Source organism: Apodemus sylvaticus, chromosome 1 (genome assembly GCF_947179515.1).
Source record: "Apodemus sylvaticus chromosome 1, mApoSyl1.1, whole genome shotgun sequence".
Taxonomy (NCBI): Eukaryota; Metazoa; Chordata; class Mammalia; order Rodentia; family Muridae; genus Apodemus; species Apodemus sylvaticus.
Genome location: NC_067472.1, coordinates 145,598,356 through 145,742,534, shown reverse-complemented (window position 1 = coordinate 145,742,534; position 144,179 = coordinate 145,598,356). Strand labels below are relative to the sequence as shown.

At 38.7% G+C, this 144,179-nt stretch overlaps 1 pseudogene; it reads right to left on the bottom strand.

Annotated features, from left to right (window-relative positions):
- Nucleotides 1-70,295: 70,295 nt before the first annotated feature.
- Nucleotides 70,296-70,959, bottom strand: LOC127681991 (high mobility group protein B1-like; annotated as a pseudogene).
- Nucleotides 70,960-144,179: the final 73,220 nt, after the last annotated feature.

Below are 144,179 nucleotides of genomic sequence, written 5' to 3'. Positions count from 1 at the left end.
TAACTAGACAAGAATTCCACTGGAGGGATGGAAATACCAACCCAGCCACCAAAACTTGCAAGATGTACAAGGATAAAGTTGGAGCATAAATTTAGGGAATGGCCAAACGATGACTGGCTCAACCTAAGACCCCTACCATGAGAGAATGACCACTTCCGACACTATATATAATATTCTGGTATACTTGTGGAAAAGAGCCTACTACAACTGTCCTCTGAGAGGCTTTAGCCAGAAGCTGATGGAAACAAATGCAGATACCCACAGTTAAACATTAGACAGAGCTCAGGGAATGTTAAAAGCAATTTTACATTAATTTAACCATTTTCAAACCTCATTGCCTCATTAATTTTTCTAGTTAAATCAGGAAGTTTCTCATCCTTTCAAAAGTAAAATGGTTGTTTCTAATTTTAAAAAAGTCTGCAATTCAGATTTTGAATAATATTGAACTATTCAGCTTCCGTTTGAGGTGAGGGACACATGAAGATATCCATCATCACAACTTGCTCTGAATATTGTACAGAATGTTTCTTGCTGTAATAAAATGCAAGCAAACAAGATTAAAGATATGAATGGTGAAAATTAAGAAGTTAAATATTTGCATGTGTAAATTGTTCCAATAAAACCATATGTACAAAGAAATGGATTTGGTTGTGACAGGCTTGCTCACGTCAAGGTCACATACTACCTTGATTGTCACTGTGTTTTTGTATGCTGTAAAACAGGCATTTAAAAGACAAAGTTTAAAAGCCAATTTTAAAACTACATTTACAATAACAACTATCCAGTTAGCTGTGTGCTATATATATTATAAATATAAATATTATAAATCTAATAATGCATTTGTAATGATTGAAATTCTCAAGGTGTTCTTAAGGGAAAATGTAGGTGGGTCAACATCTATCAAATAGTAAACAGTGTGATGTATCAAATTCTTCACTGTCAAAATTATTAGATACAACCTAATACAAGCAACCTTCTAAACTCTAGTTTTAATTTTAAAATCTATAAGATTTTTTCCAAAAGCAAAGAAGCTAGATAACTAAAATGATATTGACAAAAACTTTTAAAGAGAAAAGTGTTAAAGTCTTCTGCTGTGCTGAATGTTTATGACTTGCACATGAACCAAAAGGCAGTAGCTCTGATCAGAGCACAAGGCACGAAATTAAGTGTTGAAAGAGAAAACACACATGTAGCAAGCTGCAAAGGACATATAATGATGGTCATTTCAACTGCAAGCCCTTGCAAGGGAAACACAAAAATCATTGAAAGAAATCCAGGAGAATACAAAAGCCAACAAGGAGGAAATGCAAAAAACACTTAAAGAAATACAGGATAACTTTGGTCAACAGGCTGAGGTCATGAAAGACGAAACACAAAAATATCTTAAAGAAATACAGGAGAACTTTGGTCAACAGGCTGAGGTCATGAAAGAGGAAACACAAAAATCTCTTAAAGAATTACAGGAAAACACAAACATGCAAGTGAAGGAGCTAAGCAAAACCATCCAGGATCTAAAATCAGAAGTAGAAACAACTAAGAAAACTCAAAGGGAGACAACTTTGGAGATAGAAAGCCTTGGGAAGAAATCAGGGGACAGAGATGCAAATATCAACAACAGAATACAAGAGATAGAAGAAAGAATCTCAGATGCTGAAGATTCCATAGAAACCATGGACTCAACAGTTAAAGAAAATGCAAAATGCAAAAAGCTTGTAAACCAAAATATCCAGGAAATCCAGGACACAATGAGAAGACCAAACCTAAGGATTATAGGCATAGAAGAGAGTGAAGATTTACAACTTAAAGGGCCAGGAAACATCTTCAATAAAATTATGGAAGAAAACTTCCCTAACCTAAAGAGAGAGATGCCCATGAATATACAAGAAGCCTACAGAACTCCAAACAGACTAGACCAGAACAGAAATACTTCCAGTCACATAATAATCAAAACACCAAATGTTCTAAACAAAGAAAGAATACTAAAGGCAGTAAGAGAAAAAGGCCAAGTAACATATAAAGGAAGACCTATCAGAATCACAGCAGACTTTTCACCGGAGACTATGAAGGCTAGAAGGTCCTGGGCAGATCTCATGCAGACTCTAAGAGAACACAAATGCCAACCAAAACTACTATATCCAGCAAAACTCTCAATCACCATAGATGGAGAAACTAAGATATTTCATGACAAAACCAAGTTTACCCAATATCTATCCACAAACTCGGCCCTAAAAAGGATAATAGGAGGACAACACCAATACAAGGAGGGAAACTTCACCCTGGAAAAAGCAAGATAGTAACCTTTCATCAAACCCAAAAGAAGTTAAGCATTCAAATTTAAAAAATAACGTCAAAAATGATAGGAAGTAACAATCACTATTCCTTAATATCTCTTAACATCAATGGACTTAATGCCCCAATAAAAAGACACAGACTAACTGAATGGATACGTAAACAGGACCCTACATTTTGCTGCTTACAGGAAACACACCTAAGGGTCAAAGACAAACACTACCTTAGAGTAAAAGGCTGGAAGACAATTTTACAAGCAAATGGTCTCAGGAAACAAGCTGGAGTAGCCATTTTGATATCAGATAAAATTGACTTTCAACCCAAAGTCATCAAAAGAGACCCTGAGGGACACTTCATGCTGGTCAAAGGAAAAATACAAAAAGAAGAACTGTCAATCCTGAACATCTATGCCCCAAATGCAAGGGCACCCTCTTTCGTAAAAGAAACTTTATTAAAACTAAAAGCACACATTGCACCTAACACAATAATTGTGGGTGACTTCAACACTGCACTTTCCTCAATGGACCGATCAGGAAAACAGAAACTAAACAGGGACACAATGAAACTAATTGAAGCTTTGGACCAATTAGATTTAACAGATATATATAGAACATTCTATCCTAAAACAAAAGAATATACCTTTTTCTCAGCACCTCATGGAACCTTCTCCAAATTCGACCATATAATTGGTCACAAGACAGACCTCAACAAATATAAGAAGATCGAACTAATCCCATGCCTCCTATCTGATCACTATGGAGTAAAAGTGGCCTTCAATAGCAACAGAAACACCAGAAAACCCACATACACGTGGAAACTGAACAATACTCTACTCAATGATACCTTGGTCAAGGAAGAAATAAAGAAAGAAATTAAAGACTTTTTAGAACACAATGAAAATGAAAACACAACATACCCAAATCTATGGGACACAGTGAAAGCAGTGCTAAGAGGAAAACTCATAGCCCTGAGTGCCTCCAAAAAGAAAATGGAGAGAGCATACATTACCAGCTTAATGACACACCTGAAAGCCCTAGAACAAAAAGAAGCTATTTCGCCCAGGAGGAGTAGAAGGCAGGAAATCATCAAACTCAGGGCCGAAATCAATCAAGTAGAAACAAAGAGAACCATACAAAAAATCAACAATACCAGGAGCTGGTTCTTTGAGAAAATCAACAAGATAGATAAACCCTTAGCCAGACTGACCAAAGGGCACAGAGAAAGTATCCAAATTAACAAACTTAGAAATAAAAAGGGAGATATAACAACGGAAACTGAGGAAATCCAAAAAATCATCAGATCCTACTACAAGAGCCTGTACTCAACACAACTGGAGAATCTGGAGGAAATGGACAATTTCCTTGACAGATACCAAATACCAAAATTAAATCAGGACCAACTAGACCATCTAAACAGTCCCATAATGCCTAAAGAAATAGAAGGAGTCATAGAAAGTCTTCCAACCAAAAAAAGGACAGGACCAGATGGCTTCAGTGCAGAATTCTACCAGACCTTCAAAGAAGAGTTAACACCAATACTCTTCAAATTATTCCACAAAATAGAAACAGAAGGAACACTACCCAATTCCTTCTACGAAGCCACAATTACGCTGATACCAAAGCCACACAAAGATCCAACAAAGAAAGAGAACTTCAGACCAATTTCCCTTATGAACATCGATGCAAAAATACTCAATAAAATTCTTGCCAACCGAATCCAAGAACACATCAAAACGATCATCCACCATGATCAAGTAGGCTTTATCCCGGGAATGCAGGGTTGGTTCAATATACGGAAATCCATCAATACAATCCACTACATAAACAAACTCAAAGAACAAAACCACATGGTCATTTCATTGGATGCTGAAAAAGCATTTGACAAAATTCAGCATCCCTTCATGCTTAAAGTCTTGGAGAGAACAGGAATTCAAGGCCCATACCTAAACATAGTAAAAGCAATATACAGCAAACCGGTAGCCAGCATCAAACTAAATGGAGAGAAACTTGAAGCAATCCCACTGAAATCAGGGACCAGACAAGGCTGCCCCCTTTCTCCTTATCTTTTCAATATTGTACTTGAGGAACTAGCTCGGGCAATTCGACAACATAAGGAGGTCAAAGGGATACAAATTGGAAAAGAAGAAGTCAAACTATCATTGCAGACGACATGATCGTCTACCTAAGTGACCCAAAGAACTCCACTAGAGAGCTCCTACAGCTGATAAACAACTTCAGCAAAGTGGCAGGTTATAAAATCAACTCCAGCAAATCAGTGGCCTTCCTATACTCAAAGGATAAGCAGGCTGAGAAAGAAATTAGGGAAATGACCCCCTTCACAATAGCCACAAACAGTATAAAGTATCTTGGGGTGACTCTTACCAAACATGTGAAAGATCTGTATGACAAGAACTTCAAGACTCTGAAGAAGGAAATGGAAGAAGACCTCAAAAAATGGGAAAACCTCCCATGCTCATGGATCGGTAGAATCAATATAGTTAAAATGGCCATTTTGCCTAAAGCACTATACAGATTCAATGCAATACCCATCAAAATCCCAACTCAATTCTTCACAGAGTTAGAAAGAGCAATTATCAAATTCATCTGGAACAACAAAAAACCCAGGATAGCTAAAACTATTCTCAGCAACAAAAGAAAATCTGGGGGAATCAGTATCCCTGACCTCAAGCAATACTACAGAGCAATAGTGTTAAAAACTGCATGGTATTGGTACAGTGACAGGCAGGAGGATCAATGGAACAGGATTGAAGATCCAGAAATGAACCCACACACCTATGGCCACTTGATCCTCGACAAAGAGGCTGAAAACATCCAATGGAAAAAAGATAGCCTTTTCAACAAATGGTGCTGGTTCAACTGGAGGTCAGCATGCAGAAGAATGAGAATTGATCCATCCTTGTTTCCTTGTACTAAGCTCAAATCCAAATGGATCAAGGACCTCCACATAAAGCCAGACACTCTGAAGCTAATAGAAAAGAAACTTGGGAAGACCCTTGAGGACATCGGTACAGGGAGAAAGTTTCTGAACGGAACACCAATAGGGTATGCTCTAAGAGCAAGAATTGACAAATGGGACCTCATAAAATTACAAAGTTTCTGTAAGGCAAAGGACACCATCAAGAGGACAGATCGGCAACCAACAAATTGGGAAAAGATCTTCACCAATCCTACATCAGATAGAGGGCTAATATCCAATATATATAAAGAACTCAAGAAGTTAGACTCCAGAAAACCAAACAACCCTATTAAAAAATGGGGTACAGAGTTAAACAAAGAATTCTCACCTGAAGAACTTCGGATGGCGGAGAAGCATCTTAAAAAATGCTCAACTTCATTAGTCATTAGGGAAATGCAAATCAAAACAACCCTAAGATTTCATCTTACACCAGTCAGAATGGCTAAGATTAAAAATTCAGGAGACAGCAGGTGTTGGAGAGGGTGTGGAGAAAGAGGAACACTCCTCCACTGCTGGTGGGGTTGCAAATTGGTACAACCACTCTGGAAATCAGTCTGGCGGTTCCTCCGAAAACTGGGCACCTCACTTCCAGAAGATCCTGCTATACCACTCCTGGGCATATACCCAGAAGACTCCCCACCATGTAATAAGGATACATGTTCTACTATGTTCATAGCAGCCCTATTTGTAATTGCCAGATGCTGGAAAGAACCCAGGTATCCCTCAACAGAAGAGTAGATGCAAAAACTGTGGTATATCTACACAATGGAGTACTATTCAGCCATTAGAAACAATGAATTCATGAAATTCTTTGGCAAATGGATGGAGCTAGAGAATATCATACTAAGTGAGGTAACCCAGACTCAAAAGGTGAATCATAGTTTGCACTCACTAATAAGTGGATATTAACCTAGAAAACTGGAATACCCAAAACGTAATCCACACATCAAATGAGGTTCAAGAAGAAAGGAGGAGTGGCCCCTGGTTCTGGAAAGACTCAGTGAAACAGTATTCAGCAAAACCAGAACGGGGAAGTGGGAAGGGGTGGGTGGGAGGACAGGGGAAGAGAAGGGGGCTTGCGGGACTTTTGGGGAGTGGGGGGCTAGAAAAGGGGAAATCATTTGAAATGTAAATAAATTATATCGAATAATAAAAAAAAGAAAGGACTACTAAAAAAAAAAAGAATTTTTACTAATAATATTGGATAATGAGAATGACTACCTAACAGAAACTATTTGTTTTGATTCATTGCTTCAGAAAGTGCAGTCCATAGTTGCTTGACTCTGTAGATTCTGTGAGATTTCCTCCTATTAACTCTATGTCCTATCTTTTACCGCCTCCAGTATTGCCATAATATTATAAATCTGTGAAAAGATTAGTCCATTTACTAAACCAGAGTTAACATCTGTGTAGATGCTATCAGAGATACTACCAAAGGTGTGCTGCAATAGTCAAATAGGCAAACATAGTAACCCATTACAGTGGGTAAAAGTCACACTGATGGAGAAATTTTGAGTACAGCACTTCACAGGCCCTAATGTATACTACGTATAGAATAACTGTCCTCTGAGAGGCTTCACCCAGCAGTTAAGGAAAACAAATGCAGAGACTGGTAGCCAAAAATTAGGTAAATCTCAAAGAATATTAAAAGTAATTTTATATTAAATTAACCATTTTAAAAATACATGGCCTCTAGTCATTAGGGAAATGCAAATCAAAACAACCCTGAGATTTCACCTTACACCAGTCAGAATGGCTAAGATTAAAAATTCAGGAGACAGCAGGTGTTGGAGAGGGTGTGGAGAAAGAGGAACACTCCTCCACTGCTCATGGGGTTGCAAATTGGTACAACCACTCTGGAAATCAGTCTGGCGGTTCCTCCGAAAACTGGGCACCTCACTTCCAGAAGATCCTGCTATACCACTCCTGGGCATATACCCAGAGAATTCCCCACCATGTAATAAGGATACATGCTCTACTATGTTCATAGCAGCCCTATTTATAATTGCCAGAGGCTGGAAAGAACCCAGGTATCCCTCAACAGAAGAGTGGATGCAAAAAATGTGGTATATCTACACAATGGAGTACTATTCAGCCATTAGAAACAATGAATTCATGAAATTCTTAGGCAAATGGATGGAGCTAGAGAACATCATACTAAGTGAGGTAACCCAGACTCAAAAGGTGAATCATGGTATGCACTCACTAATAAGTGGATATTAACCTAGAAACCTGGAATACCCAAAACATAATCTACACATCAAATGAGGTACAAGAAGAAAGGAAGAATGGCCCCTTGTTCTGGAAAGACTCAGTGAAGCAGTATTCAGCAAAACCAGAACAGGGAAGCAGGAAGGGGTGGGTGGGAGGATAGGGGGAGAGAAGGGAGCTTACGGGACTTTCGGGGAGTGGGGGGGCTAGGAAAGGGGTAATCATTTGAAATGTAAATAAAAAATATATCGAATAAAAAATTAAAAAAAAATACATGGCCTCATGAAACTTTCTAGTTAACTTAGGAACTTTCTCATACATATGAGTTCATGTAAGTGTGTGTGTGTGTGTGTGTGTGTGTGCGTTAGGCACACACATATGTATACATATGCCTTAATATATGCCTAAAATACATACTCATATACATATATACCCCTAATATATATGATAACTATATGTGTGTGTGCGCATGCTCTATAATATACTGATCTATATTCATAGCTACACATGATATTGTCTAAAAATTGAAGAACTATATCTAAATAGAAAATATATATACTTATCCAAAGACAAGCATGTTAAAATTTATAGTGACATTACTTATCACAGAAGCTAGAAACTTTAAACAACCACAAATTCATTAGTAGAATAGATAAATATATGTATTAACATTCCTAAATACAATACAGCAGTGAAATACATTAACCTGTGTAACACTATGATGTGTATTACTATTGTAGACATAAAGTTGATTTTACAAGGTAATAATCAAATGTGTTTATCTCGGGCATGTCCATTTGTGTGGAATTCAAACCTTTGTAGATATGTTATATCAGAATAATGGTTACTTTAAGAATGAGTTATTGAGAAGGGATCATAGAGTGTGTTGAAACAATTCCATAGGTTCTTCTGGAGAAGACCACACATATATATGTGTCTCTAAAATTAATCAGCTTACACACTTGAAACTAATAAACTTTGGTAGGTTAGCCATATTTTAATAAAATTCATAAAAGGTTAAACATATCAAAAAAGTAAAAGAATACCTAAATCATTAGAGCAATATATGATAGTCTGGATTTGAAGTGCTTGGTACAGTAAAGATGGCAGCTCTCTCTAAGGTGATCTATAGATTCAATTAAATTGTCAAAATTCTAGCAATATTTTGTAGAAATTTATAAGCCAAATCTGTAAAGACAATAAGAAAGCCGAGACTATCCTTGACAAAATAAGGGATCACAGTGCCGGATGTCATATTTTAAAGCTGTACTAATTAAGAAATTGCTGCATTGATGTGAGAGTCAAAAGAACAGAAGTAATTAGCTTTCAAATAAGCATTCAAATGTTTCTATATACAGATCTATTGATCATCTATGATTCATCTATCTCTATATGATGTATCTATTTATATATATATGCTTTAATATATCTGTCTGTCTGCATACCTATGCATACATCTATCCATGTATGTATCTATGTATATACATACACATACCTATTTGCATACCTATCTGGGTTGGTAACTTATCTGTTTTTCACATTTGATTTTTCTCAACTTGTCACAATCTGGAGTCATCTGAGAAGAGGGAAACAAGCAGGAAAATGTTCCCATTCAAATCGGTTTGTAGGCAATTCTATGGGGTATTTTCTTGATGAGTGATTGATACGTAAAGGCCCAAATCACTGTGAATGGTGCCATACCAGGATATGTGGTCCCATGTTGTTTAAGGAAAACACTTGAGCAAGTCAGGGAAATCAAGTAATAAGCAGTGTTCCTTTCAAGACTGTTTCAGTTCTGACTTGCAGGTGCCTGCCTTGAGTTTCTGCTTTAGTTTCCCTGATGATGTACTGTAACTGTGAACCAAATCAACTCTTTCCTTCCCAAGTGGGCATCTGTCATGGTATTTTATCACAGCAATAGAAAACAAACTAAACAAACATTTCCAATACATAGCATAGCATGCACTGAGTATCTACACAGAGAGGAGCCTTAATAGAACTGTAAGTAGAAGATACCTCTAGGTGGACCCTGAGGCTTAGATGAAAGATAATAAAGTCCCACAAGCTAACAGAAGATCATCTTCAGATGTTAGAAACAGCAAACAGAAGCCATTAAACCAAGATAAATGTAGCAGTAACTTTGTACTCATGAATATTAACAGATTTGGACATTTACCAAAACTAACCTAAAAGTCAACAGACCAAGAACAATTAGCTGTTTTAAAGATGAGCAAAGATCTAAACGGGTATTTCTCAAAAGAAGACCTACAGAGATGGCTGATAAATACTGAGTTTAACAATAGTCATTAAAGTACCTGGACAAAAACAACTATATAGAGAAAGAATTTATTCAGTTTACAGGCTTATACTTCCAGGGTTAAAGGCCACCATCACGAGGAAGTCAAAGCAGGGGTTGGTCATATTCATCAAGAGCAGACAGAAAATGGATGCACACATGCCTGTGTTCAGGTGACCTTCTCTTCTTTATTTAGTACAGGATCCAATCCTTGAAATGATGGAACCCACATTCATGGGGAATCTTTCTATTTCACTTACCCCCAATTAAGTGGATATTAATTAGCCTAGAAGCTCTGAATTCTCAAGACACAGTTATAATATCAAATGATACCCAAAAAGAGGGAGAGGGCCCTGGTTCTGAAAAGAGTTAATCCAGCATTATAGGGGAATACCAGGACAGGGAAATGGGAGGGGGTGATTGGGAAAAGGGAGGAGAGAAGAGAGCCTATGAGACCAATGGGGAGGGAGGAACTGGGAAAGGGGAAAACATTCAGAATGTAAACAAAGAATATATAAAATAAAAAATAAAATAATAATAATAATAATAATAATAATAATAAATAATCCCTCATAGAAATGCCCACAGGTAACACAATACATTGAGGATGTCTTCTAAAGTGATTCTGGGCTGTATCCAACTGACAGTAAGCATCATAGATGTATAAAAATGTGCAGTGTTGATCATCAGGATAAAACAAAGCCACAATGAGGTATCAGTGCACTCATTAGAGTGTCTACTGTCAGACAGACTAAAGATAGCAAGTGCTGATGAGATGCAGACTGTTGGCTGGAATATAAATGTGTACAGCCTTTATGGGTGACAGCATGGAACTGCCTTGTGATGCAGCAATTTCACAATACTGAGCACACATTCAGGAGGAGATGAAACCAGTGTCTTAGGAAGACTTCTGTGTCTGTGTTCAACACAAACCCATTCACAGTAGCATGAAAAGAACATTGAAACAGTACAGAGGAACGCAGAAGTAAAAGTACCATTTAAATATAATACAGATGTGCAGGGGAACATGAGCCAGCCATAAAAAGAATAATGTCCTGAAATAGACAAGTTATGGAACTTCAGATCCTGCTGGGAAGTGAATGAAGAAAACCAGGTACAGAAAGGGGAGCATATACTCTCTCTCATCTGGTGAATGTTAAAAGGTGCTTTCATTGAAACCAAGGGACCTGTAGACTCGGAGTAGAGGAAGAGGGGGAAGGGAAAGGCTGATAATGTGCTGCATTCTGATGTCAGCCCGAGACATCAGCCTGCTCTCACACAGAGCTCTCGCCCTGCAGCTCTGCATAGTGCAGCTGGTGCCCCACAACTAAATAAAAAATAAAAAAGGAAAGGTCATGATTGCTCCTAGGTATGATGTAGGAGAAAGTTTAAGGGGATAAAAGAGAAAGTGTAGTTAGAGGCAGTAATATTTGGGGTGTGTGTGTGTGTGTGTGTGTGCGTGTATGTGTGTGTCTATACATATACATTATATATGTGTATATATACATAAATACACACACAACATAAGAGTTCCTCAGTAGAGATCTATCCTAGCAAAATTGTATAGTTATCCTGGTTATACCTCACCTTACACTATTTTACTCTTGCAACACACACACACACACACACACACACACACACACACACAAAACTATGATTTGCCTATATAAACTTATTAGTATGTATGGTCTCCAGGGTTGAAACACAATTTTGCACAGCTCTAAAGGCAACCTGAGAAATCAGCCCTGATGAAGTTTGTAAACTAACAGCCTCTACCTCTACCACAGGAGGGCGCCAATACACCACCCATACGTGGTTGTTTACCAAAGCAAGAAGTTATTTGCAATTGATACCAGCTGTCAAAGGAAAAATCAGTTTTCTGCAATGGAGTGCCACTGGTATAGCATCCACACTCCAGGATGGCAGGCACCATGCTCAGAAGTAGTTGTTTTATTGGGTTTTGGAATGGTTTTATTTTATTTTATTTTATTTTCGTTGAGAAGAACATAAAGTTGGATGGTAGAGGGGTTGGAAGGATCTTGGATTTGAGGGAGGAGAAAACACAATCAAAATAGGATATATAAAGCCAGGAAGTGTTGGGGCACTCCTTTAATCCCAGCACTTGGAAGGCAGAAGCAGGCATGTCTCTGTGAGTTCAAGGCCAACCTGATCTACAAAGTAAGTTGAGGACAGCCAGGGCTCTTACACAGAAAAACACTGAGTTGAATGTGTGTGTGTGTGTTTGTGTGTGTGTGTTCACATATATGCATATATATTAAGAAATAAATTTTAATAAAATATTAAATTCATTCTCAAATCATATCTCATTTGTTGAAAACAACATAGAGCACTCAAAACATTAATTAAAACGACAACAATTGGAATGAGAGTGGGGTAGTCAAATCATGCAAATTAAATAGTACTAAAAATGATATTTGCATTGATGTTTTTCAAGGACTCTGGCTTCTTAAATCAATATACATTGATTGGCTTCTAATAATCTAAATTAACAGTCAGGTGCAGGGTCTCCTGTAGAGCGTTAGACATTCAGAGTCAGCACACAGCTGCAACTTTTTCAGCAGGTAGACTGCCACTTGTGTTGGCTCCCTGGATAAACCAAGAAAAACTGTCCCCTCCCCAATAAAACTACAATTAAATATCCTTAAATAAAACTGATCACTTTAAAACGAGAAATTATACACATAAAAAAAGACTGCTTCCAGAGGCACAACCATAGACATGATCATCTCAGAGAGACAAACAGAAGCTTGTGTGTGTGTGTGTGTGTGTGTGTGTGAGAGAGAGAGAGAGAGAGAGAGAGAGGGAGAGGGAGAGGGAGAGGGAGAGGGAGAGGGAGAGGGAGAGAGAGAGAGAGAGAGATCTCGCATTTAATTTTGAGGGTCTATCCCCTGGCAACACATCACAAGAGTCCTCAGTGCAGAACTATCCTACCAAAATTGTATAGTTATCCCAATTATACTTTACCCTACACTATGTGCACCATCCCAGTGGCAATCTGCAACAAACTTGAGTTCTGTCCCAGAGAAACTAGCAAATGCAGTATTCACCCAGGCAGGCACAGTGTCTCAGACCTCTCTAAGCACTTTCTAGAATTTCTGGTTCTGTAAGTTTTACTGATCAAACTTAACTACTTCCGATCGAGTGATGACACTGGGTCAGGGATATTTAATAGAACATTGCCCTGATTCAGGAAGCCACATCACCAAAAACAAGCGCCCACTAGAATTCGCCTTTCACAGTTGCCAAGAGAATCACACAGACCCCAAGTCCCTCAGCATGAGGGTGTGTTGCAGGTGTGTAACTGTGGGCTTCTTGGGGTTTGTTCATCTTCCAGTCAACACTTTATGTATCCATATTCATAAATCAATAAGCTTGAATATCTATTTAAGTGTAAACTTCACTTTGCATATCAAATATGTACTTGCTACCTAAGGCAAAGGTTTTTCTACTGCAGTGAGTGTTCACTTACATAAAATCCCTTGCAGTATTCTGAAAGGCCTCCAGTCTTTCATCATATCCATATTTATATACAGATACATTTGTACGTGAGAAAAGGAAGGGCATGATTTCATACCTATGGATACATTTGTTCAATGAATATAAATCCATCTGGATGCGGAACTCACTTATGTGTGCATGCTGTAGTGACCACAAGAACTATGGCGTAGCAGTTTTCACTTTGGAGGTATCTAGAACTCTGTGAACCACTGTCACTGACAAACAGCCTGCATTTAACCGGAAGCCCAGATGGTGATCTAGAAGGCATTCTAGGCAAAGGTCAGCTAGACTTCTCTCTGCTTCACATGCAGCGTCACAGGTTTTTCTACTGACATTTCACATCTATATGGGTGGCTAAGCCTGGAGCTTTAGAATCTAACCTCTATATCTTGCACTGATAGGAGTTTAATGCACCAAAAATAATGTAGAATGAAGCTTTTGTCTGGAATGATGCTCAACAAGTGGAAGTGTTCTAAACTCAGGACTTTACAGAAGTTTCTTTTCAATATACAGGTCAAGACATTTTACTATGACTCCCTAGGACCAGTTCTGTATAGGCAGAACTACATGAGTATATAAGACCAAAACTTGACTGCTTCCGTCCTGATGTCAAACCGGTCCTCATGCCACACATGTGTTCTGAGAGAAGTCTGATTGCAGTAAGCTGTACTGAAGCCCACAATGCCAAACCTTACACAGATTTTTAGTCCTCAAATTGCAACCAGAGCAATCATACACTGGGGAACTTTCCATCTGCACTTGATCTTAGCCAAAAGGCCTAGAAGCGATGGAACTTTCCATCAGAGAGAAGGGCGCAAGCACTATGTTTACCACAAGTGGGTGCTATTGTACAGCCTATCCTGTGACTCGGTTTTAACAATTGAGGCCAGAGAACACATTTGAGATGTGTATTTATGTATTTATACATTTATGACACTGTAAATTTGTCCAAAAATATAAATATGTGCTTTATGAGTGTAGATAGAAATACTTCCTTCCCAGGTCTGTGTACACTGTGGAACCCATCTAAGTCACAGTCCAGAGCATTTTACCCCAAGGATATCTCCGAAACCCTGTGACATCATGTCCCTACGATTCCAAGTCTGTAACCTGGAGCAATGCAAAGCTCGTCAAGTCACCCTTGTACAGGTCTTCATGGGTGACAGGGAACAAGGTAGGGAAGTTGGAGTTTTTAAGATTTGTTTAAAGCTGTGTGTGTACACATGAGTTCAGATGCCCACAGCTACTAGAAGCATTGACTCAACCTGGAACTTTAGACATAGACAGTTGTGAAACTACCAGAGAACTGTGCAAAAAGCAGCAATGTGTCCTTGACCTCTGAGCCACCTCTCCAGCCCCATGAAAAATCACTTTTCTACTTTCTTCATTAAAACAAAAACTGCACAAGCCATGAATGGTGACACGTCCTAGCTGCTTGAGAGTCAGGAAGCAGGAGAATCATATGAATATCACAAGCTGGAGGCCAGCCTGGGCAACACAGACCACTTCTCTAACAAACAAACAAAGAGATCTATAAATACATTTAAATGAAACACATGCAAACCTAGGGAAAATATTGGAATCATGTGTGAAAATATAAGAAATTCAGAATGTGTGAGATATAAGAATTTCATAAAAGAAAATGCAGTCATATTAAATCTGGCATTGGTAAAAAAAAAACACACAAGGAAACAATTTCAAAACTAGAAGCACGACTTGGCAGAAGACTTATGAAAACACTTCAAGAAAATTTTCTCTTTTTTCCAAATATGTAGATAGTTGTGTTATATACCTACACATCATTGGAAACCACGCAGTAGTACTTACTTTCCTTGATAATCGTGTACTTTATAATTACTCCTTTGGCGGTAACATATTCTTACACAAATACAAATGACGATATCTCTCTCCTTTTCCTTTTTCTTTTTTTCTTTTTTTATTTTATTTTATTTTATTTTATTTTATTTTATTTTATTTTATTTTATTTTATTTTTTGCAGTTGTAGCAATTGAACCCATTGATTTAAGTACCCAAAGCAAGCATAGAGATACAGCTCCTTAAGCCTACTTCTACTATATCCTGTTGTCAAACATACCGGGAAACATGCCCTCAAACACTGCTAGGAGTAGGTATTGATACAGTCTGTCCAGAGAACAGGTTGCCAATTATGCATAAGTTAAACTCACTGATTTACTATTGGGGATTTATGCTGCAGAAGTAAGCAAGCACGCATGAACTGTGTGTGAAGATTAACTGTGACCCTGTTCATGGCACCATTGATTATAACACAAAACCTTTGCAACAAAACCTAGTGTCTCTTTTTCTCTATCATTTTGTTTATCTATTCATTTTACAGACTGGTTGCAGGCTCCGTCCTTCCTCTCCTCCAAGTCACATGCTTACATCTCCCCTCATTCCCTTCCCCTCTCTTCAGAGAAAAGGAGGATCCTCATGGGGACCCACCTACCCTGTCCTGACAACAAGACTAAGAGCATCCTCTCCCACGGAGGCCAGACAAAGCAGCCTAGCTATAGGAAAGGAATCCAAAGGCACACAACAGTGGCAGAGACAGTCTCTGTTCAAATTGTTAGGGGACACACCTATTGGATTCTTAGTTTGAGAACATTAATAATCTGTACTTAGATAACTCAGGCACAAAAATATGCCACTGATCTTCAATCCATGTACTTCTGAGAGGTTGTTATCCCAATCCACAAAATTGTAGAACCAGACTACTGTGTCAACAAGTAGAGGAATAATCTTAGGGTCCAGAACTGCCCCAGTGTTTCTTTCTTTACAGAGTTTATTTATTGCTGAACCTAGCATTTTTGAGACATGTCTGAAACTTATAGGGCACCTGACCTCCAACCAAGCCTATTATGTGTGTATGACCTTGGACTAGCATAATTCATTTCCTTGTACATCCACAGGCGACCTCTTTAGCTCCTGAAACTGTGTCATGGAAACTTTCCTTGTTTTATAAGCATTGGTTCTTTTTGATGCTCCAGTATTGTATCTATTGAGGAGGCAGAACCCAGCACTGACTCTGAGTGTGATTCTCATGCCTGGCCGATATTGTCTTGGTCAGAAAATAACAGAATATTACCCACTGGTTAAATGACAGAGTAAATCCTAAGCTCTGTAGTCAACTATTAAGCTAGATTCAAGTTCCCCTCTAGAAGGAATCACTAAAGCTAGATAATATTAGACAGAAATATTTTTCTCAGAAGTGCCTTATCTCTTTCATCTGGTGCCATTCCCTGGCCTTTGAATGACTACAATTGCCTTCTGTCAGTCAAACCTAGAAAGGCTATCAATTGCCCTTCTCTATGCACATACACACGGCAGGGGAGCCAGCTCTCTCTGATGACTGACATAGCTGACCTTGTGTCTGAGGAGAGTACTAGCTGTGATTGCACACGCCTGGACCATACTGTAAATATTGCCTGGTATACTCCTAAGAGGGACTACTGGGTGAGAATTCTGCTGAGAAGAGAATGTGTCCCCACTGGAGGACTGTGACCTTCCATCTGGTAAATGTGCAAAGCCCTGTTTGATGCCATCAGCAGAGAATTACCTAGAACTGACAACAAGGTTGCCTTTAGAGATGTTGGTTCTCATTGCTTCCAGAGATGATTAAAAGACCCACTGCCACTGGCCAGGAATCCAAGTTTGCAGGTGGTGTTTGTGAAACTGTAATACTGCATTTCATCTTGCCATGTTTATTTTATACATACATATTTATTTATTCATACTTGGCTATATATCCATGCATTAGTTATATATTTATAAATGCATTTTATCTGTAGACTTTAGAAAATATATAATTACACTTTTATTTGTATTTCTCATCATATTAGGCCACATTGCTATGAGTAAATTGTTAAATTTTACAGATAGATATTAATATTTTTATACATTCATCTATGTATGCAATATTTATTTACACATATTTTGTAAGGAAGTATAAATATTTATCAGGCTGGCTATTTGGGGTCTACTTGTCTTTACAAGATGCATCTTAGCACAAATGCCCCAAAACATCTTTAAATCTTCCAATGTTCCTGACCCCTCACCTCTTCCTGTCTGAACTATGGACTAGAGTTATCATAGCCATGCATACTTTACCTCTCCTGAAATCCTCTAGTAGGCCTTGGGGGCCATAAGTTAGTCTCTATGCATAGCTATGCACAGGTCTACCTCATATTTATTTAGTTAGATATTTATTTGGTTAGATTTACATAGCAAAGGTTTGTAGCAACCCTGCATCAGGCAAAGAAAGCTAACACATGTGCTTAATTTTTAAATATGAATTGTAATTTTGTAATTCTTACAGGATTTCAGTTCTTTCATTAGTGTTATATCTTTTTAGAAATCAAAGAACCAGTGAATAATTTGATGATAACTATTGTGACAATCACTCTTAGTGTTTCATTGCTGTGAACAGACACCATGACCACTGCAATTCTTATAATTGAAAATATTTAATTGGGGCCGGCTTACAATTTTAGAGGTTTAGTCCATAATCATCATGGTGAGAGGCATGGCAGCATGCAGGAATCCATTGTGTTGGAGAAGCACAGAGTTCTTCATCCTAAGCTACAGATAGCAAGTAGGGGACTGTGTACAACATTGGTGTAGCTTGAGCATATATAATATCTCAAAGCCTGCCTACACAGTGACACACTTCCTTGAACAAGGCCACAGACACTCTAATAAGGTCGTACCTCCTAATAGTACAACTCCCTGTGGGCCAACCATTCAAACACATGAGCCTATGAGGGCCATATCTATTCAAATTACCACACGCTCATACTATAAACCAAATCCAAATAAGTAAATAATCTCTCTCTCTCTCTCTCTCTCTCTCTCTCTCTCTCTCTCTCTCTCTCTCTCTCTCTCTCTCTTTCTTGCCTATTCCTCAAGATACAGAGACACAAACATATTGATATGTCATTTAATAGCCTTTAAATAGCTTCTAGGTTTTCAAGTATTAGAAATAATCACACACACCTCTTTCCACATTGTCATGGCCAGCCTCTACTGTTCTACTCTCTCCTTCTCTCTACCTTTCTCTGCCTCTACTACCCCCTTCACTTCCCTCCCCATGCTCTAAATAAACTCTATTCTATACTAAATAAAATAAAAAGATCACAAGTGTTTCACTTCTAATCAAAAGTAAGAAATGTAATGTAAAAGTATAATGTAAAAGTGTAATGTAAAAGTGTAATGTAAAAGGTATGGTGAGAGAAAACAGAATGAAAACTGTATTTTTGTAGATTCAGAGAAAGTTGATTAAGGTGGTTTTAAAAAAACATGAGTGATAAGAAATTAAAACAGCCCTATTTGATGTTAGTAGTATGTATAAAGCCAGAAGTTCAAACTAACCATGACATCCCTAGACGCCAAATCCCAACCCAGAGCAGGCCTATAAGTCTCCATGGTTCATTGAAGACATGGAGAGTCAAAGGAGAAGGCAAACTTCTGTGTGCTCTGAGAGAAGAAGCTTCCCCTATCATAAAATGTGAGTCAACACAGCAGTGCTGATGCAAAAGCTACTAGTTATCCAGGATTTCCTCAAGTGTGGCATTATCCTCTCCTCTTATAAATGCCCTAGGTGATTTCTTCTTCCATTACAAGGCCATATACTACACATTGAACCCTCACTTTTAATGTAACTGTCTGCAATATCTAGCTATAGTGGGGAAAGGAAATGACTCGCTTCAAACCATCAGGAGAGAAGAGTTTTGGGTGGGTTGATATAGTTGGTAACAAAACAATGTTCACAAGAGAATCCCAGGAACATTATGAATTATATTAAATCTATTCAGATAACAGCACATCTGTTTAGAAGATGAGTTCATTCTTTTCATAAACTTGCCACAGCTTTCATAACTGCTATAAAAACATGCCATTGGTACTGAAGCAAAAATAGTGTACCATGAAAAAAGATTTTATTTATATTTCTTATAAATAAAGTGTTCTTTTTTTTTTTACAGCAACATGCATTCTTGGTTACTTTTGCTGTGATAAAATACCCCCAAAAGGGGCTTTGGTTTTGCTATGATACATTCAACCATGGAGGAGAAGCCTTGGCAGCAGCAGATTCAAACTGCTGGTCCTACAGCATGGACAATCGTGAGCAGGGAAGTATGACCGCTGGTGCTCAGCTGGAATTGCCATTTGTATATGGCCCAGGATCCCATCCCAGTTAATGGTGCCAGTCTGATTTAGAGAGTCCCTTTCTAACTCAGTTAACTACTCTAGTTCTTTCTAGGTGTTCCCAGGGTCCTGTTTCCTAGGTACCTCTAGATTATGCCCAGTTGGTAATGAATATCAACCATCATGTGTATGTATGCTGTTGCTTTAGATATGGTGTTCTTGTTCTTGTGATAGACTATTATGTAAACATAGCTTTTCCATGACCTGAAACTAAACAATTAATCCAACTAGACTTACTACCATATTTGTTTTATCCGAATGGTCACAGTTATCACTGAGGTATGCTTATGTCTTTTGAAACGAAATTTGTGATAGCTAATCTTCTAGACTAGACTAGATTTAGAATCACTTAAAAGATTGAGGGATATCTCTGAGTATATCTACCAGTAGATTTCCTGAGAATGTTTACTAAGAGGCAAGGGAAATTAATTCTTGTATATGAATGACATTGTCCCATGAGCTGGAGGCCCAGATGTAATAAAAGGAAAGGAAAATGGAAACCACAGGCTACCATTCTCTGCCTTCTGGTCCACTGCCATAGTAGGTGTGCATCTGCTCCTTCATGCTCTCCTCATCACGATGAACTAAGCTTGAACCTGTGGGATAAAATAAACTTGTCCTCTTTTCAATTGCTTCTACCAGGAATTGTCATCACAATAATAGACAATTATTAGCCTGCTTTTTGGGGTCTGAATAAAATTCAAATGCTTGATCATGAATAACAAGTTTTTATGTAACCTAAGAGTCTTACTACAATTTTTTGCCTAACAAACTTAACCACAAAGTTAAACATACATAGAATAAAATGACTACTGAATAAGATCTAAATTATAATAATAATTAGTAAACCAAAGTTTCATTATTTTTACACCTCTATGTTGCCTTCTGCCTCCCTTTATATACTTTAAAATCATGAGGAAATTTCTTACTATGTATTAACAAAAGACAAAAATCCAGATCTAGGTAGGATTGCAAGTAATCTGTATCCTCCATGAATTGGTAATAGGAGGAGGTACATAACCTACAATCTTTTTTTTTAATTCGATATATTTTTTATTTACATTTCAAATGATTTCCCCTTTTCTAGCCCCCCACTCCCCGAAAGTCCTGCAAGCCCCCTTCTCTCCCCCTGTCCTCCCACCCACCCCTTCCCACGTCCCCATTCTGGTTTTTGCCGAATACTGCTTCACTGAGTCTTTCCAGAACAAGGGGCCACTCTTCCTTTCTTCTTGTATGGATTTGATGTATGGATTATGTTTTGGGTATTCCAGTTTTCTAGATTAATATCCACTTATTAGCGAGTGCATACCATTATTCACCTTTTGAGTCTGGGTTACCTCACTTAGTATGATGTTCTCTAGCTCCATCCCTATTAAACAACCCTATTAAAAAATGAAGTTGAGCATTTTTTAAGATGCTTCTCCGCCATCCGAAGTTCTTCAGGTGAGAATTCTTTGTTTAACTCTGTACCCCATTTTTAATAGGGTTGTTTGGTTTTCTGGAGTCTAACTTCTTGAGTTCTTTATATATATTGGATGTTAGCCCTCTATCTGATGTAGGATTGGTGAAGATCTTTTCCCAATTTGTTGGTTGCCGATTTGTCCTTTTGATCATAACCTACAATCTTATGGTAGACATGGTGACTACAATATAAATAACTTCATTTTATTCTAATTGACATGTGTGTGTGTGTGTGTGTGTGTGTGTGTATGTGTGTGTGTGTGTGTGTGTGTGTGTGTGTATGCAAGCATGCAAAAGTATTTGGTTTGGCATTTTTCTGACTAATTTAAGATGTGTTATATATTTGGATTACTAGATATTATTTTATATCATATAATTTAAGTTACAGTATTCAAGTGAAACAGATTTATCTTCCCTGTTGGAGAAGGGATTGGTGTGTTTTGGGCACACACAATTTTATTACATATGGAAAAGTTAGCACTTACTTATATAATCTATTGAAATTTTCATTTAAAAATATAATTACAGGTGTCATGATTATTAGTGTTACAATTGTCGTGGTTTGTATTATGTCAACTTGAGTGCATTAAAGAATGTCTAAAGAGTTGATAAAACTTTCTGTCTTAATATTTCTGTGATAATATACCAGAAGAGTTAGAATTTAAAAATATTAGGAAATAACAAAAACCATACTCAGCAATATGGATGTGTAGCAGCCAATGATCAAAGGATTTACATAGAATCAAAGTCAAATAAAAAATCTCCCTGTGTCTCCTTCTTCTACTCCTCTCCTTCACACACCAATCTCCCTCCCACATATATGATTATTTCTTCCTTTCAGGCATTAGGGCTATGGTACTTAAGCCACTATACTCTCCTGTACCTGGTTTTCAATACTGTAAACTTACACTGAGTGAAACTAGCTTAGAGAAGGCTCATGTTGCCTTCCATAATCATATAAGCTAATTCCTAGAATAAATCTACTGCTTTATCTTCTACCTATACATCACACATACTCTATTTCCTATTGTCTGTCTGTTTGTCTATCCACACATTGCTGTTGGTATGAAATGTCATAGGAGCAAGCAACCACTTTCTGGTAGGATGAACCCACATACCTGCAGTCACTTGACTTTGACAAAGGAGCTAAAACCATCCAGTGGAAAAAAGATAGCCTTTTCAACAAATGGTGGTGGTTCAGCTGGAAGATAGCATGCAGAAGGATGCAAATCAATCCATTCTTGTCTCCTTGTACAAAGCTCCATTCCAAGTGGATCTATGATCTCCAGATAAAACCAGATACACTGAAAATAGTAGAAAAAAAACTAGTGAAGAGCCTAGAGCACATGGGCACAGGGGAAAACTTTTTTTTGTTGTTTTTGTTTTTGAGAAAAACTTCTTGAACAGCAGACTAATAGCTTATGCTCTAAGATCAAGAATTGACAAATGGGACCTCATAAAATTACAAAGCTTCTGTAAGGCCAAGGACATTGTCAATAGGACAAAACAGCAACCAACAAATTGGGAAAAGATCTTTATCAACCCTACTTCTGATAGCGGGTTAATATCCAATACATACAAAGAACTCAAGAAGTTAGAGTCCAAAGAACCAAATAACCCTATTAAAAATGGGATAAAGAGCTAAACAAAGAATTCTCAACTGAGGAATATCCAATGACTGAGAAGCACCTAAAGCAATGTGGAACATCCTTAGTCATCAGGGAAATGCAAATCAAAACAACCCTGAGATTCCACCTCACACCACCCAGAATGGTTAAGATGAAAAACTCAGGTGACAGCAGATGCTGGTGAGGATGTGGAGAAAGAGGAACACTCCTCCATTGCTGGTAGGATTGCAAGCTGGTATAACCACTCTGGAAATCAGTCTGGCAGTTCCTCAGAAAACTGAACAGAGTACTATTGGAAGACCCAACTATACCACAAAAGAACACTCACTGATACGTGGATATTAACAGAGAAGCTCAAAATACCCAAGCCCAGATACAATTCACAGACCAAATGAAGCTCAAGAAGAAGGAAAACCAAAGTATGGATACTCTGGTCCTTCTTAGAAGGTGGAAAAAAATATCCACAGGAGGAGATACAGAGACAATGTGTAGATCAGAGACTGAAGGAAAGACCATCCAGAGGCTGCCCCTCCTGGGGATCCATCCTACATACAGTTACCAAACCCAGACACTATTGTGGATGCCAACAAGTACTTGTTAACAGGAGCCTGATATAGATGTCTCCTGAGAGGCTCTGCCAGTACATGACAAACACAGAGGAGGATGCCCTTAGCACAGGGTCCCCAATGGAGGAGCTAGAGAAAAGACCCAAGCCACTGAAGGGGTTTGCAGCCCAAAAGAAGAACAACAAAATGAACCAACCAGTACCCCCCAGAGCTTTCAGGGAGTTAACCACCAACCAAGTGTACACATGGAGGGTCCCATGGCTCCAGATTCATATGTAGAAGAGATGGCCTTTTTTGACATCAAAGGGAGGAGAGGCCCTTGGTCCTGAGAATGCTTGATGTCCCAGTATATGGGAATGCCTAGACAAGTAAGCAGGATTGGGTGGGTTGTTGAGAAGAGGGAGGAGAATTGGTTAGGGGGTTTTCACAGGGTAACCAGGAAAGGGGATAACATCTGAAATGTAAATAAAGGAAATATCGAATTAAAAAAAGTTAGTAATACAGAGTGAGTCCTATAGGCTGGTCAATTGCATATAGTAAGACACTGTAGATTTACATACCTTTTTTCCCTTTTTTATTAGATATATTCTTTATTTACATTTCAAATGATTTCCCCTTTTCTGGTCCCCTCCCAATCTTTAAATGCAAAGATCTATATCACACCATTGGTCTATACCACCAAGACTCAGGGAGCATTACAGAAAGCGGACATTGCAAGAGTTAAAGGTAATGGAAGTCTACAGAAAAAAAGAGTATTTACTGTATATAATAGGACTGCTGCACACATGAATGCACAACATATGAGATAGCATACACAAGATCTACAGATGATCAAGGCAACCAAAATGCCAGCATGTGTGCAGGAGATACACATTTACCCCTTGCTGGGGAGAAATTGGTAAATGATAGCTTCTGGGGGATGGAGAGTGAATATTCTTCAAGGAAATGTTTTGGGAAGAAATAGTGATTATATATATATATATATATATATATATATATATATATATATATATATATATATATATATATATAAGAAAGTTTTGAAAAGAGAGAAAGGGGTTTTATTAAATTGCCTTTTCTGCACTATACAAATCTCAAAAAATAGTTAAAAATCTATCATCTGTTTATCTATCTATCGATCGATCTGTCTATCTATCTACCGATTGACCAACAACATACTTACCTATCATATATCTCATTGGTTTCTACTGTTTCACTATAAAATGATAGTAATTAAAAAGACAATCTCAAATAGTTGTATTCTGTAGGATTCTATGGGCAATGTATTGTGGATACCAGGAATTTAATGTGTGTATAAGTGGATAGCTAAATTGTTTTAAAAAGTTATTAAAATGGATGTTCTTTCTCTCAGTTACACAGGAGTTATAATCTATATATGCATTAAAATTTATAATTGCTAAAATAATATATAATATTGGTTATATATAATATGTTTGAGGCAGGGTTTTGAGATCTTGTCAAGGCCTGTCTTCAATCCTGTGCTAGAATAGCCCACATTCACACCCCTCCTAAGTGGAATGCAGACATGCACTACCACGCTTAGTGACAATATTTCTAAAAGGGCACATTTGCACATTTGACAAGCCATGATTTCAAAGCTAAATTGAAATGTTGAAATAAAACGTTGATCTAGTAAACACAGATTAACATAAAATGAGTTATGCCTTAATCTAGATAATGTCACATGGTTTGTGTAGACACTTTAATTGCATTTTAAAAAATCTGTCTTTAGTTATTTATGATTGCATGCATATAATACATAACTCTTCATATACAGAGGAATACCAGATATTCTCTTTTATTTCATATATGAAAATAAAATTGAAGATGATGGGTGGTGCTTAGAATAGCCTTTGCTGTGTCCACACAGGAGAAAATATTAAGTTGTATTTCTCCTGTACACAGTGCACAGTAGAAATTCCTGAATGCAGTTGTGTAAAAAAAGTATAAACTGGGAGGAAAGAATGGGCAACAGAGAAAAAACAGAGAGGGTATACTGACTACTACACTCAAAACACAGTGGACAGCCTGAAATTCAGCTTAAGTAACAGAGGCTATTTATCTATCTATACTTGCAAGTCTGTATCCCCTTAGAAACAGATTATGGTACATTGATTATCTCTCTTCTTTTCCACAGACAGAGAGGTAGTACAATGGATTTTACCAAATGAATAGATTTATATAACGCCACATAATCTAGACAAAGCGGACCTAGTTGCATCACTTCCTAAAGTCACCTCCTGTCACTCCTCAGAGTCCTATTGTGGATTCCAGACTCCTCCTGATGACTTGTACCTACCAAGCTGCACTAAAATGTCTGTTATCTGGTAAATAACAGTTACATTATTTCACATTAATTCTAAAATATAATTTATTTGTGAATCATTCTGTAAGCTATTCTCTTTCAAAGGAAAAAGATCTTACCATATTAAAAAGACTAGAAAAATGAAAATTGATAAAAAAAATTTCAAGATCAGTAAAACTCAACAGTAGAAATTAAAAATAAGAAAGTATGTATATATATATAAATAATATATATGTATATATATTATATATATTCATTTTCCTGATTGTGTGGTATATAATGCTCTTCCATGTAAAAAAAGATAAAGTCGGTATTCATACTATAAAATGACACAAAACACCCTATTGAAAATGTGCAATGGATTTGTTTTTCTCTTTCTGACCTGCCAATATGTTGAACCCCATGCTGTGTGCTTTGGGAAATACCATCAGAGTCATAGTTAGAGAGGTCAAGGCATTCTCTTGGGGTTTGTATTCTGACTTGAAGGTTGTGTTCCAGATTTCACAACACTGTTGGACATGCATGTGATGATATCATAGGCATCTCTCATCCTGTGCTCTGGTTTGTATTTGCTTCCATTTCAGGAAAAAAGAAGGTTAAATATCCAATTTTCAGACTTTCCATTTTTTATCAATAAAGACCAAGTTTTATTTTAAAAAATGTGCAATATGGAAGATGTTTTTTCTCATTGTTAGGCAAAGAAGTAGTGTGTAATAATCACTTATTTTGTACCCATCATAGGATAAGCACCTACATAACAACATTAATAGTCACAACTACTAAACATTTTTCTAAATTAAAGGAGAAAGTAGGTTAAAAAGTTGATTGAAGTTTTTCAACTGCTAAATAACAGTCTTTTTATATATTCCTGTCAAACAAACTGTATCCTGTTAAAATGATCGCACCATGAAGACCAGAATTGTATTGAAATTTACATCTTCCCTCAGCCACCCAAATGCTAGTATTATAGGCATGTCCTGCTATGCCTGGCTCAAATTTTATCTTCATAGATTATTTTTAAGGATGGGACAGGTTATTCAAGAAGACCTTGAGGTGGATTACTGCAGAATTAAGCATTGATTAGAAGAGTTATTACACTCATGATCAGATATAGTAGCAACATCATAGGCTTCAGGGAGAATTTAGACCCCAGCACTAGAGACAGACAGATAGATAGATGAAAGGGAATCAAAGCCCATAAGGCATAGGAAGTAGCCTCTTCTTATAAGTTTTGAGTATAGTATAGTAAGGCAAGAACTGGCAACCATGCAGTATCTCCCTGCTCAGCTTTCTGGAGGGGCTCCAGCATACTCACATGCCCTGCCACTACCATGAGGCTCCCCCCCTCTCTCCCTGTACCATGTTCATGGCACTAATAATTCTTCTCAGTTCCTTAACCCCAGTAATCCATCCATCTCACTTCCTAAGTGAGATGTAGCCCCAGCAATTCCACAAACATAAAATCACAGACAATGTCCCAAAAGGGTGCCTGTAAGTAAGTATATATATATATATATATATATATATATATATATATATATATATATATATATATAGAGAGAGAGAGAGAGAGAGAGAGAGAGAGAGAGAGAGAGAGAGAGAGGGAGAGGGAGAGAGAGAGAGAGAGAGATACTCTTTAAATGTAATAGATGATAAATGGTAGTAGAAAAAGAAATCGTTAATACTGTCTTTTTCATGTATGTGTTTCTTTACCAGTGTTCCCTTTCCCTTCATACAGGTTTTAGTTACTGCACCATGCCCTTTCCTTTCAGACAATCTAGTTCTCTTCTACATGTGTCCTGGGACAGATCTGCCAGGAACATTATCCCAGCATCCAGTTTCCCTTTACTTTAGAGGAAAGCATTCTTGTGCATGCATTTTTAGTGGAAGATCATTTATTTTCTCAAATTTTGGATATCTTATCCCACTGCAGGGCTACATGGTTCCTAATTAAAGATGAATCATAGGTTTTCCTGAGAAGTCCATGTATGTGCCAGGGCACACTCCTCAAGTTGTTGTCCTTGGGGGGAGCTTCAGTAAATTACTTTGTCCCAGGGTGTGAGTTACACTTTTCTGTTTCTTAGCATGCCTCATTTTTGTTGAAAATTGGAAAATAAAATACTTTGGCAGTACTGGGAATTAGACTACTCTAGAGTTCTCTATCATCACCATTTAGATTTTATTGTTGATGTTAGTGTTGTTTACTTAGTGGCTTTCTTCAGCTAATTCTCTTTTCTAATGTCTTTTGTTGTAGTGGGTTTTGTTGCTACAGAATTCTGGGTAATTTTCTTAGTACTCAGCTAGTGATAATGCAGAAATTTCCCTAAGTGCCCTGTGGTTTTATGTCTTTACTTTTTAAGATTATAATATATTTTACAACATTTCTTCTTTCCCCTTTCTCCAAACAAATTCCCTATGGCCTTACCAGATCCTCTTTAAATGCATGACCTCTTTCTTCATGTGCTATTGCATACATGTACATATTCACATATACACATGTATTCCTAAATATAACCCATTGAATATGTATTATGTCTATTTTCTGGGCTGACTATCTAGCATTGGACAACAAATTGATGTGTGTTTCCTAGGGAAAGACCACCTCTCAAGATCCCAAATGTCTTTGGTTGCCTGGAATTCGTTGTTTAGTTTTGAGGCCTATGGACTTTTCTCTGCCTAGTTTGGCATGTCCATTCATATCATCTTTGTTTGGCTCACATTTAGGCAGTCATGCTCATGAGACTTCATGGGTTCAGATTCAGATGTTGCTAAGAGATGCAATTTCACAGGAAACTCTTTAATCCTCTGGTGTACTTCTGATAGATACATCTACAAAACACTTCCCCAGGTAGAAAGAGTATAAATGCCTTGTGCTTTTAAGCTACCCACACTTTGGTTCTTGACCCTTATGCACTCCCTCTGTGCTCTGGTAAGTAGTTTACAACTGATCTGCATCTGAGTACAGCTGTTTAAACCTTAAACCTTCAAGCTCACCCATAGAGGAGAGGTTTTGACCTATATCTTCTCTGATACATGCTTATTCACACAGGATGCTTCTAGGTTCTGAGAAATGGATCATAAAGTTTAAAGAACTATAGAATCATCATCACCCTAATTTTCACCAAGTAAAAAGCAAAGAATCCAACCAGAGAGACATACAGCAGAGGTTTCTCCACTTTGCTTCAACCCATATACTTGCATCAAAGTATTTGAAATATGCCTTGACTTATAATCATACTTCCTTTTGTTACTATAACAAGCCCATAAAACTGTTACCATGTTGTATGTAGTATGCACTTCCAGTAACCTAAATATGTACCAAGGTCATTTATATTTGACTTCAGAATAAACACTCTCTTATTCCCTTTGAGGCAAGTGTTGTTTTCTATGGACATAGACAAGTGCCTTGAGCAGCAGAAATAACTCAGCACTGAATTTTTTGCACAAATACTCCAAGAAAAAGGCTATTTCAAGTGACTACGCTCTGAGTCTGGCAAAATAAAACCAATCCTGTGTTCAGGATTCCCAGACATCTTCCAGGTACATAAAATGACACTTCGTTGAGAATGCTGCTGCATTGAGACAACAATTTTATGTGTGCTCTCTACTATCTGTTCAGTTCTCATTCGGAACCACTACAGGACTGTTTCTACTCAAGGATTCTACAGAAGTAACAATAACTAGACAGACAAAAGGCAAATAGAAGGGGCTAACTCACTGTTATTCAAATTTATTCTTGTTCTTAGTTATACACTATATTATTCTGCAGCTTAACTTGATATTTTCAATGAATACATACATACATACATACATACATACATACATACATACATACATAAATGTCCTTATTGTTTTTCCTTTCTTGGAGTAGATTATTATATACTGGCCAATCATGCCAAATAAAATGGTAAAGTTATTATATTTTTCTTATGGAAACATTTCCGGAAACTAATGACACTCCCTGAAGGAAAAATCAAACCCTTTAACCCTTCCCATATTTCCATGCTCTTATCATTGAGATAAAGCCATTGGTAAAGCCCAAATTTAAATTACAGCGTTTGACATTCCAATACCTACCTGTATTTTAATTTTTTTCTACTGAGAGGACATATCTCCTCCTTAGATTATTTTGTATGCACTTCTCTATTTACATCTTATCTATTCATCTTGTATATTGGATCATAGCTTCATACTCTGTAACTTATTCTTTGACTTTAGCTCTTTATAGATTTTCACTTCTCTGGTTCTGGTTGCTATAATAAATTGCTATCATAATAGCATTTTTTTTTTTTACCCATAATGACTTTCTAACAATACAAAATGTTCCAGATTCATCCTGTACATCTAGTGGTCCAAATCTCTGACTCATCCAATTTTCTAAGAAACTTTTGTTTTGTTGAAGAATGGCATACCTTTTCTGTACCATTTAGTAGTCTTTACTTTCACATAAGTGGGTACATAGCACAAGTCATCAGAGAGCCCTGACTATTTCTTCCCAGTACCCGGATATGCACAGCCTCCTCTGCCTCCTTGAATACCCTGCTCTGACTGGTGTGTGTGTTGATCTGTAAATGGACATTGAGTAGCTCTTACTGATCAAAATCTACACTTGATATTATCTTGCTGGATTTTATCATGAGAAGGAATTTAGTTTTATATGATGCACTTTTCACTATCTCGATTGACAATTTGGGTTTATTAATGTAATAAAGTGTGATATTTAAAACATTAAAACAATAGTGTATTAATTCTTTCTAATGGTTTTTACATGTATGGATTTGATTTGCTATCATTTATGTAAAAGAATTTAAAAGCAAGGTTTCTGAGAGATACTGGTCCGTAGATTTTCTTTTGCTACAATCTTTATGTTTGATGACTAGATTAATACCAAAATGCTAAAATGAGTTGAAAAGTTTCTTCTGTTTCTGTTCTAGAAGATGTTTAAAAGAATTATTTTATTGGTAAAATGTACTGGTAAAAATTAGGATCATCTAGACTGAAGTCTGTTGTTCCGTTGAAAGATTTTATCATTAAGATGGTTAAAGCATGGATAGGAAGCTGAGAATTATGGAATACAGCTGTAATCCTAGGACTTGGGAAGCTGGGACAGGATTCTGTTCTAACCAATATTGAACAAGATTTTGTCTTAGTTCTTTCTATTACACATGTCATGTTGTCAAACTTATTTATACTTTTGTAGACCTAGCTTTTAACTTTGCTAATTCCTCCATTTTGTTATGAAAATTTACATTTTATTGCCATATATTCTTTCTTTAAAAAAATTATTGATTATTTTATATGTTTACATTTCAAATGTTATCCCCTTTCCAGGTTTCTCCTCCACAAACTCCCTCCCATCCCCTTCCCCCTGCTTCTGTGAGGGTGCTCCCCTACCCAACCACCCAATCCTACCTCATTGTTCTAGCATTTTCCTATGCTGGGGCATTGTGCCTTCAAAGGAACAAGGGACTCCCCTCCCACTGATGCCAGATAAGGTCATTTTCTGCTACATATGCATCTGGAGCCATGGGTCCCTCCATGTGTATTATTTGGTTGGTGGTTTAGTTCCTGGAAACTATGGAGGGTCTGATTGGTTGATACTGTTGTTTTTCCTATGGGGTTGCAAACCCCTTCAGCTCCTTCAGTCCTTTAATTCCCCCATTTGGATCCCTGGGCTCAGTCCAATGGTTGGCTGTGAACATCCACATCTTTATTGGTCAGGCTCTGGTAGAGCCTCTCAGGGGACAGCTATACCAGGTTCCTGTCAGTAAAAACTTCTTGGCATTAGAAATAGTGTATATGTTGGGTGTCTGCATATGGGATGGATCCCCAGGTGGGGCAGTCTCTGGATGGCTTTTCCTTCAGTCTCTGCTCTACTCTTTGTCCTATATTTCCTTTAGACCAAAGCAATTATAGGTTTAAAAAAAAAAAGGACACTGTCAAAAGGACAAAACAGCAACCTACAGATTGAGAAAAGATCTTTACCAGTCCTATATCAGATAGAGGGCAAATATCTAATATACACAAAGAAATCAAGAAGTTAGAGTACAGAGGACCAAATAATCCTATTAAAAATGGGGTACAGAGCCAAGCAGTGGTGGTACACACCTTTAATCCCAGCACTTGGAAGGCAGAGACAGGCAGATTTCTGAGTTTGAGGACAGCCTGCTCTACAGAGAGAGTTCTAGGACAGCCAAGGCTACTCAGAGAAACCCTGTCTCAAAAAAAACAAAAAAAAATGGGGTACAGAGCCAAACAAAGAATTCTCAACTGAGGAATCTTGGATGACTAAGAAGCACCTAAAAAATGTTCAACATCCTTAGTCATCAGGGAAACACAAATTAAAATGATTCTGTGATTCCACCTCATACCAGTCAGAATGGCTAAGAAAAAAAAAAAAAACTCAGGTGATAGCAGATGCTGGTGAGAATGTGGAGAAAGAGGAACACTTCTCCATTGTTGGTGGAATTGCAAAGTGGTACAACCACTCTGGAAATCAGTCTGGAAGTTCCTCAGAAAATTGGACATATTCCTACCTCAGGACTCAACTATACCACTCCTGGGGATATGCCCAAAAGATGCTCCAACATATAACAAGAAGACATGTTCCATTATGCTCATAACAGCCTTATTTATTATTATTGCCAGAAGCTAGAAAGAACCCAGATGTTCCTCAGCAGAACATGTGGTACATTTATACAATGGAGTACTACTCAGCTATTAAAAACAATGACTTCATGAAACTCACAGGCAAATATATTCTATTATGTGTTGTTTTCTTACAAGTGCCCACTGTAGATTTAGCTTATGTTTTTTTCTCACAATGTAAAACACATTTAATCCTGTTCCAAGAGTCCACAAAGCGTTGGCTGTTCCAGAATTATTCAAAACTGCAAATTATAAAGCTTTCTAGATGCCACAAAGAAAGCTGCAAATGTTCAAGGTGAAATAGCACAAAGTACGTTTACAGCTTTCTGCAATCTTTCTTTTTTTTATTTGATATATTCTTTTTTGTGGTTTTTTTTATTCGATAAATTTTTTTATTTACATTTCAAATGGTTTCCCTTTTTCTAGACCCCCACTCCCTGAAAGTCCCATCAGCCCCCTGCACTCCCCCTGTTTTCCCACCCAACCCTTCCCACTTCTCTGTTCTGGTTTTGCCCTATACTGCTTCACTGAGTCTTTCCAGAACAAGGGGACACTCCTCCATTCTTCTTGTACCTCATTTGATGTGTGGATTATGTTTTGGGTATTCCAGTTTTCTAGGTTAACACCCACTTATTAGTGAGTGCATACCATGATTCATCTTTTGAGTCTGGGTTACCTCACTTAGTATGATGTTCTCCAGCTCCATCCATTTGCCTAAGAATTTCATGAATTCATTGTTTCTAATGGCTGAATAGTACTCCATTGTGTATATATATCACATTTTTTTGCATCCGCTCTTCTGTTGAGGGATACCTGGGTTCTTTCCTGCTTCTGGCAATTATAAATAGGGCTGCTATGAACATAGTGGAACATGTATCCTTATTACATGCTGGGGAATCTTCTGGGTATATGCCCAGGATGCTCTGTGTGCCTACTCTCTAATTTTGCTGAAGTCATGCTGTCCACGGAATCCCTTAGCAACCATTTCACATTTGTGACTTTTCTATCTTCATCTTCATGGATTTCTTCTACTTTGCCCTGTCGAGGCAAACCAGTTTAGCCTCCCAGCCTTGCCTTTGAAATTTTACATAAAGCCTTCATGATTTTGTATTCTGTATATCTGCAAATTCAGCATGTATAGTAAAGAGTGCAGAACAGAGACATGATTAAACCATAGTCTAAGTTGCCTCTGGGTCACCTGATAGTTAAACATGGGGAAATTTTACCAGATAGCCCAGCTTGATCAGGGTACCTTAGAGCTCTCCTTTGGAACAAAAAATCCTAAGAACAAAAATTCCTTTACATCTGTGAACCAGGGTGGGTAAAGTTTCTCAACTGTTAGTATATCTTTAAGGCATCTTTCTCTCTATTCTGGCACAAAGCACTTGAATTCTCTTTTGTTTTTCTTTACTAGATATTTAATTCAAACCTTATCATTTTTCATATGGATTCTTGCAAGTGTTTTCTAAATATTCCCTCAACTTTTTTCATGTAATATGGAAACCTCACAAGATAAGCTTTCCTCTATTTATTTTTATTTGATGTTTGAATTTCATTATATGTATTAATTATTCACTATCTACAGGACCCTCAATGATACTCTTGAGACATTTAATAACTGTTTGTTGAATACTTTATCGCCCAACCAATATCAACAGGACAGGGTCTCATTTGCTATGAAATAGCCACTCTCATCACAGCAGTACACTGTGCCTTGATTCTCCTATAAAATCCATAGCACTCCTCTTGGCCTTTCACATTACAAAGTCCCGAGAGATTGCAACATGAATGTATTTTTTTGAGAAGGGAAACCATTGCCCCTTTCTTTCAATTTACCTGATCTAGTATTGAAGAGACATAATTGTTCCTTAGCATGGATGTGCAGAAAATATCATAATTTGATATTTTCTTTTGATAATAAAATCAATATATACTGAAAATGTGTTTCTTCCTGCTTAGGATGCTCTACCAATGATACCTCCAAGAAATCCTGTTGTACTTACTAAATGTGAGGAATCATTTCTGTCTGCTACAGCTTATAAAATGAGAGGACATACAACCCTTCGTGGGATGGCCAGGGGTTTTATTATCCACCCTAGTTTCTTTGGTTTCTGTAGTTATTTTGGAGACCATGAGCTTGATGGGCTTCTTAAGCACTGGATATATAGAATGCATGGCCTGAGTTTATGTCTGGTGTTGGAGATTGCTTACTAACAGGTCAGATACCATGGACACATGCTCTCAAAATTATAGCTCTTTAGAAGCATAGGTTCTATAATTTCATTCAGCACATACTAGATATTTTCCTGAAATCCCAGAGTGGCTAAATCAGCTTCTACTTAGTTGTGATCTTGTGGAAGAATGAAGCCTGTTAAAGATATACCTGCTATAATGTTGATGCTATGAGTATCTGGGCCATTCCATACAGGGCTTTGAGGCTCAAGAAGAAACTTACTCAGGGCATTCCCCCATCTCACTTCATATCTTATACCCATTTTGCAGCAATACCTTCCTAAATTCAAGGAGGCTTCTGCTAACACTGAGCCAGAAATGATACCAGCATCAATAAAAGTGCCTAGTTCTGGGCCATTTATCAAAGTTGCCTTCTTGTAACTTTCTCATACTACTATGCAGTAGGAAATTATGACCCATTTCCCTCCTCCATTGCCACTTGCTGGTTTAAGTTGAAATAACTTCTTACATAGACACTTTCTAAAGATTTCTAACATCTCTCATCTCTTCAAATCTCACATTCCTTCAATCTTTATGAAGCTTTTTCAGAACCACCTGTTTTTGCTTTTGTTTTTTAGAATAGCCTTCTATTCTACAATATCCCAAGTTTTTTTGCAAAACCCCTGGCTTTATAAGTTTGCTATCCTCTATCCTCTATCTTCAAAGTGAACATGCAGCATAGAATTAGGCTGAGTAGACACACTTGTCACTTGTAATGTCATCTTTTTCTGCCTCTATCCCCAATTTTCTGACAGTTTCATAGGTTTCTCACTTCAAATTGTCCTCAGTAGATTTTACCAAAGCTTGCCCAAATGAAAGAATAAAAGTATATTACAGTCTTAATTTTCTATGCACAGAAACTTCTTAAAGTTGTGATTCAACTCCACTCAGCTGCTGTTAAAATAAATATGAGGATGATAAGATGAAATTTCTGAGCATCATGGTCTTTCATAAAGGATCTTCATTTATCATTATGAATACAAGTCACTGCAGAAAAGATTCAGAGTGGAATCTTCTGGATATATATCTTCTGGAGTAAACTATCATTCTTTAGGAAGATGTTGTGAGCTGCAGTAGAATAACAATGAGGGATAATATATTTTCTACCTTCCTTATTTCTAGAATAAGCTATGATTTTAGGTGAAGGTCTTGTGAACTGTGATAGAGTAACTATGAGAGATAATTCCTTTACTACCTTTCTTCAACCCCAAAGAGAAATCATACCACACTCCAGAGTCATTACAAAGCAGGAAGCATCTCAAATAATCAGTAAGGAAGACTAATATTCAAACTATCAGTTCTGACACAAAACAGGAACATGACCTTCTTGAAATAGAAAATATAAATAACATTTATCTAAAGGATCCAACCCTTATACTTTGCACTTGATAATAAACATAAAATGCTTCCTTCATTTGAGGAGTCTGACAGCCAGTTTTGTCCATATGAAATTCTATACATCTTATAAATTGTTTTATATTATTGTAAGTCCATACTCAGGCACAATAGGAGTAGAACAATGTAGCATCAAAATTCAAAACACTGTAATATTTAGGTATTATATACACATATATATGTGCATCAATACATATGGCTAATAATGATACAAGTAAATTACACATGCTAAGTTTTTTTTCAATTATGGAGATAAGAAAAATCAACTTTGCAAACAGTTGAAATTTGGTGAATAAAGTTCTTAGTTTTTTTTTATAATGTAGTTGCATTGACATTAATCATCTCAGTCTTGTGGAGCTTAAACTGACATGCAATGTTTAAAGTGTATGTGGCCAAAAGCAAGTTATTCTATTTTCAGGCTTGTTTCTGTATAATCTGAAAATATTATATGATCTATTCAAAGGCAGTGCAAGGAAAAATGAAAAGCACTTTTTAAAGAAGTATTCCCAAGCTGCATAGTATAACACTTCAGCAAACCTCTAAAAGAACTTAACATGAAATGCTGAGGCTTTTGTAAAACTTAAACATCATTTCTTCCCAAGTTTATAATGGTGTACTGAACACAGCACCTGTAAATAAGTCAGCATTTATGACCAGAGGAAAAAGAAAGTGGGTTTGAACTTGTATTTTTATATGAAAAAGTTATAAAGACTGGGACCAATAAGTCCACTCACAAAGAAAAATCAAATTTATCTTATCCCATATGGACTGTTATGTGAAAGTGGTGTGGGTTGGCTCACAAAGGCTGACAATAAAAGCTATTAGCGTTTTGAAAAGTCATCAGGGTCAAATTAAGCATGCAACAAATGGCACTTTTACAAGGACGCTTTTCTTTCTTCACAGCTGTTAAATTCACATGTTGTGTTACAAAGCTAGAATTTCAAGGCATATCTGACGAAGAGCTGTCAATTGTATACGAAGTGATTTGTGAAATTTGTAAATTGAGTCTGATATAAATTGGATGTTTTAAAACTGAGTGTTAGCTACCTGGGTTGTAAGTATGCGTGTACCTTTTTCTAATGCTGACAAAACAAAAAATAAAACAAACGAAACTCTCTTTTATCACATGAATTCTATTGCATAAAACATGGCAAAACAATTGCAGAAACATTTGACATTAGATAACAGTAAGTTACAATAATGAGAAGGATGTTTAAACCAAACTGAGGGAAACAATGTTGCATATTCAGGTTTTAGTTCTGTTCTCAGCGTGGATGAAGGATGTCTGCTGGCTCTTTAATTGAGTAGTCATGAGATGCTAGATGCCTTTGGGCCAGTAGAAATACCTCCTTAACTGCAGAGCTCTGCTCAGTGACCAGCCTCTGTCATTTTGTTTTACTGTTAGGGTAAATAATGAACTAGTACTATAACTGGAAATGAGTACAAATTTAGATGTAATGTTTTCCTCATGATTTGCACACTCACAGTTTTTGAAATGTTAGTTTTTCTATTAAAATTTTTGTCTTTATGTTAGGAATACAATATGCATGCAACATGTATTTATAGTTAAGCAGAACAAATCTTAATTCACTTAGTAATTTTGCTTTTCATATATTTAAGGTTAAATGACTACCACATGTTGAAACTATGCCAAATAAAACAATTTATATCAATTAAATAAATGCTAGACTCTTTGTGGCCAGCTGATAAAATGACAATATTATTTATTGCCACAGCCGACTGTATAAAGAGTTTAGTATCATTTGCTTGTAAAGCATCAGCCGATACATCATATTTTGATGTATTTCCATCATTATAACAAAAATAATTTTGCCATTGAAATCAGTATTTGTATGTATTTAAATGTTTTCAGCAAGTGTCTCATCAAATAATATGAATGTTCAAAAGTGTGTTAAAAAAAAAGTAATGGAATTAAAATACATTTCTCTGAAATCAATGGGAAGTTCATGTCGTGAAATCTGCTTGTAAAAGAAAAGTGGTATTTCTCAGAGTTTTATTTAAACTTGGCCTATTTAACTTTCAGTTATTTTAGAGTTAATTTTAATGAAAAAAATTAACTATGAGAGAAAAATGCATTTGGTTCAGACTAACTATGCAATGAATGTTACTTTAACTCAGGTGACAGCAGATGCTGGAGAGAACAAGGAGAAAGAATAACACTCCCCCACTGTTGGTGGGATTACAAGCTGGTAAGACCACTCTGGAAATCAATTTAGTGGTTCCTCAGAAACTTGGGCATCGTACTACCAGAGGACCTAGCTATACCTCTCCTGGACATATACCTAGAAGATTCTTCAACATATAATAGGGACACATGCTCCACTATGTTCATAGCAGCCTTATTTATAATAGCCAGAAGCTGGAAAGAAACCAGATGTCCCTCAATGGAGGAACAAATACAGAAAATGTGATACATTTTCACAATGGAGTACTACTTAGCTATTAAAAACAATTAATTTATGAAATTCTTGGGCAAATGGATGGAACTAGAAAAATATACTTTTGAATAAAGTATATATATATATATATATATATATATATATATATATATATATAATCCCAATATTTGCTAAAGAAAAGATGTAAATAGTAGAGCTGTAAATTGTGTATGAAAAGTTTTCGATATTTAATTTTTTTCTTTTTTTTTATTCGATGTATTATTTATTTACATTTCAAATGATTTCCCCTTTTCTGGGTCCCCAGTCCCCGCAAGTCCCATAAGCCTTCTTCCCTCCCCCTGTTCCTCTATCTACTCCTTCCCACTTCCCTGTTCTGGTATTCCCCTATACTGTTGCATTGAGTCTTCCCAGAACCAGGGACCACCCTTCCGTTCTTTTTGGACATCATTTAATATGTGGATTATTTCTTGGGTATTCCAAGTTTCTAGGTTAATATCTACTTATCAGTGAGTGCATACCATGATTGATCTTTTGAGACTGGGTTACCTCACTTAGTATGATGTCCTCCAGCTCCATCCATTTCTCTACGAATTTCATGAATTCATTGTTTCTAATGGCTGAATAGAACTCCATTGTATATATATACCACAGTTTTTGGATCCATTCCTCAGTTGAGGGACACCTGGGTTCTTTCCAGCTTCTGGCTACTACAAATAGGGCTGCTATGAACATAGTGGAGCATGTGTCCTTATTACATGGTGGGGAATCCTCTGGGTATATGCCCAGGATCGATATTTAATTTTGCCATTTTCTTTTTTGTTGTTCTTTTACATTTTAAAAAGAAATGTATTTTTCTAAAGCATGAATATTTATGATCCTTCATAATTCAGGGTTTGCCAAAGAACAATGATAACATCTTGTTATAGTTAGGGTCTGGTTTTTTTTTTGAAAAAGAAAGTAGAAACATATTATGATAGAAATGAAGATTTATGTGGAAAATATATCTGATAAAATTATAGAAAAATAAAAATAACATGTTAAAATTGAAGATTATAATGGAAAATTACACAGATAAAATGGTAGGCATTAAAATATTTCTAAGTGGATTGAAAGTGGAATTATAAATATTTTCTGAAAAAATTGGAGATCTACAAGGAAAACATTACTGATAAAATTGAAGAAATATATAGAAAAATATGTTAAAATTGACTATTTCATGGAAAATTACACAGATAAAATGGTAGGTATTAAAATATTTCTAAGTGGATTGAAAGTGGAATTATAAACATTTTCTGAAAAAATTGAAGATCTGCAAGGAAAACATTACTGATAAAATTGAAGAAATATATAGGAAAGCATGTTAAAATTGATTATTTCATGGAAAATTATACAGATAAAATAGTAGGCATAAAAATATTTCTAAGATGATTGAAAGTGGAATTATGCACATTTTCTAATAAAACAAGATTTACATGGAAAACATTTCTGATAAAATTGAAGAAATATAAAAACATGTTAAAATTGAAGTTTAACATGGAAAATAATACAGATAAAATAGTAGATATAAAAACATTAATTAATTGAAAGAGGAATTACAAGCATTTTCTGATAAAATTGAAGATTTACATGAAAACTATTATCTGTTAGCCTATGTCTTTTTATTGTGGAATTGAGTCTATTGATGTTAAGAAATATTAAGGAATAGTGATTGTTGCTTCCTGATATTTTTAATGTTATTTTTATGTGTGTGCGGTTACTTTCTTTTGGGTTTGTTGGAAGAAGATTGCTCTCTTAGTTTTTCTAGGGTGTTGTTTCCCTCCTGGTGTTGGTGTTTTCCACCTATTATCCTTTGTAGGGATGGATTTGTGGAAAGATATTGTGTAAATTTGGTTTTATCATGGAATATCTTGCTTTCTCCATCTATGGTGATTGAGAGTTTCGCTGGGTATATACCTGGGTTGGTATTTGTGTTCTCTTAGGGTCTGTATGAGATCTGCCCAGGATCTCCTAGCTTTCATCATCTCAGGTGAGAAGTCTGGTGTAATTCTAATAGGCCTGCCTTTATAAGTTTAATTTAATCATTTTCAAAAGAATTTTACAACAATTCCATTGCCAGTGGTATGTGTGGATGCATGTGTATGTGCAAAGGGAAGGGCGACAGAGGGCAGGAGGGTGTCTCATTGGCAGATAAATAACTCTGATAAGCTGTAAGCAGTCAAGCTTCACTAATAATCAAAAGGAACTATTTTTTCCCAATTACCCAATTTGATCTTATGTTAAAAAAGTTAATTTAAAGATATGAAAGCAATGTAGTTTACTGTCTCCTCTCCAGTCTCTCATGCTTATATTTTCATTTTTATTGGCATATATTTAATGAAGATGTTTCGCATTCTAGAGATACATGATAACATTTGGACATATTTATTTGAGGTGAAAAATGATCACCACAGTCATCTGCATATATGCTAAATGTGGTTAGGAAAAAGACTCAAGAGAGGCGGCGGCGGCGGCGGCGGTAGCAGTGGCTGCTCCAGCTGAAGGGCCATCAGCGGTGGAACCAAGGCGACACAGGGTCCAGTTAGGCCCTGCGCCCACGACCACTGACCTTCGCTGACCAGCCGGGCGGCAAGCAACTGCGGTTCTGCGGAGCCTTTCGCTGCACGGAAGCCACTTCAGAACTCGGCTGCCCGCCAGTCAGGAGAGACTCACCGCCATCTTGATCCCGGGCTCCAGAGATCGGTCAGACTGAGGTACACAAACATAATCCTAGGCCCAACACCGCAGGGGTCTGAGCCAGACGGGCGTTGGCCTGCACCCAGGCCCTGGGCTGTTCGAGTGGCCAGTGGGGCGCCAACCCAGCCAGGAGTTTTTTTTTTTTTGCCCCGGCCGGTGCACGCGCCGCCATTTTGCCTACAGGAGCCAGAGTGCTCAGGAGGGCAGAGACTGCTAACAAGCGTAGCCTGAGGCTAACAAAACGGGGGTCTAGGCCCCAAAAGGCACAGGACTGACCCCAAGAACTGGGCGGCTTGGTGGGCCATCTGTGTGTCAACCCGCCCAGGAGGTTATTAGCACAACAGACTCTCCCGGTGCTTTCGGGGAGCGCGGACGCGCACGCCCGCCATCCGGGTCACCTGGCGGACCCAAATAACAGACATAGCCCTAGGGGAACTTTGCTCGGACCTTGGCCTCCCAGGCGTTTGCCTGGACTCAGGGCCCAGGCGACAAGGCTAACCTAGTGTGCGCCAGCCCGGTTGGGGAAATCGGCTGCCCAGCGGAGTGAGCGGAGCACAGGGGAGGTCACAGCAACATTCACCTTCGGAGCTCCCTGGGGGTGCACACGGGTTCCACCTGGTCCACAGACACAATCTGGGGCAAGGCCTCAGGCAGAAGCCCCCAGCTCAACTCTCTCCGCTTCAGATCAGCCTGGGTGGCCGCCACATCTCCAGGTCCCTCAAAAGGCTAGTGGGGGCTTCCGGGCGGCCAGCTGGGAGAAGTCAGTGTGCTCCAATAAATCCTGCGGGCCCCAGCGGGAGCCTTCAGGTGCCTGCTTCGGGATCTGAACAGCCTGGACAACAGCACCCTGTCTATAGGCAGTGCACAGTGTAAGCTGTGCACCAGAGGCCAACGGGGAAGGGGCAGCTTGCACTGGTGAGTCCAGCACTGACAAGACCAAGTAACACCAGTGAGAGCTAGATGGCAAAAGGCAAACGCAGAAACGTCACTAACAGAAATCAAGGCAATATGGCAACATCTGAACCAAATTCTCCTCTACCAGCAAGTCCTGGATACCCCATCACACCAGTAAAACAAGATTTGGATTTAAAATCACTGGTCATGATGCTGGTACAGGAACACATGAAGGACATTCAGGAGAAAATGGATCAAAAGTTAGAAGCCCTTGCAAGGGAAACACAAAAATCATTGAAAGAAATCCAGGAGAATACAAAAGCCAACAAGGAGGAAATGCAAAAAACACTTAAAGAAATACAGGAGAACTTTGCTCAACAGGCTGAGGTCATGAAAGACGAAACACAAAAATCTCTTAAAGAAATACAGGAGAACTTTGGTCAACAGGCTGAGCTCATGAAAGAGGAAACACAAAAATCTCTTAAAGAATTACAGGAAAAAACAAACATGCAAGGGAAGGAGCTAAGCAAAACCATCCAGGATCTAAAATCAGAAGTAGAAACAACTAAGAAAACTCAAAGGGAGACAACTTTGGAGATAGAAAGCCTTGGGAAGAAATCAGGGGACAGAGATGCAAATATCAACAACAGAATACAAGAGATAGAAGAAAGAATCTCAGATGCTGAAGATTCCATAGAAACCATGGACTCAACAGTTAAAGAAAATGCAAAGTGCAAAAAGCTTGTAACCCAAAATATCCAGGAAATCCAGGACACAATGAGAAGACCAAACCTAAGGATTATAGGCATAGATGAGAGTAAAGATTTACAACTTAAAGGGCCAGCAAATATCTTCAATAAAATTATGGAAGAAAACTTCCCTAACCTAAAGAGAGAGATGCCCATGAATATACAAGAAGCCTACAGAACTCCAAACAGACTGGACCAGAACAGAAATACTTCCCGTCACATAATAATCAAAACACCAAATGTTCTAAACAAAGAAAGAATACTAAAGGCAGTAAGAGAAAAAGGCCAAGTAACATATAAAGGAAGACCTATCAGAATCACAGCAGACTTTTCACCTGAGACTATGAAGGCTAGAAGGTCCTGGGCAGATCTCATGCAGACTCTAAGAGAACACAAATGCCAACCAAAACTACTATATCCAGCAAAACTCTCAATCACCATAGATGGAGAAACTAAGATATTTCACGACAAAACCAAGTTCACCCAATATCTATCCACAAACCCAGCCCTAAAAAGGATAATAGGAGGACAACACCAATACAAGGAGGGAAACTCCACCCTGAAAAAAGCAAGATAGTAACCTTTCATCAAACCCAAAAGAAGTTAAGCAATCAAATTTAAAAAATAACGTCAAAAATGATAGGAAGTAACAATCACTATTCCTTAATATCTCTTAACATCAATGGACTCAATGCCCCAATAAAAAGACACAGACTAACTGACTGGATACGTAAACAGGACCCTACATTTTGCTGCTTACAGGAAACACACCTCAGGGTCAAAGACAAACACTACCTTAGAGTAAAAGGCTGGAAGACAATTTTACAAGCAAATGGTCTCAGGAAACAAGCTGGAGTAGCCATTTTAATATCAGATAAAATTGACTTTCAACCCAAAGTCATCAAAAGAGACTCTGAGGGACACTTCTTGCTGGTCAAAGGAAAAATACAACAAGAAGAACTCTCAATCCTGAACATCTATGCTCCAAATGCAAGGGCACCCTCTTTCATAAAAGAAACTTTATTAAAACTCAAAGCACACATTGCACCTAACACAATAATTGTGGGTGACTTCAACACTGCACTTTCCTCAATGGACCGATCAGGAAAACAGAAACTAAACAAGGACACAATGAAACTAATTGAAGCTTTGGACCAATTAGATTTAACTGATATATATAGAACATTCTATCCTAAAACAAAAGAATATACCTTTTTTTCAGCACCTCATGGTACCTTCTCCAAAATCGACCATATAATTGGTCACAAGACAGACCTCAACAAATATAAAAAGATAGAACTAATCCCATGCCTCCTATCTGATCACTATGGAATAAAAGTGGTCTTCAATAGCAACAGAAACAACAGAAAACCCACATACACGTGGAAATTGAACAATACTCTACTCAATGACACCTTGGTCAAGGAAGAAATAAAGAAAGAAATTAAAGACTTTTTAGAACACAATGAAAATGAAAACACAACATACCAAAATCTATGGGACACAATGAAAGCAGTGCTAAGAGGAAAACTCATAGCCCTGAGTGCCTCCAAAAAGAAAATGGAGAGAGCATACATTACCAACTTAATGACACACCTGAAAGCCCTAGAACAAAAAGAAGCTATTTCACCCAGGAGGAGTAGAAGGCAGGAAATCATCAAACTCAGGGCCGAAATCAATCAAGTAGAAACAAAGAGAACCATACAAAAAATCAACAAAACTAGGAGCTGGTTCTTTGAGAAAATCAACAAGATAGATAAACCCTTAGCCAGACTGACCAAAGGGCACAGGGAAAGTATCCAAATTAACAAACTTAGAAATGAAAAGGGAGACATAACAACGGAAACTGAGGAAATCCAAAAAATCATCAGATCCTACTACAAGAGCCTGTACTCAACACAACTGGAGAATCTGGAGGAAATGGACAATTTCCTTGACAGATACCAAATACCAAAATTAAATCAGGACCAACTAGACCATCTAAACAGTCCCATAAAGCCTAAAGAAATAGAAGGAGTCATAGAAAGTCTTCCAACCAAAAAAAGCACAGGACCAGATGGTTTCAGTGCAGAATTCTACCAGACATTCAAAGAAGAGTTAACACCAATACTCTTCAAACTATTCCACAAAATAGAAACAGAAGGAACACTACCCAATTCCTTCTACGAAGCCACAATTACGCTGATACCAAAGCCACACAAAGATCCAACAAAGAAAGAGAACTTCAGACCAATTTCCCTTATGAACATCGATGCAAAAATACTCAACAAAATTCTTGCCAACCGAATCCAAGAACACATCAAAACGATCATCCACCATGATCAAGTAGGCTTTATCCCGGGAATGCAGGGTTGGTTCAATATACGGAAATCCATCAATACAATCCACTACATAAACAAACTCAAAGAACAAAACCACATGGTCATTTCATTGGATGCTGAAAAAGCATTTGACAAAATTCAGCATCCTTTCATGCTTAAAGTCTTGGAGAGAACAGGAATTCAAGGCCCATACCTAAACATAGTAAAAGCAATATACAGCAAACCGGTAGCCAGCATCAAACTAAACGGAGAGAAACTTGAAGCAATCCCACTGAAATCAGGGACCAGACAAGGCTGCCCCCTTTCTCCTTATCTTTTCAATATTGTACTTGAGGTACTAGCTCGGGCAATTCGACAACATAAGGAGGTCAAAGGGATACAAATTGGAAAGGAGGAAGTCAAACTATCATTATTTGCAGACGACATGATCGTCTACCTAAGTGACCCAAAGAACTCCACTAGAGAGCTCCTACAGCTGATAAACAACTTCAGCAAAGTGGCAGGTTACAAAATCAACTCAAGCAAATCAGTGGCCTTCCTATACTCAAAGGATAAGCAGGCTGAGAAAGAAATTAGGGAAATGACCCCCTTCACAATAGCCACAAACAGTATAAAGTATCTTGGGGTGACTCTTACCAAACATGCGAAAGATCTGTATGGCAAGAACTTCAAGACTCTGAAGAAGGAAATGGAAGAAGACCTCAAAAAATGGGAAAACCTCCCATGCTCATGGATCGGTAGAATCAATATAGTTAAAATGGCCATTTTGCCTAAAGCACTATACAGATTCAATGCAATACCCATCAAAATCCCAACTCAATTCTTCACAGAGTTAGAAAGAGCAATTATCAAATTCATCTGGAACAACAAAAAACCCAGGATAGCTAAAACTATTCTCAGCAACAAAAGAAAATCTGGGGGAATCAGTATCCCTGACCTCAAGCAATACTACAGAGCAATAGTGTTAAAAACTGCATGGTATTGGTACAGTGACAGGCAGGAGGATCAATGGAACAGGATTGAAGATCCAGAAATGAACCCACACACCTATGGCCACTTGATCCTCGACAAAGAGGCTGAAAACATCCAATGGAAAAAAGATAGCCTTTTCAACAAATGGTGCTGGTTCAACTGGAGGTCAGCATGCAGAAGAATGCGAATTGATCCATCCTTGTCTCCTTGTACTAAGCTCAAATCCAAATGGATCAAGGACCTCCACATAAAGCCAGACACTCTGAAGCTAATAGAAAAGAAACTGGGGAAGACCCTTGAGGACATCGGTACAGGGAGAAAGTTTCTGAACAGAACACCAATAGCGTATGCTCTAAGAGCAAGAATTGACAAATGGGACCTCATAAGGTTACAGAGTTTCTGTAAGGCAAAGGACACCATCAAGAGGACAGATCGGCAACCAACAAATTGGGAAAAGATCTTCACCAATCCTACATCAGATAGAGGGCTAATATCCAATATATATAAAGAACTCAAGAAGTTAGACTCCAGAAAACCGAACAACCCTATTAAAAAATGGGGTACAGAGTTAAACAAAGAATTCTCACCTGAAGAACTTCGGATGGCGGAGAAGCATCTTAAAAAATGCTCCACTTCATTAGTCATTAGAGAAATGCAAATCAAAACAACCCTAAGATTTCATCTTACACCAGTCAGAATGGCTAAGATTAAAAATTCAGGAGACAGCAGGTGTTGGAGAGGGTGCGGAGAAAGAGGAACACTCCTCCACTGCTGGTGGGGTTGCAAATTGGTACAACCACTCTGGAAAGCAGTCTGGCGGTTCCTCCGAAAACTGGGCACCTCACTTCCAGAAGATCCTGCTATACCACTCCTGGGCATATACCCAGAGGATTCCCCACCATGTAATAAGGATACATGCTCTACTATGTTCATAGCAGCCCTATTTATAATTGCCAGATGCTGGAAAGAACCCAGGTATCCCTCAACAGAAGAGTGGATACAAAAAATGTGGTATATCTACACAATGGAGTACTATTCAGCCATTAGAAACAATGAATTCATGAAATTCTTAGGCAAATGGATGGAGCTAGAGAACATCATACTAAGTGAGGTAACCCAGACTCAAAAGGTGAATCATGGTATGCACTCACTAATAAGTGGTTATTAACCTAGAAAACTGGAATACCCAAAACATAATCCACACATCAAATGAGATACAAGAAGAAAGCAGGAGTGGTCCCTGGTTCTGGAAAGACTCAGTGAAACAGTATTTGGCAAAACCAGAACGGGGAACTGGGAAGGGGTGGGAGGGAGGACAGGGGAAGAGAAGGGGGCTTACGGGACTTTCGGGGAGGGGGGGGCTAGAAAAGGGGAAATCATTTGAAATGTAAATAAATTATATCAAATAAAAAAAAAGACAAAAAAAAAAAGACTCAAGAACTTCTTGTTGAGCAATATGAAATATATCACACCTAATTACAGATATTGTTACCATGCTGTGTATTCATTGTTCAGAATACAGTGAGAATGTAACTGAAAATCTATGCCATTTGAAAAGTATCTTTTTATGTTCTTCACTACCACCAATTCCTGGTCATCATTTTTTTCACTGTTTCTTCAAGGTTAATTTGTTTTAGATGCCGTTTACAAGACTGTATAGTATTTGTCTCTGTTTCTGGCTTAATTGACAGACCATAATATACTCAACTGCATATCTTTTTTTATTATTAGGCATTCAATATCTTTATTTAATACAATGGTCTCTCTAACATCATTAGTCTTTTTTTTCTTTTTTTTTATTCGATATATATTTTATTTACATTTCAAATGATTTCCCCTTTACTAGACCCCCACTCCCCGAAAGTCCCATCAGCCCACTTCCCTCCCCCTGTTTTCCCACCCAACCCTTCCCAATTCCCTGTTCTGGTTTTGCCCTATACTGCTTCACTGAGTCTTTCCAGAACAAGGATTCCAGAAAAACTCCTCCGCTCTTCGTGCACCTCATTTGATGTGTGGATTATGTTTTTGGTATTCCAGATTTCTAGGTTAATATCCACTTATTAGTGAGTGCATAACATAATTCATCTTTTGAGTCTGGGTTACCTCACTTAGTATGATGTTCTCCAGCTCCATCCATTTGCCTAAGAATTTCATTGTTTCTAATGGCTGAATAGTACTCCATTGTGTATATATGCCACATTTTTTGCATCCACTGTTCTGTTGAGGGATACCTGGGTTCTTTCCAGCTTCTGGCAATTATAAATAGGGTTGCTATGAACATAGTGGAACATGTATCCATATTGCATGCTGGGGAATATTCTGGGTATATGCCCAGGAGTGGTATAGCAGGATCTTATGGAAGTGAGGTGCCCAGTTTTCTGAGGAACCGCCAGACTGATTTCCAGAGTGGTTGTACCAATTTGCAGCCCCACTGGCAGTGGAGGAGTGTTCCTCTTTCTCCACACCCTCTCCAACACCTGCTGTCTCCTGAATTTTTAATCTTAGCCATTCTGACTGGTGAAAGGTGAAATCTCAGGGTTGTTTTGATTTGCATTTCCCTAATGACTAATGAAGTTGAGCATTTTTTAAGATGCTTCTCTGCCATCCGAGGTTCTTGAGGTGAAAATTCTTTGTTTAACCCTGTACTCCATTTTTAATAGGGTTATTGGTTTTCTGGACTCTAACTTCTTGAGTTTTTTATATATATTGGATATTAGCCCTCTATCTGATGTAGGGTTGGTGAAGATCTTTTCCCAATTTGTTGGTTGTTGATTTGTCCTTTTGATGGTGTCCTTTGCCTTGCAGAAACTTTGTAATTTTATGAGGTCCCATTTGTCAATTCTTCATCTTAAACCATACACTATTGGTGTTCTGTTCAGGAACTTTCCCCCTGTACCGATGTCATCGAGGGTCTTCCCCAGTTTCTTTTCTATTAGCTTCAGATTGTCTGGCTTTATGTGGAGGTCCTTGATCCATTTGGAGTTGAGCTTACAACAAGGAGACAAGGATGGATCAATTCGCATTCTTCTGCATGCTGACCTCCAGTTGAATCAGCACCATTTGTTGAAAAGGCTATCTTTTTTCCATTGGATGTTTTCTGCCCCTTTGTCGAGGATCAAGTGGCCATAGGTGTGTGGGTTCATTTCTGGATCTTCAATCCTGTTCCATTGATTTGCCTGCCTGTCACTGTACCAATACCAGGCAGTTTTTAACACTATTGCTCTGTAGTATTGCTTGAGGTCAGGGATACTGATAGCGCCAGAATTTCTTTTATTGTTGAGAATAGTTTTAGCTATCCTGGGTATTTTGTTATTCCAGATGAATTTGAGGATTGATCTTTCTAACTCTGTGAAGAATTGAGTTGGTACTTTGATGGGTATTGCATTGAATCTGCATATTGCTTTTGGAAAAATGGCCATTTTAACTGTATTAATCCTGCCGATCCATGAGCATGGGAGGATTTTCCATTTTTTGAGGTCTTCTTCCATTTTCTTCTTCATAGTCTTGAAGTTCTTGTCATACAGATCTTTCACATGTTTGATAAGAGTCACCCCAAGGTACTTTATACTGTTTGTGGCTATTGTGAAGGGGGTCATTTCCATAATTTCTTTCTCAGCCTGCTTATCCTTTGATTATAGGAAGGTTACTGATTTGCTGGAGTTGATTTTATAACTTGCCACTTTGCTGAAGTTGTTTATCAGCTGTAGGAGTTCTCTAGTGGAGTTTTTTTTGGGTCACTTAGGTAGACTATCATATCATCTGTGAATAATGATAGTTTGACTTCTTCCTTTCCATTTTGTATCCCTTTGACCTACTTATGTTGTCTAATTGCCCAAGCTAGTATCAATATTGAAAAGATAAGGAGAAAGGGAGCAGCCCTGTCTAGTCCCTGATTTTAGTGGGATTGCTTCAAGTTTCTCTCCATTTAGTTTGATGCTGGCTACCGGTTTGCTGTATATTGCTTTTACTATGTTTAGGTATGGGACTTGAATTCCTGTTCTTTCCAAGACTTTAAGCATGAAAGGATGCTGAATTTTGTCAAATGCTTTTTCAGCATCCAATGAAATGACCATGTGGTTTTTTTTCTTTGAGTTTGTTTATGTAGTGGATTGCATTGATGGATTTCCATATATTGAACCAAACCTGCGTCCCTGGGATAAAGCCTACTTGATCATGGTGGATGATCGTTTTTTGTTTTTTTTTTTTTGTTTGTTTGTTTGTTTGTTTTTGGATGATCGTTTTTTATGTGCTCTTGGATTCGGTTGGCAAGAATTTTATTGAGTATTTTTGCATCGATGTTCATAAGGGAAACTGGTCTGAAGTTCTCTTTCTTTGTTGGATCTCTGTGTGGTTTTGGTATCAGCATCATTATGGCTTCCTAGAAGGAATTGGCTAGTATTCCTTCTGTTTCTATTTTGTGGAATAATTTGAAGAGTATTGGTGCTAGGTCTTCTTTGAAGGTCTGATAGAATTCTGCACTGAAACCATCTGGTTCTGGGCTTTTTTTTTGGTTGGAAGGCTTTGTATGACCCCTTCTATTTCTTTAGGGGTTATGGGACTGTTTAGATGATCTATTTGGTCCTGATTTAATTTTGGTATTTGGTATCTGTCAAGGAAATTAACCATTTCCTCCAGATTCACCAGTTGTGTTGAGTATAGGCTTTTGTAGTGGGATCTGATGATTTTTCCCTCAGTTTCTGTTGTTTTATTCCCCTTTTCATTTCTAATTTTGTTAATTTGGATACTTTCTCTGTGCCCTTTGGTCAGTCTGGCTAAGAGTTTATCTATCTTGTTGATTTTCTCAAAGAACCAGCTCCTGGATTTGTTGATTCTTTGTATGGTTCTCTTTGTTTCCACTTGATTGATTTCAGTCCTATGTTTGATGATTTCCTGTCTCCTACTCCTCCTGGGGGGAATTGGTTTCTTTTTGTTCCAGGGCTTTCAGGTGTGTCGTTAAGCTGCTAGTGTATGCTCTCTCCATTTTCTTTTTGGAGCCACTCAGGGCTATGAGTTTTCCTCTTAGCACTGCTTTCATTGTGTCCCATAGATTTGGGTATGTTGTGCCTTCATTTTCATTAAATTCTAAAAAGTCTCTGATTTCTTTCTTTATTTCATCTTTGGCCAAGGTGTCATTGAGTAGAGTATTGTTCAGCCTCCATGTGTATGTGGGCTTTCTGTTGTTTTTGTTGCTATTGAAAACCACTCTTACACCATAGTGATCTGATAGGAGGCATGGGATTAGTTCGATCTTCTTGTATTTGTTGAGGTCTTTCTTGTGACCAATTATATGGTCGATTTTGGAGAAGGTACCATGAGGTGCTGAGAAAAGTTATATTCTTTTGCTTTAGGGTGAAATGTTCTATAAATATCAGTCGATTCTAATTGGTCCAATGCTTCAATTAGTTTTACTGTGTCCCAGTTCAGTTTCTGTTTTCCTGAACGGTCCATTGAGGAGAGTGGAGTGTTGAAGTCACCCACAATTACTGTGTTAGGTTCAATGTGTGCTTTGAGCTTTAGTAAAGTTTCTTTTACGAATGAGGGTGCCCTTGCATTTGGTGCATAGATGTTCAGAATTGAAAGTTCTTCTTGATGGATTTTTCCTTTGACCAGCAAGAAGTGTCCCTTAGTGTCTCTTTTGAGGACTTTAGGTTGAAAGTCAATTTTATCTGATATTAGAATGGCTACTCCGGCTTGTTTCCTGAGACCCTGGGCTTGTAAAATTGTCTTCCAGCCTTTTACTCTAAGTCAGTTTTTGTCTTTGACATTGAGGTGTGTTTCCTGTATGCAGCAAAATGTAGGGTCCTGTTTCCTTATCCAGTCTGTTAGTCTATGTCTTTTTATTGTGGAATTGAGTCCATTGATGTTAAGAGATATTAAGGAATAGTGATTATTACTTCCTGTCATTTTTGATGTTATTTTTATATTTGAGTGGTTATCTTCTTTTGGGTTTGATGAAGGAAGGTTACTATCTTGCTTTTTCCAGGATGTAGTTTCCCTCCTTGTATTGGAGTTTTCCTCCTATTATTCTTTGCAGAGCTGGGTTTGTGGAAAGATATTGCCTAAATTTGGTTTTGCCATGGAATGTCTTGGTTTCTCCATCCATTGTGATTGAGAGTTTTGCTGGGTATAGTAGTCTTGGCTGACATTTGTGTTCTCTTAGAGTCTGCATGAGATCTGCCCAGGATCTTCTAGCTTTCATGGTCTCTGGTGAAAAGTCTGGTGTGATTTTGATGGGTCTTCCTTTATATGTTACTTGGCCTTTTTCTCTTACTGCCTTTAATATTCTTTCTTTGTTTAGTGCATTTGGACTAAATTATGTGGCGAGAGGTATTTCTGCTCAGGTCCAGTCTGTTTGGAGTTCTGTAGGCTTCTTGTATATTCATAGGCATCTCTCTCTTTAAGTTGGGAAAGTTTTCTTCCATAATTTTGTTGAAAATTATGGCCCTTTCAGTTGTAAATCTTCACTCTCATCTATACCTATAATCCTTAGGTTTGGTCTTCTCATTGTATCCTGGATTTCCTGGATTTTCTGGGATACAAGCTTTTTGCATTTTGCATTTTCCTTGACTGTTGAGTCAATGGTTTCTATGGTATCTTCGGCATCTGAAATTCTCTCTTCCATCTCTTGTATTCTGTTGTTTATATTTGCATCTATGGCCCCTGATTTCTTCTCAAGGTTTTCTATCTCCAAAGTTGTCTCCCTTTGTGATTTCTTAGTTGTTTCTACTTCTGTTTTTAGATCCAGGATGGTTTTGCTCAGTTCCATCATTTGTTTGTTTGTGTTTTCCTGTAATTCTTTAAGAGATTCTTGTGTTTCCTCTTTCATGACTTCTGCTGTTTGACTCACTTTCTCCTGCATTTCTTTAAGTTTTCTTTTGTGTGTGTGTGTGTGTGTTTGTCCTTTATTGACTTCTATCTCTTGAGCCTTATTCTCCTGAATTTCTTTAAGTGATTTTTGTGTTTCCATTATACGGGTTTCTAGCTTATTCATGTTCCCCTGTATTTCTTTAAGAGATTCATTTATGTCCTTTTTATGTTCTTCTAGCAGCATCATGACCAGTGATTTTAAATCCAAATCTTGTTTCTCTGGTGTGTTGGCATAACCAGGACTTGCTGATGTTGGAGAGTTTGGTTCAGATGCTGCCATATTGCCTAGATTTCTGTTAGTAGTGTTCCTGAGTTTGCCCTTTGTCATATTGTTCTCTGGTCTTGTCTCTGGCTGGTGTTTGAGCCTTCTGAGGGACTCTGGGGATATTTCTGCAACACTGCATGGCTGGGTTTCCCCTGTAGCAGATTGCTGATGTGCTGTCCTCCTCTTGGGTGCCCTTGCAGCCCTAGTGTGCTTTGCCCCAGAATGTGTCTGTGAACCAGATGGTGCCTGTTTGCACCTTCAGAGAGTGCTGACAGGTATATGCTGCCGGGACCTTTTCCGTGTGGTGATCACTCTGCTGGGCAGCTGATCTCCCAACCGGGTTGGTGCACACAAGGTTAGCCTAGCTGCTCAGGCCCTGAATCTAGGCAAAAGCCTGGGAGGCCAAGGTCTGAGCAAAGTTCCCCTCGGGCTATGCCTGTTAATTGGGTCTGTCAGGTGGCCAGGAAGGCAGGCGCACACGAGCGCTCCCTGAAAGTGCTGGGAGAGTCTGCTGGGCTAACAACCTCCTGGCTGTATTGACACACAGATGGCCCACCAGGCATCCCAGTTCTTGGGGTCAGTCCAGGGCATGTTGGGGCCTAGACCCCTGGCCAAAGTAGCCTCGGGCTATGCCTGTTAGCCGGCTTTGCCTGCTAGAGCTCTCTGGTGTCCTGTAGGCAAAATGGCGCCGTGCGCGCCTGGCCCTGGCAAAAAAACCTCCTGGCTGGGTTGGCAATCCGATGCCCGCCCCCCCCCCCAACAGCCCAGGGCCTGGGTGCAGGCCAAGGCCCATCGTGCTTAGACCCCTGCGATGTTGGCCTCGGGTTATGTTTGCGTACCTCAGTCTGTCTGATCTCTCTGGAGTCTGAGAACCAAGATGGAGGCGAGTCTCTTGTGACTCGTGGGAGGCAGAGTTCTGAAGTGGCTTCTGTGTGGTGAAAGGCACTGTAAATCCCCAGCTGCTTGCAGCCAGGCTGGCAAGCAAAGGTCGTGGGTGCAGGGCCTGCCTGGACCCTGTCACCTTGATTCCACTGCTGATGGCCCTTCAGTTGGACCAGCCACTGCTGCTGCCGCCACCACCCAACCAGTCTTCCTCAACTGCATATCTATTATATCAACTGCTTGACATTTATGGTTTTCTGGTTGCTAATTATCACATTTTATATGAATGCTATATGCAGCTTGACTGTACTTTGTATACACTTATCAGTTGATGTAAACAGGTGGCTTCTATACTGTGAATTAATAAACATGGATATGCTAGCAGATCTTTATAAACATTCTATTTTCTTTGACTATTTCCCTAAATATGAAAATTAACATTTACATGCCAATTCTCTTTTAGTTTCTTTGTGATTAAAATTAAAATGATATGATAAAAGTTCAAAATTACAGATATCCAAATTTGGTTCTATTTTTCTGTCACTTTTTATTGTTGGAATTTTTGAAAATAAATTTTTATGAATTATTTGCATTTTGATAGTATTTACTGCAAACTTAATTCAATAACACATAAAAATCAAGTCGCCTTCATCCCCAGAGAAGTTAATTGGATTTACATACAAAATTGTTTGTGTACATTACTACGTTAAAAAAAAAAGTCAAGGTAAGAAATTGCATGATCATCTCAAGGGATGTAGAGAAAGCTTCTGATAAAATTTAACATCTTTGTAGAATAAATGTTCTGAAGAAACTAGAAATATAAACAACACTATATATGACAAACTTATAATCAGTATTATACTAAATGGAGGAAAACATAAAGACTTCATTATAATTAGAGTCAAGATAAGGGTGTTCACTTTATTCTTATTCAATATAGTTCTTTAAGTCTTATAAAACACTATACAAATATTACGCTGATAAAAGGGATACAAGTAGGAAATAAAAATTAAATTACCCTTATTTGAGCATTATGGTTTTTTTGTATGAGGTATTAAAGACTCTACCAGAAAATCCACTAAACATTTTCAGAAAAGTGATAGCATAAAAAAATTAATAGATTCTTATAAATAAATAATGAACACATTGTTTAAAAAATTAAGAATAATTCAAAACCTGTACCACAAAGTACCTTGCAGTATACCTAACTAAGGAACAGAAAGACCTCTGAAATAAAAAGTAAAACACTGAAGAATGAAATTTAACAAGAAATTAGATTGTGGTATAACCTCCCATGCTCAGAGACTGGAGAACTAATATGGAAAAAAATTAGTTATGCCATCAAAAACACTCTAGAAAGTTAGCCACAATCTGCCATAAAAATTCTAATGTCATTCTTCATAGATATTGAAAAGGCACCTTTATGGGGGGGATCCAGGAAAGGGGAAATCATTTGAAATGTAAATAAAGAATATATCGAATGAAAAAAATTTCAAATGGAAGTAGTAAGGACCATAGCTATATAAAGCAAATTTGAGCATGAGAATGATACCAACAGGATTACCACATTTGATTTTAAGTTATGCTACAAAATCAGTGAGTAGAATAGTAATGGGCTATTATAAAGCAGACATGTAAATCAGTGCAATCAAATAGATGACCCAGGTTTAAATCATACAAGCACAATCAACTGATTTAGGTTAATATACTCAAAAACTCTTTCTGGTTGATGTAGTAACTTCAATAGACAGCTCTGGGAAATTTGAACAGTCACATTTACATGAATGTTACCTAGATTCATGTCTCATTCTCTATGCATACCTACTCCAAAAGATCACCAGCCTTAATCTAAAACCTAAAATTGTTAGAGAAAAAAGTAGGTAAAACACTTTAAAATATTACCATAGATAAAACACCTTCTGGAAAGGAGTCTAGTCACTCAGGAAATAATGCCAACCACTACTGGTATTATAACACCCAGACTTCAAATTATACTATAGAGCAGTAACAAAAAACAGAATGGTATTAACATAAAAACAGGTATTTTGATCAATGGAACCTAATTGAAGACCCAGATATACGTCTTCACAGCTAATAGATATCTGATTTTTGAGAAAAAAAAAATACTCACTAGAGACAAGATACTATTTCAGCAAATGTTGCAGTCTAACTAGACAGCTACAGGTAAAAGAATGCAAACAGTCCCATACTTATTACTGTGAACAAAACTCAACTAAAAATAGACCAATGACCTCACCATAAGACAAGACATGTTGAAATGAGTAGAGGAAAGTGTGGGATAAACTTGAACCCATTGACTCACAAAAGAGCTTTCTGAACAGAACACTAATAGCATAGGCATTAAAACTGGCAACCAATAACAAAGACTTCATGAAAGTAAAAAGCTTCTCTGTGGCAAAGGACATTATTTTTTTTATTGAGTATCTTCTTCATTTACATTGCCAATGGTAAAACCTTTCTCAATTTCCCCCTCCCAAAAGACCCCTCCCCAACGATTCCCTACCCCTCCTCCCTCCCCCTGCCTCCATGTATATGCCCCTCTACCCAACACAGTCCCCGTCAACTCCCCCCCCTCCCAATCTGTTTCCCTTTGTTGTGGCCTCTATTGAGCCTTTACCTGGCCAAAGACCACTCTTCCCACTGATGCCCAAAAAGGCATTCCTCTGCCACATTTTTGGCTGGAACCATATATACCCCTTGTTTGATGATTCAGTCCCTGGGAGTCTTGGGGTGTCTGGGTGTCCAAAGTCATTGTTTTTCCCATGGGGCTATATATTGCTTCAGATCCTCTGGACAACCCTCTAGATCCTCCATTGGGGACGCCAAGCTCAGTCCAAACTTGATTGCTAGTTTCTACTTCTGAATTCGTAAGACTCTGGCAGGGCCCCTCTGGAGACAGCTATGGCATGCTCCTTTTGGTACATGCTTCTCATCCTAGTGTCGGGGTTTGCTGACTATTTATAGTATGAATCCCCAGGTAGGGCACTCGCTGGGTGGCCTTTACTTCAGACTCTGCTCCATACATTCCCTCCCTTGTTGCTCCTGTGAGCATATTGTTCCCTTTCTTAGAGGAACCATAGCACCCTCACTTAAATCATTCTTCTGGAGCTTCCTGTGCTGGGTGAATTGCAAACTTGTTTATTTTGAGCTTTTGAACTAGCATCCACTTATTAGTGAGTGCATACCATGTGCTTTCTTTTGTGATTGGGATACCTCGCTCAGGATGACACTTTCTAGTTCCTTCCATTTGCCTAAAAATTTCATGAATTCATTGTTTTTAATAGCTGAATAGTACTCCATTGTGTATATGTACCACAGTTTCTGTATCCATTTCTCTGTTGAGGGACATCTGGGATCTTTCCAGCTTCTGGCTATTATAAATAAGGCAGCTATGAACATAGTGGGGCATGTGTCCTTATTACATGTAGGAGCACTTTCTGTGTATATGCCCAGGAGTGGTATAGCTGGGTCCACAGGTAGTACTATGTCTAATTTTCTGAGAAATCGCCAAACTGATTTCCAGAGTGGTTTTACAAGCTTGCAATCCCACCAACAATGGAGAAGTGCTCCTCTTTCCCCACATCCTCTCCAGCATCTGCTGTCCCCTGAGTTTTTCAACTTAGCCTTTCTGACTGGTGTAAGGTGGAATCTCAGTGTTGTTTTGATTTGCATTTCCCTGATAACTTAGGATGCTGAACATTTCTTTAGGTGCTTTAGAGCCATTTGAGTTTCGTCAGTTGAGAATTCCCTGTTTAGCTCTGTACCCCATTTTTAATAGGGTTATTTAATTCTTTGGAGACCAACTTCTTGAGTTCTTTGTATACGTTGAACATTAGTCCTCTATCAGATGTAGGGTTAGTAATGATCTTTTCCCAATTTGTTGGTTACCATTTTGTCCTGGCAAAGGACATTATTTAGGCAAAACAGTCTACAGAATAGGAAAATGACTTGCCAACTACATATGTGATAAGAATTTATCTGAAATACATAAAGAACTAAAAACTGATCATCAATAAATCCAATAACCCAATATAAAAATGGAGTACAGAACTAAGCAGAGGGTTCTCATAAGATGAGACAAAAATGGCTGAGAAATACTTAAGGAAATATTAAAAACATCCTTAGCTATCAGGGAAATTCAAATAAAAACTACTTTGAGGTTCTATCTTATTTCAATCAAAGTGGCCAAAACCAATAAAACAAATGGCAACAGGCTTGTGAGGATGTGGAGAAAGACGAACATTTATTCACTGCTGGTATAAGTACAAAATGTCGAGCCCTATAGAAATGTGGCAGTACAACAGGAAACATGAATCAGCTATTACATTCTTGGTAAAATATACAAAGGATTCCACATCCAGCTACAGAGACACTTGCTTATGCTTGTTCATTGCACCCAATTCATGTAAACAGAAACAGATGAACACTGCAAACAGCCTAGATATCTATCAATTCACTAGTGGGTACTGACAAGATGGCTCATATACAAAATGGAATGTTATCTAGCTGTTAAGAAAAATGAAATTGGTAGATAAATGGGAGGAGCTAGGAAAAAACATCCTGAGAGTGGGGATCCACAATCAAAATGACAAATATTTATTATATGTTTTCACTTCTACATGGATGTGGATGTCAGATTTTAAGACTTTAGTCTGTATGTATGTTGCAATCTTCCTTGGTAAGGAAGCAGTGAGGAAAAGATTTCCCAAGAAAGGAAAACTAAAATAAGGAGAAATTAGAATAGGAGGATTAGATAGGGAAGGGGACAGAATAAAGGAGGGAATATTGGCAGAGACAACAAACACTTGGCCATTTGAAAAAGCATAAGAGATTTCTGTAAAATGAAAACTTGCTAAAATACATGCGTATTAAAGGAATCTACATGGAGTCACCAAATGATAGAGGAGAGAATGTTCCAGCAAGACATCTTATGCCTCTGAGTAAAACCTCCAGTGATAGGAATGAGTAACATCTTATTTAGCTCTTGTCTAAATAAGAGGCTCCATGGAAGTCCCCAAACATCAAAGGCTATTATTCCCAAGGCTATTTGCTACTCCCCACAACCTGATAGTAAAGTCCTGTTGCTGAAAACTACACTTATATATGTCACTAAACATACAAATTAGACAAATTAGGCTACAGCTTCACTATAATTTCTACTCCTACTGGCTAGTGTTCATGTGTACAGATTTGTACTCTGCATCACACTAAAAAAGAAAAATAATTACTAGGTTCTTCATGCTATGAATTCTGTGATCTCAACAGTGACATACCTGGTGAAATAGTGGTTTGTTTTGGGAATAACTATTCATGTTCTTACTGGATATGAAGGGTCACTCCATTCAATGGAACCAATATCTGATACTGCTAATGTGGTCAATAACATGAGACCAGATCATTCATATGCCTAGGGTTAAATTTAATACTATTAGTTTTCTAAAGGAATATAGCAAAAAAAAGATGCCTAATGACACAATTTTTATTATAGATATATTACTTATTCACTTTACAACCGACTCATTGCATCTCTTCCAGCCACCCCTTCTCACAATCTCTCAACCATCCCCACATCCCCTTCTCCTGGGGTACCCTGACATATCAAGGCTCTGTGAGGCTACTTACATCCTCTCTCACTGAGGCCAGACAAGGCAACCCAACTAGAAGAACACATCCCACATACAGGAAACATCTATCTTTTTAGATAGACCCGACTGTAGCTTTTCAGAACCCACATGAAGACCAAGCTGCACATCTGCTACATATGGGAGGGGAAGCCTATGTCCAGTCTGTGTATGTTCTTTGGTTGGTGGTTCAGTATCTGAGAGCCACAAGGGTCCAGGTTAGTTGACTCTGTTGGTCTTCTTGTTGAGTTTCTATTACCTTCTATTATAGAAGCTATAATCCTTCCTCCTGTTGTTTAATAAATGTCCCCAACTCCTTCCATGGTTTGGCTGCGGGTGTCTATATCTGTCTGAGTCAGCCATGGAGCCTCTCGGAGGACAGCCATGATAGAGTTCTGTCTGCAGGCATAACAGAGTATTATTCTTTTTTAATTAATTAATTCATTTATTTTTTACTCCATATTTTATTTCCCCCTGTCTAGCCTCCAACTCCTCCACATCCCATAGCCCCTCCCCACCTCCTGTCTCCACAAGGATGTCCCCATTCCCACCCCACCTGACCTCTAAACACCCTGGGGCCTCCAGGCTCTTGAAGGTTAGGTGAATCATCTCTGAATGATCACAGACCCAGCAGTCCTTTATTCTATGTGTGCTGGGACCTCATATCAGCTGCTGTATGCTGCCTGTTTGGTGGTCCAGTGTTTGAGAGATCCTGGGGGTCCAGATTAATTGAGACTGCTGGTTCTCTGACAAGGTCGCCCTCAGCTTCATTCAGCCTTCCCTAATTCAACAGCGGGGGTCAGCTGCTTCTGCCTATTGGTTGGGTGCAAATATCTGCATCTGATTCTTTCAGATGCTTGCTGGGTCTTCAGGAGGGCAGTCATGCTAGGTCCCTTTTTGTGAGTGCTTCATAGCCTCACAACAGTGTCAGGCCTTGGGACGTGCCTTGAGCTGGATCCCACTTTGGGCGTGTCACTGAACTTTCTTTTTCTTGTGCTCCTCTCCATTTTCATCCCTGTAATTGTTTCAGGCAGGAACAATTATGGGTCAGAGTTGTGACTGCAGGATGCCCTCTCCCTCATTTGCTGTTCTGTCTTCCTGCTGGAGGTGAGTTCTATTAAGTTCCCTCTCCCTATTGTCAGTCACTTCATCCAAGTTCCCTCCCTTTGAATCCTGAGAGTGTTTCACCTCCTAGGTCTCTGGTGCATTGTGGAGGGTCTTTGAGTCCTTTGAACCTTTGAGTCCATTATTAATAGTGTCAGGGATTGGTGCTTGCCCATGGGATGGTCCATGTTGAACTAGTTATTGATTGGTCATTCCCTTAGTCCCTACTCCATCCACCTGTTCCCAAATGTCTACTGTACAGGATAAATTTGGGTTGGAAATTTTTGTAGTTGAATTGGTATATCTATTACTCCACTGTCATTCCTGCTTGGCTACAGCAAGTGGCCTCTTCAAGTTCCATATTCCCAATGCTGTGAGTCACTTTTAAGAATACCAATGGCTCAGGCTCTTAGATCAACAATTGATAAATAAAACTTCAGGATACTGCAAAACTTCTGTAAGGCAAAGATACTGCTAATAGGACAAAATGGCAGCCTACATATTGGTAAAGAATCTTCCCCAACCCTACATTTGACAAAGGATTCAGATCCAAAATTTATAGAGAACTCAAGAAATTAAATACCAACAACCCAAATAACCCAATTAAAAAATGGGACACAAAAACAGAGAATTCTCAAGAGAGGAATCTCAAATGGCCGAGAAACATGTAAGGAATGTCTAAAGTCCTTAGTTATTAGGAAAATGCGAATCAAAACAACTCTAAGATTCCATTTTACAGTGGTCAGAATGGCTAAGATCAAAAATCTCAAGTGAATGCATATGCTGGTGAGGATGTCAAGGAACAGGAACATTCCTTCATTAGTGGGAGTGCAAACTTATACAACCACTTTGGAAATCAATTTGGCTGTTTCTCATACTCTACCTCAAAATCCAGCTATACTACTCTTGGACATATACCCAGATGATGTTCAACCAGCCCACAAAGACACTTGGACAACTATGTTGAAAGCAGCTTTATTCATAATAGCCAGAAACTTGAAACAACATAGATGTCCCTCAACTGAAGAATGGATAAAGAAAGTATTGTACAGCTATATAATGGAATATTATTCAACTATTAAAACAAAGACATCTTGCATTTTGCAGGCAAATGGATGGAACTTGAGAATAACATCCTGAGTGAGGTAATGCAGTCCCAAAAGGACATACATGGTATGTACTGGCCTATACGTGGATATTAGCCAGAAAGTGCAGAAAACTCATGCTACAATCCACAGACCCAAAGAAGCTAAACAAAAAGGAAGGCCCAAGTGAAGATGCTTGACTCTCACTTAGAAGACACAGATGGAGGGAGGGAACTGTATGGGAGAGGGGCTAAGGAGGGTCATGGGGGGATGAGGATTAGGTGTGGGGATGGGAGGAATGTCTGATGCCCCTGAGAATGAATGGAACTCTGCAACTGATAGGGGTGAGGAGGTATGTTGTGTCTCCGAGATGAGACTAAGAACTGGGAGGTGCCCAAGAATGAATGACATATTGTTATACTTATAGAACACTGTCTCATTTAGCTCTTATCAAAGAAGCTTCTTCTTGCATAGATAGAAATCAACACAGAGAACCACAAATAGACGAAGTCTAGAAAGTAGGTGACTTTGGAGCAGTCAGTCATATATAGGATCTTTATCAAATTCCTTTTATCGGGGCTCTGGGATCTATGTGGAAGAGGAAGTGCAAATATGATTAGAGCCAGAAGTGATGGTTGACTCTAAGAAAACAGTGTCTTCTTGAGACTACAGGACTAATGCATATTTGAACTTACAGATATTATTATGGCAAAATGAACAAGATCTTGTATCCTATTTTTTGTAGCAAAGATATGGAACTGGAAGACTGTGTTGAGCACGATAAGCTCGACATAGAAAGATGAATATTAAAAATTATTTTTATATTAGAAATGAAAATAAGTTGACTCAAACGTAGAATAGTAATTATTAGGTACTGGGAATGATGACAAGGATGGGGAGGAAGAATACAAGGAGAACAATTGGAATGACTAGTGCAAGATGCAAAGAATAGGGAACTTCCATAAGTCCCATTAATTTATGCAAATAATGAATGTTAAAAGTATCCAGGAATGAATCCCACCTATATTCCCTCAACTCATCATCATAATATGGGCAGGTCATGAGTTCAGGGATATCTGGGAAAAATACTAAGACCCAGTCAAAGGAGAAAGAACAGGGAGAAAGGAGTAAGGAAAGAGAAAAAAAACTGAGTCAGGATCAACTAGAAGGTTGTTGGAAGACTGCTTAATCTGAAGCTGAGAAGGAGTCTCCCTATTCTCATTAGGCTATACATCTAAGATGCCAACAAGCAAATTATTCAATTATTTATTCCTTGATTTGGAAATAAGAAGAGAGTAGAAATCAGGGCCTGAAACCAGACTGGAGTTCAACAGCCATTTGACAAACAAACAAACAAACAAAAATCAGATTGATGTGGATAGACAGGAGGAGAGGGGCCTTCTAGCTGGGTAAAGAAACAAATCACAGGCAGCAGCAATAGCGACAGCAGCAGCAGCTTGTTCAGCAGAAGGGCTATCAGCAGTGGAACCAAGGTGACCGGGTACAGGCAGGCCTTGCACCCGCTACCACTGACCTTCACTGGCCAGCCGGGCTGCAAGCAGCAGTGGATTTACAACGCCTCACACCTCACAGAAGCTACATCAGAACTCCTCCCACCAGTCAGTTATGAGAGTCTCTCCACCATCTTGGATCTCGGGCACCAGAGAAATCAGACAGACTGAGGTACGCAAATATAACCCAAGGCAAACATCGCAGGGGTCTAAGCCGGACAGGCATTGGCGTGCACCCAGGTCCTGGGCTGTTGGGGGGGAGGGGGGCCATCGGTATGCAAACCCGACCAGGAGGTTGATTGCCCTGCCCAGTGCACCATTTTGCCTACGGGATGCCAGAGAGTTCTAGCAGGCAAAGTCAGCTAAGAGTCATAGCCTGAGGCTAACATAGCGGGGGTCTAAGACAAACAGGCCTTGGACTGCCCCCAGGCCCTGGGCTGCTTAGTGGGCTATCAGTGTGCCAACCTGGCCAGGAAGATGTTAGCCTAGCAGACTCTCCCGGCACATTCAGGGAGCGCTTGCACACCACAATCCTGGCCACCTGACAGAACCAGTTAACAGTCACAGCCGGAGGGGAACTTTGCTCAGGCCTTAGCCTGCCAGGCTTTTGCCTAGACTCAGGGCTTCAGCAGCTAGGCTAGCCTTGTGTGCACCAACCCGGTTGGGAGACAGGCTGCCCAGCAGAGGGACCAGCACTCAGAAAAGGTCCCACAGCAGCATAGACCATCAGCACTCACTGAAGGAGCAAACAGGCACCGCCTGGTTCACACAGATAACCTGGGGCAAAGCACACTAGGGCTGCAAGGACACCCAAGAGGAGGGCAGCACATTAGCACTGTTCATGATGCTTCTAGGAGAACACAAAAAGGACATAATTGAATCTCTTAAAGAAATACAGGGGAACATGAATAAGCTAGAAACCCGTATAATGGAAACACAAAAATCACTTAAAGAAATTCAGGAGAATAAGGCTCAAGAGATAGAAGCCAATAAAGAACAAACACACACACACACACAAAAAAAAAAAACTTGAAGAAATGCAGGAGAAAGTGAGTCAAATAGCAGAAGTCATGAAAGAAGAAACACAAAAATCTCTTAAAGAATTACAGGAAAACACAAACAAGCAAGTGAAGGAGCTAAGCAAAACCATCCAGGATCTAAAATCAGAAGTAGAAACAACTAAGAAATCACAAAGGGAGACAACTTTGGAGATAGAAAACCTTGAGAAGAAATCAGGGGCCATAGATGCAAATATCAACAACAGAATACAAGAGATGGAAAAAAGAATCTCAAATGCGGAAGATACCATAGAAACCATTGAATCAACAGTGAAAGAAAATGCAAAATACAAAATGCTTGTATCCCAGAACATCCAGGAAATCCAGGACACAATGAGAAGACCAAACCTAAAAATTATAGGTATAGATGAGAGTGAAGATTTACAGCTGAAAGGGCCAGCAAATATCTTCAACAAAATTATGGAAGAAAACTTTCCCAACTTAAAGAGAGAGATGCCCGTGAATATACAAGAAGCCTACAGAACTCCAAACAGACTGGCCCTGAGCAGAAATACCTCTCATCACACAATAAGGCTGGAAGACAATTTTACAAGCCAATAGTCTCAGGAAACGAGCAGGAGTAGCCAATCTAATATCAGAAAATATTGACTTTCAACCCAAAGTCATCAAAAGACATACAGAAGGACACTTCTTGCTGGTCAAAGGAAAAATCCACCAAGAAGAACTTTGAATTCTGAACATCTATGTGCCAAATGCAAGGGCATCCTCATTCATAAAAGAAACTTTACTAAAGCTCAAAGCACACATTTCACCTAACACAATAATTGTGGGTGACTTCAACACTCCACTCTCCTCAATGGACCGATCAGGAAAACAGAAACTAAACAGTGACACAGTAAAACTAATTGAAACTTTGGGCCAATTGGATTTGACTGATATTTATAGAACATTTCACCCTAAAGCAAAAGAATATACCTTTTTCTCAGCACCTCATGGTACCTTCTCCAAAATCCACCATATAATTGGTCACAAGACAGACCTCAACAAATATAAAACGATCAAACTAATCCCATGCCTCCTATCAGATCACTATGTAGTAAGAGTGGTCTTCAATGGCAACAAAAACAACAGAAAGCCCACATACACATGGAGGCTGAACAATAATCTACTCAATGACACCTTGGCCAGAGAAGAAAGAAAGAAAGAAATTAGAGACTTTTTAGAATTTAATGAAAATGAAGGTACAACATACCCAAATCTTTGGGGCACAATGAAAGCAGTGCTAAGAGGAAAACTCATAGCTCTGAGTGCCTCCAAAAAGAAAATTGAGATTGCACATACTAGCAGCTTAATGACACACCTGAAAGCCCTGGAAAAAAAGAAGCCAATTCTCCCAGGAGGAGTAGGAGACAGGAAATCATCAAACTCAGGGCTAAAATCAGTCTAGTGGTAACAAAGAAAACCATACAAAGAATCAACGAATCCAGAAGCTGTTGTTTTGGGAAAATCAACAAGATAGATAGACCCTTAGCCAGACTGACCAAAGGGCAGAGAGAAAGTATCCAAATTAACAAAATTAGAAATGAAAAGGGGGATATAACAACAAAAACTGAGGAAATTCAAAAAATTATCAGATCTTACTACAAAAGCCTATACTCAACACAACTGGAGAATCTGGAGGAAATGGAGGATTTCCTAGACAGATATCAAATACCAAAATTAAATCAGGACCAAATATATCATCTAAACAGTCCCATAACCACTAAAGAAATAGAAGGGGTCATAGAAAGCCTTCCAACCAAAAAAAAAAAAAAAAAAAAAAAAAAGTACAGGACCAGATGGCTTCAGTGTAGAATCCTATCAGACCTTCAAAGAATACCTAACACCAATACTCTTCAAACTATTCCACAACACAGAAACAGAAGGAACACTACCCAATTCCTTCTATGAAGCCACAATTACGTTGATACCAAAACCACACAAAGATCCAACAAAGAAAGAGAACTTCTTATTCGGCAAAACCAGAACGGGGAAGTGGGAAGGGGTGGGTGGGAGGACAGGGGGAGAGAAGGGGGCTTAAGGGACTTTTGGGGAGTGGGGGGCTTGAAAAGGGGAAATCATTTGAAATGTAAATAAATTATATAGAAAAAAATTTAAAAAAAAGAAAGGGGAAATCATTTGAAATGTAAATAAAGAATATATACAATTTTTAAAAAATTTAAAAAAAGAAAGAAAAAAGAAAAAAAGAAAAAAAGAAAGAGAACTTCAGACTAATTTCCCTTATGAATATCTATGCAAAAATCCTCAATAAAATTCTTGCCAACCAAATCCAAGAACACATCAAAACGAGCATCCACCATGGTCAAATAGGCTTTATTCCAGGGATGCAGGGTTGGTTCAATATATGGAAATCTATCAATGCAATCCACTACATAAACAAACTCAAAGAAAAAAACCACATGGTCATTTCATTGGATGCTGAAAAATCATTTGACAAAATTCAGCATCCTTTCATGCTTAAAGTCTTGGAAAGAACAGGAATTCACGGCTATTATCTAAACATAGTAAAAGCAATATACAGCAAACCAGTAGCCAGCATCAAACTAAATGGAGAGAAACTTGAAGCAATCCCACTAAAATCAGGAATTAGACAGGGCTGCCCACTTTCTCCTTATCTTTTCAATATTGTACTTGAGGTACTAGCTCGGGCAATTAGACAATATAAGGAGGTCAAAGGGATACAAATTGGAAAGGAAGAAGTCAAACTATCATTATTTGTAGATGATATGATAGTCTACCTAAGTGACCCAAAAAAACTCCACTAGAGAACTCCTACAGCTGACAAACAACTTCAGCAAAGTGGCAGGTTATAAAATCAACTCAAGCAAATCAGTAGCCTTCCTATACTCAAAGGATAAGCAGGCTGAGAAAGAAATTAGGGAAATAACACCCTTCACAATAGCCACAATCAGTATAAAGTACCTTGGGGTGACTCTTACCAAACATGTGAAAGATCTGTATGACAAGAACTTCAAGACTCTAAAGAAGGAAATAGAAGAAGACCTCAAAAAACGGAAAAACCTCCCATGCTCATGGATCAGCAGGATTAATATAGTTAAAATGGCCATTTTGCCAAAAGCAATATACAGATTCAATGCAATACCAATCAAAATCCCAACTCAATTATTCACAGAGTTAGAAAGAGTAATTCTCAAATTCATCTGGAATAACAAAAAACTCAGGATAGCTACAACTATTCTCAACAACAAAAGAAATTCTGGGGGAATCAGTATCCCTGACCTCAAGCAATACTACTAAGCAATAGTTTTAAAAACTGCATGGTATTTGTACAGTGACAGGCAGGCAAATCAATGGAACAGGATTGAAGATCCAGAAATAAACTCACATACCTATGGCCACTTGATCCTCGTCAAAGGGCCTGAAAACATCCAATGAAAAAAAGATAGCCTTTTCAACAAATGGTGCTGGTTCAACTGGAGGTCAGCATGCAGAAGAATGCGGAATTGATCCATCCTTGTCTCCTTGTACTAAGCTCAACTCCAAATGCATCAAGGACCTCCACATAAAACCAGACACTCTGAAGCTAATAGAAAAGAAACTGGGGAAGACCCTTGAGGACATCGGTACAGGGGGGAAGTTCCTGAACAGAACACCAATAGCTCATGCGCTAAGATCAAGAATTGACAAATGGGACCTCATAAAATTATAAAGTTTCTGTAAAGCAAAGGACACCATCAAGAGGACAAATCGGCAACCAACAAATTGGGAAAAGATCTTCACCAACCCTACATCAGATAGAGGGCTAATATCCAATATATACAAAGAACTCAAGAAGTTAGAACCAGAAAACCAAATAATCCTATTAAAAAATGGGATACAGAGTTAAACAAAGAATTCTCACCTGAAGAACTTTGGATGGCAGAGAAAAAAATCTTAAAAAATGCTTAACTTCACTAGTCATTAGGGAAATGCAAATCAAAACAACCCTGAGATTTCACCTTACACCAGTCAGAATGGCTAAGATTAAAAATTCAGGAGACAGCAGGTGTTGGCGAGGATGTGGAGAAAGAGGAACACTCCTCCACTGCTGGTGAGGTTGCAAATTGGTAAAACCACTCTGGAAATCAGTCTGGCGGTTCCTCAGAAAACTGGGCATGCCATTTCAGAAAGATCCTGCTATACCACTCCTGGGCATATACCCAGAGGATTCCCTAGTAGTAAGGATATATGTTCCACTATGTTCATAGCATCCCTATTTATAATAGCCAGAAGCTGGAAAGAACCCAGGTATCTCTCAACAGAAGAATGGATCCAAAAAATGTGGTATATATACACAATGGAGTACTATTCAGCCATTAGAAAAAATGAATTCATGAAATTCTTAGGCAAATGGATGGAGCTGGAGAGCATCATACTAAGTGAGGTACCCAGTCTCAAAAGATCAATCATGGTATGCACTCACTAATAAGTGGATATTAGCCTGGAAAACTGGAATACCCAAAACATAATCCACACATCAAATGAGGTACAAGAAGAACGGAGGAGTGGCCCCTTGTTCTGGAAAGACTCAGTGTAGCAGTATAAGGCAAAACCAGAACAGGGAAGTAGGAAGGGTTGGGTGGGAGAACAGGGGGAGAGAAGGGGGCTTATGAGACTTTCAGGAGTGGGGGACCAGAAAAGGGGAAATCATTTGAAATGTAAATAAAATATATATCGAATAAAAAAAAAAGCACAACAGGAACAATTTGGAGATACACAGCACCTAAAACTAATGTTTGGAAAATTCTTCCCATTTGTGTCACACTGCAAAAAGAAAAACTGGATCTTTGCCATATCCTTTCTGGTGGAAAACATTAATTTGAATTTGGAATACATGTTCCCCAAAGCTCCTGTTTTGAGGGCTTGTTCCTCAGCTAGTTGTGTTATTGAGAGAGGTGGTAGAAACTTCAGGGGTACACTCTAATTGGAGTAGGGTGTGTTCTCAAAACATAGGCAGGAGAACCCTGGAGTAAGATGGTGATGTGATTCCTTCCGCCTCCCCTTCCTCCTCCTTCTGCTCCTGCCCTCTCTCTCATTCTTCCCCTCCTTCCCAGATACCATAAAGTGACCGACTATGTTCTACCAAACATTCTTCACCATGATGTTTACCTTCACATGGAAATGACGATGCTAAGTGACCATGAACTGAAACTAGGAACTGTCACAATCTCTCATTTTTGAGGTTGCTTATCCCAGGTATTTTGTTATAATGACAAAACTGACTAACCCAGAAGTTTCCCCAATTCCCTGTCTGTTTTATGTAGAGCAATACAAAATAGAATTTATTGTCAAGGTATATTTTTTACGAGTATTATTTTAGAGAGTGTGTTTGTGTGTGAAATCCTACATTTTATCAACTCTACTGTTTCTCTACTCTGTATGGTTTAATGATATTCTAAAATTATTATCATATACAAGGCAATTGGAGAATATATCAAAATAAAGGACAAAATGCTTGTGGTATGTTAGGCTTTTTAAATAAAAAATGTATTTACTTAGAAGCATTCAGAATGTCAACAAAACAGCCACAATTTTCTTTGCAGTTACAGAGTGGTATTAACAGAGTTCAGTTAACAGAACTACAGTTATCTTTGTATAAGCCACATCAGAGACAATTGAAGATAAAAAATGAAACCCAAAAATAAAGCCAAAAGAAAAAAAACAAAAACTAAATTACTGTCCCCATGTATAACTAATTTGTGCTGTGCACCAACAAGAACCTGCTTTAAATTTCCATGCCAATTTACAACCCCCAGACTGTACCAGGCAAGGTTAGTGGCTATTGAAAATGCCTCTAGGTCAGGGCTATTTAAAGACACATTTGGTAGTGTGTTAACTATACAAAAAAGGACAACGTAGAGTTTAAAAACAAATCTTACATAGCCGTACATTTCTTTTTTTTTTTTTCTTTAAACGGAGTGAGTCACATACAAGGGGGTTAAATGCTTTATAGACAAAAAAAAAAAAAAAAAAAAAAAAAAAAAACCTGTGGTAGAACCAACTTATTCATCATTTTCTTCTTCATCTTCGTCTTCCTCTTCTTCCTCCTCTTCCTCAACCTCTTCATCCTCCTCATCTTCCTCTTCCTTCTTTTTCTTGCTCTTCTCAGCCTTGACCACCCCCTTTTTCGCTGCATTAGGTTTTCCTTTAGCTCTGCAGGCAGCAATATCTTTCTCATACTTCTCCTTCAGCGCGGCAGCCCTTTTCTCGTAGGGCCGCTTGTCATCCTCAGCGGTGCTGTTCCACTTCTCTCCTAGTTTCTCTGCAACATCACCAATGGATAAGCCAGAGATGCTCGCCCTTGATTTTTGGGCAGTGCTCAGAACAGAACATAAAGAAGGCAGAAGTAGGTCTCTTGGGTGCATTGGGGTCCTTAGACTTATTTTTTGGTCTCCCCTTTGTGGCGGGGGCGGGGAGGGGAGAGTAGGTTTTCATTTCTCTTTCATAATGAGACTTGTCAGCCTTTGCCATATCTTCAATTTCCCCCTTTTCTTTAGCAGACATGGTCTTCCAACTCTCTGAGAACTTCTTGGAGAACTCTGAGAAGTTGACAGAAGCATCCAGGTGCTTCTTCTTGTGCTCCTCCCGGAGGTTTGCACAAAGAATGCATATGAGGACATTTTGCCTCGCAGCTTATTAGGATCTCCTTTGCCCATGTTTAGTTGATTTTCCTCTGCGAGGCAGGGTCATCCAGTGCCCGTCCGGCTCTCGCTTGCCCCGGTGCTGTCTCTGTGGAGCTCAATGTACTGCAATCAGTATGCTAGCTTTTTAATGCATAATTTGTTATGGTTACTTTTTGAGGGAATCATTCACTTTTGTGTCTACTTACCTATAGTTTTTCAATGAAGGTCACAAAAACTAAATTGACCCCTAGTTTACACATAGAGTTTATCAGACCCTCAATAGGACCACACAAGTTATGACAGTGTGGTTGGTGTACCAGATCTGTGTTCAGGGCAGAGATGAAAATGTGGTGCTTGCTACCAGAGACCACACCAGGGACACAGACACAGACAGGAAAGGCCAGAAGTGGTCATGGGACAACAGAGAGAGGACAGCTTACAGAACAGGTTCCCTCTTCAGTGATGGATAATAACTAAGTCTCTCCATTCCCACTCTGCCCCCAAAGAACAAAAATAAATATAGAAACAAACCCTCTTGAATTGCTTTAAATGTGGAAGTAGAGAAGCTTCTTTTGCCTCGCAAGGTTTTCACTGGTGGGAATTCAATGAGCTTCTGTTTGCTTGTTTTAACTTTGCAAAACAATCATTTGTCATTTAAGTAAGGTGGTCATATGTTCCTAATATTAAAGATGTTTTTCAGAAACTAAAAAAAAAAAAATCACTCTTTTAGGGCATTGTAATTGGGTGGTTGATTGTGAGGGTGGGTATAGAAAATAAAGAAGGGTGAAGATGGTGAGGACAGGCGTAGTTGGTGACTCTGTGTGTGTATGATGATGACAGGTACAGATCATGAGAGTAGGTGTGGGCCAAAACTTTATGGAGTACCAAGGAACACAAAGGCAGCCATACGGTGGCTAGGGGTACAGAAAATTTCTGAGAAATGTGCTTTTTATCACACTGATAATCTCTCAAAGCTTGTAAATAATATAGATTATATAACTTACAAAGAGTGATTATATGTGAAAATTAAGGTCACAATTGGAAAATAAAGCATTGTTTACAGAGTTCTTATATATACAAATTTGAAAACCAAAAGGTTTTGATTCTAGTAAAATTAAAATAAAAAGTTGCCTTAGATCAATAAGGTGAGAGATTGTTTTGAAAGAGGATTAGAAATTCAAGGTTGTGAATGTGTCCAAAAAATTAAAGCAAAGAGGGAAATATGAAAGAGGTACTAATAATATTCCCCCAGGTCCCACACATGCTGGGGCTAAACACAAAGATCGTACCTCCAACATGAAGACAGGGCTTCAAATGAGGGAGAGGGAGGCCACCCCACAGTCATAACTCTGACCCATAATTGTTCCTGTCTGAAAGAATTATAGGAATGGAAACGGAGAAGAGCCCTAGGAACAGAAGGTCCAGCAACAGGCTCAAAGTGGGATCCAGCTCAAGGGAGGCCCCAAGGCCTGACACTATTACTGAGACTATGGAGTGCTCACAAAAAGGGACCTAGCATGATAGCATTCCAGACAACCCAACAAGCAGCTGAAAGAGTCAGATGCAGATATTTGTACCCAACCAGTGGACAGAAGCAGCTGAGCCCTGCTGTTGAATTAGGGAAGGCTGAATGAAGCTGAGGGCGACCCTTAGGAGGACCAGAAGTCTCAATTAATCTGGACCCCCCAACTCTCAAACACTGGACTACCAAACAGGCAGCATACAGCAGTTGATATGAGGCCCCAGCACACATAGAATAAAGGACTGCTGGGTCTGTGTTCATTCAGAGATGATTCACCTAACCTCCAAGAGCCTGGAGGCCCCAGGGAGTTTAGAGGTCAGGTGGGGTGGGAATGGGGACATCCACTTGGAGACAGGGGATGGAGAGGAGGTATGGGATGTGGAACAGTCAGAGGATGGATAGGAGTTGGCAAGGTGGGGAATAAAATATGGAGTGTATAAAATAATTAATGAAAATATTTATAAAATTAAAAAACTGTAATTAGTGGTTAAAAATTGAAGAGGCTCTGACGCTTCACTTCAACACTGGCACACATTTACCTCCAAATAAATTACAGATGAAAATTATAAAAAAAAATAAATAAATCCAGATTATTCTAGTAGTTATGGTTAAAGAAAAGGGTCATCTTTGGGATACAGTTCCAAAGCTTCATATGTTCCAGAGATGTACATCTGCTAACTGAGATCTGATTGATAGTCCTCTGACAGTTCCAATGAAGAAGGTACAGCCTGAAAAAATTATTTTAGACATGATTGACTTCACCTTCATCTAATCATTTGGTCCAATAAAAAATGAAGAAAATCACAAGAGCCCATAGGTGAATGATGCAAATGTAATAGCACACCCATATCTAACAGTCTCTACAACTCATCAGGAGCCAGAGCCCCAAGATCGGAAGCCTACAGTGCATGGGTAGGCAGATGCCTATCCAGGAGGATTTGAAAATCTGCATTTATCCTCAAAGGCTTCACTGAACACTTGCCCAGTGTCTTAGTGCCTTGCTTCCTGCTTTCACCCAGGGTTCCATGAATCTCAGTGCAGCATGCCGGGCCATGCAGTCCACAGACTTTCAGACATCTGCCAGAAATTCTGCAAATGATTTTCACTTTATTGTCAAAAGCATTAACACCTCTCTTTGAGTTCTCATCTCCTCAAAGCCTTTCAAAATTGAAACTGATCATTGGAAAGCTTGAAATAGTTCAGCCTCCCTTTCAAATCCCAATACAATCTGAGCAGTAGAATCAGGCATTTGTCTCCTTGAAAGTTCAAACAACTTAGCAATGGTTCAGGATCGTCTCTTGATGGCTTCTGACTTAATATGTGGAATGCTCTTTGAGATCATTGCTTTTCTTTAGACTAAGGGATTCACAGTCAGTAAATTCTATGGAATTTTCTTCCTATTATCTCAAAAAAGAGCAATGTGGGAAATCTGTTAGGATAGTTTAGAAGGAGCAGTGTGAGTAATTACATTCCACTTTGGGAAAGGGTAGATTAGAGTCAACATAATCCTTCAAGTAATATTAAAGGAAACTAAAACATTACAGTGTGTTAATGAAGTGGTTTTCTCAGTCGAAGCTGTTGCACTGACCTCTCTAGAATTTATTTTCCTGCTTTTTCTCCAGTTCTATAATATGCAGCATTTTTCCTAATATTTGGCCCAGTTCCATTCTTTTAACAGACCCACTAAAACATTATACTATCTTCCATTTTCCTCCAATGTTACTTAAATCATTATCATTACCATAATCTACACATTCCAAAACAGAATATCATTACTGACATTACTTTCAAAATCTACCCTGATTACTTAGATTTCCAATATTGCTCGTCTTTGAGATAGTAGAAAAAGAAGATTTTTATTGACACAGAATCTATTGACTCTATAATATCACAGATTTCTTTTGAATCAAATATACTCCACTCTAAGTCTGGCAGAGAGTACAGCATTGGTAAGGAATTTAATATTTATCAAATGTAATATCTTCACCACTGTCATAATACCAAAGTTCTTGTAACCATAGCAACATACATTGCAGAGAGATGCATTTATTTAGGGGCAAACATTGTTATTTTTCACCTTTTGTTATTCTGCACTTTGTAGGTCATAGGTAGTACCATCTTTGCCTTAAAGCACACATCAACTTCAAAAGTTATATAGATTTCATATGACAAGCTACTGGAAATAGGCATTCTCCGAAGACCTTTATTTGTATTAACAAACATAGGCATAGATGCAGATTCTCTTGGATTAGTTCTAGATACAAACATTATTTTTTTTAATTTTCTATATTCTTTGTTTACATTCCAAATGATTTTCCCTTTCCTGGTTCCCCCTCCCCATAAGTCCCATAAGCCCTCTTCCCTTCGCCCGTTCTCCAATCAACCCCCTCCTACTTCTCTGTCCTGGTACTCTCCTACAATGCTGGATCAAGCCTTTCCATCACATAGGCATTTACAATTCTATAGTTCTTTATAAGAGTACTAGTTGTAGGTTGACTTAGCCACAGGATACGTAAGGACATGATATAGGTATCATATGTGAATTGGGGATAATAAATGCATCGATCTGTGTAATAATTTCTATACAATAATTTGTGAAATACTTCCAAAAGGTGTTTCAGACTAGACGAAAATCAATGCTTCACTTATACCTTTCCTAGAATAGTAGCCACAGATCATAGAATTGGCAGACTATTGACAATTAGCATGAAGTACATTTTCATCTAATAAAAACTAAGAAAACTACATGGAATAGGTGAAATTTGTTTTCACTAGACCAAAAGGAAAGCTACATGTGAATATGGGGGCTAGGAATAGAGAAAGTGGTAGAAGCAGGGCCATGGTTTTAAGAAACTCTGTCTTCTCTCTCTACTCTACCAAGCCCATTATTTCCCATTTATTATAAAACATACATTCATATGAAGTATGATAATTTTTAATGAATGTTAAAGTTTTTCTAGCCCAGGAGTTGTATCTTTTGCTCTGCCAATCATCTGTCCTGATGGACAGGCAGAGAGAACTCTGAACAAGACTTTAGAGAAAAGTGAAAGATAAATTTTTCAAATATGAGCCCTTTACCCTACTGTGAGCCCATTTCATTCTGGGCTAAGCATTTGAACACATTTCATTATAATTCTATAAGGCGACACAGTTTTCAGAGCAAAATAAAATTCCTCATTGCAAAGAGTCTCTTCAGCTGGCAGAGAAAGGCATGCATTGTTCAGTGCTTTAATTAAAGAGATATTGTTTCCAAGTCTTTTTTAAGCTGAAGAAAAGTGATTTGGGGCCAGTTTCAAAGTTATTCATTTATTACAAGCCAGAAGTTCATTATTTGTGGGAAATGTTCTGGAAAATTTCTGACTAAGATGAGAAGGGCCACTTCTCTACCGTTCCAAGTGTCAAACCAAAAAAAAGGTCTTTATCATTAAAGCTTTTGTCTGCAAAGATTAAAATTCTCACTGCTGTCTATGAAGGCATTACTCTTCTAGAATGTGGAACAACAGGACACACATTCAATTTTATCTCAATGCACTTAGTAATGTCTATTTTCTCGTTATGTTTTGAAAGGTGGGAGGGACAGAATGAGGAAAATAACTTGTTAAATATAGCCATCAATATATAGAAGATGAGTCCCCATGGTTTTCAGGCCCTAAACAAAGTTCTGGGGTTATGGTAATTAAAAAATGGTACAGATGCACAATTTAATAGGGTTTAATCAAATGAACCCAGAAACCTTACATTTTTCCTCAATAGATGTGTTAAACTAAGTATATCTGCTATGAATGAAAAATGTAGTGATATGAAACTGTTTGAGCAAATGTTTTCATCATTCATAAGGAGATGTTTAATTCAAGCATGAGAAATGACCAGGTCACCTAATACTTCTTTAGAAAAGAACCTTCATAAATGCCAAATTCTATAACAAACATATTTTCAAATATGTAGCAAAACTTCCAACTAAGTAAAAAAAAAAATTCTAAGGTCACCATTTGGGAGAGAAATGCAAACTGGAAACACAGAACGTGAGTGCTCTCTGATAGCTTCTTTGCCTTATAGACAAAGGGCTTTTGGATTCGTCAGCCAGAAATTAAACATTGGTCAATATAAAAGATGCTCTGCAGTTGTGTGACACCTTCCTTGCACAGTAAGAGGTAGGGAGGGAGCTCAAAAGTTCTTGGAGTTTATGCTCTCCTATAGCTTGAGTTCCAGAAGCTCAATCCAGAAGATATTGACAGAAATCATTTCCTTGTTGGTTGTACTACAACTAGGATATTGAAGTTAAAACAGGCAGTCGGAAAGGGATTAACATTTATGAAAGTATTAAACAATGTTTTTGGAATCTATAACCACAAAGGAAAGAGAAAAGACAAGACAGAGGGAATCACCCTGATCTGAGAGTTTTTCAAAGTTGAATGTTGTAGGAGAGAGTTTGGGTATGGAATAATAGTCGAAAGGACCTGGCAGAAAAGTATCATCTCCCTATAGCACTGGCAACCTCAAGACAAATGGTTTTATTTGTAAATGCTAAACAATACTATATCCTCTGCAAGCATGTAGTAGATGTGAGGGGCAGAACATTCCTGGTTCCAGTGTTAGCAGGGTAAAGATATAAAAAGACAGTATATAAAAAGTCTAGGCGGCGGCGGCAGCGGCAGCAGCGGCAGCAGTGGCTGCTCCAGCTGAAGGGCCATCAGCAGTGGAACCAAGGCGTCACAGGGACCAGTTAGGCCCTGCGCCCACGACCACTGACCTTCGCTGACCAGCCGGACAGCAAGCAGCTGCAGTTGTGCGGCGCCTTTCCTGCACGGAGGCCACTTCAGAACTCGGCCTCCCACCAGTCAGGAGAGGAGCATCCATCTTGGCTCCGTACTCCAGGAATCGGACAGACTGAGGTACACAAACATAATCCGAGGCCAACACTGCGGTGGTCTGAGCCCGACGGGCGTTGGCCTGCACCCAGGCCCTGGGCGGGTCGGGGGGCCATCGGGGGGCCAACCCAACCAGGAGGTTTTTTGCCCAGGCCTGCGAGCGCGCCGCCGCCATTTTGCCTGCAGGGCGACAGAGAGCTCAGGCGGGCAGACCTGTAACAGGCATAGCCTAAGGCTAACAAAGCGGGGGTCCAGGCCCCAAAAGGCACAGGACTGACCCCAAGAACTGGGCGGCTTGGTGGGCCATCTGTGAGTCAACCCGCCCAGGTGATTGTTAGCAAAGCAGACTCTCCCGGCGCTTTCAGGGAGCGCGGGCGCGCACGCCCGCCATCCTAGTCACCTGGCAAACCCAATTAACAGTCAAAGCCATAGGGGAACTTTGCTCAGACCTTGGCCTCCCAGGCTTTTGCCTGGACTCAGGGACTGGGCGGCCAGGCTAACCTTGTGTGCGACAGCCCGGTTGGCAGATCGGCTGCCCAGCAGAGTGAGCGGAACACAGGGGAGGTCACAGTAGCATACACCATCGGCACTCCCTGGGAGTGCACACGGGCTCCATCTGCTCCACAGACACAATCTGGGGCAAGGCCTCAGGCAGAAGCCCTTAGCTCTACTCTCTCCGCTTCCGGATCCAGATCAGTCTGGGCGGCAGCATTACATCTCCAAGTCCTGCAAGTGGCTAGCTGGGCTTCCGGGCGGCCAGCTGGGAGAAGTCAGGGTGCTCCAGTGAATCCAGCGGGCCCCAGCGGGAGCCTTCGGGTACCTGCTTTGGGATCTGAACAGCCTGGGCAGCAGCACACTGTCTACAAGCAGTGCAGGAGGTAAGCTGTGCACCAGAGGCCAACTGGGAAGGGGCAGCTTGCACTGGTGAGTCCAGCACTGACAAGATAAACTAACACCAGTGAGATCTAGATGGCAAAAGGCAAACGCAGGAACATCACTAACAGAAATCAAGGCAATATGGCAACATCTGAACCCAATTCTCCTCTACCAACATGTCCTGGATACCCCATCACACCAGTAAAACAAGATTTGGATTTAAAATCACTGGTCATGATGCTGGTACAGGAACACATGAAGGTCATACATAAAGAAATTCAGGAGACAATGGATCAAAAGTTAGAAGCCCTTGCAAGGGAAACACAAAAATCATTGAAAGAAATCCAGGAGAATACAAAAGCCAACAAGGAGGAAATGCAAAAAACACTTAAAGAAATACAGGAGAACTTTGCTCAACAGGCTGAGGTCATGAAAGACGAAACACAAAAATCTCTTAAAGAAATACAGGAGAACTTTGGTCAACAGGCTGAGTTCATGAAAGAGAAAACACAAAAATCTCTTAAAGAATTAGAGGAAAACACAAACATGCAAGTGAAGGAGCTAAGCAAAACCATCCAGGATCTAAAATCAGAAGTAGAAACAACTAAGAAAACTCAAAGGGAGACAACTTTGGAGATAGAAAGCCTTGGGAAGAAATCAGGGGACAGAGATACAAATATCAACAACAGAATACAAGAAATAGAAGAAAGAATCTCAGATGCTGAAGATTCCATAGAAACCATGGACTCAACAGTTAAAGAAAATGCAAAATGCAAAAAGCTTGTAACCCAAAATATCCAGGAAATCCAGGACACAATGAGAAGACCAAACCTAAGGATTATAGGCATAGAGGAGAGTGAAGATTTACAACTTAAAGGGCCAGCAAATATCTTCAATAAAATTATGGAAGAAAACTTCCCTAACCTAAAGAGAGAGATGCCCATGAATATACAAGAAGCCTACAGAACTCCAAACAGACTGGACCAGAACAGAAATACTTCCCGTCACATAATAATCAAAACACCAAATGTTCTAAACAAAGAAAGAATACTAAAGGCAGTAAGAGAAAAAGGCCAAGTAACATATAAAGGAAGACCTATCAGAATCACAGCAGACTTTTCACCTGAGACTATGAAGGCTAGAAGGTCCTGGGCAGATCTCATGCAGACTCTAAGAGAACACAAATGCCAACCAAAACTACTATATCCAGCAAAACTCTCAATCACCATAGATGGAGAAACTAAGATATTTCATGACAAAACCAAGTTTACCCAATATCTATCCACAAACCCGGCCCTAAAAAGGATAATAGGAGGACAACACCAATACAAGGAGGGAAACTTCACCCTGGAAAAAGCAAGATAGTAACCTTTCATCAAACCCAAAAGAAGTTAAGCATTAAAATTTAAAAAATAACGTCAAAAATGATAGGAAGTAACAATCACTATTCCTTAATATCTCTTAACATCAATGGACTTAATGCCCCAATAAAAAGACACAGACTAACTGAATGGATATGTAAACAGGACCCTACATTTTGCTGCTTACAGGAAACACACCTCAGGGTCAAAGACAAACACTACCTTAGAGTAAAAGGCTGGAAGACAATTTTACAAGCAAATGGTCTCAGGAAACAAGCTGGAGTAGCCATTTTAATATCAGATAAAATTGACTTTCAACCCAAAGTCATCAAAAGAGACCCTGAGGGACACTTCTTGCTGGTCAAAGGAAAAATACAAAAAGAAGAACTGTCAATCCTGAACATCTATGCCCCAAATGCAAGGGCACCCTCTTTTGTAAAAGAAACTTTATTAAAACTAAAAGCACACATTGCACCTAACACAATAATTGTGGGTGACTTCAACACTGCACTTTCCTCAATGGACCGATCAGGAAAACAGAAACTAAACAGGGACACAATGAAACTAATTGAAGCTTTGGACCAATTAGATTTAACAGATATATATAGAACATTCTATCCTAAAACAAAAGAATATACCTTTTTCTCAGCACCTCATGGTACCTTCTCCAAAATCGACCATATAATTGGTCACAAGACAGACCTCAACAAATATAAGAGGATCGAACTAATCCCATGCCTCCTATCTGATCACTATGGAGTAAAAGTGGTCTTCAATAGCAACAGAAACAACAGAAAGCCCACATACACGTGGAAACTGAACAATACTCTACTCAATGATACCTTGGTCAAGGAAGAAATAAAGAAAGAAATTAAAGACTTTTTAGAACACAATGAAAATGAAAACACAACATACCCAAATCTATGGGACACAATGAAAGCAGTGCTAAGAGGAAAACTCATAGCCCTGAGTGCCTCCAAAAAGAAAATGGAGAGAGCATACATTACCAGCTTAATGACACACCTGAAAGCCCTGGAACAAAAAGAAGCTATTTCGCCCAGGAGGAGTAGAAGGCAGGAAATCATCAAACTCAGGGCCGAAATCAATCAAGTAGAAACAAAGAGAACCATACAAAAAATCAACAATACGAGGAGCTGGTTCTTTGAGAAAATCAACAAGATAGATAAACCCTTAGCCAGAATGACCAAAGGGCACAGAGAAAGTATCCAAATTAACAAACTTAGAAATGAAAAGGGAGATATAACAACGGAAACTGAGGAAATCCAAGAAATCATCAGATCCTACTACAAGAGCCTATACTCAACACAACTGGAGAATCTGGAGGAAATGGACAATTTCCTTGACAGATACCAAATACCAAAATTAAATCAGGACCAACTAGACCATCTAAACAGTCCCATAATGCCTAAAGAAATAGAAGGAGTCATAGAAAGTCTTCCAACCAAAAAAAGCACAGGACCAGATGGCTTCAGTGCAGAATTCTACCAGACCTTCAAAGAAGAGTTAACACCAATACTCTTCAAACTATTCCACAAAATAGAAACAGAAGGAACACTACCCAATTCCTTCTACGAAGCCACAATTACGCTGATACCAAAGCCACACAAAGATCCAACAAAGAAAGAGAACTTCAGACCAATTTCCCTTATGAACATCGATGCAAAAATACTCAATAAAATTCTTGCCAACCGAATCCAAGAACACATCAAAACGATCATCCACCATGATCAAGTAGGCTTTATCCCGGGAATGCAGGGTTGGTTCAATATACGGAAATCCATCAATACAATCCACTACATAAACAAACTCAAAGAACAAAACCACATGGTCATTTCATTGGATGCTGAAAAAGCATTTGACAAAATTCAGCATCCCTTCATGCTTAAAGTCTTGGAGAGAACAGGAATTCAAGGCCCATACCTAAACATAGTAAAAGCAATATACAGCAAACCGGTAGCCAGCATCAAACTAAATGGAGAGAAACTTGAAGCAATCCCACTGAAATCAGGGACCAGACAAGGCTGCCCCCTTTCTCCTTATCTTTTCAATATTGTACTTGAGGTACTAGCTCGGGCAATTCGACAACATAAGGAGGTCAAAGGGATACAAATTGGAAAGGAAGAATTCAAACTATCATTATTTGCAGATGACATGATCGTCTACCTAAGTGACCCAAAGAACTCCACTAAAGAGCTCCTACAGCTGATAAACAACTTCAGCAAAGTGGCAGGTTATAAAGTCAACTCAAGCAAATCAGTGGCCTTCCTATACTCAAAGGATAAGCAGGCTGAGAAAGAAATTAGGGAAATGACCCCCTTCACAATAGCCACAAACAGTATAAAGTATCTTGGGGTGACTCTTACCAAACATGTGAAAGATCTGTATGACAAGAACTTCAAGACTCTGAAGAAGGAAATGGAAGAAGACCTCAAAAAATGGGAAAACCTCCCATGCTCATGGATCGGCAGAATCAATATAGTTAAAATGGCCATTTTGCCTAAAGCACTATACAGATTCAATGCAATACCCATCAAAATCCCAACTCAATTCTTCACAGAGTTAGAAAGAGCAATTATCAAATTCATCTGGAACAACAAAAAACCCAGGATAGCTAAAACTATTCTCAGCAACAAAAGGAAATCTGGGGGAATCAGTATCCCTGACCTCAAGCAATACTACAGAGCAATAGTGTTAAAAACTGCATGGTATTGGTACAGTGACAGGCAGGAGGATCAATGGAACAGGATTGAAGATCCAGAAATGAACCCACACACCTATGGCCACTTGATCCTCGACAAAGAGGCTGAAAACATCCAATGGAAAAAAGATAGCCTTTTCAACAAATGGTGCTGGTTCAACTGGAGGTCAGCATGCAGAAGAATGCGAATTGATCCATCCTTGTCTCCTTGTACTAAGCTCAAATCCAAATGGATCAAGGACCTCCACATAAAGCCAGACACTCTGAAGCTAATAGAAAAAAAACTGGGGAAGACCATTGAGGACATCGGTATAGGGAGAATGTTTCTGAACAGAACACCAATAGCGTATGCTCTAAGAGCAAGAATTGACAAATGGGACCTCATAAAATTACAAAGTTTCTGTAAGGCAAAGGACACCATCAAGAGGACAAATCGGCAACCAACAAATTGGGAAAAGATCTTCACCAATCCTACATCAGATAGAGGGCTAATATCCAATATATATAAAGAACTCAAGAAGTTAGACTCCAGAAAACCAAACAACCCTATTAAAAAATGGGGTACAGAGTTAAACAAAGAATTCTCACCTGAAGAACTTCGGATGGCGGAGAAGCATCTTAAAAAATGCTCAACTTCATTAGTCATTAGGGAAATGCAAATCAAAACAACCCTAAGATTTCATCTTACACCAGTCAGAATGGCTAAGATTAAAAATTCAGGAGACAGCAGGTGTTGGAGAAGGTGTGGAGAAAGAGGAACACTCCTCCACTGCTGGTGGGGTTGCAAATTGGTACAACCACTCTGGAAATCAGTCTGGCGGTTCCTCCGAAAACTGGGCACCTCACTTCCAGAAGATCCTGCTATACCACTCCTGGGCATATACCCAGAAGACTCCCCACCATGTAATAAGGATACATGTTCTACTATGTTCATAGCAGCCCTATTTGTAATTGCCAGATGCTGGAAAGAACCCAGGTATCCCTCAACAGAAGAGTGGATGCAAAAAATGTGGTATATCTACACAATGGAGTACTATTCAGCCATTAGAAACAATGAATTCATGAAATTCTTAGGCAAATGGATGGAGCTAGAGAATATCATACTAAGTGAGGTAACCCAGACTCAAAAGGTGAATCATGGTATGCACTCACTAATAAGTGGATATTAACCTAGAAAACTGGAATACCCAAAACATAATCCACACATCAAATGAGGTACAAGAAGAAAGGAGGAGTGGCCCCTGGTTCTGGAAAGACTCAGTGAAACAGTATTCAGCAAAACCAGAACGGGGAAGTGGGAAGGGGTGGGTGGGAGGACAGGGGAAGAGAAGGGGGTTTGCGGGACTTTCGGGGAGTGGGGGGGCTAGAAAAGGGGAAATCATTTGAAATGTAAATAAATTATATCGAATAATAATAAAAAAAAAAGACAGTATATTGTCAGAGATGATTAATTTGAGGATATATACCTATAGGAAAAATGTGGAAAAGTTGGTGCTTGTTAGGTAGATTCTCTTCACCCAGGCATCTCCCTGGGACTACATGAATGTGCTGAGTGTGAGGTGGACTTAGCAATTCACTTCAGGATCGTACAACATTGAAATGGGAAAAAATATTCACAGTGAAGATACTTGGAAAGCAAAACATAACCAAAGGACCTACCATAACAACATCAGCAACAAGCCATGTAGGTGTTGTGTGTTATTAATATTACATGATGTAGAAGGAAATTTATCTCTAGGAACCAATTTCCAGAACTCAGAACTCCATCCTAATTATATACAAATAAATCATAGAACCACAAGTTGAGTGTTTCTAGATAGCTAGAATGTATCAGAATTCCTTAAAACTGCCAAATTGCAACACAAAAGAAACACTAGAAAGTGCCCTGGAATAGAGGAAACAATAGAATTAAATACAATACAGAATCCACTACCAGAACAGGAAAAGGACACTGATGTAAACAACTAATACTGTTTGGGGCAAGTAGACCTGTGACATCAGAGAAGAAATGGTAAGGTTGAGTGAACCTTGACACCATAAAACTCAGAATTGAGTATAGTAGGCATGGGGCCAACTACCAACCAAACTACCTGTTCTAGGACTTGTAACCATGACAACCCACTTAGGGAGCCATGACAATCAGTCACATAGGGAAACCATGTAAATCCTTCAAACTAAGCAAATGGGAAGCATTTTTACTCCTGGTTCCCACCCTACCCTTCAATGTTTATAAAGTCCCTATCTACATGGAATAAAGTGAATAAGTTATTTCACCAAGAATCATCTTAGAGTGACTGTTTTACTGAGATGTAACATTTTGAGGAAGAGTTTCTCTCTTTGGGGAATATTTCTCTCCTTAACAATTCATCACTGGGCCTTCGATCCACCTTGCAGTCTGGGCTCATGCCCCTGCCATCCTTGCCTCTAGTGCCACAGCTCCCACCCACCTGCTTCCCTCCATTGTCCACTGCCATCAGCAATGGCATTGCAACAGTAGGGACAAGACCTGAGACCCTGGCTAGCTGACCTGTTCAGACTTGCCTTCTGAGCGCTGTAAAACTTTTGAGGTTTCCAGCTGAACCAGAGATCCAGGAAACTACCTTCACCATCAATCACTACCACCATAACCACCATATCTGAAGAGGATGACAGTGATGATTTGGAGAGATGGCTCAATACTTAAGAGCACTTTGTTTTTCTTGCAAAGGAGCTGAGCTCAAGTACCAGCACATGAGCAGTGACTCCCAGCTGTCCATAACTGCAGTTCCAGAATATCTAATTCTCATCTTGGTCCTCTATGGGCACCAGGTATGCACATGGTACACAGATGTTGGTCTGTGTACCGGAAGCTATCTGCAGAGACCTCTGACCTGGCCCAGTGGAAGAGCAGAGCAGGGAGGGGGAAGTGCCCACCACCACAGCTGCCAATGCTCTGTTGCCACTGCCCTGGCAGCCGCTGTTTCTCTGAGACACTGCACTGGCTGGGCTGAGCCAAGCCAAGCTTAGCTGAGATAGCAGGGTCTGGTTAGTGAACAGAGTACAGCAGATCTTCCGGTAGTAGAAAACTTTGGGAGAGGATTCTCTTCCCAGGCAGGTGTTACAGCTCTTGTGACAGATGCTCTCAGACTATGGAGTAATTCTCACACACACTTTTTTCCTTCTGGATAGGATCTTATAATTCTTGGGTGGGTTAGGTCTGACAGCAGGTGCTTCTTACTGACTTGACATGAGATACCTCATCTACATGAGGAGGGACTTGTGGGAGCTGCCCCTACATGATTGATGGTCACAAATCTCTCCATGGGGGTGTTGCTGTGGGTATGTGACAGGAGCCTGGATTTGAGAGCAGGTGAAGCTCCTACCGTCCCTTCTGGGTCCCCTGGACTTCTAGCCATAGATCGACCTTACCAGGCTCCTTCTCATGTCTGCCGCCCCCCACACAGACATATATGTTAATAAAATATTCATATACTTAAAAAATAAAAAAAAAAACACTGGTACTTGAAGCATCTTTGGCTTTTCTTTGACAGTAATTTATTTGATTGGGCTTTTTTTTAATCAAAAGAAGATAGATGTAAAATATCAATATTTTATTTGCAGCTTATCTATAAACCTAAAATTATTCTAAAACTTAAGGTTTGTTAGGTAAGTAACAAGACTAGTATATTAAAATTTATATGTAAAATCAAAATCATTGTTCTTATTCATTATTTTAGAGTTTACTTGACAAATTGTATATGTTTATGGTGTACCTAACATAAGGAGTATGCATTTATCATGAATGACTCAATCAAACTGGATAACATATGGAAGTGTCAATGAGTCATTTACCATAGGCTCAGATATTTGAACACTTGGTCCCCAGTTGATAGGATCCTTATTTCACTTAGTGTAATGATCTTCAGGTTCACCCATATTGTTGCCGTCAGTAAGGTTTCATTATTGTATGGATGAATAATGTCTTAATATTCCAAATTCAACTTCTGTCATCCAAGGACCAGAACTAATGTTATATATTGAATAAGGACTTGGAGAATATGTGGTAAGAGATACATGGAATTGGGAGGTGTTTGTAGGACAGTGTGAAAACCTAATGCAGTAGGAACTCTCTTAAATCTATGAGGGTGGCACTAGTGAGTACTCCCAGTGAGGGAGGATGGAGTCTGCTAGCCATCTTTTACAACCAGTCAAGGTTTCCAGTGGTGGGAATGATTTGCATTAAGTTGAATTTGGTGTCCTGTGGAAATCACTAAACAACCCAGACTGATGCTTCGCTAGAGAGTTGTTCTCTGAAAATGACAGTAGGGCCCTACTGTTGAGGACAACATCCACACAGCTCATTATATGTAGAACGCTTGAGTTGGTGCATACAGGACCCTACAGCCCGACTGTATATGAAAGACTGTTTACTTAGGAATTACCTACCATCTCCAGCTCTTACAATTTTCTCACCCCCTCTTCAATGAGTCTCAAAGGGAAGGTTTTAATAAAGATATATCTTTTAGTGTTGAATACATAAATCTTCCTAAGTCACATCACATTGTCCTTCTGAAAGATGAAACATGGGCTTAAGTCCAAGTATTAAAGTAGATGGTTACACCCATAACATTCATGTCATTGTTGCATCAGTCTATCTTGCAGGTCGATCACTGTTACAGGTTTCAGAATTAATACCTGAGTGATACTGAGTTACTTTTTCCTCTAGTAGAATGCTAAGTATTTTCAATCACCATGAACACTAGACATTTGGGACCAAGTTTCTATTTGAGCATAAGCTTGATTTTTTTTACCTCATTCAATTGCCTGTATAAGTGGTGTCTTCATTAATACAACCTATTATCAGGTGGTGGAGATTGATAAATTGTATGGGAACTAATCTATAGTGTTTGAAGAGGTTTATGGAACAGATTTGGCAAAAGACTCAACAAGATATAACTAACCCATTCCTGCTACTGGGTTTTTATTTAAATGCTTAAGATATCTATCTTGGGCACTGTCTGCCCTATTATATGGTTATAAGACTTAAAACCTTTTCATATACTATATATTTTAGCCAGCTTCTAACCCTATTATATGCTTTGATAACTTAAATACTTTTCATATATTTAGGCAGCTTCTAAAGTAGTAGGTATTCATATAGAGTTCCAAAAGGCTATTTCCACTAGTAGTCACACATACTTCAGTGTTAGAACTTGGAGAAATCAATATGGTTCTGATTTAACATTCCTACTTGATAGCTTTCATAGTGCTGGAAGGTAATAGGAAAATTTTCTGTAGGGAAAAGTCTTACCCAGTTGTCTACCTTGTATGCTACAATAACAATTGACTTGATAAAAACATGTCTACCAGTGAGATTAACTAACTACTTTCTGATTGGGTTTAAGGACCATTCTAGAAGTTGAAACTCATATCTGGAACCCATACCTGAGAAACTAACTATATCAAAGACATAGATAGTATTTGCCATTATATATTCAAAAATCAAGATATACAAATTGCTGTGCTCTAAAAGACACTAACAATGTTTTCTATTTGTCTGAACTTACTCCTGGTGAACCTGAATTTATAAAATGGATATTCAGAGAAAAGTATACCTAAAGTATTTTTGTCAATTCAGATTAATCTACACACTATGGTCAAGATACTCTTAAATAGACAGAGATTAATATGATAATTTCTTAAATTAAATTAAATTTAATTTAATTAATTTAAATTAAATTAAATTAAATTAAATCTATGGCTAGAGGTCCAGGAAACCCAGAAGGGATGGTAGGAGCTTCACCTGTTCCCAAATCCAGGCCCTGTCACATACCCACAGCCGCCCATGGAGAGAATTGTGACCATCAATTATGTAGGGGCAGCTCCCACAAGTCCCACCTCATGTAGATGAGGCATCTCAGGCTAAGCCAGTAAAAAGCACCTGCTGTCAGACCCAACCCACCCAAGAATTATTTATAAGATCCTATCCAGAAGGAATAAAAGTATATGTGAGAATTACTCCATAGTCTGAGAGCATCTGTCACAAGAGCTGTAACACTGCCTAGGAAGAGAATTCTATCTTATATCAATGATATGACCTGCTTGCCAATAGCAATTGAAACTATAGCTATTACAAACTAATGCATGCTCATTCAATACATATTACTCATATATACATACTCAAACAAATTCATAGAACTTAAATAACACATTGCTGAATGATAGTAGAGCCAGAGAAGAAATCAAGGAGGGAATTTAAAATAGCTTAGGATTGAATGTAAATGTAATATAGGATACTAAAATATGTGAGGCACAATGAAAATGGTCCCCAGAGGTAAGTTTTCATCACTAAATGCCTATCAAACAAATTTGAGAAATCTGTGAAGAATAAAGCAATGATACACCTGAAAGCTTTGAAAAAAAAAAACAAAACAAGTAATACTCTAAGAGAAGATATGAAGAGATCATCTAAATAAGGGATAAATTAATTAAATAAAAATGAAAACTAAACAGGATAGATAAAAGGAATAATTTGTTCGTTCAAAATATTAACAAGCCAAATCAACAGAAAGAGAAAAGAGTTCTCAATTCATAAAATTAAAGATGAAAATGGAGACATTACAACAGACACTGATCCAGAGAATCATGAGGACATACTTAAATTTTAATTAGGTGTAAATTTTAAGAGAAAGGACCAATTTTTAGATGTATACAGCCTACCAAAATTTAATCAAGGCAAAGTATATATAATTTAAATAGATCCATAAAACCATTGAAACAGAAGCAGTAATTAAAAACCTCCAAGGAAACACAGCCAGAGACAAATAAATTCAAGAACAGACCTTCAAAGAAAAACTAACACCAATACTACTTCTAAGCTATTTTTAATTAAAAATAAACAATGAAAGATGTGCATATTCCCAGGGTATAGGTCAAGCTGTATCCTATTGACTATAACTTACAATAGGCCCTTTCATCTCCCTGAGTCTTCTTTCTGGTACTGTAAGCTTGATGGAGGTAAAGGGCATGAGACATGTGTGGAAAATGTTCCTGTAATGACCTGTTATTTCTGATTATGCCTGAAAGGAATAGCTGCTCCCCTGAAACCAGCTACAGCTTGGTGACTGTGTTTATGTCCTATTGCATCTGGCCCAGCGTTTGTAGGTGAGCCATTTAATGTGTGATTTTATATCTCTTCACATCTGCCAGGCAGTAAAAGGTAACACAAAAATCAGAAGACTTATAGGGTGAATGAGAAATGAACCTCAAGTCATTGCAAAAGCTTAAACTCTGCTCTGGCAGGTGTGTGTGCCCCATTTTGTTTAAACAGGGTAGAAAGTGTTCAGATTTGCACTTGACAATCAGTGCACACCAAATACATGTTCTTATTTGTGTGTTATTATGGTGTTATCTATGGCCCTCAAGAATGTTAGTGCTCTTATTTGAAACCCTGGTACTGTTCATCTATTTTTTTTATTATAAGTGAATTGTTCTTTTAATACTTACAGATTCTAGTAAAGGAATTTTGTATTTGGCGAAAGAAGAGCACAGAAAGCCCTACTTTGAACCCCACTGTAGATTGTGTGTAAACACCTATGAAAGGTTCAGGAGCCAAGCAACATATGTCTATAATTCCAGAATTCTGCCAAGGAGGTTAAGTTCAAAGCTAGCAAGACCCTGTTTCAAAAACTGAAAACCTCTAAGTGACTCAGATTCCTTTTTCTTTTTTTTTCCTTTTTTTTGAAATAAAATGATCTTGAACTTCAATTGTGTCTGGCTTAATGTTCATCACAAGTACATCCTTTCTCAGACCTTTCCATGTCATTATTATGAAATTAGAGGTCAGAATTTACTATGATATACTCTCTTATGATATTTATCCCAGTTGCTCCTTGGTTTTTTTAGATATATTCTTTATTTACATTTCAAATGTCTCCTTTCCTGGTTCCCATCACTCAAGTCTCATAACCCATCTCCCCTCCCCCTGTTCCCCAATCAACCCTCTCCTGCTTCCCTATCCTGGTATTCCTCTACACTGCATCATCAAGCCTTTCCAGGACCAAGGGCCTCTGCTTCCTTTGATGTCCAACAAGGCCATCCTCTGCTGCCTATGCATCTGGAACCATGGGTAACTCTATGTGCACTCTCTGGTTGATGGTTTTGTCCCTGGGAGCTCTGAGAGTACTGGGTGGCTCATATTGTTGCTCCTCCTGCAAACCCCTTCAGCTCCTTCAGTCCTTTCTCTAGCTCCCCATTAGGGACCCTGTGCTCAGTTCAATGGCTGGCTGAGAGTGTTCCCCTGTGTATTTGTCATGCACTAGCAGAACCTCCCAGGTGGCAGGTATATCTGGCTGCTGTCAGCAAGCACTTGTGGGTATCAATAGTGTCTGCGTTTTATAACTATATATTGGATGGATTCCTAGGAGGGATAGTCTCTGGATGGCTTTCCCTCAGACTCTGTTCTTCACTTTGTCTCTGTATGTCCTTCTGTGGGTATTTTGTTCCCCCTTTTAAGAAGGACCAGAGTATGTGAATTGTGTCTTGGGTATTCCAAGCTTCTGGGCTAATAACCACTTAGCAGTGAGTATATATCATGTGTGTTCTTTTGTTACCTCACTCAGGATGATATTTTCTAGTTCCACCCATGTGCCTAAGAATTTCATGAACTCATTGTTTTTAATAACTGAATAGTATTCCATTGTGTAAATATACCACATTTTCTATATCCATTCTTCTGGAAAATCAAAATTTCCCAGGGAAATCTGGCTTCTTTCCAGCTTCTGGCTACTATAAATAGAGCTGCTATGAACAGTGGAACATGTGTCCTTTTTAAATGCTGGAGAATCCTCTGGGCATATGCCCAGGAGTGGTATAACAGGGTCCTCTAGTAGTATTATGCCCAGTTTTCTGCGGAACCAGGAAACTGATTTCCAGAGTGGTTTTACCATCTTGCAATCCCACCAGCAGTGGAGTGTTCCTCTTTCTCCACATCCTTTCCAGCACCTGTTTTCTCCTGAGTTTTGATCTTAGCCATTCTGACTGTTGTGAGGTGAAATCTCAGGGCTGTTTGATTCAGCTCTTCTTTAAGCCCTGGTTTCTTTGCCTATAAATGGAAAACAACAAAAACAACAGCAACATAACCACTGAAAAATGCAGTCAGGAATTAAAAAGTCTAAGTGCCCCATCGCCTGCTCTACCCAGGATTTCTGAGTTTCGCACTGATCCCAGCTCTCCTATGTTCATATCCTAAGTCCTTCATTAGTCCTGAGACTCCTATTTCTCCTAATCACTGATTGTTTCACAGAAAGAGCAGGTACTCTTATCTTGTTAATTCTGATGTTAAATGGTTTAGGAAAAAACATTCCAAGCATGTGACTATATTTAAAATTCTTACAGATTTTACTTAGATCCATTGTTTACATAGCTGGATAGGCCACAGAGAAAGCTACAAACAAACAGAGAATTATTTCTGATTTATAAACATCCCAGTCTTCCATAACCCATACTCCCTCCCTGTATAATGAAAATATCCTGTCTTTTCATTCTTGACTGTGCTGGCTGAGAATTTCTTTTCACAATCTTGATTTTTCCAGGTAGCTCTAAAAGGTGATACTTTGAACGTACAAAAGTGAGTTTGTCACAGCCTGGGCATCAATACTCTCAGCCAAGTGTAATCATGGTCCAACATCCTCATGAAAATAGCCTTTCAAATCACTGAAAGAAAAACTAATTAAACAAGTTTAGCATTAATCATTTCTGGAGGGGAACCAAGCCCAGACAGTCATGCCAGTTGGTCTTAATCACAACCCCTTCATTTAATAACAACCTTCACTGGGAATTGTAACATTGTTTGAGGTGGACCTGGCAAGCTTTTGTATCCGGTTCCAGATGGGAAACTTAATTGATTTGTTCAAATTTGTTCAAAGAGTTTTAAGGCACTGAGCAAGACCCAGAATCCTGCTGTTCCATCACTCCCAGAGTCCTACCATTGAGCCAGCACCTAGGGACCAGAGAGGGAAAGAGACTTCATTTTGTGTGAAAATACAAGATAAATGTTTTTGCTAAGTTTAAGTAATTTAAAGGATGTTATGGTTTCTTACTGAATCTTCTGTACATCCTTCTCTTCCATCTTGTTTTCTCTGTGTGTGCCATTACATTTCCCATGGATGAGATATTCTTTCTACATTAAGGGAGAGATTAAAAGACTGATATTGTTCAGTGACATTAAGTGTCACCATTTTTCCATGCTACTCAGATGGAAACATCTTTGTCTCATCCTTCTTGTATTGTATGATCCATTGTTGTAGGAGGGAAGTCTATATCACACATGTGGGTGTGTTCAAGGGAGTCCTTTGAAATCAGTAGTAATTCACAGGCATGGTGTGCTGTGAAGACATGCTGTGAAGAGATAATTCCAGTGTGACCTAATGATGAGAATTATGCAGAATACAAATCATCATAGACAACTTATTGATTTGGTAATCTGCATAAAGTATATTATTCAGATACAAGATAATAAATATAATAAGTAAAGTTCAGAAACATATGCAGATGCATTTCATAGGTTTTTTAGGATAATTAAACCACACTACATGTGAATTAAACCACTCTGCACCCAGCAAAATGACAGCATAGAGACTTAGTTATATGAAAAAACCATTAAAGTTCAGAGCAGATAGCCAAGCAGATTGAATGTTATCATTCCACCTTTGAGAAAACTCAGGTGGAGGGATAGGGTCAGAAGCACAAATGTCAGTAATGTGGTTTTCATTTTTCTCTTCTCCTTACCCTATTTATAGAAGTATAATGAAACACACTCAGTTGTCCCTTTCTGAATTTATTTGGCTCAGAGCTGTACATAAGACTTAAGATGACAAGCTGCCTTCAAAACCATTTGTCCATCATTTTCGGTGTGACTGTTTGGTCTAGTGAGCTTCAAATCTTACTCTAACACTGTCCCTCCAGAAGGGTTTGCTATCTGCCTGAAATGGAGGTTTTTATTATAAACAAAAGGACACCCTATTTTCTGACTATGAGCTCTCTGACAATATGTCCATGTGTTTCCTCATTGTTGGTCTCCTATCCTCCTTCTCATAACAGAGGCTCATAGCTGCCTAGTAAGACCCACTCCACAAAATCCTGTTCTACTGATCCAATCATATTACAGTTAGGAAGACTGAATCCTGTCCACCTGTCTACTATCCCATAATGCTCCTCTCTATTCCAATCACAGATGGCGAAAGCCCTAACTAACTGGGGTGCCTCCCGGAAAAGAAGGGGTTACCCAAAATGTCCCTAAAAATAAGTCTTCCCATGGTCACTTCATATTTGACAAAGGAGCTAAAAAACATCAAATGGAAAAAGGATAGCCATTTCAAAAAATGGTGCTGGTTCAATTGGAGGTCAGCATGCAGAAGAATGGGAATTGATCCATTCTTATCTCCTTGCACTAAACTCAACTCCAAGTGGATCAAGGACCTCCACATAAAGCCAGACACACTGAAACTAATAGAAAAGAAACTGGGGAAAACCCTTAAGGACATGGGCACAGGGGAAAAGTTCCTGAACAGAACACCAATAGCTTATGCTATAAGATCAAGAATTGACAAATGGGACCTCATAAAATTACAAAGTTTATGTAAGGCAAAGGACACTGTCAAAAGGACAAATTGGCAACCACCAAATTGGGAAAGCATATTCACCAACCCTACATCTGATAGAGGGCTAATATCCAATATATACAAAGAACTCAAGAAGTTAGACCCCAGGGAACCAAATAACCCTATTAAAAATGGGGTACCTTTCGGCAGTTCCTCCGAAAACTGGGCACCTCACTTCCAGAAGATCCTGCTATATCACTCCTGGGCATATACCCAGAAGATTCCCCAGCATGTAATAAGGATACATGTTCCACTATGTTCATAGCAGCCCTATTTATAATTGCCAGATGCTGGAAAGAACTCAGGTATCCCTCAACAGAAGAGTGGGTGCAAAAAATGTGGTATATCTACACAATGGAGTACTATTCAGCCATTAGAAACAATGAATTCATGAAATTCTTAGGCAAATGGATGGAGCTGGAGAACATCATACTAAGTGAGGTAACCCAGACTCAAAAGATGAATCATGGTATGCACTCACTAATAAGTGGATATTAACCTAGAAAACTGGAATACCCAAAACATAATCCACACATAAAATGAGGTACAAGAAGAACGGAATAGTGGCCCCTTGTTCTGGAAAGACTCAGTGAAGCAGTATAGGGCAAAACCAGAACAGGGAAGTGGGAAGGGTTGGGTGGGAAAAAAGGGGGGGAAGGGAGCTGATGGGACTTTTGGGGAATGGGGGTCTAGAAAAGGGGAAATCTTTTGAAATGTAAATAAAAAAATTTATCGAATTAAAAAAAAAAAAGAAAGAAAGTAACTGGGGAAGACCCTTGAGGCCATCAGTACAGGGGTGAAGTTCCTGAACAGAGCACCAATAGCTTATGCTCTAAGATCAAGAATTAACAAGTGGGACCTCATAAAATTACAAAGTTTCTGTAAGGCAAATGACCAAATCAAAAGGACAAATCGGCAACCAACAAATTGGGAAAAGATCTTCACCAACCCTATGTTCATAGCAGCCCTATTTATAATATCCAGAAGCTGAAAAGAACCCAAATGTCCGTCAGTGGAGGAATGGATACAAAAAATGTGGTATTTATACATAATGGAGTACTATTTAGCCATTAGAAACAATGAATTCATGAAATTCTTAGATAAATGGATGGAGCTGGAGAACGTCATCCTAAGTGAGGTAACCCAGTCTCAAATGTCACTCATGGTATGCACTCACTGATAAGCAGATATTAGCCTAGAAACTTGGAATACCCAAGATATAAACCACATATCAAATGATGTCCAAGAAGAAGGAAGGAGTGGCCCCTGGTTCTGGAAAGGCTCAGTGCAGCAGTGTAGGGCAATACCAGAACAGGGAAGTGGGAAGGGGTGGATGTGGGAACAGGGGGAGGGAAAAGGACTTAAGGAATTTCGGGAGCCAGGAAAGGGGGAATCAATTGAAATGTAAATAAAGAATATATCAAATAAAAAATTAAAAAATTAAGTCTTCTCTTCTGTCCCACCTCTCAAGCACCACCATAAATGCTGCTTATGATTTCTCTTTGTAATTCAGAAAGACAATATCTTCCACCAGAAAAAAAATCATAGGTGCCTCAACAAAGACAAGTGAAATGATGATAACCCCTAACTCTGATAATGTTCAGCTTGAAGCTGGAACAGCAAACAATGGAAGCAGGACTGTGGTATACTAAGAGGAGAAACTCAATTATTGGCTGGAGCAGGATTTTTAATGCCAAATACTTTTATGAATGGAGTGTTAGATGCAGAGCAGACTCTCTTCTCTGGAGTTGGAGCCAAAAGCCCAATATACTCCAAGGCTGCCATGTGAGCTTTGAGCCTCTCTTTGGGGTGAGTGTAAGGCTGTAGATCAGCCCACAATAAATACATCTTGACTTAATGATCATAAGGCATAACATTCAAATGTCTTTCACCTTTTTCACTCAGACTACCAGAATGTTCTTTGATTCTATGAATATCTATTTATATATTATTTTCCAAACATGAAATATTAACAAATGTATGAGGTTGGGGGGTTGTGATGCATGATGCATCGGATAATTTATTCACTTTTCAATTTTTTACACAATACATTTTGATCATGTTTTCCACCTCCCCAACTCTCCCAGATCCACTTCATCTCACTACCCACCCAAATTTATTTCTCCCTCTCTCTCCATCACTCTCCCTCTACAAAAATAAAAACAAAACCAAAATTAAAATGAAAAAAGTAAGAACAAATAAAAACTTGGCTAGCCTCAAACTTGTGATCCTCCTGCATCTGTCTCCAATCTGTAAACAGGGAATCAAGTGAGAGGTAGGGTTGCTATACCACAGTCAACAGCTATGACCCATGATTGTTTCTCTTGGGAAGGATTGCAGGGATAAAAATGGAGAGGATTCTGAGGAAAGAAGGTCCAGTGACAGGCCCAAAGTAGGATCCAGCTCAACGAGGGGCCCCAAGGACTGACACTATTACTGAGGCTATGGAGCGCTCACAAAAGGGACCTATCATGACTGCCCTCCAAAAGACCCACCCAGCAAGCAGCTGAAAGAGTCAGATATAGATATTTGCACCCAACCAATGCACAGAAGCTGCTGACCTCTATGGTTGAATTAGGTAAAAGCTGGAAGAAGCTGAGGAGGAGGGCAACCCTGTAGGAGGAAAATCAGTCTCAATTAACCTGGACCTCCGAGATCTCTCAGACACTGGACCACCAACCAGGCAGCATATTCCAGTTGATATGAGACCCCCCCAACACATATAGAGCAGAGGACTGGCAAGTCTGGGTTCAGTCAGAGAAGATGCACCTAACCCTCAAGAGACTGAAGGCTCCTGGGAGTTTAGAGGTCTTGTGGCATGGGGGGCTTGGGGGTCTGGACATCTTCATGGAGACAGGGGGCAAGGAGGAAGTATGGGATGTGGAAGCGTCAGAGGGTGGACTGAGAGGTGAATAAAATCTGGAGTGTAAAAAAAGTTTAAATAAATTTTAAATTTTTTTTCTTGTCATTACAACTTTAAATTTTTATTCACTAACAATTTCATATGTGTATATAGTGTATCTTAGTTATATACACTTAGTTATATATCTTAGTATATATCTACTCCCCTCCCTCTTCCCCAGGCCTTCCCATACCTCTCTTTCACTTTCATATCCTCCTCTGTCTCCTCCTCCTCCCCTCCCCCCACATCCTCCTCCTGCTCTCCTCCTCTTTTACAGTTAGTAATACTCACATGCTTATGGGTGTGGTGGGGACCATTGAATGAAACACGGGTAACATATCAGAAGCCACATCCTTGAAGAAAATTGGCTTCCCCAGGCAGCCACAGACTGTCAATAGCTCCTCACCTAAGGGCAGGACCTCATGAGCACCTATGCCATCTATTTTGAGATACTGACTGCTTGTTAAATTAAAAAAAAAAATAAAAGCTCGCTACTCTCTTTCTCTCCCTCCCTCCCTTGTTCCTTCCCTCCATCTCCCTCCCTCTCTTCTTCCCTCCCTCCCTCCCCCTCTCTCTTTCTCTCTGTCTCTCTGTCTCTCTCTGTCTCTCTCTCTCTCTCTCTCTCTCTCTCTCTCTCTCTCTCTCTCTCTCTCTCTCTCTCACACACACACACACACACACACACACAATGGAGTCCACCTTGTGCTGTCCAGCTATTACTGGGCATAATGTTGCTCTGGAGTATAGTTGATATACCTAGGGACCCTCCAGTGAAGAAAACTGGTTTTTCCTTTCCTAGCAGATAATTGCAAATAACTTTCTGGCTAGGGGTAGAACTTTATGTCCACTTCCTATTCTCAGGACTAGGATTTCATCTGGTTTGCACCTGTGCAGGTTTTCTGCATGCTACCTCAGTCTCCATGAGATCACATGTGTGTCAATCTTACTGTATCCAAAAGATGCTGTTACCTTGGAGTCATCCACAACTTCTCTTACACTCTTTCTGCCTTCTCATCTATAAAACTCACTTAGCCTTGAGAGGAGGAATTTAATGAAGACATCCCATTTAGAACTGAGTACTCGAAAGTCTCTCCCTCTCTGCACATTGTGCAGTAGTGGGTCTCTGTGTTACTATTATTTTACTAAAGGAGCATAGCAAAAATGATTCCTACTGACATATTTATATACTCCAAAATCAGTGTATTTCTGAACCCTTACACAGTAGATGATATTAACACAAATGTTTTTATTCCAAATTATTGCCATAAATGTGGTCTTTACCTTGCCTTGAGATACAATATAAATCTCGTTTTCAGATATATTCACCTGTTCAGTCATTTCTCGTTCAAAACATTTCACTCTTTCCATTCCCAAAAGAGTCAAGCACAAGACTCATGCCCTGTCTTGTACACAGGCCCCATGTTGGATAACAGATTGAGAATATCAGAGTTCAAGTGAGAAGAGACCTGTAATCCAAGTAACACAGATGACCCAGTAGCACCCAGTAGGCCAAGGAAGTTACAGCAGGGCTCTGAAGTTATGTGTGTAGGGAAACTAAGAAGAACACATTTACAACAGAGAGGCAAGATATTTCAGAAAGAAAAACAATCAGATTTTCACAAGTACTTTCAGGTTGCCTGGACATGTAGAGTCATTATGAATAAGAAGAGGCTATTGAAGTATACCCTCCTGTGCCTGCTGAAGTGGCTCTGGCCTCCTGAAAAATGCCCCATTGTGATGTTGTAAAGGGAATGGTTTTCCAGTGTGGAAGAGAAACTTTTCCTAATGGTGAGTCAATGAAAATTCTATGGATGCCATCACATTGTCTTATATTGAAGCCCAATTTCATTCAGAATCAAATTCTCATTTATTTTATTCTTTATTGTATCTATTAAGACATACATAATAAAGGAACTTTAAGACATAAATTTTACTGCCTGTACTTAAGATACATAACATGATATATGGGATAATTAAAAATAGTGAAGTGGTTTCTGAAGTGAACCAAATTAGCATGTAGCTTTTCACATGGTTGCTTATGCATGTATGGCAGAACAGACACAGCGTAGTCACCGACAAAATTCTGAACACAATATGTTTATGATTTCTAAGTTGTTTATTAAGCATCCAGAACTCCTCATTCTGTGTATCTGCTACTTCCTGTTACTGAACCTGTATCTACTGATTTTTTCACCTTTACTCTTATTTTATTCTCCATTTATACATATTTGGTTTTTGTAAAAATTTAACCTATAAGATAGATCATGCAATGGTTTACTTTCTAACTTATTTGATGACCACAGTGTTTTCTATGTTCACCCATACCATGGTAAATTATAGGCCCAATGTGGCACACACACACACACACACACACACACACACACACATATACACAACCACTCATACTCACATTCACATACACATTTATGCACACACACATACATTCACCCACATCTACACACAACCACCATCACCATCACCAACTCATGTCAGTTTGAATGAGAATAACCTGCAGTTAGTGTCACTATTGGAGGAGGTTATGGGAGGTGTACCTGTCCCGACCCACAGGACAGTCAACAGGGTCCCTGGAACCACCAAGGGGAAGGTGAGAGACAAGAAAGACATAAAAGGAACTGGACAGCAAGTCTGTACTCTGATCAAGCTGTCAATCTTTAATTTTCACACAAAGCGTTATAAAGGCAAGCAAGCAGGTGTGGGGAGGGGTGAAGGGGGAAAACATTGTCTCCAGGGAACAGTCTTTCAGGGGACAAGCACTGTCTCTAAACATTGTCTCTAGGAAGTAGTCTCTCAGAATTTTCTTCAGAATCTCATGACAAAGCTGGCGTGGGTTTCAAGGAAGCTGGCAAACTAAAATGATCATGAGGAGGTGAAGTGGAAAGAGATTGTTATAGTAACCTAACTGCAGGTGAGCTCTGTTTGTTCTAACCAACATAAGCTCTATATGTGTTGAGTAACTTGATATTTGCAAACCTGAATGCTAATATTTCTTCTTCTAAAGGCAGGCTTGAGCATGTAAGAGGGCTGGAAGGAGGAGGTTTTGAGATCTAAGGGAGAATGGCTCCTGGCCTGTACCTTTAATGGAGCAAGCAGCCTAGAGAGTTTATATTTTGATTTCCTTACAGTTTACTCTTTGCTTCCTATTTGTTGTTGAAAATGTGACTTCTTAGCTTCCTGCTCTAACCAAGTGCTAATGTGTCCTCCACCATTATGGACTCTCCCCTGGAACCATAATCGCAAATAAACCCTTTCTTATGTAAGTTGCGTTTGCTCACAGTATTTTATCATGACAACAGAAAAGAAATTAATATAAAAGGCAGTGGTGGTGCATGCCTTTAATCCTGTCACTCAAGAAGCAGAGGCTGGGAGGATCTCTGTGAGTTCCAGGCCAGACTGGTCTATGGAGCTAGTTCCACAATGGCCAGGGCTACAGAGAGAAATTATACCTCAGCCTCACCCACCCTCAAAATTTTAAAACATATGTCACATTGTTTCTATATTTTGACTCCTACACATAATGATGCAATAGACACAGGAGAAAAATTTTAAAGTGGTGATTTTACTTCACTCAAAAATCTACTTGGAATTTTCAATTTTGTATATTGTTTCCAACAATGACTTTAAGACTATCTTCTCTCTATAAATGGATATAAAAGTTCTTTTTACTCCACATTCTGTCACAAACTTATTGACAATCACTATTCCAACAGATATGGAGTGACATTTCATAGTCGTTTTGATTTACATTTCCCTGATGAATGGTGGTATTTAACTTACGTACTTTCAACTATCCTGTTTGCTATTGATGTTTCTATTTTAGAGGAATGTCTCTCTAGAATATCCTTTCATTTTGGGAGCTGAATATGTTTCTAGACATCAAACCTAGAGCCTTATATGTACTAGACAAACACTCTAGCTTCTTGTCACTTTTTTGTTAAATTTTTGGACAGAGTCTCCTTAAGGTGCCCATACAGGAGTTTGTGAACTTCCTGCTTTGGTCACTCAAGTAGCTGTGTTACATACTTTGTACCCAAGGTCCAGTTTTCTTGCCCATTTTTAATTGGAAAACACATATATATGGTTACTGAGTTTTGTGAATCAGTATAAATCTTAGATATTAACTCTTATCAGGCCATTTCCAGGCTCATTGCCATCAAGATGAGTTTCTGTTTTCTTCTAGGAATTTCATGGTTTCAAGTCATACCTTTAGGTATATACTTCAGATTTTTTAGCCATAATGAGGTGATTTCTGTGTATAGCATAAAATCAGCTCAGGCTTTATACTTTTGCTTGTGGAAATCCAGAATTCACAACACCATTTATTGAGCAGACTTTTCTATCCTCGGGGCATCTTCCTGGTGTCCTGTTGGAAACTGTTTGACTGACTTTGGAATTAAATCTGACTTCTTATTCAATCCACTAGGCTACCTGGCTGTGTTGATGCCGGTATCACAAAGTTTCAATTACTGTCATTTTTGTAATATAACTCAAGTTGGAAGAGATATGTATTGCAACTTGGTTTTTCTTGCTCAGAATTACTTTGATTGTCCCATGTTAGTGGTTACATACCAGTTCTCTGAAGAATGCCATTGAAATCCTGATATTCACTCAGCTTTGGGACATTGCTCTGGGGAGTATGATTTCTCACAATCAGGAAAGTGGATCATATTCTACTGACTGTAGTGTTAGTTGTGGCTTTTTCCTAAATGGTCTTTACCACATTGAAAACACTACCTTCATACCCAAACTGTTAAATGTTTTCATCAAAAAGATATCCAGGTAGGTGTGTTACCACACCTCTATAGTCCTAGTATTCTGAAGCTTGTGCCTAGTTTACAGGATAAGACCAGATCTAAAATATAAATTAAAAAGTTTTAAATGCTGTTGAATATCTGCTATGTTCTACTTTATTCAATCTTTCAGTCTGTTAGTGTAGCGTGGCATATTCTGTATTTGTATAAGTTGCATATGACTTGCCTTCTGGAGTAAATTGGGACTTTCAATGTATTATCGAAACCAATCTGTTGATTTTTCATCAAGGCTCGGCTAGATGGCAGCCTTTTCTATTCAAGTAGTGGTGTATTTGCTATGGGCATCAAAGGAATGCTACACTTGTAAACTAAATTCGGAAATATTCTACCCTGTAGTCTTTTGGAAAGAATTTAGGAAATATTAATGTTACTTCTTTTGGGGAAGATTGATAGAATTTAGGCATGAGGCCATCTGGTCTAGGGTTTTTCTTTTGTAGAGAGATTTTTAATTAATCTTCATTCTCTATTATAGGTCAGCATAGGTTCTATGTTTTCCTCACTCAGTCTTAGTAGAATGTATTTTCCTGGAATTTATTTGTTTCCTGTAAGCTATTTTATTGGCATATAGCTGTTCAAATATTACTTTATGCATCTTTGTATTTTTGAGATGGTTGCTACAATATATGAAATTTAATGATTTTGTGTTGCCTCACTATTTAGTTAACAAAAGCAAATATTAGATAATTCTGCTCATTTAGAAAAAAACAATATCAAATTTTGCTGATTCTTTCAATGATTTTTGTTTTATATTTGATTTATGTCTCTCTTATGTCCTACCTCCATCAAATTTGAGATTTGTATTATTCCTTTTTTCATAGCCTCTTGGAATATAATATTATGCTACATATTTGGAGTGTTTCTTCTTTCCAAATTTGGGTATTTACTGATTGTACTCTTAAGTATCTTTAATTTTAGTAGTAAACATGCATAATATTAACTTACACAAGTTGTCAACTTTATTGAACTAAATATGCAACTGAAACACAAATATTACAAGGCATACTACGGAAGTCTGAATAGTATTGATGGATTATATCAATGTCAGCCTTTTAGCAAGGACATTGTGCTAGAGGTTTCAATGTATTTATCACTGAGAAACTGAAGACTATTCTGCATTATTGCTAACAATTATGGATAAAACTACATTAACCCAAACAACAATTTAAATTTTAAAAAAAACAGAAAAAAAGTCAGAATGATATCTAATCATCTTTCTATTATCTGCATATTTACATATATGTCTGTCTATTCTGCCATTCTTAAGGAACGACTTGTGGCTTTGCAGAGGCAGAGTAAAATGGTAATCTTACTTCTCTTGGAAGGGTCTATAATTTATCAAGAAATCTCCATAACTTAATATGTAGCATACATCTCTCACTTGTTCACTGCTAGGTGGTAAATGAGACACAGTTAGCCTTTATATGTGTAACTTAGGACTTTCACAAGCAAAATCTCAATGAAGCTATGCAATAACACTGTGAATCAAGTTATTTAACTATTTTACAAGAAAGTAAGTTAGTGTGGCAACTTTGTCTTCTGCCACTCAGATTTTAAACAATAGGTCAAAAGTCAGGCTGAACCTTATCTGAGTATGTATACTATGGGGTGAGTGCATGCATGTCATAGCTCAAATATGGAGGTCTGACAACAAACCATAGGAATCATTACTTTCCTTCCACTCTGTGAGTCTTGGAGATCAAATTCATGTTTTCTGGCTTTATTGAAATGTCATTATCCACTGGCCACCTCACTGCCCATCCCTTTATTGTGAAGTATCTGCATTCACCTCCTTTCCTATTTAAAAATAAAACATTTAAAAAACACTTTTATAGTATCAGTAGAAAAATGGATTTTTCTTTCCCTTGTATACTCCCTACTTCAAAATTCATTCATGCCCCCAAGTTTTATGGCTAATGATGCTGGTCCTGAGGTATATGGAAACTGACTGACAGCCCTTCCAGAGACTGTACTCATCAGGTCCAGTGACTTCCTGAGACAAATGTGGGATGTTCCAAAAACCAAAGTTCACTTATGTGAAGAGTTCTTAATACGTTCTACCCTTACACCTATGGAAAGGGAGATTTTTGTACAAGTAGAATACTATTTCCTGAGTTGATTCTAAGAATGGATGCAGAGTCTTGTGCTGCAAAGACAACTGTGTCCATAAACCACAGGGAGCCACTAAACTTAGTATATTGAAAGATGCTTGTCTTAGCCTAAGGTTGTCTGGTTTCTCATAACACACTACCACACATTGCTCCTCAAGTAGACAAGAAAACAAGAGTAATATATGGTGGGGAGCTATAGGAATCACAGAAGTAACATCCTAAGGAATAAAGGGCTTTGCATTTGGGGAAATTATATACATGAACAAGCATACTCTGAAATCAAATCCTATACAGATGTAGAACTTTGTTTGGAAGAACAGTTATGCCTCATGCTCACACATGAAGATGATTCTGCACAGTGCTTCTTTTCAGATCTCAATTTGGCTCTCTGCCTTAATGTGTTTTGCCCAGCCCTGCCTATTCAGACAGAGGGAGTTAGGGGATGGACACAGATTAGACTTTATGGTGACTGAAGACATCATCATTCCAGTACTAAACCTAGCACTTCAGCTCTACCCCCACGCCTGAATACCCTCTATACTGATCCTGTCTATACCACCCTACTTTAATTTCCCATTTTAATTATCTCCCCTTACCTCATTTATTCCTTGGCCTCAGTCTGTTTTCTTCTCCCATCACTGTTTCTTTTCAACTTTCCATTTCTCCTGCCTTCCTGTAAGAGTTCTCCCCACCACATTCACATACATTAACAAGCTCACCCAGCACAGCCCAACAAAGACCCATTTCTGCACTTCCAGGTTCATCTAGGTCTGCTCTGTGCAGCCCTGCTATTCAGGAACAACTCCCATTGCCCCAGGAAAATATTTGGAAACAATATTATAATGTACACATTAAAAAATGAGAAACAACTTAGTACCAAGTATTATAGAGAGAGGTCCTTAGGTATGCACCCACTATGTTGACTGTAGCATTAAAATGCAGGAATGCAGACAAGTGGATTAGTCCCCAAAGATATATGTCTAGAGACTGTCAAGAAAAAATTCCCATTCTCCTCTACTCTCTGCAGCTGTAAATACAGGCTAGGTTCACATAAATGCACCAAGTTCCAAAGGACCCAACCAGCAAATATTTTTACTTCTGTTCTTCATGATTTGGGGAATACAAAAGTTCCCATCATTCTTTTTCTACTTCCTCTCCAAGCTGTCCTCCAAACAGTCTCAAAGATTTATGTTCCAGGCCTTCAATTATTCTGGATGAGCATAAAGCTAGCTGAGCCAATGACATCTCAAGGTCAGTAGTTTCAGGAAACTTCTTCCCTGCTGGTATCATCAGTCATATATATGATCAACAATAATGACAGAGAAATGGCATTAGCTAAGTCCTCCAGGAGCCCTTCATACCCAGAACATGAGAACATGGGAGAGAGGAGGACTCAAAATGAAAACAGGTGACTGGTGGGCCCTCAGGAAGCTCAGTCATTGTGGCAAATGTTTAAGCACAGAAGTGACTGCCAAAGGCAGCTATGTTTCCTGGGGCTTGTAACATGCCTTCTTTTCTTCCAGTTCAGAAAAAGATAATAAGAAGTTTCTAAGTTCCTTTGTCAGTTTCTCTGTTCTCTCAATATCATGAGCATCTGTGCCTGCTACCAGAAGTCACCTTCCCATCACAGCTCCCTGGAGCAGCCTTTGTTCCTAGGGCCCATCTGTATTCTCTAGCTAGCAAAGTGAGTAGAGAGAGAAAGTCATAATGGTGAAACATTACACTAGGACTGTAAAGAAACTCAGAACAGTGCATCATCACGCCAGATCTGAATTTCAGTTGATGCTTTCTACTTGAATTTTTACCTTCTGCTGGAAAAAAAAACTATTCATTGTTTCCTCTCATAAAGAATTGTATGTGCTTATGGACTGACTAATTTAGATAGACTTTTCTTCATCTGTAGTCTCCTTTCTTAGATCCAGCAGGACCTCTAGTCATCATGGAGCTATGATTTCTTTGTTCAGTCATAAATTCTTCCAGTTGATGTGTTTGATCCAAAATATCTTCTAAATGGCATTCTATAAAAATACTGTTCCAAACTCTTTTCTTTTACTTTTACTTTCCTGAGAAAACTAAATGCATCAATAACCTTCAGCAGACATAAAACTTGTGGAAAATGTGGTCAGGGTTACAAAATTCAATTAGAATTTGGTTAATTAGTATTGAAAGTTCAGTGACAAATGGAAGTGAAAAAGAACACATGCAGTCTTAAATAGTTTTTAAGAGAAAAACTGGGAATTCTATGACTAAAAGTGGTATTTTATGTCCCTTCTTTTGCCAGGCCTAATTGGGTTAACTTCTCATAGCCTAATCCAGAAAATTTAAGACAAACTCATCAGTGCTCACCTAAGGGTCAGACTTTGCAAACGCTGAGGAAAGTTGCTGCTGGATTCTTAAACTATACCAGCCAAGATCCAGGACCAAACGCTCAGATAAGTCCTTGCCAGGGTTGATACGCTATCACCCTTTAAAGGTTCTTCTGTGTAACAGAAGCATTAACCTTCAGCTTTTTAACTCATGGCTCTAAGTGCAGCTATCTGAGAAGTTAGGCATTCTGATGTTCTAAAGATCACAGGTATATGTTTCAAGGTTCCATATTTTCTCTCTTGCTCAAAGTTTATCATCTTATAGATTAAACCTCTTGGCTGTGCATATGACTCTCAAAATCAAACATTGTCCTGCTTCAGGCAAATCTATTCTAAACCATTTCAATTACTGTGTTTGTAATCTCTGCAGTATATTCCCTATGGAATCAGTAATTTCAATTTCTGTTTCCATATTCACTGGGAAGGTCTACCCAGTCAAGCAGCTTATTCTATCGTTGTTATGTTCCAGCACTTCTCCAAAATGAAGGGATAGTGTTTACTTTGGCAGTCCAGTGTCCAATACAAAAGGTGGCTGTGGCCACTCTAGAAACTTCTACCTTGATCACTATTGATACCCTCAGAGATCAGAGTTGCATCTCAATGGCACTTTTCTACAAACTAGAAACAAATTTTGTGGCATGTACAGGCCCTATTACCCACATGGAGGATGTAATAGGATACATAAGTACATGCCTATAGGCAGACAAAGAGCTGTAGCCTTGTCTCCCTCCCTCCCTCTCTCTGTCTCTCTCTCTCTCTCTCTCTCTCTCTCTCTCTCTCTCTCTCTCTCTCTCTCTCTCTCTCTCTCTCTTTCTCTCTCCCTCCCTCCCCTTCCCTCCCTCCCTTCTCTCCCTCTTTCCATCCATCTCTGTTGCCCTTTCTAATACCAAGGGCCTCATAATGCTACACAATTATTCTTCTACTGAGCAATATGCCTGCCCTCCAATATTAGGACTGTCTTTTAACAAAGAAGTGCCAAGGTACCAAGTCCTTCGCTGAGACCTGCCACACACTGAACACCTTCTAATCAGCAATGATCTGATAAAGCAATTCTGAAATATCTTACATTAGGCTGCTGGGTAGAGGGTGGAGAAAAGGAAGTAACAAGAGAAATTTATGTTATTAAGAGCTTTGGTATAAACTAACAAAAACAGGAGAAATTGTTATATATTACTTTTTCATATGGGGAAAAAAAGCTGCCAGGAAAAATCCCATCTATTTGCAAAATGAGACAATAATGGAGGTGCATGATCTTCTGTTTAGATTATCTTCCCATCCCAAGACTGTTTTCTGTTGTCTGTGTCTCTTGTCCATAGTTACTACAGGGCCAATGAGGCTTTATATTTGCTTTTTCTCCTCTGTATTTCATTAGCTAATTCTTAGATGCAGAAGAACATTTTGTTTGTCTGTCCTTGCTGCTGGTGGCACAAGGATGCCAGCCCAAGTTGGATCTTTTGTTTTGAACTAGACTTTGAACAAACTAAGGAAAGTACCTAATCTTTTTTGTCTATCTCTGTCTCTAAGTTTTAATATAGAAAAGCACCTGTTGGACATTTACCTTAGTACAGGTATCTGGCAGACATTACAAGCACAGGGTTCTTTGAGCCTGTGAGGCATGGTATGCACTGTCTTCTGAGTGTGGAAAACTGATAAAATAATTATATTAGTAATAATTGCACTTCTCAGGACTTTGATTAGGATGTCAAAAATGATGCCTCAAAGGAGTATCATTGTAGGAGGTAGGGAGGTGGTTCAACACTTAAAAGGTTTGCAAAAAACCAATAAATGTGAGGACTAGAGTTGAGATCCCAGAACCCATGTAATGCTGGGTATATGTGGTACCTCACCTGGAATTCCTTGTCTCAGAAGGTTGAGATTAGGAATCAGAAAAGAATCAAATTTCTAGACTAATCATACTGGTGATCCCTGGGTTTAGTTGAGTCTGTCTCAGTGAATAAAGCTGAGAATAAACATAAAAGAATCCCCTTATCAGCCCCAAGCCCCTAAAGTTGTGCTTATATATTAAAACATGTATCCACAACCCTACCCATGTATTCCCCTACACATGGAAATACAGATATCCATCTCTCTCTCTCTCTCTCTCTCTCTCTCTCTCTCTCACACACACACACACACACACACACACACACACACACACACACACATATATATATATATATATATATATATATATATATATATATACTACTGATGATTGGAAAAATCATATGGAAACCTACTACTGTAGAAATTCCCTAAAATATATCTGATATATAAAAATAGTCATAGTGAAACTCCTATAATAGGGTAACAATGCCCATTAGACATCAAAGGTTACCTCTTTTGGCACTAGTGGCAAAATCCCAAAGCAAGATCCCAAAGATCTCCAAACATTACAGATTATTTCTATTTTTTTTATATTTTTATTTTCTATATTCTTTGTTTACATTCCAAATTACTTCCCTTTTCCCCGATCCCCCCTCCCCATATGTCCCATAAACCTTCTTCTCTCCATCCATTCTCCAATCACTTCCCTCCTTTTTTTCCTCTGTCCTTATATTCCCCTCCAATGCTAGATCAATCCTTTCCTTACCCTCAAGAAGTTGATAGTAAAACTATTGCTGAAGACACATACTTGAGACATAGAACATGAAGAAACTGACTGATACTTGAAAGCTTCATTCTTATTGGCTAGTTTTCATAGTGCTACCAGAAGATAAAAATAATCATTCATGCATCTTACCTAACTATGAACGCTGGAGTTGCAGTAACAACTGACCTTGAAAGGCATATCCACAAGTACAATAATGGAAGAAATGTCAAGGGTATAACCAATCATTTTCTAATTTTGTTTAATTCCTGCTCCACATGAAGAGATCCATACCTGACACTATTATTGGGCTAAGAACATGTGGGTAGACAGATTATGGATCATAGGAGAGAATGCAATTATTCTATAAATGGACATAGTTTTAAACTGATTCACTCAGAGTTTACAGCATCCTTCATCAGACAAATTTCTATTTTCAGTAGATAATGAACAACATAGAGACCCACAACTGGCTGAGATACAGAGAATAAATCATTACAGCATATTCAGCCTCAAATGGGAGAGAGAGAGAGAGAGAGAGAGAGAGAGAGAGAGAGAGAGAGAGAGAGAGAGAGAGAGAGAGAGAGAGAGAGAGAGACCCTGGTTCAAATGCTCAGGGATATTTGCAGAAGAGAAACAGAAAGGGTTTGAGAACCAGAGATGGTGGGTGACCATAAGTAAACTATAATTTCTGGATACAAAAGAGCAGTTGCACACATGAACTAGTGGGAATTTGTGACACCATGTAAAATATCTATGTAAGCCGAAAGGAAACCACATTCATGTATGGAGACAGGCATTTGGCAATGGTACAAATTCGACCCCTAGCCAAGCAGCTATTGGTAATTCTTAGCTACTGTAAAGAAAGGGCCAGTTTTCACCAAATATGTAGCCTTTGATAAGTTGATCATACTACAGTCAAGGCCAGGCAGTCAACATTATTTGAGCAGTACAAATTGGCCTTGATGGAAACAAAACTACTTACAAAACTGGGTAAAAGGTCATGGAGTGGTAGGTATGGAAAGTCTGGGGAGAGAAATTGTATTAAATATATGAATTATTAAAGAGACAGTTTGTAAAAAAAAAAAAGAAGAAGAAAATAGCATTTTAATTTTAAAAGAATGTAAGTGGTGATATAGTTGGCATCTGAAAATGGTGGGCTCCTCCTAGCCTCTAGGATATGCATATTATTGACTAATGGGATAAACCTAAAGTGGTAATACCCAGGAGAGGATACTAAGAACAGAGGCCTTAGGAACTGAGAAAGTAGCTGAGAGTGCCAAGCTCACGACTTTGGAGCAAATATACTTTCTTATTTCCTTGACCTGGTGAAGTTAAAAAGAGCTGATGACAAGAAGTTAATAGGAATCTAGTAGGTAAGCTAGCAGAATAAACATAGGTTGTGTGGAATCCATGACAGCACTGCAGCATAGAGAAAGGGAGAACATGGCTCTGAGCCTGAGATCCTGGTGTTTAGGCCTGCAGGGGACAGCAACAGCAAGGCACCACAGCACCTTCTGAACTGTATATTACAAAAGTAAAAGTCTCATTTAGAGCAGCATTGCTCAGCCTGTGAGTCACAAGCCATTGGGAGTCACCTAAGACCACTGGAAAACCAGATATTTACATTACAATGATAACAGTAGAAAATTAAATTATGAAGTAGCAACAAAAATAATCTTATGGTTGGGGTTCACTACAACATTAGGAGTTGTATTAAAGGGTCTCAGCATTAGGAAGGTTAGGAACCACTGATTTAGACACAAAAATTGAAGCATAGCACAAAGAAAGAAATGAAACCAAAATCAGCAGCTTGTCCTCTGGGCTTGTAGGACTCCTGCAGGGAAACACCTTTGGCACTTGATTCTCATTTCCCTCTGGAGTTTTCTGTTTCTTGTTTCTTGCTTTAGACAAATTCTATTACACCCCACTTTTCTTGTTCCAAACTCTCACAATTTTTCAAAATTTCTTTGAGTTTAACGTCTGATTTATAGCATTTTTATTGGTTCTCTGAACCTGTGTTTCTGATAGCATCAATTGGACAGGTTCTCATTTCTCTTATATGAGAGAAAGAAATTCGTGTCTCTACCCTTTCCTTCTATTTCTAATTGCTGAAGCTAAAACACAGCTTTTATATTTACCATATTTGAACAGTATCTCTCCTGTGCCTTAAGCTGGAGTCTCCTGTGTTTGCTCTTGTTAAAGTAAATTAAAACAAAGGCCAGGGATGAAGAATCCCTGAGTGGACAAAGCCAGTGAGTCTACAGAGGTTATTTTAATAAGTTCACTGGGATTGTGAATAGGTTAAACTAAACTTGAGCTATTTCTTGTAAATTCCCACATAAAGGAAAAGAGAATTTAAGCCTAACCCATCTAAATCAGCCAGTGAGTTTATATAGCAGAGATTTCCTAACAAAAACCAATAACCAACTGCATTGCAGTACCGTAGAATGTTATGATTCCTAGCCCTTCCTGGTGACTCCTCTTAAAACGCTTCCTCAACAAAGTTCTTCATCCTCTTCTGATGAAGCCTGCTGTATGAATTATAGTCTATTCAAATAAGCTCTGAATCTTATTATGGCTCAGTTTAATTTTTACTGCCTGGTTCCTGGCTGAATTTAAGATGCGATATTCACTATACTAGGATGATACAAATGGCTATAAACAAACATGTAGCAATCATACACACATGGAAAAGGAACTAGGATCTTCAAATGGATTGATAGATCTCAGACTTTTATGTCAAAATATAAATCAAATGAAGTGTCAAAAATGGTTCACAGTTCAGTATTTTAAAGCATTTATTAGGAAATATTGTCTCCAAAGGGTCAAGTAATGAATTTTGGTTAGGCCATGTATTGTAGCTGCATCACACTAAAACTGATGTATCAAAGAGATGGCTGGCCTCTTAGCTAAAGGTTCATCACTTCCATAAGCATAAGAACCCCTTAGAGACCTTGCTGAATTTAGACTGTGAGGTTCTCCCTCATACCTATGAGGGGTTGGTTTGTTGTCATATTGTTTACCTTTCTGTCCAGTTTCCAGGTGGTACTGATGCTGTTGAGTCTATGGTGCATGCATGTTGCTTAGAGTTAAGCATGCCCCTCTACACATTCATAATTTCCTGTCATTCCTATTATTTTTTAACTTCTCATCTGATTTGAAGATTCTACTGCCTGGTACTTCACTGATTCTTGCTTCTTGGAGCCTGCAGGTAATGTACTCATATCTCTGTCTTCTAAGTTCAGACAGTGATTCCAAGATGTCAGATGATCTGGTAATAGAGGAGTACACTAGCCATTGCAGCTATCAACCCCAGGATATGAAGCTTTAGACAGATTAAATAAGGATGTTCCACATGCTGTGGGGGTGTACATGACACAATAGTGGCAGAACACAACACTTTAATAGTAACTTTGTGCTACATGTTAAAGACTCAAAGACTCTTACAAACTAGATAACAAAACCTTCCTGTAACTGATAAATTAATGAGTAACTAATAAGGGCATGGATGTTGGGAAATAAATATACCAATAGTCCCTTTAATATGGCAAAGAACCATTGAAATATTGAGTAGGCTGCCTGTAGACTATTTTTTCTCTCTGTGTTCCCCCAGCTTTGAAACATAACACACATGGCAACCTTCCCTGCACCCTCATCTCCTGTGGATCTCACAGATTTTCCCCTTCTAACCTGCCTCCCTCCTCCTTGTAGCTTTGTCACAGATCCCAAGGCCACCACCCACATCCTGCTAAGCTAAGAGCTGCTCCTCCAGTGCAACAAATCTGCTGATGGTAGACCCACCCTTCTCACACTTTCCCTGAGATACAACACCCAAGACCCAGTCTTATCCCAGCTCTGTAGCAGGAAACTTCTGTGATCTCCTTTTCCTCTCTGACACTGTCCTTAAAGGAACACAAAAATCTTTGCCCCAATCTTTCTTCCTCAAACCCATTCTATTATCCTAGCCTTCAACCCTATAAAGAACACTCCAAAATTCACTGGGAGCACACTACCTAAACAGAACAGGAAAATAGGTGACCTAACTGAAGAATTTCACTACTCCTCTGTCCTTCCAAATCTAACATTCCACTAGCCTCCCTAGAGCTGCAACAGAATACTAGTAGTAGTCTTCTTTCCCGCTATCCACATCTCCTATGAATTCCACACACCATCATCTCCTAACCTTTCTCCCCTCATTTGGTCACTGTATTCTAGCCCCCAACTCCAGAAAGCACCCCTGCCAAACGATAGGCCATACTTGTCCAAAACCAGATAAGCAGCCTGCAGAAATTTATATTATTTAATTCTTTTTTATTACATTCGAGATTTTATTCACCTCCCAGTCCACCTTCCAATTGTTCCTCATCCCATACCTCCTCTCCACCCCCTGACTCCACAAGGATGTCCCTATTCCCTACCCCCCAAGCAGATCACTAAACTGCCTGAGACCTCCAGTCTCTTTTTTTTAAATTTTATTTATCAAATATCATCTTCATTTACATTTCCAATAGTAAAACCTTTCCCAATTTCCCCCCTCCCCAAAGACCTCAATCCCTCCTCCCACTCTTTGCCTCCATATATATGCCCCTCTACTGGACCCACTCCCACCTCCCCTACCTTGATTTCCCTTTGTTGGGGCATCTGTTGAGCCTTCACCTGGCCAAGGACCACTCTTCCTACTGATGCCCAACAAGGCATTCCTCTGCCACATTTTTGGCTGGATCCATGTGTACCCCTTGGTTGATGGTTTAGTCCCCCCTTCAGCTCCTCCAGACCACCTTTCAACTCCTCCATTGGAGACCCCACTCCCAGACCAATGGTTGGCAGCTGGCATCTGCCTCTGTATTTCTAAGGCTCTGGTAGGGGCCCTCTGGAGACAACCATGGCATGCTCCTTTTGGTATACACTTCTTGTTATCCATAGTAGTGCCGTGGTTTGGTGACTATTTATAGGATGGATCCCTAGGTAAAGCAAACATGAATGGCTCTAAAGCACCTAAATAAATGTTCAGCATCCTTAGTTATCAGGAAAATGCAAATCAAAACAACACTGAGATTCCACCTCACACAAGTTAGAATGGCTAAGATGAAAAACCCAAGGGACAGCAGATGCTGGAGAGGATGTGGGGAAAAAGGAACACTTCTCCATTGTTGGTGGGATTGCAAGCTGGTAAAACCACTCTGGAAATCAGTGTGGTGATTCCTCAGAAAATTAGACATAGTGCTACTACCTGAGGACCCAGCTATACCACTCCTGAGCATATATCCAGAAGATGCTCCTACATGTAATAAGGATACATGCTCCACTATGTTCATAGCTGCCTTATTTATAATAGCCAGAAGCTGGAAAGAACCCAGATGTCCTTCAACAGAGAAATGGATACAGAAACTATGGTGTATATATACATAATGGAGTACTAATCAGTTATTAAAAACAATGATTTCATGAAATTCTTAGGCAAATGGACGGAACTATAAAGTACCATCCTGAGCGAAGTAACCCAATTACAAAAGAACACACAGGGTATGCACTCACTGATAAGTGGATGTTAGCCCAAAAGCTCAAAATAAACAAATTCAATTCACCCAGCACAGGAAGCTCAAGAAGAAGGAAGATGTAAGTGAGGGTGCTTTGGTTCCTCTGAGAAAGGGAACAGAATACTCATAGAAGCAACAAAGGAGACAAGTGTGGATCAGAGACCTCCAGTCTTTTGAGGGTTAGGTGTATCTTCTCTGACTGGGCCCAGACCCACCAGTCCTTTGATGTATATGTGTTGGATGCCTCATATCAGCTGATGTATGCTGCCTGGTTGGTAGCCCAGTGTCTGAGAGATCTCAGGGTTCCAGGTTAATTGAAACTGCTGGTCCTCCTACAGGGTTTCCCTCCTCCTCAGCTTCTTCCAGCTTTTCCTTAATTCAACCACAGGGGTCATCAGCTTCTGTACATTAGTTGGGTACAATTATTCGCACCTGACCCTTTCAGCTGCTTGTTGGGTCTTTCTGAGGGTAGTCATGATAGCTCCCATTTTGTGAGCATTCTATAGCCTCAGTAATAGTGTGTCAGTCCTTGGGGCCTCCCATTGAGCAGGATCCCACTTTGGGCCAGCCTGCAGATATTCTTATCTATTTCCCCAGATCCAATATATGGAGTGTCATCCCCAGCTCTGCTAGAGAACACCCTTGGCAACACTCCCTGATCTCTTGCTCCCATCTCCTGAGGATTCCATGAATCTTCTCCTTCTAACTCCCCCCTCACAATTTATTGCTTTGTTACCCCAACCCCAGCAAGCACACCATACTAACCTAAAGACCACTCCTCTCAGGGTAACAAGAAGGCTGAAGGCAGATCCACACCTCTCCGACTGCTCATGAGATACAGGCCCTAGTCTCATCCCAAGCTTAGTAGCAAGAAATTTGCTATGGTCTGCTTTTCCCCTCTGACCACATTGAAAAGAGGTCACAGGCTTTCTCCTTCAACTTTCTTTCCCCAAATCATTCCAACATCCCAGCCCCCAACACCAGCAAGAACTCTCTGTGAAGATACCAGATGAAACAGTTCAGGGAATCAAACAACACATAGTCATAACACTATTTGAGAATCTATAGAGGAAACAGAAGACAAGGAACAAAATACTCACCCAAAAAAAATATAAATCTAGAAACAGACTAGATGTCAGCATAAAACACAACTAGCAATATCCAGAGAAATATACGCCCACTAGAGCGTAGATATCTTACCACAACTGTCCCTAAATATTCCAACATATCTGAAGTACAAGAAAAATAGCTTAATATCAACTATTATGAAGACAATGGAGATCCCCAAAAAGAAAATGAATAAAACCCTTAATAAAATCCAGGGTTAATAAACAAACCAGAAACAGAAGGAAATGACTATATCCCTTAAAGAAGTATTTAAAAAAAAAAACACAAACAGTTGAAGAAAACAAATATATCTGTCCAAGACTTCAAAATAGAAATTAAGTCAACAAAGAAAACACAAACTGAGGGAATTCTGAAAATGAAAATTTAGCAATTCAAACAAGAACTACAAAGGAAAGCTTCACTAACAAAATACAAGAGATGGAAGACAGAATCTTGGGTATTGAAGTTCCAATAAAAAAAATTGGATATGTATGTCAAAGAAAATGTTAAATCTAAAAAAGTAAAACCCAACACAAAACAATCCATGAAATATGGAGCGCTTTGAAAAGACTGAGCCTGTCGCTTCTCGGCCTTTTGGCTAAGATCAAGTGTGAAAGACTAAGCCTAAGCACAACAGGAAGAGAGGATGGAGAAAAATCCCAAGTGAAACGCCCAGAAAATATTTTCAATAATTGATAGAAGAAAAATTTTCTAACCTAAATAAGGAGATGCCTATCAAAGTACAAGAAGCATACAGAATATCAAGTAAATTGGACAAGAAAAGAAAGACTCTCACTACATAATAATCAAAATACTAAACATAGAGAACAAATAATGAATATTAAAAGAGCAAAGGAAAAGGACAAAGTAATACAAAACAACAGACCTACCTGAATTGTACATGATTTCTTAGTAGAGATGTGCTGCAGACTCTAAAAGATCACAGATATCAGCTCAGACTATTAAAACTAGCAAACTATGAATCACCACAGATTGAGAAAACATGATATTCCATAATAAAGTAAAATTTAAACAATATCTGTCTATAAATCTAGTGTTACAGAAGGTACTAGAAAGAAAACTGTAGCCAGTGAAGATTAACTACACCCTCAAAATCAGAGAAAAGAAGTAATTTCATACCATCTAAATCAATATAAGTGAATCACACACACACACACACACATACACACACACACACCACTACCACCACCAGCAGCACCAGCACCAGTACCACCTCATCAACATCAAAGTAACAAGAATCAACAATCATTGGTCATTAATCTCTCTCAATATCAGTGGTCTCAATTCCAAAATAAAAAAGGACAGACTAATAGATCAAATGTAAAAACAGGCCCTAATCTTTTGCTGCATCCAAGAAGCACACCTCAACATCAAAAATAAGCATTACCACAGGGTAAACCACTGGGAAAACATCTTCCAAGAAAATGGACCTAAAAAGAAAACTGGTATAGCCACTTTAATATATAAAGTAAAATAGACTTCAAAATAAAACTAATCATAAGCGATAGGGAAGAACACTATATCCTGATGGAAGGGAAACCAAGGTGTACCAAGATAGCACTTCAATTTTTAACATCTATGCCTCAAACACAAAGGCACACACTATTGTAAAATAAACACTAGCATACCTTAAATTACATATTTACCCTCGCATACTGATAGTAGGATACTTCAGTGTCTGACTCTCACTAATATACATGGCACCTAGACCAAAATCTAAACAGAAATGCTAGAGCAAACAAACATGATAAACCATTTAAATACAAAACCTATCTAGGTGAGCTGAAAAATACAGTGACTGTGTTAAAGGTTTGAGAAACAGATTGATTAATTTGACTTAGTGATTGTGGAGAGCTGCCATGCTGAAGAGCTGGAATCAGATTTCTTGGACTATCTTTAGCCTCATCAATAACCACTTGTTACCCATCTCTGTATCTGACATAACATTCTTATGTCTCATGAAACATCATGTGATATATTCACAGACCACTAGTTTACAATAAATCCAAAGCTAAGCATGCCTTGGGAAGGACTGGAAAGTAGCTTTAGCTTAGTGGAATAAAAAATACATACAAATGCCTTGTTTTCTGGTTTCAGTCCATTACTAAACTTAGAGGCTCACTCAAAAGTTGTCTTCATCCTAGTTGTTATGTATAGTGTGCAATAAACATCTGTATACATGTATATCTGTCGGTTGTTAACTCAAAGTTCTTCAGGTTTAGAAGTGATAACACAGAAACGGTTCCACGGAATATTACTGTAGATCTATTTTTAGTTTTCTTAGGAACCTCATACTGACTTACCTAGTTCCTGGACCAATTTATATTTCCCCAGCTGTGAAGAAGCATTCCTCTTTGTCCACATCTCCACCAGCATTTATTTTTATTTTTTGGAATGACTGCCATTCTGACTGGGGAGATGGAGAGTCTCAATTTAGTTTTGATTTGCATTTCCTTGATGACTAGTAAGATTAAACATCCTTTTTATATGCTTATTACCCATTTGGATTTTATCTTTTAAGAACTGCTTGTTCATTTATTCAGCCCATTTGTTGACTGGGTTGTTTAATTTCTTGTTTAATTTTATGGGTTCTTTGTGTATTCTATACATCAATCAGATGTATAGCTAGCAAGTATTTTCTCCATTCTGAAGGCTGTTTCTTCCCTCAGTTGTTTCCTTTGGTATAGTAAAGCATTTTAATGTCATAAAGTCATGTTTAATAGTTTGGTTTTATTTCTAGAGTGACCAGTCATCTTCAGAGAGTGCTTGCCTATGACTGGAATCCTACATGGATTTTCCTACTTTAAAGGATGTGCTTTTCTATTGTTTGTGAATCTTGCACAAGCATATAGTGTCTTTGATTAAGCCCAACTTACGTTGGTGAAGCTCAAATTCCACTTGAGTCTTCCACTGGGGTCTTTTACTTATACTCGTTTATTAACCTTAAGAAATTCTACAAAGCTTTACATAGGACCCATCCAATTAAACATCAGTATGGACAATTATGTCTAAAATGGCTTGAATCAAAGCCAACAACCTGGCAGTACTTCCTACACCTACATATGAGTTCACTGTGGGGTGTGTGTGTGTGTGTGTGTGTGTGTGTGTGTGTGCATGCTGCTTCCTCTATAAGCTGACAGAGAAAGATGTTCAATGCTGTGACTCAAGCCCCCAAATTCTGACCTATGATCCTGATTGAAGTATTAGGGTATGCATTCAATAAATCATCCCTGTCTGACTGAGATTGGTGATTGTATGGTTTGTGGGGCAACTGATAAACCCCAAAAATGGATGGCATAAATATACAATGTATTAGATTATATTAAATATTTCTGTCAACTTTCATTTTCTTATTTTTTTCATGATGGGACTGTCCTTTAGAAGAATGCTGCTCAAAACCAGAACGGGGAAGGGATGGGTGGGAGGACAGGGGGAGAGAAGGGGGCTTACGGGACTTTCGGGGAGTGGGGGGGCTAGGAAAGGGGACATCATTTGAAATGTAAATAAAAAATATATCAAATAAAAAAATGTTATATAACTAAAAAAAATGGTCTCTACCACTCCTGGGTATATACCAAAAGTTTCTCCAACACATAAAAAGGACACGTTCCACTATGTTCATAGCAGCCTTATTTATAATAACCAGAAGCTGGAAAGAACCCAAATGTCCCTCAACAGAGGAATGAATACAGAAAATGTACATTTACACAATGGAGTATTACTCTCCTATTAAGAGTGACAGATTCATCAAATTCTTAGATAAATGGATGGACCTAGAAAATATTATTCTGAGTGAGGTAACCCACTCACAAAAGAACATATTTGGTACACACTCACTGATAAGTGGATATTAGCCCCAAAACTCAGAACACCCAAAATACAACTTACAGGTCACATGAAGCTCAAGAAGAAAGAAGACCAAAGTGTGAGTGCTTTAGTCCTTCTTTGAAAGGGGAACAAAGTACTCATAGGAGAAAATATGGGGGCAAAGTGCAGAGCAGAGACTGAATGAAAGGCCTGTTCCACCTGGCGTTTCATCCAAGATACAGTTCCCAAACTCCGACACTATTGTGGATGCCAAGAAGCTTGCTGACAGGAGCCTGATATAGCTGTCTCCTGAGAAGCCCTGCCAGAGCCTTACAAATGCTGAGTCGGATTCTCACAGCCAACCATTGCACGGAGCATGGGGTCCCCAGTGGAGGAGTTAGAGAAAGGACTGAAAGAGCTGAAGGGTTTGCAACCTCAGAGGAAGAACAACAACATCAACCAACCAGACACCCCCCACCCCCAGAGCTCCCAGGGACTAAGCCACCAACCAAGGAGTACACATGGCTCTGGCTGCATATGTAGCAGAGGATTGCCTTATCAGGCATCAATGGGAGGAAAGGTCCTTGGTCCAGTGAAGGATCCATAGATGGCCCAGTGAAGGAGAATCAAGGGCAGGGAGGCTGGAGTGGGTGGGTGGGTATTTGAACATCCTCATAGAAGCAGGGGGATGGGGGATGGGATAGGGAGTTTCTGGGAGCAGGGAAACCGGGGTAAGGGGATAACACTTGAAATGTAAATAAATTGAAAAATAAATGTAAAAATCTTTAACCAAAAAAAAAAAGAAGAAGAAGAATGCTGCTATTTGAGGGAGGTATGTGAGAACATCTTAATAAGAAAGGTACATAAAATCTGCTGTATTATTCATTGTCAAAAAGGATGGAAGGGACAGAATGGACCAGGAAGAACTCTGCAGGAAAGCCCCTCTGCATGTCTGTGATATACTCTATGCTTTCTCAATAGCATTGCAAGGGAACAAAACTTAGTGTCACTGTATATAAGGTCCTTTTCATTTAACTCTGACAGCAGCTCAAAGAGTTGTAAATGCAATAGAGCTTCTGTTAAGGTTACCTGAAGAAGAATCACACCAGGGAGCTGATTCAGCTTCTTCTGAGAATTGAGAAAGTGGAACATAAGTTAAATAATAGAAAACTGTCTTTCTTGGGAAGAATGTGAGGACTCCACAATGAACTCATTTCTGGATTTGATACAGAATGCATTTAATAAATTGAACTCATCTCATAATGCCCAAATATACTCACTTTTTGTTGTTTTCATGGAAAGAGGTTAGGAGTTTAAGTGACTTGGGTGAAATCCTTTAAATCTTATAAATCTTCTTGCTCTTTCTATATAAAATATGTATTTAAATATCAAACTTTGCCCCTTCACATTTAATTTTGAATGACCATCACTGGTCTATGTGCAGACTACCTGTGATGCAGAAAGTGGAAAAGCAATCCAAGCAGAAATGATAGCTTAATACTAAAACCCTGAGTTTAATGCACCTTAGAAATAAGTGTATGAGCATGACTTGAAGGTCCAAATGGAATGCTAGGCCTTGGAGACATACATTGCCCTCAGTTGTTTAATACCCCATACACTTGCACAAATATATGTTGGTCAGGTCTTTTGAATATTTAAGGATATGGATATATTAACCACCTGATCTGTATGTTATATACTTTTTATACCACTGCCCAAATTATTATACCATAGCCCATAAACTTGCTATTATTACATTTTAAATCTGAATTAATCAATAATTAAACATCCTGATTCTGCAATGATGCTTTAAAACTGCCCAGGGAACACTCTCAAAGAGGCAGAGATTTCAGGATTGTGTGGAAGCCAGAAAGCAACAGCACTACACAGCAAAAATGAGATGGAAGACACAGCAGGAAATGGGTGACTATTAGGTTTTGAGTTTGTCTGACAGCTTACAGACTGTATTAAGAATTTGGAATTGAGTGAGAAAATTAATTTTACTTTCCTTTTTGAAAGAAAGAAGAGAATAAATCTTTCCAAAAACTATGTTTAACTTCACTTCAAATTGGAAGAATGCAAGGGTGGCGATGACTAGGAAGTGCAGCAAATCCTAGTAGCATGGGTACTTTGTCAGCCAGAAACAAAGATAGCACACAGTACTGGTGACAAAGTTCTCTCCAACTATGGCCAGGTACTCACACTGCAGTCTGTTGTTCTTGACTTGACTCTGCTTGGTGAATCTATTCCTATTTATACTGACTGGGCTCTCTACAGTTGAAAATAGTTTGCTTTCTACAGATCTGTACCTGGTCAACTGACCAATGACAAATTTAGAAATTAGTTCAAACTACCTTTTCTTATTCCTCTTTCTCTTGCTCCTCCTTCTCCTTTCCCTCCTCTTCCTCCTCCTCCTTCTCCTCCTCCTCCTTCTTGTCCTTCTCCTTCTCCTTCTCCTTTAGTTTTGTGATATAGGAATTCTTTGTATATCCTAGGCTGTCACAGAACTAGCTTTAAAAACCAGGCTGGCCTTGAACTCAGAGAGATCTGCCTGCCTCTGCCTCTTGAGTGCAAGTGCTGGGATTAAAGGCATATACCACTATGCTCAGCTTTAAACATCTTTTTATAAATAATCTGTTTTGTTATCCCAGTGTCTCTAATGCTTTACAACCATGTGGTATAAGCAAGTTCTACTGACATCTGATTTTAAGGGAGAAGTAACTCCCCAGCTAAGAAAGCACTGACTCTGCCGTCCCCTTTCTGGGCTTTTACATTGGCCCAATGAGTTGAATTAAGTCACTAGTGATAGAACTCACGTGATTAATGATTTGATTTTGGAAGAAGTAAATACATTAAGTTATTTTTTAATTAAAGAGTGCAATGCTGATTACAGTTCCAAATGTTTCCTAATTATCACATTTTAACTAAATGAAATAGTTTCATTATAATTTTTAATGTATATGTATAATATGCTTTGATGACATGCACAATGCCTGCAGATTTGTTTTAAAGCAGCAGAAAAGAATATCTCTAAGGGGGAGAGACTGCAGGCAGGACTGTAGTCATACAGTACCATACTCCTGGCAGCCATATTACATACAGTTTCATTTATCTGATCTTGTTTACTTAGGTTTGAGAAGAATGATTTCTCCACGATAATATGAGAAGAAATAATTTCTAGAAAAGCAAAGGTGGTGGTGGTGGTGGTGGTGGTGGTGGTGGTGGTGGTATGTGTGTGTGTGTGTGGTATATGTTTACAAGTTCGTCAATCTTTTTACAGTCTCCCATCCTGCATTTGTGCAAAGAAGTTATGAAAACAAAAATTATCCTATAACAAGTTTAAGTAAAGGGAAACTGGTGAGCTTAATGGTTTTGACAATGCTAAAGCTAAATTAACTAATGGAACAGGGAGAAAGAGACTACTGAAGAATTTACCAGTACCTGGAATACCATTTTCACATATTAAATGTGAAAAGTGTCATGTGCAGAAGCAATATCAGAACAAATAACCTTAGAGAGAAAAAAAAATACTTGAAAAGGAAGTCACCATGTTAGTTATCAATGTGTCTCCAAGCTAGAGTAGAAATAGCTGTCAATGTTAGTCTCAGATAGAGACATTTTCAAGGATTGTAGCTACTGAATGTTCTCTTATCACAAGAATGCATTCCAAGAGTCCAGTGGCAGTGGTGGTGGTGGCGGCAGTGCAGCAGTGGCTGGTCCAGCTGAAGGGCCATCAGCAGTGGAACCAAGGAGACACAGCGTCCAGTTAGGCCCTGCGCCCACGACCACTGACCTTCGCTGACCAGCAGGGCTGCAAGCAGCTGCGGATTTGTGGTGCCTTTTGCTGCACAGAAGCTACTTCAGAACTCGGCCTCCTGCCAGTCAGGAGAGGCTCACCTCCATCTTGGTTTCAGACTCCAGAGAGATCGGACAGACTGAGGTACACAAACATAATCCGAGGCCAGCATCGCGGGGGACTGAGCCCGACGAGCGTTGGCCTGCACCCAGGCCCTGAGCTGTTCCATCGGGGTGCCAACCCAGCCAGGAGGTTTTTTTGCCCGGGGCCTGCGCTCGCACCGCCATTTTGCTTACAGGACTCCAGAGAGCTCTGGCGGGCAGAGCCATAACAGGCATAGCCTGAGGCTAACAAGGCGGGGGTCTAGGCCCCAACAGGCCCTGGACTGACCCCAAGAACTGGGTGGTTTGGTGGGCCATCTGTGTGTCAACCAGCCCAGGAGGTTGTTAGCCCAGCAGACTCTCCCGGCACTTTCGGGGAGTGCGAGCGCGCACGCCCGCCATCCTGGTCACCTGGCGGACCCCTTTGACAGTCATAGCCCGAGGGGAACTTTGCTCAGACCTTGGCCTCCCAGGCTTCTTCATGGACCCAGGGCCTGGGCGGCCAGGCTAACCTTGTGTGCGCCAGCCCGGTTGGGGGATCAGCTGCCCAGCGGAGTGATCAGCACGCGGGGGAGGTCCTGGCAGCATACACCTTCTGCGCTTCCTGGGGGTGCACACGGGCTCCATCTGGTTCACAGACACAATCTGGGGAAGACCCTTGAGGACATTGGTACAGGGAGAAAGCTTCTGAACAGAACACCAATAGCCTATGCTCTAAGATCAAGAATTGACAAATGGGACCTCATAAAATTACAAAGTTTCTGTAAGGCAAAGGACACCATCAAGAGGACAAATCGGCAACCAACAAATTGGGAAACGATCTTCACCAATCCTACATCAGATAGAGGGCTAATATCCAATATATATAAAGAACTCAAGAAGTTAGACTCCAGAAAACCAAACAACCCTATTAAAAAATGGGGTACAGAGTTAAACAAAGAATTCTCACCTGAAGAACTTCGGATGGCAGAGAAACACCTTAAAAAATGCTCAACTTCATTAGTCATTAGGGAAATGCAAATCAAAACAACCCTGAGAATTCACCTTACACCAGTCAGAATGGCTACGATTAAAAATTCAGGAGACAGCAGGTGTTGGCGAGGATGTGGAGAAAGAGGAACACTCCTCCACTGCTGGTGGGGTTGCAAATTGGTACAACCACTCTGGAAAGCAGTCTGGCGGTTCCTCCGAAAACTGAGCACCTCACTGCCAGAAGATCCTGCTATATCACTCCTGGGCATATACCCAAAAGATTCCCCACCATGTAATGAGGATACATGTTCCACCATGTTCATAGCAGCCCTATTTATAATTGCCAGAAGTTGGAAAGAACCCAGGTATCCCTCAACGGAAGAGTGGATGCAAAAAATGTGGTATATCTACACAATGGAGTACTATTCAGCCATTAGAAACAATGAATTCATGAAATTCTTAGGCAAATGGATGGAGCTGGAGAACATCATACTAAGTGAGGTAACCCAGATTCAAAAGGTGAATCATGGTATGCACTCACTAATAAGTGGATATTAACCTAGAAAACTGGAATACCCAAAACATAATCTACACATCAAATGAGGTACAAGAAGAAAGGAAGAATGGCCCCTTGTTCTGGAAAGACTCAGTGAAGCAGTATTCAGCAAAATCAGAACAGGGAAGTGGGAAGGGTTGGGTGGGAAAACAGGGGGAGGGAAGGGGACTGATGGCACTTTCGGGGAGTGGGGGTCCAGAAAAGGGGAAATCATTTGAAATGTAAATAAATATATCAATAAATTTAAAAAAATAGAAAAAAAAGAATGCTTCCAAGATCTGTGTGTTGTGGGGGTGGGTTTGTGTATCTGAGAGAAGGAGAGAGAGAGAGAGAGAGAGAGAGAGAGAGAGAGAGAGACAAACACAAAGACAGATATCATGTGTAAACTTTGTATATCTGATAAACTTTAGATTATGGATCATGTACAGTAAGAAACAAACAATATGAGGGAGTTGTGATAATATACTATAATAAACACAACTTAGAATTTTGGGATGTTTATGTCTGTAATTTTCTATATTTAAGAGGTTAAAACTATAGTCCTGTATAACTGAAATTGTGGAAGCAAAGCTTTTGAGATCAATGGAGCAACTGTGTTTCCTATAATAAAGTTAGATTTTTAAAATTTTATTTGCTTACATTCCAAATATTGCTCTCCTTCCAGGTCACCCCTACAAGAGTTCTTCACCTCCTCCCCTTCCCCTTTGTCTCTGAGAAGGTGCTCCTCCACACCGCATACTATTCCCACCCATCCTATTCCCTCCCACACCCCCTACTCACCCTCACATGCATCCCCCCACACCCACCCATTCTGCCTTCCTTGGGGCATCAAGTCTCTATAGAATTAAGCACATCTTCTCCCACTGAGGCTAGACAAGGGAGTACTCTGCTTCACATGTGCCAGGGGTCACGGACATGCATATGCTCTTTGGTTGATGGCTTTGAAAGCTCTGAGAGCTCTGAGGAGTCTGGGTTAGTTGATGATGTTGTTCTTCCTATGGGGATGCCATCCCCTTCAGCTCCTTCAATCCTTCTCCTAACTTTTCCATAGGGGTCCCCAACTTCAATCTAATGGTTAGATGTAAGTATCTACATCTGTCTCAGTCAGCTGCTAGTAGAGCCTCTCAGAGGACAGCCATGCTAGGCTCCTATCTGCAAGTACAACATGTCATCAGTAATAGTGTCAGTGTTTGTTGCCAGCCCATGGGGTGAATCCCAAGTTAGCCTGATCACTGGATGGCCCTTTCTTCAGTCTCTACTCCATTTTTGCACCTGCATTTCCTTTAGACAAGAACAATTCTGGGTCACCCTGGACACATATACAGCAGAGGACTGCCTGATCTGGCCTCTATGAGAGAAGACACACCTAACCCTTGAGAGACATGAGGCTCTAGGGAATGGGAAGGCCAGGTAGGGTGTGGGGAGTTGTCAGGGTGAGGGGACACCGTCTTGGAGACAGGGGAGGAGGAATGAGATGAAGAACTGTCTGAGGGTGGACCTGGAGGTGGATAACAACTGGACTGTAAAAAAAAATAATGATATATTAATAATAAAAATTAATTATATATAAATCAATATAATAATAATAATAATAATAATAATAATTTTAGAAGGTAGATTGGTGACTTCATCCCTCTTCCAGTCTGGGCCCATTCATCTACTGGGGTGGTCTCTTCAGGTTCTATCTCCCCATTGTGGGCCATTTCACTTTTTTAAGCCACATTTCTAAAAAAGACCCTGTAAAAGCAATTATACAATGAGTGCTTTTTACCAAAATACAAGTGTCATTTTTAATACATGAAAACCTAAAAAGAAAAAGAAAGGAAAGATTTAGAATGCCTGTGTGGGCAATTTCCATGATCCAGATAGTTTCCTTGTTCTCATAGACGAGGGTGCTGTGTGCACCTGGGTTATTTTCATGAGCTGATGGCTGAAGTGTTCCAAACCTCCGTGGGATGCACGTGAGCAAAGCAAAAAAAAAAAAAAAAAAAAAAAAAAAAACTGTTCGATGACCACACTAGAGAAAAACACTGATGAATTTAAGTAAAGTGCATTTTATCTGCTAATAAGTAAATGGTAAAATAACCAAGAGGTCTTGATAAGAGCAAACAAGCCAACAATAACCAACAAAAACCGTACTTCACAACTTCTGAACCTACATATTTAAGCCAAACTGTAGAAAGCTATGCTAGAACCGTGTGTGTGTGTGTGTGTGTGTGTGTGTGTGTAGATGCCTGATAGGATGAGGAATTTAATAAAGAAACAGGGCTAGAAAGCATCACATTATGAGGAACTCTTTTATGACTTCATGTTATATATGACAAATTTTATTATCATTCTCCTTCAAGTTGAGCAATTGATTCTCATAGCTGAAATGGTGAATCTGTTCTTAACAAATGATTGAATTAACTGTGAGTCTACTCATTAAAATGTAATATTGCAGCTATCAATGGAATCATATATTACAGAACTTCCAGCTATTATATGAAAAATAACATGTTTTTATTTGTGCTGTAAAGAAAAAATAACTTTGCTGTCAATGCTGGACTTTTCATTAAAATCTTTTTATAAGTTTGCTTTTAAAATGTCTTATGAGGGCTGAGGATACAGCTGAGTTACAGAGTATTTGCATAGCATATAAAAGGACCCAGTTGAATACCTAGTACCACAAAATTACTAAACTTCTTATGAAAATGTTTACCTACTATACAATTAGCTTAATAATTCTTTCACAAAAGAAGAATAGTTGCTCAGACTCCAAACAGAACTCTGTAGGTAGAGTGATGCTAAGTAGTGTTGTATAACTATAGGGACAGATTTGAGGATATGTGTGCTTAGGCAATTTTGTCATTGTCTGATTATAATGGAATATGCAGACACAAACTTAATAATATACCCTGTGATGTGCCAGGGGCATGTGGTATGTACAGTCACATGAACATCCACTATTTGACAAAAACTTTGTTGTAAGTCCATATTTCTGAATTTTACACCAGAAGACTAAGTTTGCTGGACTCTGCCAATTTGTAGGTTTTATTCAACTGGGGCTTTGTGTCATCACAACAAAATAACTTCCCAGGGTGAGCACAGCAAACCCCACAGTTTTGGTTGCATAATCATCAGAAATGTACTCACTCCATTTCCTGGAGGCCAAAACTCCATAATCAATGCCAGCAAGGTTGTTTTTCTGTAGTGGTGAAGGTATGACCTGTTCCAGACCCATGTGTCTGGTCATAGCTGTCGCCTCTCTAGCAGTCATCAGCTTTCTCCTCTACATAGTGCACTCCAGGTTCAAACTTTTCTTTTGTAAAGATACAATGATTTTCAAATCTATCCATTTTAATGCAAGTTTCATGATTTCAGTCTTCTATAGAGCTGAATAAAATCCTGTTCTGCCTATGTTTCAGGTTTTCATTATCTTTTCATCTGTTGATAGTTATCAAACTTGATTCCATTTCTTATTGTTATGAATTGAGGATCAACAAAAACAAATTTGTCTGAAAATGCCCTGCTGAAACTTAATGCTCTTTATGCTAATTAAAGCATGAAACTATACTATTGGGGCTCACCTTATCACATTTTAACCTCTACTGAGGATGAGAGATATAAGATATAAATAAAAGGACATGATTCACCACAGTGTCTCAGATTCTGAATCAAAATTAGGAGTATGAATGAGCTATGCACACAGATTATGAAGAAACAGAGTCAAAGTACAATCCAACTGTAGATTTGTGTTTTCCATTTTTTGTAACTTTTGTGAGCAAGATAGTATCCCTGAACATTGTACTAGCAGTGAATGAAATTCATTAGGAATCACTTCTACTCAGGAGCTAAAGTCAACAATCTTAGGAATGAACCTTTAGGTGTGCAGTTGTTCTAAGTATCTCTTACTATGAAAATAAGTCTTTAAATATCCTCCTTAGTCAAGGTGAGTGAGTTCTGCATTTCTCCCTACCTTGTAACTACAGGCAATAAAGGGGCCACCTCTGCTTTCTGGGTAGGTAGTATATGAGAATCTGGGTTCTAAGCTCTACCCCATAAGGAAAATGTTTTTCACGTTCATAATCCAATGGTGTTTTCACATTGTAGATGAAAAGTCTAAGTTCAAAAGAAATATAAATATAATGGTTTGCCAATTATTTGTGTTTAGGCATCATATTTAGTATTCCCATTCCTTTGTTATAAATCTAATACTAATTGTGACAAAAACAGATAAGTTAAAATACAAGGCCTTAAATCTTCAGGTTAAGGGCCAGGAGAAATAATTTAAAAGATGATCTGGGTTGTACAGTAACATTATTCACAAAACCCCAGAGGTGGGAACCATCCAAGCATCCATTGAGGAATAAATGGATGAGCAAAATGTGGCTGTACATACAAGGGGGTACTGATCAATCTTACATATGAAGAAACATCTGACACAGGCTGCAATCTGCCTGAATATTGAATACATTTGTGCTCTGGGAAATAAGCTTCCACAGAAGGACAAGTCCACAGGAGAACAAGTTCTCACTTATGGAAGGTACAAGACAGAGTGAAATAGTAGTAGCTAGGGGCTGAGATAAGGGACCAAAATAGAGAGTGTTATTATTTAACCAATATAGAGCTTCAATTTAAAGGTGTCTTGGGCTGTGCCACAATTTAAATTTATTTAATAACTACAAATAGAAGATCCCTCGTGGGCAAGCCTAGCAGCAGAGAGCTGTTCCCTGACCCTGGCACACTCCATTTTCCCAACCATGGTATGCCTGCATTCTCAGAAGCCTTCCAGTACTAAGGACACTCAGATGGCTAAAGGCCAAAGTAAGAACACAATGAAAAAGAGCCAGGACAATACGGAATCACAAGAGCACAGCTATCCTATTATAGCAATCCCTCAATATCCTCAAACAGCTGAAGCACAAGGAAGTGACCTTAAATTCAACCTTATGAAGAAGACAGGTGCTGTTAAAGAATATAAAAAACCAATATGGAGTCTCAATTTTGAATATCTATGCCTCAAATGCAAGGGCTCCTACATTCATAAATGAATCATTACTAATGCTAAATCATACATCAAACCCTACACATTAATAGTAGGAGGCTTCAACATCATATTCTTACCCATGAATAGGTCATCGAAACAGAAACTAAATGGAGAAATCTGTTTAGGTTATGAATCAAATGGACCTAACAGATGGGTAGAGAACATTTCATCCAAACCATACAAACCACATGTACACACACACACACACATACATCTTCTTAGCACCTCACAGTCTCTTCTCCAAAACTGACCATATACTCGGTCGCAAATCTCAACAGATATAAGAAAATTGAAATAACCCCTGTATGTGTGTTATCAGCCCACCATGTACAAAAGCTGGACTTCAACAAAAATAGAAACAACAGAAATCCTACAATTTCATGGAAACTAAACAACTCTATACTCATTGGCCACTGGTTTGGGGAAGTAAAGAAATCAAGGACTTCCTAGATTTCAATGAAATTGAATCAGCAACATACCCAAATTTATGGGACACAATGAAAGCAGTGCTAAGAGTGCCTCCATAAAGAAACTGTTAAGACCACATACTAGCAACTTAACACCACACATGAAAGCTCTAGAAAAAAAGGAAGCAAACACACACACAAAATGTAGATAGCCATAGATATGATCAAGGCTAAAATCAATAAATTAGAAACAAAAACAATAATTCATAAAAATCAACAAAATCAAAAGCTGGATCTTTGAGAAAATTAACAAGATAGATAAATACTTATCAAAACTACTTAAAAGGCAGAAAAACAATGTCCAAATTAACAAAATCAGAAATGAAAAGGGAACATAACAACAGACACTAAGGAAACCCAAGGAATAATTAGGTCTTACTTCAAAATGATGTTGTTCCGGGGCTAGAGAGATGGCTCAGTGATTAACAGCACAGACTGTTCTTCCAGAGGTCCTGAGTTCAATTCCAAGCAACCACATGGTGGCTCACAACCATCTGTAATGGGGTCTGATGCCCTCTTCTGATGATGGCTAAAGTGTACTCATATAAATAAAATAAATAAAACTTTAAAAAAATGATGTTCTTCCCAACATTTAAAAATCTAAATGAAACAGACAATTTTCTTGCTAGATAACACTTAGCAAGGTAAAGTCAAGGCCAGTAAACAACTAAAATAGACCTATAATCCTTACAAAAATAGAAGCAGTCATTAAAATCTACCAATAAAAAATAAAATAAATAATAAAATAAAAACAAAATAAATAAAAGCACAAGGTGTGATGGTTTTAGGCCAGAATTCTACCAGATATGATAATATCAATACTCCTCAAACTATTCCACAAAATAAAAACAGAGGGAACATTACTAAACTCATTCTATAAGGCCACAGTGACCCTGATACCTAAACTATACAAAAAAATCACCAAAGAAAAAGAAATTCAGACCAATTTTTCCTTATGAACATTGATGCACAAATACTCAATAAAACACTTGCAAACCAAATCCAAGAAGACATCAAAAACATCCTCGATCATGATTAAGTAGGCTTCATTCCAGGGAAGCAGGGATGGTTTAACATGAAAATACAGCATAATCCACCATATTAGCAAACTTAAAGGAAAAAACACATTAGCTGCTTTAAAAGCCTTTGACAAAATGTAACAACCCTTCATATTAAAAAGTCTTAGAGAACCAGGATACAAGATGGATATTTAAATACAATAAAGGAAATATACAGCAAACTGATAGCCAATTAAATAGAGAGAAAGTACAAGCAATTTCACTAAAATCAGGGACATGACAAGGCTCCCTACTTCCTCCATATCTAAGCAATATAGTACTTGAAGTTCTAGCTAGAACGATAAGACAACTGCAGGAGATCAAGAAGATAGAGATTGGAAAAGAAGAAGTCAAACTATTGTGATTCACAGAAGATATAAAAGTATATGTAAATGACCCAAAAAGTTCTACTAGAGAACTTCTATAGCTGACAAGGATCTTCAGCAAAATGTGTAATGCAAAATTAACTCAAAAAAAAAAAATCAGCAGCCCTCTTTTATACAAAAGATAAATGGCCTGAGAAAGACATTAAGGAAGCAACACTCTTTACAATAGACACAAATAATATAAAATATCTTGATGTAACTCTAACCAAGCAAAAGAAAGACCTGTATAACAAGAAATTCAAGTTCTGAAGAAAAAAATTGAAGAAGATTTTGGAAGATGGAAAGATCTCCCATGCTCTTGGATCAGTAGGATTAACATAGTAAAAGTGGCCATCTTACTAAAAGCAATCTACAGACTCAATGCAATCCTCATCAAATTTCTAGCATAATTCTTTATAGATCTCAAAAGAAATATTCAACATCACATGTACAATAAAAGAACTCCTTGGAGGTATCACCATCTCTAATTTCAAGCTGTGCATAAAAATAATAATAAAATCTTCATGGTATTGACATATAAACACAAAGGTTGATGAATGGAATTGAATCAAAGACCAAAAATAGAAAAATACAACTATGGACACTTGATTTTCAACAAAGATTCCAAAACTATACAATGGAAAAAAAGAAAGCATATTCAAATAGTTGCTGGTCTAACTGGATGTCTGCATGTAATAGAGTACAAAAAGGTCCATATTTATCACCTTGAACAAAATTCAGATTCAAGTGGATCAATGACCACAATATAAAATCTGATACATTAAATCTAATAGAAGAGAAAGTAGAGAGTAGTCTTGAATACACTGGTACAAGAAACAACTTTCTGAATAAAACACGAACAGCTTAGGAACTAAGATCAACAATTAATAAATGGAATCTCATGAAACCAAAATGCTTTTATAAAACCAAGAAACTTGTCAATAGACAAATGGTAACCCACAGAATGAGAAAAGTTCTTTTCACCAACCCTAAATTTGACAGAGAGTTTGTATCCAAATTATAAAAAGAAATAAATAAATTAGACACAAAGAAAAAAATAGCCCAATTAAAAATGGGATATAGAGCTAAACAGAGAATCCTCAACAAAGGAATCTCTAAGGACCAATTAGCACTTTAAAAAATGTGCAATGTCCTTAGTCAACAGAAAAATACAAATCAAAACAACTCTGAGATTCCATCTGACATCTGCCAGAATGGCTAAGATCAAAACTTAAGTAACACCTCATGTCGGTAAGGATGTGGAGCAATGGGAACACTCTCCATTGCTAGTGAGAGTGCAAACTTGTACAATGACTTTGGAAATCCTCCTGGGCATATACCCAGAGGATTCCCCAGCATGCAATAAGGACACATGCTCCACTATGTTCTTATCAGCCTTATTTATAATAGCCAGAAGCTGGAAAGAACCCAGATATCCCTCGATGGAGGAATGGATACAGAAAACGTGGTATATTTACACAATGAAATACTACTCAGCAATTAAAAACAATGAATTCATGAAATTCTTAGGCAAATAGTGGAAAATTTGATCTGGAAAATATCATCCTAAGTAAGGTTACCTAATCACAAAAGAATACACATGGAATGCAGTCACTGATAAGTAGATATTAGCCCAGAAGCTCTGAATACCCAAGACACAATTAACATATCAAATCATTCCCAAGAAGAAGGAAGGAGAGAGCCCTAGTCCTGGAAAGGCTTGATGCAGCAATGTAGGGGATTACCAGGACAGAGAAGTGGGAGTGGGTTGATTGGGGAATGGGCAGAGGGAAGAGGGCTTATGGGACTTATGGGAAGGAGGGAACCAGGAAAGGGGAAATCATTTGGAATATAAACAAAGAATGCAGAAAATAAAAAAAAAAAGAAAAGAAAAGAAATCAATTTACCAATTTTCCAGAAAACTGGGAATAGTTCTACCCCAAGATCAAGCTAAACTATTGCTTGGCATAAGCCCAAAAGATGCTTTACCATGCCACAAAGGCATTTGCTTAACTGTAATCATAGCAATTTTATCATAATAGCAATAAACTGGAAACAACCCAGAGTATCTCAACTGAAGAATGAATAAAGAACATGTAGTACATTTACACAATAGAATATTATTCAGCTATTAAAATAATGACATTATGAAATTTGCAGTCAGATGGATGGAACTAAAAAATATTATTCTGAGTGAGGCAATCCAGATCCAGAAAGACACACATGATAGGCACTCACTTAGAAGTGAATATTAATCATGAAGTACAAGGTATCCACGCTCCAAACAAAAGACCAAAAGAAGCTAACAAGAAGGGGCCTCTCTTGTAAAGAAGGGGGAATGATTGAATCACACTGAAAAGAGGAAATAGATTAGATATTGAGGGTGGATGGAAGGAGTGGTGGAGATAAGAAAAGGAGGGATGAGGTTGAGGATAGGATGGATGGAGTAAGAACTGGAAGAGCTCCTGTAATCAAGCAAGAATTTCAATGGAAGGATGGGGACACCAACCCCCACACAAAAACTTTGACCTATAATTTGTCTTGCCTAAGAGATAAATGGATAAAGATGGAGCAGAAATTGTGGGAATGGCCAAGCAATGACTGGCCCAATGCCATGAGAGCGCACTATTAATGATACTCTGTTATACTTTCAGAGAGGAGCCTATTGTAACTGTCCTCTGAGAGGTATTGCCCAGCTGCATAAAAATTATGTACTCATAGGGGCTCACGGAGACTGAACTTCGAGCCAAAGAGCATATATAGAATGAACCTAGGCCCCCTACACTGTGACAGATGTGCAGCTTGATCTTCATGTGGGATCCTTAACAACTGGATCAGGGGCTGTCTATGACTCTGTTGTCTGCCTTTAGATTCCTTTCCCCTGATTATGCTTCCTCAATCAGAGAAGATATGCCTAGTCCTACTGCAACTTGAAATGTCAAGTGGGGGTTGATATCCATGGGAGGCCTCCTCTTCTATGAGGAGAAAGGGAAGAGAAGATGCGTAGAGGAAAGAGAAGAGAATTGAAGAGGGAGGAGGGAAGAAAGGGGAAATATCAATGACTGTATACAATAAATTAATTAATTAATGATAAAAATAATCTACATCACTTCTTTAATCATGGACTTTCTGTTTATAGGTGTGTTTTTAAATTAAGAGGTCTCCTATGAATTTATATTAATCAATAGTTGTATTTACAAAAGCTGATATAAACATTGTATTAATAAAATTAAATCATTTTATTAGAACAATGGTATATGAAAAAATATAATTTTTAGTTAAGATTGTCTACCCATGGTTTTTGTTAATTTATTTTAATACTTGCAATTCATTTCACACGGATATACAGAAAGAATTTCTAGGGGACCACTTACTCATTTTCTCTGGAGAACATTCTAAAGAACAATTCTCTGATGAAGTATCCCTTTCCTATACTTTGATATTGCTTTTGTAGATTTTAAAATCATACTTAACCAATGTAATTATTAATATGAAAGTCTTTAAAACTTAGTATTTTCTAATTTCTAGTTTCTATGTTAAAGAATTGTTTCAAAATGACAAGTTGTCCTTCTAATTTTAAGGTCATTCTGTCTCGGCATGAGATAGTAATTATTAAATATAATGCTATGACCAGCATTTGAGAGTTAATATATAGATGTTTGTAAATAATATATTGATTACTATAGCCTCCATGAAGGTATGTTTCCTAAAAACCTTGTACACATTGAAGTTAAGTAAATGTCTCTCAGAAACTCTTTCTACCGCTTTTCTCTTCAAGACATCATGCTCTACAATCATTGGGATGTCTTTTCTCTAAGTCATGAAAACATGGACTTAGAAGAGTCAGGACTCCACCATGGATTGTGTGTCAGTCATGAGACAATACTGGCTGTAAAACTATGTAGAGCACATCTCATCTTCAGGATTCACTTAACTACATGCTTTAATTTCTATCTCTGACTAAAATTTAATTGAGCACCTCAAATCTAAACCTTGGAAAACTAAACAGCAATTTCACACATTGATGGACTTAAGATTTATTGTTTGGGGGATTTATTTTGAATTAGATGAAGTCATGAAAATGAACCTCCATTGAGGACATTTGTGTGTTCACACAGGATGAAGAACCACACTAGCCTACATGCCCTACCTCACCCTGACACATCCTCAACCACCGCAAGGCCCTCACCTTGGGTTGACACACACTGGCACAATGTGCTTGAATTCACAGATCTCAGATGTTTATTAAATAAATTTCTGAGTTTTACAAGTTGTATTGCCTCCAGGAATTTAGACTAAGACAGCACTGATATTGGTAAATGGCAGTAGAAATTAGTACAGAGATGAAGACCCAACAGCCCATAGATGGGATCATCTGTGACCTGCTGGAATTCATCGAAACGCCAGTCATGCAGAACCAAAGCTGCCTTATCTCCGTGACATAGGGCAACAATAGGATATCCAAGAGGAGATCCTATGAAGATCCAGTATTGTCCCAGGAATATCTCCCAGGATGGGGGAAGAAGCTAGAGATCCTGAACCAGATCAATGGTTTATGTAATGAACATGTAGGTAAAGATGTGTGAACAGAAGGGTAGAACATGGGACACACTATGACACACTGCAGCTTCCATGGCATGATGGTTTTTTATTTATTTTTATGTTAATTTTTGTTTTCTTTTGTGATAGAGGTTGCAAAGGTGGACGACAGATATGAAAGGGACTGGAGATAAGTGGGATTGGGTTGCATGATGTGAAATTTACAAAGAACCAATAAAAAGTTAAAAAAAAATAAACGCACACAGCAAAATAAAAGTACTTGAAGAAAAAGGTAAAAGAGAAAAAAAAGAGGAGGCATTGACCTCAACTCTTATACTCAACAATTTTGGAACAAGATTGGTTTGCAATGATAGAAGATAAAAATCTTCCAGTTGTACAGAGAAAAAAAGGAAGAAGTATGAACTTTTAGGAAGAAATGACCTTTTAAAATCAGGAGACCTATCTGTTTGTTTACCATTTTTTTTAAAAAAAAAAAAAGGTGTTAATAAATGAGTTTTACTAAAGAGAATATCCAGGCAGTATTGGAAGATCTGAGCTTCCCTGTTGAAAATTTTGTTTAACCAGCTGTACAAGGTGTGGGCTCCAGGTCTCCTCATAAAAAGTAAGTTTACCATTTTATCAGTTCTGAATAGCGAGTCTAAGGGGATAGGTAGCTACAGGGGCCATGAAGTAAGCAAGGAAGCATTCTCAGGTCTGATGGCAAGGTGAAGGAAGCACCACAGTGTAGTCCTCTATGGGCTCACTGTTCCTGACCAAATCAGGAGGCCCTCGGTGATTATCTCCTGTTTGCTCCCCACCCATTGCTGGTTTTCCTCCCTGCATCTCTCAGACACATAACCACAGGCGTTTGCCAACGCTTGTATCGTTTATTGCTCCTGCTTTTAGGTTTGGAACTTTTCTTTCTTCTTTTCTCTTTTTAACATGCTTTTAATTGAAGTATAATCGTATCACTTTTCTCTTCCCTTTTTTTTCTTCCAGCCCTCCCAAATCCCCTCCCTTCCTTTCATTCATTCTCTCAAATCAATATTCTCTTTTCATATTAATATTGTTATCTATGCATGTGTGTATATATGTGTGTATGCATGCATGTTTGGGCATAGATAAATAAATGCAACCTGCTGAGGCCATTTTTATGGACTGACCATAAGACTGACCACTATGTATTGTTGTTGGTTGAAAAATTCCATGCATGCATATGACAAATTTTGAGCAAATTTGTCCACACTCCCACCCCTCCAATTCCACCCATTTTACAACCAGTTTCTCACCCACTTCATGGCTTTCTTAAATCCACTTAGGCAACTTTGCACTGCTAGAACTTTTTCAACCCTTCTACCATTTGCATACAGAATGACTGTCATTTTTAAGTTATTCAAATGGCACTATCCATCTATTTAAACTCTCACAGCTTTCCTCATTTCCTGAAGCAAATGCTTGAAACCCAAAGAAGCATGAAGGAGCCTGCTCCCTGCCCATTCATCTAGTTGCCACCCTGACACAAGACAACAGAACACATAGACTGTAAGTTCTTGGCAAATATTGCTGTAGCTGCCTAAAGCCTCCATTGCTGCAGGCTTTGCTACCTAGTCACTTCCCACTGAGGTTCAAGTTTACCTTCAGCAGTGTGGGTTTCCCATGAGGATTTCAATGGTTTCATAAGAAATGTTCTTGCTCTAGTAACATCAAGTTCCTTTAATTATCTTAGTTCTGGAAGTTGATTTGTTGGTTGTACTGTGGTTTACAATATCTAGCTTTGAAAGGAAATCCCCCAGGAAAGCTAGCCAATGCCTTTTTCTTTGTCTTTCCCATTGTCTTTGTCTAAACTTTTCCATGAAATTCAATAAGCATTAAATGTAAAATACATTGTGCTAAGGATGTTTACCTCTCAGGGTTCACAATGTGCTTTTGATCCTTCCATATCTAAGAGGCTCAGATTCATCTTTTCCCCACAGGTATGCTCAAGAAAGGTACCATGGCCAGGCAGTGGTGGTGCATGCCTTTAATCCCAGCACTTGGGAGGCAGAGGCAGGAGGGTTTCTGAGTTCGAGGCCAGCCTGGGTGAGTTCCAGGACAGTCAGGGCTACACAGAGAAACCATGTCTCAAAAAACCAAAAAAAGAAAGAAAGAAAGAAAGAAAGAAAGAAAGAAAGAAAGAAAGAAAGAAAGAAAGAAAGAAAGAAAGAAAGAAAGAAAAAAAGAAAAAAAGAAAAAAAGAAAGAAAGAAAGAAAATAGCTACCATGGTTACTATACAGTCTGTACAAGGTCATGTGGCATTGTCTCTAAGGCTACAATTTCTTTTTAGGTAAAATGACAAATTCACTGCAAGAAAAATACTAAGTTGCTTATTTGCTCTTGGAATGACTCTTGAAATATTAAAACCATTGAAATTTCTGGAGATGGTTATTTTGGCACTCCTTTCTCTAGGATAACTGAATTATTAAAAATCAAGTGATGCATGGGAGATAGAGGCAGATTTATATTCAATATATGGAAAAGACACAATGCAGAGATTAGTTGGTGATTAGCAAGGGAGGATTATCCAAGACCTCCCAAGTTCTTTATTGCTAGAGACCTTGAAAGCCTGTGGTAAATGAGTGAGTCCATGCTATTAAATTTTTTATTATGCTGTCAGCCTTGTGTATCTCCTACAAAAACATGTAGCCCATAAAAATGGTCTTTGTTTCTTTTCAGTTGGTACAATCTTCTTCAATGTTACTTATATTTAATTCTTTTGTTATACTTATGCCCCAAAAAGCAAGCAAAATAATGCAAAGTAAGCCATATTCCAAAATGAAAAGCTGTAAAGGGCAAAGTGATTGAGATGCTGGGTCATCTCTTAAAGAGAAACAAGGCAGAGTGGACTCTGCATTATATGGCATATGTTTAAAGCCTTTTATTTCTAAACTTTGCAAAGCAATAGGAAACTCGTTAACTTTCATAGCCAGACAAAAAGGTAATAGCGTTTGTTGATGTAATTGGCCTTTTATTTAAATGTGGCAGGGAGTTTGTACTCATTATGGGAAACAAATGAACAGCAACAAATCACCCACTGAATTCATCATTCCTGTGACACCAGAGATGCTAGACATGAAAATGTGCCCAACACTTTGTCTACATGCTACAATAAGCGAGGTCTTGGGCCAACAAATCTTATGAAAGTTTGAATAGCAACAGTCATTCTATTAATAATAATATTCAGAAATAGTCTCTGTCCCCATTGCATCTATAAAAAACCCTGGAAAGATATATCATAATTCATCAGTTAAATTATTCATTTTTGATGGGAAAACATCAAATTTGATTATCCTCTTGTCTCTGCTCTGACTAAGCTGCTTTCTAGGACTCTAATTCTTGTTTCTCTCCCAACACAGCAATTTCTTCTCATCTCGATCATCTTCCTGCCTAATTAGGCAGGTTCAACAGAGTATGGAAAGACTGGGGAGGTCTCCCTGTGAAGTCTCACAGATTCTGTATAGACAAGGAATGCTGAACCAGGCTCCTTGGCATGACTTGAGTTTTCCCAAAGGAGATGATGCTAAAATAGAAAGGCTAGTATAGTATTTGTGATTCTGATCTTAGACTATCTCATTCCTTATGTGGAAAACTCAAAGGAGGAAACAAAATGCAAACACTCTCTCACATAACACATGCATGCACAAATACTGGTTTTTGACTTACACTTTGACATAATGACTTTTCAGCTTTTTATTAGTGCAATAGTTTCTCCACCCAACCATCTGATTTTTACTTTCAGTACAATATTCAGCAGATTGCAGAGCTGCTCTATATTTTATTATAGAGTGGGATTTGTGTGAGGTGACTTTTCCAATGGTAGATTAATGTGACTGTTCTGGGCACATTTAATTTGAGCTCTAGTAAGTCATAGTGCTTGGTAGGTTAAAAGTATTAGGGGTTTTCCTATATAGAATGGCTTTTTAGGTACATAGCCCTATGGTAAATCAAGGACCATCTACACACACACACACACACACGCATACACACCCGCATGTACACACATGCACACAGCCACATACATACCAACAACAACAATATTCAAGGAATAATACAAGAGACATCTTCACTTTAAGTAAAGTAGTAAAGAAGCAATAAAATCAATTATTTATTTATTTACTATTATGTAAGATTTTTCTCTGTGGATCATGCTAACCTTAACTCCTGGGCTCCAGTGAGCCTCTTGCCTCAGTCTCCAAAGTCAAGGAAAAGCTTGTGACACCTTCTTCTGTTACATGGCATCTCATCTGTTATTTCCAGGCAGCAAGTGCTGTTCCTCCAAAGGAGGATCCTTGTTTTGCTTCGTGTTTCAGACAGCTGCTTCCACAATGCTAAGGGGCCACGGGTGCACTGCAGCAGCATGGAAAGCTAGGAAGAGCTTGAGGAATCCTTAGACTAAGAAATAGGAGATATCATCGAAAGACTTAGGCAATCCAAGTCAAAGTATTAAAGTGTCTTCCCAGATGCTGCTATCACACTACATCTTACCTTCTCTCCTACTGCCTCAGTGGAATCGTTCACTATCCCTCTTCAAGAGAAGTCAGACATGAATAACAGCCTGGGCCTACATAGAAAAACTGCTATCCACTAATCATCAGACAGCAACCACACACATGTGACATGAACGTCTGCATAAATCTTTACAATAAATAAATACATAAATGATGGCAGAGGAAAGAACAAGATGACATTTCCTAGAGGAGCCCATAACTTTGGCTATAATAGCTCTGTACAGTAGATTCATGTTCTGACACTAGGCCGAAATTACATTCTATTAATGTCCTGGGCAAAATGGTCCTGCTCTAGAAAAAAACACATTCAATTTCATTAAACTCAAGGGAGGCTGACTATAATAAAATGGTTGGTAATACACAATGAAGACCTACCAATCATAAAGTTCTATACCTAATTAGAAAGTTCCAACATTTTGAAAAAGCAAAAACTATGATGCATATAGGAAAGAGTGGTATGAGCACTGAGAGCTTCGTACTTAGCCCTTCAGAGACCAGTATTGCCACCAAAACACCAAAGCTACTTGAGTCACATAGTTACCAGATGAGCAAGCTATTGATCTATTGATCTGATGAATGATATTGATCAATTTGGAACTGACTCTGTGTGTGTGTGTGTGTGTGTGTGTGTGTGTGTGTGTGGTTTGGATAAATTGTGTCTACAATCATATACACACACATAGGCACAAATGTATGATTCAGTGATTGTTCGGTTTACCCCCACACCAAATTCTGAACTCAAGACTAAAGAGAATAACATTATTTCCAGAGATTAGGAAATACATAAAATTTAATCACAAATGAAACCACAAAGAAAAGTACAATAAGTTCCAAAAATTAAAAGAAATTGGAACATTATCTAATATTAGAACCCTCAAACAATCTCACAGTAATAGCCATTATAAAATTCGTAAGAGAAACCAGGAGTTATTTGGGTTTAAAAAACCAGAATTACCTAAAAATGAATTACTGCGGATACATATGTTTAAAGCTGAAGCTAGAAAATTCAGCAAAGTAAATGCCAAAAAATGTAAGACAGTAAGAATCATCACAAAAAATAGTGAAGTATACAAAATTTTAGAATACTTATGGAAACAAGTTCTCAAGAAATAAACTATATAAGCCATTAACTACTATAATAGAGTTTTAAAGGAGGGAAGTGTTTAAAGAGCAAAAGGGGAAAACGGTATTTAAAAAAAAAGAATAATTTGCAGATGATATGATATAATAGTATCAAGTAATCTCCAAAAAGGGAGCTCACGCCTGACACTACCTGGATGGCCAGAAATCAGAAGCAGGGCAAGTCCAAGATCAAGGAGAACCAAATATAACTGGCAAAAACCAGTAAATGAAATGAGGCTTAATGAGACTCTGCTTTAATCAAAGATTGCTGCCTAATCCAGTCGTCATCACAGAGACATCATGGAGCAACTGATGGGAACAGATGTAGAAACCACTGCCATGTATTGGGGCAGAGCCAGAAAAACCCAGGAAGAGGAGGAGGAAGGATTTTAGGAACCAGGGGTAGAGGATACCCTGAGAATGAGGCCCACAGAATCAACTGAGCAGGACTCATGGAACTCACAGAAACTGAAGTGATGATAATCCTGGACGCTGTAGGGTTCTCACCAAGGTCCTCTCCATAAACAGTATGTCATGGTTGCTAGCATGATATTCTCATGAAAACCCCACCAGCAGGAATCTGGGGTGTCTCTGACTAATCTGATTTGTGCTTTGAACCTTTTCTTCTTACTGGGTTGCCTTATTCAGCCTTGATATGACGATCTATATCTAGTCTTTTTGTAACTTGTCATGACATGTTCAATTGATATCCCTAGGAGGCCTGATCTTTTGTGCAGGGGTGGGGCAAAGATGGGAGGGAGGAACTAGAGGAGTAGAGGGAGGCAAATCTGTAGTTCAGATGTATGAGAGAAGAATAAAAAGGAGAATAAGTTGGTTAACTTGCTGAAAATCATTAAAGACCACTAAATAAATTGAATTACTAGTACATCTTCTTGGGTAAATACACCATGGTTTTAATATGAAAATTCAAACAAACATTTTCTCAAAGAAGAGTCAGAAGATATTTGTCAATCAGACCCACAAACTTTACCAAGAAAACTTGTAAGGACAGGCTTCCAGGGTAGTTCCAAATGAAGCACCTAATTCTTTTCATTATTATTTCTTTTACTTTTTTCATTTTTTCCTTTTATTGAAAATAGATGGGTATATATCATATATTAATTGTACATGTATATGTAAATATATATATATATATATATATATATATATATATATATCCTGATTATGAGTTACTCTCCTTCTACTCCTCCAAGTTCCTCCCCCCTTTCCTCCCATCTAGATCCATGCTCTGTCTCTCATTAGAAAATAAAGAGGCTTCTAAGGAATAAATAATTAATATAATACATATAGTATAATTAATATATTAATATAAGAGAAAAACTAACACATTTGACAAGACAAACAAACAGAAGGAAAAGAAACAAAGAAAAGGCACAAGAATCAGAAACCCACTGGTTGGCACACCCAGAAGTCCCATAGAAACACTAAACTGAGAGTTATCTTACATACTCAAGGACCTGGTACAGACATGGGTGTGCCCTATGCATGTCTCCTCAGTCTCTATGAGTTCATTGGAGTTTTGATCCTGTTGACTTAGAGGACCTTGTTTTCTTCTCCAACCCCTCTAGCTCTTACACTCTTACACTCTTTTTGCCTTCTTGTCCAAGGGGTCCCCTGAGCTCTGGAAAGAGGGATTTCATTGGATGGCTGAGCAAAGTATTAATCTATTAGTGTCGCAGACTATCGTTGGGAATTATTTTATTGCTACATTTTTGTTTTGTTTTTGTTTTTAAACAAAACATGTGGTATTTAGTTTGTACCCTAGGACCTTGGGCTATCAATATAGCTATTTAGTCTCAGGTCATGATCACCCAAGCAGTGTCAGGTACAGATTTCATCTCGTGGATTGGGCCTTAAGTCAAATCAGATATTGGTTGGTTACTTCCACAAGCTTTATGCCAGTACCCAGTATATTTTGCAGGTAGGATACTATTGTATATCAAAACATTTATGGCTAGCTTTCTGTTTACATTTCTCTTTTGATAGCATGCAGAGTATCTTCCTATCCCAAAGATTCTAGAATGTAGGGATGAGGGCTCTATGTAGGAACCAATTCAATTTCTCCATGTTCAATGAGTTATGCAGGTGTTGTCTTCAGCAATAAAGCCTTAGTGTCAGTTCGTGGAGAGCAACTATAATCTTGGTAACAGCCTATGTTGTTTGGGGGTTCTTGGGGGAACCCTTTGGCCAAAAATCAATTCAATGTAATGCAATCCGAGGACCAAAAATTCATTTAGTTACATGAGATGGCCAGTAGGAGCTTTGCCTCCCTGTATTTTTGGCAATTTCAGTTAGATCATCTTCATAATGAGACAAATTTTGTGATGTTCCCAACCAAGCTAGCACAGCAGGTACAGTTCAGTCTCCATTGTACACATGAATGAACAGACTTCAAATGTAATAGGAACAGACACTAGCCATAGAGAAGTATCCTAGC